This window comes from Rhinatrema bivittatum, chromosome 7 (genome assembly GCF_901001135.1).
Source record: "Rhinatrema bivittatum chromosome 7, aRhiBiv1.1, whole genome shotgun sequence".
NCBI lineage: Eukaryota > Metazoa > Chordata > Amphibia > Gymnophiona > Rhinatrematidae > Rhinatrema > Rhinatrema bivittatum.
Window position 1 is genome coordinate 132507248 of NC_042621.1, and position 112595 is coordinate 132619842.

At 44.2% G+C, this 112595-nt stretch overlaps 1 protein-coding gene across 1 annotated transcript; it reads right to left on the minus strand.

The window, feature by feature from the left end:
* Positions 1-5724: 5724 nt before the first annotated feature.
* On the minus strand, positions 5725-112371 carry KIF1BP (KIF1 binding protein). Its single transcript, XM_029609155.1, has 7 exons — positions 111964-112371; positions 82488-82586; positions 73723-73802; positions 43485-43668; positions 21715-21808; positions 9211-9323; positions 5725-8060 (listed from the first exon to the last, which is right to left on the minus strand). The coding sequence occupies exons 1-7, from the start codon at positions 112333-112335 to the stop codon at positions 7185-7187; spliced, it is 1818 nt and encodes a 605-aa protein (XP_029465015.1). The 5' UTR covers positions 112336-112371; the 3' UTR covers positions 5725-7184.
* Positions 112372-112595: the final 224 nt, after the last annotated feature.

Sequence of the window (112595 nt, forward strand, 5' to 3'; positions counted from 1 at the left end):
ATGAGACGAAAAGCTGATTGGATTTTCTGAGGGACGTCGTGCGATTCAAGTAAAAGGACAAAGCACGTTTACAGTCCAAAGTGTGTAAAGCTCTTTCGCCTTGATGAGAGTGAGGCTTTGGAAAGAATGTGGGTAGAACTATAGTTTGATTTAAGTGGAATTCCGTAACTACCTTGGGAAGGAATTTTGGATGTGTTCGGAGAACCACTCTGTCATGGAGGAACTTTGTGTAAGGTTCGTATGTGACAAGTGCTTGTAATTCACTAACCCTCCTAGCTGATGTAATGGCTATGAGGAAAATAGTTTTCCATGTGAGAAATTTAAGGTCACAGGTATCTATGGGTTCAAAGGGAGAACGCATTAGACCTGTTAAGACCAGATTCAGGTCCCATTGCGTAGCTGGGGGCCGAATTGGTGGTTTAAGTTGAGTTAGACCTCTCATGAATCTACTGACGAGAGGTTGTGTGGAGATAGGTGCATCTCCTATCTTGTCATGATAAGCTGAGATTGCACTCAAATGTACTCTGATTGACGATGTCTGAAGTCCAGAGTCTGAAAGATAGCACAGATAATCTAGCAGAGTAGTTGTGGGGCAAGTGAAAGGATCTGTATTGTTTTGCTTGCACCAGGAAGTGAATCGTTTCCACTTGAAAGAATAATTCTTTCTTGTGGAAGGTTTGCGGGAAGCTATAAGCACTTGAGATACATTAGTTGAGAGGTTAAGTGATTGTAAGATCAAGCTTTCAACATCCATGCTGTCAAGGATAGGGATTGAAGGTTGGGATGGCGCAACCGGCCCTGATCCTGAGTGATGAGATTGGGAGCTACTCCCAGGCGAATTGGATCCTTGACTGACAGGTCTAGCAGTGTGGGAAACCATACTTGTCGAGGCCAATATGGGGCTATGAGAATCATGGACCCCTTGTCCTGTTGTAGCTTCACCAGTGTCTTGGTGATAAGCGGTATTGGAGGATATGCATATAGGAGGCCTGAGTTCCAAGGGCGAGCAAAGGCGTCCTTGGCTGGTTGGTGCTTCTGTTGGTGCAGGGAACAGAAGTTGGTCACCTTGTGGTTGAGGTGCGACGCAAAGAGGTCTGTTGTTGGCTGTCCCCAACATTGGAATATTTTGGTCGCTATCGAGGGATTCAGAGACCACTCGTGTGGTTGGAATTGCCGACTGAGTCGGTCTGCTAGTACATTTTGAATTCCTGCTAGATAAGTGGCCTGTAGTAACATTGAGTGATTCAAGGCCCAGTCCCAAATTTGCGCAGCTTCTTGACAAAGGAGATACGAGCCCGTACCTCCCTGTTTGTTGATGTACCACATGGCCACCGTATTGTCCGTTTGGATTAACACAGTCTTGTGTGAAAGGCAGTCCTTGAACGCATGCAGCGCATAGCGTATAGCTCGAAGTTCCAGAAAATTGATTTGATATGTGGCTTCGAGTTTTGTCCAAGTTCCTTGAGTTTGAAGAGAGTGTACATGAGCTCCCCATCCCAAGGTGGATGCATCTGTAGTTAACGTTATTTGAGGGATCGGCTTTTGGAAAGGCAGGCCCTTGCGTAAATTGTCTTTGATTGTCCACCAGTTTAGCGATGAGCGAAGTTGGTGGGTTACTTGGATGGGAGAATGAAGCGGTTGAATAGCTTGGATCCATTGCGACCGGAGAGTCCATTGCGTAAGTCGCATGGCAAGTCGTGCCATCGGAGTGACATGAACCGTTGATGCCATGTGGCCCAGTAAGATTAGGAACTGATGAGCTGTCACTTGCAGTTGTGTGGACATGGCGTACGCTAACTGGGACAGTGTATGTGCACGGTCTTCTGGAAGAAAAGCTTGTGCGAGGTTTGTGTCTAATTCTGCTCCTATGTATTGGAGTAGATGAGATGGTTGTAGGTGGGATTTTTGATAATTGATGAGAAATCCCAGTGTGTGCAGTACCTTTATTGTGTAATGTAGAGAAGTAAGCGCCCCTTGTTGAGATTGACTTTTTATAAGCCAATCGTCTAGATAAGGGAAGACATGAACACCTTGTTTGTGCAAATGTCCTGCTATTACTGCTAGGCATTTTGTGAATACTCTGGGAGCTGAGGCTAGGCCGAATGGTAGGACTCTGTATTGGAAATGCTGGCGTCCCACCTTGAATCTTAGGTACTTGCGATGAGGTGGGAAAATAGGTATGTGAGTATAAGCGTCTTGGAGATCCAGAGAACAAAGCCAATCCCCCTTTTGTATGAGAGGAAGAATGGTGCCCAAGGATACCATTCTGAATTTTTCTTTTCTTAGAAATTTGTTGAGATTTCTGAGATCTAGAATTGGACGCAGTCCTCCGGTTTTCTTTGGAATGAGGAAATACCGGGAATAGAATCCTCTTCCCTTCTGTGAGCGTGGTACGTGTTCCACCGCTCTTGCTTTCAGAAGAGTAGATAATTCCATTTGTAATTGAGGTATGTGATCGAGATAGGAGTTTTGTGGTGGACACTCCGGCGGGGGAGCTGTGAAGTCTAGGTGGTAACCCTGATGAACTATGGATAAGACCCATTGATCTGTGGTGATATTTTCCCAATCGTTGTAAAAGTGGGAAATCCTTCCCCCCACTGGCAAATTCGGAAAGGGGTTGGGTTGGCTCTGTTCTCCGGGACTGCTTTCAAAAGCCAGAGGTGGAAGCAGTTTGGGGCGGAGGCTGTGGCCGTGCAGCTCTCTGCTGTCTCTGCTGAGGGCGCTGTGGAGGCCTTGTAGAGCGTGGCCTTGAGGTCTGGGGGTAATACCTTCTTGGTCTAAAGAAAGGCCGTCTGGTGTCTCGCCGTGGCGGCCTGCGGGCAGGGTGAGTAGGAGCATCGTGGGACAACGTAGAGAGCTGTTTTAATGTTTCAGAGTGCTCTCTAAGCTGCGTTACGGCATCTTGTACTTTTGTTCCGAACAAGTTGTCGCCCAGGCAAGGCAAGTCCACTAGTTTATCCTGGACCTCTGGACGTAGGTCAGACGCCTTCAACCAGGCCCATCTTCGAGCACTGATGCCTGAAGCTGCCGTTCTGGAAGAAGTCTCAAATGCGTCGTACGCCGCTCGCACCTCATGCTTGCCCGCATCCAGACCTTTCTGCACAATGTGTTGTGCTGCCTCCTGCTGCTGTTGAGGGAGAGAGGGAAGAAATTCCTCAATCTGCTTCCACAGGTTTCTTTGATGCTGTGTTATATACAGTTGGTACGCAGCAATTTTCGCATTTAGCATCGCTCCCTGGTAAATCTTACGCCCCATAAGGTCTAGGAATCTGTTATCTTTCCCAGGAGGGATAGAAGCGTGAGTTCTTGACCTTCTTGATTTCTTTTGCGCAGATTCCACAACTAATGAACTGTGTGGTAGTTGTGGCTTCTCAAAGCCTGGGGCCGCTTGGACTAAATATGTAGAATCAATTCTACGATTAACTCCCGGTGTTGTACATGGGTGCTCCCAAATCCGTTGCTGAAGTTGGAGTAGTACTTCATGAACTGGAATTGCTAGGTTATGTTTTGGAGGATCTACAAATTGTAGAATCTCCAGTGTTTGCTGTCTGTCATCTTTCTCTGCCTGAAGTTGAAAAGGGATGGATTCCGACATCTCTTGAACGAAAGAAGCAAAGGATAAATCCTCAGGAGGGGATTGCTTCTTGGTTTGTGGCGGAGTACCTTCTGATAAAAATTCTTCTGAAGAATACTCCGATTGTGTGTCAGACCATGTATCCTCTGGTTGAGGATATGAAGGATGGCTTGGAATTGTAGATGGAGGAACCCCCGAGGGTCCTGGTAAAGGATCCTGGATGTCCGGTGCACCATCACTGGTATCACTGTTTTCCGCCGGGTATGAAGGCAAGGAAGATAAAAGATCATGATATCTTTTAGTGAGGATAGCATGTAATCTTTTCTCAGAGGGAATCTCTGGATGTTTGGACTTTCCTGTTGCCTTTTTTCCCCGGCTTGAAGCTGCAGAAGGAGCTACAGTGTAATGTGGAGGTGGTTGTGCCGCCGTAGAAAGTGATGTAGTGAGAAAGGAAAACATGGAGATGGGAATCAATGAGGAGATTGGTCTGGAAGCACTTGTGGACATTGTAGAATGTACACTCGTCGATTCCATCGAAGGATGTGCAATTTGCATCGAAGATGAGGCTGTTGACATCGATGGAGCAGCAGGCATCGTTGGAGCGCAGATAGGCACGTCCATCGGAATAGATAGAGCTGCAGCAGTCATCGGCACCGAGATTGGCATCGGTATGGACGATGACGTTGGCATCGGCACTGGCATCGATGTGGACGATGGTACCGGCATCGACTCGGTAGTCGGCATCGATGGAGACATCGGCATCGGCCCGATGGCCGGCATCGATGGAGTCATTGGCATCGGCCCGATGGCCGGCATCGACTGGGGAGTCGGCATCGACCCGTAGGTCGGCATCGGTCCTACCAGGGCCGGTATTGGAGACGCAGCCGGGATGGCTTCTTTCATGGCATCGGCGACAAGCTTCTTAATCAAGGTTGTTAAGTCCGCCACGGACGTCGACGGTGTCGATTCCTCTGAAGGGATTACCGAGGTCGATGACAACTTCCGCTGTTTAGCCCTTGGTTCTTCCGGCGATGGCAACGGAGGAATCGCATGATGTCTCCGGTGTTTATGTTTGGGACGGATCTCAGAAACGGATCTGGACGATGACGGGGTTGGCGAGGAAGCATCTCCCGAACCTTGTTGGACTTTCTTTAGAAGTATCTTCTTCGATACGCCTATCGGGGAAGATCTAGTCGAGGTCGACGGCGATGTCGGTGCTCTGATTTGAAAAATCTGAGCCATTCTTTCATGGCGAAGCTTCCTACCTTTCGCCGTCATTTCTTGACATTGGGCACAAGAAGCGATGTCGTGGTCTCCTCCCAAACAACGGACGCACTCCACGTGCGGGTCGGTGATGGACATAGTCCGGTTGCAGGCCGGACATTTTTTGAATCCGGAGGTTTTCTCCGTCGACATCCGTCGATGAATTCGGATTCCTTTTTGTCAAAAAAGAGTATGAAGTTTGTCACCAGCCGGTGACAAACCGAGCGAGACCTGTAAAGGGTAAAAAGTTGAGAATTAAAGTTAGTCGTTGTGAGGTAACTCACGGGGCTCCTGGAAACCGCGATGCAGCTAGCAGCGCGGAAAAAAGAAGACTGGAGTGAGACCCCTGTGGCAGGGAATATCATGGCATGCCGGGCATGCTCAGTAGCCTCAGGCAGCCAGTTAAAACTTCTAGAAACTTGCCAGAAGTTTTTCCCGCTTAAGGGCTCCGTGGATGACGTCACCCATATGTGAGGACTAGCATCCTGCTTGTCCTGGGATAATACAAAACTATGACCAAGGAGAACAATAGTATTGTGCTGCCTGCCTAGATAGCGTCAAGAAATAAGGCAATACCTGGAACCAACTTGTGCATTACTGTTATCTGTCACACATAAAACTTTCAGCCCCTAAATAACTAAACAAATTCTAAAGTATTCCTAAGCTACAAAGAAAATCCAATGTCTGTGAGGTAGGGAAGGTTATTCAAGAGATTATAGGACATTGAAGTGAAATGGAGAGCTCTTAAATTAAAACTCTCAATCACAAAGAGCAGACCCAGGTGTGTTGTATTGAGGGCAGGTAGAAACAGAAATAAGAACATTTCAGTAGAGCAGCAAGTTTCTGAAAATATTAACTGGTGAGGTCTAAAATAAAAGTAAAATCCATTAATTTAACCATTTTATTTATTGGATTTAAGCGAATACTTTACAATGAGTACAACCTCATGCTACACAATACAATTTACAGACTTAATGCAATTTCAGCTGTTGGACCTATCTCCGAGCAGGCAGCCATACATGCAGATGCACTTTGCATTTATAAATCGGATTTATTACGGAACATTAAATAAATTCACAAAGATGACAATTTAAAGTACTTTTAAGAATGAAAGCTGACAAAATATTGGTGCTTTTATTGTTGCTATGTAGTATTTATGCACATTAAAACTACTAGTCAAACAGATCAAATTGTCCTAGAAAGAGACTTCTGCAAATGCAACACTAGCATTGTACCATAAAGGGAGGAAGGATGCTCGTAAAGGGTCACAGCATGCCAAACAAGCCATTCACTTTGCCAAAAGATTATTTAAAAAATATTTCAAATTAATGTCTTTCACTTGTTAAGACTCTCACTAATTGAGAGAGTTTTCTGGAAAACGATACAGGTTTAAATAATTGTACTTCTAGTGCTCTGTGCTCCCCCAGTGCCAGATGCTGGAGGAAGGCTGTGAAATGGTATGAAGCAGCAGCCAGAAAGTTCCACTGCGGGCTGTGTGGGAACCTTTCCCACAACATATTTTAAAATACATACAAACTGTTATAAAGCATCTACAAATCTAAAGTTCATTGGCGTTTTCAATTTGGCTTAATATTTTAGTCTGTCATTGTACACACGTTTGACTCCCCTCGCTCTATCTTACAGTCCCTCATGCCAATGCTACAGAAAGTGATATGCAGGAAGACATTCAGGCAACAAAACCTAATAAAATTAAGATAGAAAAATACCGGCAACTCCAGTCCTGGAGTGTTCCAAACAGGTCTGGTTTTCAGGTCACACACAATGAAAATGTGTGAGATATATTTGCATCAAATAGAGCCAATCCATGCAAATATACCTCATGCATATTCATTATGAACATCCTGAAAACCAGACCTGTTTGTGGTACTTCAGGACCAGAGTTGCTCAACTCTGCTGTAAGGTTTCTTACCTTTACTGTAAAAACTGAATTATTTTCTCTGATAACCCCCTTCTTTCCACGAATCGATCTACTAGAAATAACTGAAGCTGGATTTCATGAAGAGAGTAAAGACCAGAGACAGAAAATTAATTCACCTTTGATGTGGCTAGTTCAGCAAAAACACTGAAACAAAAATGCTTTTGCTCTAAAAGTATCATTATTTAGAACTGCACCAGTTTTTACTGAAAATAAAAAAAAACATAGGCTTAGGAGAGTTAATTTAATTATGCATATTATCTTTCTAGTAAATATTTATCAACTATTGTTTTATCAGGAAGCTTGGAGCCTGTGAACTGAAGCCACCTGATTTATGAAGGCTAGAACTGGTTGTTTCACTCTAAATTGAAATAAATCTATATTTCACATTACGATTTGATAAAGAAAGGTTCACGCAAGGGACAGCTTCATTCTTAATCTTTCCATTTTTGTTGGAAGGAGGTCCACCATCTCCTTGCTCAGCTCCAATTCGGTTTCCACAGCCTTAATGGCATCCTCATGTTTCTTGCAGTACTCTACAAGAAATATGTAATTTTCCAGAGACAGCTGCATGTTTTCCAGCTGCTTTTTCCCATCTGAGGTGATAAGTTTGCCATAAAGGCGTGCAATGTGAAATTTGGCTACCATTGCTGGGCGAAGAACATCTTCTTCCAGTTTTTCAGGGAACTTCTTCTCTGGATCCTTCAGTAAATCCAGAAAGATTTCGTAGTTCTTGATGGCACACTGGGCAAGAGAATTAATCTTCCTGATAGTGTGTGAATCAAGTTCCTCTAGCTTGTTACCAATTGCTACTTTCAAGTCCATCATTTCGTAATAGATGCCTGCCACCTCAAACTGCAGCTGCCTGCAGATCAGCAGGTAGAACTGTGGGCTTAATTCTTTAACGATGGGCTCCAGCATATCCACCCTACGCTTATGCATCTTACAGCGCCTCTCATAGTCTTCTTCGAAGAAAGCAAGCACCTTAAATAAAGCACTGTGGTCCTGTAGCACCTTAATGTGGTCAGTGACATGTCCATCCAGTTGGAAGTATCCTTTAGCCTCCTGCACACAAGTCTGTCCCAGCAGGAAAATCTCCCTGGCCTCTTCAAAATCTAAAGGATAGGTGCAAGTCACTTTCTCTTCTCCTGCCAGTATAGAATCGGACAGATCGCTGGACCCAAATAGCACAGCTTTCTTCCTGCCCTTCTCTTTCTCTTCTGCATCTTTCAGCCTCTGGGCTTTCATGTCATCCTGTCTGTCAGTATCAAGCTCCCCAATGATGTCCTGAAAAAAAAAAAAAAATAAAATAATGCAACTTGTTTCAGATTCTAATTTGGTTTGAAATTCTACACAATGTCTCTGGGCTGATAGAGGGAAATGATAAATGGGTGCAGAAGCTGCATTTCAGAGGACAAGACCACTGTAAAAATTAAGCTGGCTAGGGTACAGAAACATTGAAGGATAATTTCTCTGTGGGATCGGAAACAAGCAATGATTATGTTTAACGCTAGAAGAAAAAATGATTTAAAAAAAAAAAATTATTCAGAGCCTTCGGTTTCTTGCAATTCCATGATAACTGCCACAGACTGCTTCCTACTGCAGAATTAACCAGTAGCCAAAGAATGGCAGGAAACTGACCCCTGCATGACCCGACCACTCTAGCATTCATCCAGCATGGCTCATCACCATTCCCCCACTATCACAAGGCTCCTGACGTTTCCACGCCCCTCGGCAATCTCTCATTTCCCACCTTCTCTCTTCCTGGATCTCCTGCTATCAAAGCTCTTGCCTGCCAATTGCTTCTTTCTGGGCTGGAAATGTGAATGTTTTGAAGGCCATGAAGTGGCATCACCGAGATGCCTGGTCCCCCTATCTAAATTGGGAGTTTGAAACCATGCCTAGCTTAGTGGGTTAAGATTACAAGTATGCAACTTCAGATCCATTTTCTCACTTTTGGGACAACGTTTGCATTGATAACCAGGGGAGAAGTTGGGGGGGGGGGGAGAAAATTAAACGCCAGCATACACAAATTCATGTTAACATTTTGTTGTGTTGCTTCACTTACAGGAGCTTCGAATTCACATGTTTTATATAGAGGATGTGATACTATGTTATAAATTGATGTACTGTATGTCTATGAACGTTACAGAATTTCATTTACAGAAGCAAGAGAAAAAAATAATGGCAAACACCACAAATGGTAATTCAAAGGAGATTTATTATATGGTTTATTGATAAGCATTCACACAAGGTTGCACCGGATTTGGATAATTTTCATACTTTGCATAAAATGTTTTCTGATATACATAGATTCAACAGGCTGATACTATCACATATGTTTAAGTGATTCATGTACATTGCTATAATATGTCAGTGTCATGCTTCATGTCTGTTACTTATAAAATATAAATTAAAAAAAAAAAAGATCTATTACCTCCAGCATCTTGCGAGCATCTTGCATGAGATTCAAACAGTATTTAATCCAGCATCTTGCTATTTCTGCTCGCCTTTGCTGGAGAAGACCCAGGCGCTCTTGTTCCTCTTCACCTGATAAATGTTTAAGCACAGAAGACTAGAGATTAATATTTTTCTCATGGGTTACAACATTCTCTCTGAACATCTCAATTTTTATATTTGGGCAGGTAAGGTGCTGACTCTCCTCAAATACTAGTATCTGCAAAAGAGGATATGAAGGCCAGGCAGTTCAGCAGATTATGAGTACAATCAGTATATACAGGAACAGTCTTCCTTCATTGTCCAAATCACAAGGTACTAAAACAAACATCTCTTTATTGAAAGGTGAAAGATGTTTTCAGCATGCTGCATAGTCAGAATTGACGTTTATTCTTGGAACCCTTATACCATCAGACAGTGTCACACAGCATCACCAAATCACAAACATCAAAAAATATTCACTCCCCTCAATCCATAATCTAGAAGTCATCTTCAACTCTTCTCTTTTCTGCTCAAAACTCTTCTACAACGTGCTCTTTCTTCTCTATAACATTGCCAAAATCAGTCCCTTCCTTTCTAAGCACACTACCAGAACCCTTATCAATTCTCTCATCAAATCCCAGTTAGACTATTGCAACCTGCTTCTCACAGGTCTCCTAGCAAGCAGTCTTTCTCTACTAATAAATTCAACTGCATGACTTATCTTTCGCCAAAGCTACTACACTCAGTCACTGCATTGGCTCCCTAACCAATCCTGTATACAGTTCATGCTTCTCTTACTTAAAAGTGCATTCACTCTGCGGCTTCTCATTTTTCCTCTCTTCTCTCTCTACAGCCTTCCTCGAACACTCCGTTCATTAGACAAATCACTCCTTTTTATGCCTCTCTCCTCTACCACCAATTCCCAACTTCATGCTTTCCACCTGGCTGCACCATGTGTGGTGTCATGCTCCCTATCATGCCATGCTTAAATCCTATCTAAAAACCCACTTTTTGAGGCTGCTTTTAAGTCTTAAACCTGATTTGTCCACTTTCAGACTTATTAACTAGTTTTAACCATTGTCTTACTATATGAAACTCCAAGTCTCTTTTGCCCCATATGTTTGTCTTGATTAGATTGTAAGCTCTGTTGAATAGGGGACTCTCTCATGTGTTGTTTTGCACTGCATACGTTGAGTAGTGCTATAGTTATCTATGAGGATTAGAATTATTGGGTGTTGAGGATGGATATAGGAAACACAGGAGCTTCATAAGCAGACAAAGATTGGATGCCCCAAAAATGGTGTTAATGAATTCAGCTTTGGAGGTTTCAGTTGAGGATAGAAACCTTCTGGTTTGATTACTGGAGATCAAATCTGGAAAAAAGTGTTTCTTTCCTTCCATCTCATAAACCGAATGATGAATCCAGCCAAAAGGCAGAGTGATTTGTAACCTATGCAAAATTCTCAGTGTAAGAGAGTTCAATTTATAGTAGCATTTTTGCAATTTCATGGATTTTGAAGAACTTAGCAGCAGCGGCCCCCCTTTGAGATGATCTTTAGGAATATATTCCTGAGAAAGCAAAGACAGGAAATTAGACTGATCTTCAATCTTATGCGCGTCATAATTATAATCCAATTAGAAAATGTCAACCAAATTATTTTAATGCATTCTCCACTGCATTTTCTACCACCTGTTTGATCTAGCTAGCTTACCCCATCACTATCTATTTAGTCTACTGTTCTCTTCTGTGCCATAACATAAACTCAACTTCCATTCCTTCAATTAATGTTGTCTCTTCATTCTATCCCCATTATTTTAATTCCTAAAGAGAATCCTTCACTCTGCTCTATCCTAGGGGGAGACAACCTTTCTGAAGTGGTGTGCCAAGATTTAAATCTGGTAGCTTGTTGCTAAGTTATGTTACATTGTGAACCGAGGTGATGTTTTGCAAACGTGCCTCAGTATATAAAAAACCCTTAAATAAATAAATAAATAAATAACTGATTCTCAAGTGCTGCAAGCCAGTCAGAAGAAGAAGATTGGCGTATGTGAGAAATTATACTACCACACCATGCAGTGAGAGAAATGAGTCAAAGTAAATCTTAATCTATTTTAACTCCCATAAGAATATTGTTTAGCTAGCAATGGTGTAGTCCAGAAATGATTTTTTTTTTGGCCGAGATGACATTCTCAGCAGTCTCTCTCTCTCTACTCTGAGCCCCCTTTCCCCCCTCCTCCCCAGCAACAAAGGGTGCAGAGCAGAACAAGGAACTTCCCCCTACCACTCAAAGAAAAAATAAAGTAGAGTTGCTTACCTGTAGCGGGTGTTCTCAGAGGACAGCTAGATGTTAGTCCTACATAGGGGTGACATCATCAGATGGAACCCTGAGGCAGAAAACTTATGTCACAGTTTCTAGAACTTTGACCAGGCACACTGAACATGCTCAGCATACCCCTTACCATGCGTCCACACAGGGTCCCTCTCCAGTCTTGTAACACAGAATTATAATTAAAACAAAAAAAACAGGAGAAACTCAATTCCGCGGGGTGGAGGGTGAGTTTCATGAGGATTAACACCTTGCTGTCCTCAGAGAACATCTGCTACATGTAAGCAATTCTGCTTTCTCCAATGACAAGCAGGATGGTAGTCCTCACACATGGGTGAATTCCTAGCTAAAGGCTGCTCCCCAACACAAAAAGGGGGATCAACAGACATCTAAGCAGGTGCCAACAAGCACAACAACAATGGTGCTGTGGTAACAGAGGGGGAGACAGCTTGAATCCAAACAAGCGGGGAGAATTGGATTCTACACATCAAACAGGTTCTGAAGGACAGACTGGCCGAACCTACTGTCACGTCAGCCATCCCTATCCAGTGTGATGTGAATCTGTGGAAAGAATTCCAAGTTGCAGCCTTGCAGATCTCCATGGGAACTGCTTGTAAGTGGGCCACCGACACTACCATGGCTCTGACAGAATGAGCCTTGACATGACCCCCAAGATGCAGTCCCACCTGGGCATAACAGAAGGAGATGCAATCTGCTAGCCAATTGGATAGTGTCTGTTTGGCAATGGCAACGCCCAACCAATTCCTATCAAAAGAAATAAAAAGTTGGGTGAACTATCTATGGGCTCCTGTCCGCTCCAGACAGAAGGCTAAGGCTCACTTAAAATCCAAACTGTGCAGTGCTTGTTTGCCTTGGTGTGAAAGGGGCCTAGGAAAGAAAGTTGGCAGGATGATAGACTGGTTAAGATGGAAGTCCGACACCACCTTAGGCAGGAACTTAGGGTGCATGTGCAAGACCACCCTGTCATGATAAAATTTAGCATAAGGTGCATAAGTCACTAAGGCCTGGAGCTCGCTGATCCTGTACGTTGAAGTGACCGCCACCAAAAATATGACCTTCCAGGTCAGGTACTTCAGGTCACAGGTGTGCAGCAGCTCAAAAGGAGCTTTCAATAGCTGAGCTAACACCACGTTGAGGTCCCAAGACACAGAGGAGGCCTTACGGGAAGTTTCATTTGAAGCAGGCCCCGCATGAATCATACAAACTATAGGCTGTAGACAGATGGGCATACCATCCAAACCTTGATGGTATACACCAATTCAACTGAGATGAAATTTAATGGAGTTGGTTTTTAAGCCAGCTTCTGATAGGTATAGAAGGTAATCAAGCAATTTTTGTGTGGGGCTGGAAAACAGATCTAGGGCCTTCTGCTCACACCACCCAGAACTTCTCCACTTCAGTCCATTGGTCTTTCTAGTTGAAAGCTTTCTAGAAGCCATGAGGACCCGAGACACATACGCAGAGATCGGGCAGTTACAGGATCAACCTCTTATTTTCCAACTGTGAGCGACTTGACCTGGAGTTAGGAATGCTGTAACCTGCCTCAATCTTGCGTGATGAGATCTAAGGAACTCACCAGATGGATCAGTCTCCAGATGGACAACTCCCATAGGAGTGGAAACCAGACCTGTCTGTCTGTCTCGACCAATGAGGATCATAGTCCCCTTGTCCTTGCGAAGCTTCAAGAGAGTTTGCTACTAAGGGAATCGGAGGATATGTGTACAGAAGACCCTTGCCCCAATGACGGGCAAGAGTGTCCGAGGCTGGCTTGCCATCTGACCTGAACAGGGAGCAAAACCGAGGCACCTTCCTGTTGCAAGGGGACATGAACAGATCTACGTCTGAGCTCCCCCATAGGTGAAATATCTGATTCGCTACTCCCTGGTCCAGGGATCACTTGTGGGGTCTGAAGGCTCGACTCAGCCTGTCTGCTACCATGTTTCTCCATCCTGGCCAGTTACATGGCCCTGAGCACCATCCCTTGGGACAGGGCCCATGACCAGATCTGGACCACTTCCTGACACAGAAGGTACAATCCCGTGCCTCCCTGTTTGTAGACATACCACATGGCTACCTAGTTGCAGTTTGGATCAGGACAACTTTATTGGACAGTCAATCTCTGAAAGCCCTGAATATGTACCTGATTGCTTGAAGCTCCAGGAAGTTGATTTGTCAAAACCATTCCTAAGCGGACCAGAGACCCTGGATGCTGAGCCCATCTACATGGAGCTCCCCACCCCAGGGTGGACGCATCCGTGGCTAGGACAATTTGGGCAGGGAGATTTCGAAAAGAGATCCCTTGTTCCAGATTTGAAAGTACTTGCCACCAGGACAATGAGTCCTGGAGAGAAGAGGTGACTCGAATACAGTCCTGAAGGCTCAGAGTGGCTTGGCGCCACTGCGACATCAGGATCCATTGGGATCTGCGCATGTGTAAACATACCAAGGGAATGACATGGATGGTTGCGGCCATGTGGTCCAAAAGCCTCAACATGTGCCAGGCTGACACCTGCTAGCTCTGAATTTCTTCCACAATGGTCATCATGGTGATGGCTCTTTGATAAGGCAGGATGGCCTTGGCCTGAACCATGTTTAGCAGGGCTCCTATGAAGTCTAATTGAAGATGGCTGAGATGGGACTTTGGGTGGTTGATAATGAACCCTAGCAACTTCCCTGGATGGTCAAGTGCATGGACCTGGCAGCCCCTGCTTGAGATGTACTCTTGACCAGCCAATCATCCAGATAAGGGAAAACACACTCCCAGCCTGCAGAAGTGTGCCACCACCATGGCTAGGCATTTTGTGAAGACTTGTGGGGCTGACATTATCCTGAACGGCAACACACAGTACTGGAAGTACTGTTTTTCCCACCACAAATCAGAGATTCTTCCTGTGACCAGGGAAGATCTCGATGTGAGTGCATGCGACTTTTAGATCAAGGGAGCATAGCCGGTCCCCTTTTTGTAAAAAAAAAAAAAAAAAAGGGGGGGGGGGAAATCAAAGTACCCATCTTGAACATTTCTTTTTTTTGTTCAAGGCCCTTAGGTCTAGGATGGGACAGAGTCTTCCTGTTCTCTTTGGAATAAAGAAGTACCTGGAAGAGAATCCCCGCCTTCTTTGCAATGATGGTATGGGCTTGACTGCCCTAGCTATTAAGAGGGAGGAGCGCTCCACTAGCAGTACTTCCTGAAGTGCTACCGGCCCCCAAAAATGGGCAAGAAGGGTAATTTGGCTGGACAACCAATAGGTTCAATTGATACCCTTGATGGACGATGTAAAGGAACATAACATAATAAGAAATTGCCATGCTGGGTCAGACCAAGAGTCCATCAAGCCCAGCATCCTGTTTCCAACAGAGGCCAAACTAGGCCACAAGAACCTGGCAATTACCCAAACACTAAGAAGATCCCATACTACTGATGCGATTAATATTAATGGCTATTCCCTAAGTAAACTTGATTAATAGCAGTTAATGGATTTCTCCTCCAAGAACTTATCCAAACCTTTTTTGAACCCAGCTACACTAACTGCACTAACCACATCCTCTGGCAACAAATTCCAGAGCTTTATTGTGCATTGAGTGAGAGAGAATTTTCTCCGATTAGTCTTAAATGTGCTACTTGCTAACTTCATGGAATGCCCTCTAGTCCTTCTATTATTCGAAAGTGTAAATAACTGATTCACATCTACTCGTTCAAGACCTCTCATGATCTTGAAGACCTCTATCATATTCTCCCCTCAGCCGTCTCTTCTCCAAGCTGAACAGCCCTAACCTCTTCAGCTTTTCCTCATAGGGGAGCTGTTCCATCCCCTTTATCATTTTGGTTGCCCTTCTCTGTACATTCTCCATCGCAAGTATATCTTTTTTGAGATGCGGCGACCAGAATTGTACACAGAATTCAAGGTGCGGTCTCACCATGGAGCGATATAGAGGTATGATGACATTTTCTGTTTTATTAACTATTCTCTTCCTAATAATTCCTAACATTCTATTTGCTTTTTTGACTGCTGCAGCACACTGAGCTGATGATTTTAAAGTATTATCCACTATGCCGCCTAGATCTTTTTCCTGGGTGGTAGCTCCTAATATGGAACCTAACATCGTGTAACTACAGCAAGGGTTATTTTTCCCTATATGCAACACCTTGCACTTGTCCACATTAAATTTTATCTGCCATTTGGATGCCCAGTCTTCCAGTCTTGCAAGATCCTCCTGTAATGTATCATAATCCGCTTGTGATTTAACTACTCTGAATAATTTTGTATCACCCACAAATTTGATAACCTCACTCGTCTTATTCCTTTCCAGATCATTTATATATATATTGAAAAGCACCGGTCCAAGTACAGATCCCTGAGGCACTCCACTGTTTACCCTTTTCCACTGAGAAAATGGACCATTTAATCCTACTCTGTTTGCTGTCTTTTAACAAGTTTGTAATCCACGAAAGGACATCGCCTCCTATCCCATGACTTTTTAGTTTTCGTAGAAGCCTCTCATGAGGGACTTTGTCAAATGCCTTCTGAAAATCCAAATACACTACATCTACCGGTTCACCTTTAGCCACATGTTTATTAACCCCTTCAAAAAAATGAAGTAGATTTGTTAGGCAAGACTTCCCTTGGGTAAATCCGTGTTGACTATGTTCCATTAAATCATGTCTTTCTATATGCTCTATGATTTTGATCTTGAGAATAGTTTCCACTATTTTTCCCAGCACTGAAGTTAGGCTCACTGGTCTATAGTTACCCGGATCGCCCCTGGAGACTTTCTTAAATATTGGGGTTACATTGGCCACTCTCCAGTCTTCAGGTACAATGGATGATTTTAATGATAGGTTACAAATTTGAACTAATAGATCAGAAATTTCATTTTTTAGTTCCTTCAGAACCCTAGGATGCATACCATACGGTCCAGGTGATTTGCTACTCTTTAGTTTGTCAATCCTGCCTACTATATCTTCCAGGTTCACAGTGATTTCGTTCAGTTCGTCTGACTCATCACCCCTGAAAACCATCTCTGGAAATGGTATCTCCCCAACATCCTCATTAGTAAACATGGAAGCAAAGAATTCATTTAGTCTTTCTGCAATGGCCTTATCTTCCCTAAGGGCCCCTTTAACCCCTCAGTCATCTAATAGTCCAACCGACTCCCTCACAGGTTTCTTGCTTTGGATATATTTTAAAAAGTTTTTAATATGAGTTTTTGCCTCTATGGCCAACTTCATTTCAAATTCTCTCTTCGCCTGTCTTATCAATGTTTTACACTTAACTTGACTATGTTTTATCCTATTTTCTTCAGATGGATCCTTCTTCCAATTTTTGAAGGATGTTTTTTTGGCTAAAATAGCCTCTTTCACCTCACCTTTTAACCATGACAGTAATTGTTTTGCCTTCCTTCCACCTTTCTTAATGCGTGGAATACATATGGACTGCGCCTCTAGGATTGTATTTTTAAACAATGTCCAAGCCTGTTGAACACTTTTAACCTTTGCTGCTGCACTTTCAGCTTTTTCCTAACTATTTTCCTCATTTTATCAGTTTCCCTTTTGAAAGTTCAGTGTTAGGGCTGCAGATTTACTTATTGTCCCCCTTCCAGTTATTAGTTTAAATTTGATCATGTTATGATCACTGTTGCCAAGTGGCCCCACCACCGTTACCTCTCTCACCAAATCCTGCATTCCACTAAGAATTAAATCTAAAATAGTTCCCTTTCTTGTTGGTTCCTGAACCAATTGCTCCATGAAGTAATCATTTATTACATCCAGGAACTTTATGACTCTAGCAAGTCCTGATGTGACATTTACCCAGTCAATATTGGGGTAATTGAAATCTATAAATAATGAGGGAAACCAAAAATATATTTATAGAGAAGCCTATGTGACGGTGTCAGCAAGCCTGACGTTGTGATTTTTTTTAAAAAAGAACCCAACCCGTGATCTAATCATTCACCATCACTGTCAAAAAAGGAAAAAAAAATTATTTAACTAAAAAATATTATTTTTATATTTTTAGTTTAGGAAGCATGTTTTGCGAAACACCGGCCGTGTAGGGCTGCATTTATCATTCTACAGAGAGATTGCTGGTCATACTTCTCCTAAGGATTAGAGTTGATTTTTACAAAAAAGACTAAAACGAAAAATATAAAAATTAAAATATTTTTTAGTTAAATAAAAATCTTTTCCTTTTTTAGTTAAATAAAAATGTTTTTCCTTTTTTGGACAATGAGGCTTGCTGACACCGTCACTTAGGCTTCTCTATAAATATATTTTTGGTTTCCCTCATTATTTATAGTTTTGTTTTGGGTTACTATATTGACTCTCTTTGATAATATTTTGGTAATTGAAATCTCCCATTATTATTGCACTGCCAAATTGGTTTGCTTCCCTGATTTCTCTTAGCATTTCATGCTTGTTGAAAAAACATTCTTTTTTCAACAAGCATTTAATACTCCTACTAAGCATTTCCCCGATCAAAGATGAAGCTCTCATCTCCCCAAACTCACCCATCAGACACATATTACCTCAACTTCTCCTCTATCATCCCATCTGCTTTCTTCCTAGGATATTTTAATCCAATAAGTTGCCACCCCCCCCCCCTTCATCCCTTTTACCTTCCCTATTCTGTTTACCCATGGCATGTACCATTATTATTATTTTTTTAATTAATAATTTCTTTTAGCTAGCAATTATCTAGCTACTTAGCTAAATTTATGTATTTTATGTTTATTTTAGTTATATTTTATTTTTACTTTATTTTAACCTGTTGTAAACCGTTTTGATAAAATTTTATTTTAAAAAGCGGTATATAAATACTTTTAAATAAATAAATAAATAAATAAATCTGTCTGTCCATTTTGTCCAGGTGGATGGTAGTTTACTCCTATCACTATACTCTTACCCAACACACATGGGATTTCTACCCATATAGATTCTACTGAGCATTTAGTCTCTTCTATGATCTTTATCCTGTTGGACTCTATACCCTCCCGGACATAAAGTGCCACACCCCCGCCAAGTTGATCATTTAAAAAAAAAAAAGAAGACTGGAGAGGGACCCCAGACATTAAACACCAGTCAATAATTAAAACTAATAAAGAAAAAAAATCCTGCTTTCCATATGTGGGAACTTTTGATTTCCAGTCAATTTGAGATTGTCGTGAATTAGTGGGGTAGGTTGGGAGGGTTGTACAAACATTATCCTCTCTCTTTCACACACACTCACATTCAGGCTCTCACTTTGGATCTCTCCCTCTTTTCTGGCCTCTTCTTCAGCTGTGGCACCTCCTACAATTGGTTGGCCTGCCACCTGCCTCTCTCTATTGGTCCCGTACTATGCTGCCTACTGTGACATTAGAAACACTTTCTTGATATGAAAGTATGAAGTCCAATATTGCTTCCTTCCTTGTGGGGTCTGATAATTGTTGTCTGAGGAGCACCCCTTGAAGGCAGTCCAGGATAATCCTGTTTCTGTTTCTAGAGTAGGGTGCTCCATTCAATATTTGGCAGATTAAAATCTGTAAAGGTAATATAATCACAGAAGGTATATCTTGTTTCCTAATACCATTAAATCATAAACACCTAAGGAAACAACTTACTCTATTACACTATATACATTTATTAATACAAAGTTCTCTTTATAAAAAACATAGGGTGGTATGTTCTATACCATTTTCTAGTATGTATAGAAAATTAAGAAGATCATTTGGAGGCATTGGCATATTTTGGCAGGCGATCCACTGTTAGAGAACTACCGGTATTCGCCATACAAAAGACTAGATCATTGAGGGACCATTTAATTAGATCTGATGATGTCCTACAGGTGAATGATGGTGAAGACTGTCCACAGGGCTCCTGTCCCCTACCATGTTCTGTTTGCCCACTAGTGTTGAGGGGTTCAGCATTTGTGCTTCCGTGTACTGGTCAGGTTTATAGATTGAGAGGAAAAATATAATTGTAGGACTATGCAGGTAGTTTTATGCTGTGGTATGTCCTTGTGATTACATTTATATTGGTTATATTAAACGGATGGTTAGTGTATGAATTTGTGAACATCTGAGTTGTATTAGAACCAACAAAATGCAGGCTCCATTGGTGGAGCATTGGCTTCAGATGGCTCATGCTGAAAAGGATTTGAAATTTTTTTGTTTTACATCAGGAATATAATAGGTGAGGCGGTGATGTCACAAAAAAAAACGTATTTTAAAAGAGCAGAGGTTCATTTTTGAGTGGTAAACTCTTATGCCTAATGGATTAATTAGGGAAATTGAATGGCAGGCATTACTGTAGGTATAGTGTTGAGGTTATGGAAAAGGGTGTTTAGGGGGGTAATGTAATTAGAGTCCTTAGGTTTGTCCTATTTAATAGTTTTTGAAACAAAGGCAGTAAAGTGGTTGATGTGGAGATAGTTAGTTGAAGAAGTTCAGTGGGGCAATGCATTATGGTATCATGCATAATTAGGTTGTGGAGTTTAAAAACGGGAGTAAAAGGTGGAGTACGCAGGCAGGGCATTTGTGAGAGAGGCAGGCAGCACTGAAAGATTGTGAGGAGGGAAGGTAAACTGATGTGGAGGGTTATTGTGGTTAGTTCTTTAAATTGAAGGGAAGATGCAATATCTGTAAAATAGTGATGTATATATGTATAATATCTTTTTGATATAATAGAACGATATGGAAGGAGTTCCATGCGCATACGAATTTATAGAAGAGTGGGGAAGAGCGGTGCATCGTGTAGGTAATTGTTATACTTTATGGTAGTTGAGTTGTACGTTTAAAATGTTATATATTTTTTAAAGATGATAAAGAGAATAACTTTTGAAACTTTTTTTTTTTAAATATAGAGGAAAGATCGAAGAAAGTGTTGAGTATATTGATTGGGGGACCGGAAAGAGGTCATAATAGTGGTGGTGTAGTATCCGGTTTTGTGTTAAAACGGGACTGGTAAGTTGGAGAGAGATGCAACATATGAAATATCAGTGTGAGAAGGAATTGTGGGTGAGTATAAGATTTTATGGTTGCTGAATATTGAGTTGAAGTATAATTCAAAAGACCTATAGAGTTGTAATGGTTGTGCAGACGTCTGATGTTCCCCTTCAGACGCTGGTTCCCTCTTTGCATCTGCACTGGCTTCCTGGCCTCCTGACTCCTGAGTGCCCCGAGGAACCTGCTTTCCCCAGGGGGCTTAGCTTGACACATTTGAGACAAAAAGAGCCCGCTATTGAGCTCTATCTCCTACCTCCGCAGTGCAGGCATTTCCGGCCTCTGTCAGATATGGGAGGGGGCCACGAGAGGGGAGAGTTCAGGAGTTGCTTGTGCTATTTCTTTCTCTCTGCAAGTTTCTCATCCCTCTGTGGTCCAGTGCTATGTGGACCGTGGCAACTCTCCTATGTACCAGGCCCAAATAGGAACTGGATTTTTTTTTCAGAGGGAAGAACAGCCACCTGGTCGCCTTTTACGTGTTTCTGTAATAAGGAGGAAAAAAAATCTTTTCTTCTCTAATTTTTTTTGCCCCCCCAATCCAGGTCTATCCATCACCAGCTGGAGGCAGAGAACTAGTGAAGACCTATCCTGCTATCCCAGAATATATATAGTCTGTAATGATGCAAAAATAAAGGTGGAGTTCTCTGCCTCCACCTGCTGGCAGGCAGGAGTATTGCCATTTGTCTGGTCTGATCTGCAGAACAAAGAGGAATAAGGAATGTCTAATATGCTTCTAGTTTGAGTGCAGGAATGGCTTTATGCTATGAGTAAGGTTACAGAGATCCTACTCCTTCACTGCAGAGTCTGAATTAGAAAAAACAAAGTAAGGTGGGTAAGGGTGCAGTGAAAGGAGGGAGGGAAACAAAGTGCTAGCCAGCAACAAGTGAATTGTAGTTAGAAAAGATAGACTCCACCCCCTCAGAAGGCAGGCAGAAAACAAGTGAATTTTAAATAATTTATACATTACAGACACTCTAAGGAAGAAATCTGAAGCTTACTTCATCCACAAGTATGAACAAGTCAGAAGGTCATAATTACAAGCAAATTTTACCTTCTGACAATATAAAATGTGACTGTTGTGAGATTAAGAGTCACAAGAGGGAGAAAGAAGGGGGGAAACACATAGATAAAAAGTATATGAAAAGAAGCAGCAGGGGTAGAACAAAAATTCTACTTACTTTCCTTTGCAGCTTCGGCAGAGGGAACTTGTCCAGCCTGGTTAAAAACCACATTAGCAGCAGCTAAGCAATGGCGTGCCTCCATGTACCATTGCTAGGGAGATGACAGGGTAGAAACACAGTTTAGCTGCATACCTATAAAAACTCCAATAAAATTTCATTGTTTGTGATTACCCACTTACCTCCCATTTAATTCTACTGCCCCAACCCATCATCTACCTTTTCAGTTTTCTGTCCAAGCTCCTTCCCCTCTATTATTACACACACACTTTTGTCATGCAAGTCTTGAAAAATCCTCTCTCTCTCATCACCAGCCTCACCAAATTCATATCCAAACTCCTTGAAAGTTTAATTTAGTTCTGCAAACTCAACTTTTCACCTCTCATTTTCGACCCCTTCCAGTCTGGCTCTGTGCTGTATGCTCCACTACAATAACCATCATGGAAGTATCAAATGAATCACTTTCTGACCAAAGCCATTTTTCCCCGTTGATAGCAGGGCTGAATTAGCCATGCTGCTGGAGTGTCGACGCGACCGGGAGTAGGCGGAGTTTCGTCAGATAGTGACAGAGTTGTTAACTCTGTGTGTCTGCACGGTCGTCTTCCTGTGTGAATCAGTTTCTCTCCCCAGTCTCTTTTTTTCTGCGAGCCGATAGTACGCGGGTATTTTTCTCTCTCTCTCCCCGGGCACCAGAAAAGATCAGTGCACGACGCCTCAGTGCCTACTGCTTCAAAGCACCAAACAGCACGGCGCATCTACTCAGGACAAGACGCCGGTCAAAACATATGTAACACCAACGCATACTACACCTTCCTCAAACCTGGCACTTCCTCCAGGTGACATACAACCTCACAAGAAACCCAGAAAAACAAACAAATTCTTCAAGCGCGCCTTTCCTCTCCATCGCCCCACAACCAGATGAGGACTCAGATGTGGAAGTTGAACTCTCTTTGGATCTCAATCCTCTAGAGCTCCTTCACTCAGTTGATGATTCATTCTCAAACTTCATCTTTCTCTTATAGTAGACCACAGTCCCCTCAATAAAGCCACCTGCACAAAAAACGTAAGCAGTCTTCTCAAGATCTTCCCTTGGTAGTTTCTCCCTCAAACACCAGTTTCATTCACATCCACAGACTCATCTAGTCTCTAAAGCTATGCTTCAAATTTCCCAAGCGCTAAATACCTTCAGGATTTACAATCCGCTCATTCATGGCCTGCAAGTCCATCTTCAGTGCAGACCTCACCGAATCCCATACAGCCAATTCAGCCACACTACATCGTCTCCGACCCCAGCACATCCAGATAGCCCAACTTCTCAGTGGTCAATGTCTTTGCCTAGTTCTTCCATTGGCTTGCTTTCTGACCCTCCAGAGGGTCTTCCAGAACCGTATTCCCCAACTGGAAGACCTCACATATACAAAAGTTTATAGAGAAGGTGGGAAATCTAGTAAATACAGAAACAGGAAAAATTACAGATCTGAGATCAGAGCTTCTAGGAGTTTTGAAAATTTTTGAAATTCCTCAAGAACCCACAGCTTTGCCCCCCACACGAAGTTTAAACTCTGTTCTGCACAAGATGTGGGAAAAGCCTTTCTCTACTGGACCTGCATCTTGGAAGATGGACTTAAAATATAGGATGCACAATTCCGCTATTTACGACTCAGCACAATTGCCTCATAACTATCGTAGTAGAGTCCACTCTCTCAAAGGCGAAGCGATCGAAACTCCATGCTAACTCGCCACCTGGTAAAAGATCATAAATCTATGGATGATGTCAGAAGGAAAGTTTATCATTCCACCCATGCTCACCACAAAAATACAGCATCATCAGTTCTATATAATTCAATACTTGTTTGAGAATCTACAAAAATTACATCCTCTCTGTCTGGCCTCTGACAACTCCTTGCCACAACCCTTTACAGACATTGAGGAAGGCCTGCGGCACTTGCTGAGATTGGTTTACGAGTCCTTTGAGTCTTACCTCACGCTGCTCTGCAACAGCTATAGTGGCACGTAGAATGGCTTGGTTAAGGGCTAGCTCCATTAGAGAAGACGTCCATGATAAGTTGGCCAATATTCCTGCAAGGGAGACACTTATTTGGCGATAAATTTGCAGAAGAAACTGTAGCCACATCTCAAAGAACAAAATTCTGCGTGCTTTCGCTTACAACACCAACAGAACCTCACATATCCTTCATATTACCCTGCCTTTAGATGAAAGTCATACCAAAGGACATCTTTCAGGCCCCTTCCAGACTTATCGTCCACAACACTATCCTCAACAACAATACAAATCTCAATCTCATCAATCATGTGGACGTTCTCGTCAACAACGTCCGCAAAAGCAGGGTACCGCTGCTCCTCCAAAGCAGACACCGGCTTTTTGAACTGTCCCGAGCCACCCCCACCACTATTCATAGGTGGTCGCCTGCAATGTTTCTACAACAACTGGACAGCAATTACTACAGATTGTTGGGTACTGAACATCAGAGAAGATGTTACGCTCTCCTCCTCCAGAGGGGAGGAGTTAGCAATCTGTTCTGCTTTTCTCCTGAAAGGGGAAGGAGTTAGCAATCTGCATGATCTGTTCCTCCAGAGGGGAGGAGTTAGCTATCTGTAGTGCTTACCCCGCCAGGAGGGCGGAGTTAGTAATCTGTTAGCAAACTACTGTTAGATGCTCCTGTAAGGGAAGAAGGTAGCAATCTGTTATTGATCAACTCCCCAGGGAAGAGGAGTTGACAAACTGTTCAATGATACTCTTCTGAGGAGAGGAGCTAACAATAGGTATATTGTTACTTCGCTACTGAGATAGCAATCTATCATGCCTCCGCTATGGAGAGTAGCAATCTGTTTATATATAGGCTGTTGGCAAGTCCCATAGAAAGAGAAGGTAGCTATCTATATAATACTTCCATAAGCGGTGTTAGTGGGTGGTAGTGGTTGGCTCCCACAGAGGGATAGAAGTGTAAGGAATGACCCACTTGGAGGAAATGGTGAATCCTGGGCCGATGGCAGATGACAGCGACCCCAGGAGGAGATCCTGAGAGGAACCACCGGCTAGGCTAGAATATGAAGTAAACACAAATAGTTCTTTTATTAGGCTGGAAGCTGGACCACCAGTGATGGCAGTAGTGAGTCGATGTGTCTGGCAGGGCTGAAGTCCTTCCGATACTGGAATATAATCTCTGGGTCGCTGTGAGCCATAGAGAGGAGACCAGAAGCAGTGAGCAGACAGGGTATACTGGATACAAGATGGTACACTCACAATAGTAGATGTCTGCAATGGTCTCTAAGCCACAGAGAGTCTTCAGTATATTCAGGAACAGGAGCCGTAGGCAAGCACTGGTTTCTATAAACAGTCTGTAATAAGAAACTCACAATAGCTGTATATGAAATGGCTTCTAGAGTAGAAGAGAGTCTGTAAAGGATTCTAGGAACATGGGCCCTCGTGGAGCGAGTACCGGTTCCTATCTGCAATCTTGCCAATATAACTCTCGATCTCCATACCTGCAATAACGTCTTGGACGGAAGGGAGTCTTCAGAGCTATAGGAATGTAGGCCCTCGTGGAGCGAGTACCGATTCCTATCTACAATAGAAATTCATTGTGTTCACGTCTGCGATCGCTTCCAGGCATTGAGGAGTCTTCCGAGTATTCAGGGATGTAGGCCCAAGGAGCGAGTACCAGATCCCGTCTGGCATCTGAATCAAGAAGAGAGAGCGGAGCCCCGTGGAGCAGGTACTCTGGTAAGTTTGAAAAGGCTGAGCAGTGGAGAAGGATACCCTCGCTGACCTCGGATTGTTGTTGCAAGTGTCGTGGACTGCCGAAGCAAGTCCTGTTGGAGTCCTTGCTAACTCGTTAGAGGTTAGTCAAAGGACCTTTTAAAGTGGAAATGGATGACGTCACTACGGGGGGACGCCCCCCCGAGGTTCGCGCCCTTGCTGGTACAACGTCTGAGCACACACCCTTACGTCATCAGGAACATGGCGGATCCGTAGCGTCAAGCCAGCCCGGGGACACTGAGACCAAGAGGCAGGGAGAAGCCATGGCTGCATCTGTCCGTCAGAGCCAAAGGAGTCGCTCCCTAAGGTAGAGAGGGTGGAGCGAGGGGCGAGAAGAGGCAGGAACGCAACAGAAGGTTATCATCTAATTTGTAACTCCCTCCAAAATTACTCAAGTACCTCCTCTCAGGGGACGGTCTTCCCATTCATCCTCTCTACAAGAAGAAATAATCTACGTGTCCAAAAATCCATTCACAAACTGCCTCCATCAAAAACGAATCAAGGATTCTACTCCCATTATTTTTTCATTCCAAAAAAATCCGGAGGCCTTCGTCCCATCTTAGATTTACGAAACCTCAAACATATCCAAAAGGAAAAGTTCAAAATGACCTCACTCAAGAACATATTACCTCTCCTGCAACCCAACGACTGGCTATGTTCCATAGACCTGAAGGATGCTTACTCCCATATACCCATGCACCCTTCTTCATGGTTATACCCTTTGTTTCAAGGCTCTGACGAGCACTACCAATACAAGGTCCTACCTTTTGGCCTCTCTTCAGCCCCAAGGGTTTTCACAAAATGTTTAGCGGTGATGGTGGCTCACCTCAGAAAATTATCCATCCAAATCTTTCCTTACCTGGATGATTGGCTATTAGTGACTTCAGATCCAGCCACCCTTTGGGCTCACACCGATCCAGACAATAACTTGTCCTTCAAACATTGGGTTTTCTGATAGTTACGAGAAATCAAATCTACAACAACCCAAAAGACTACAATTCATTGGAGCTCTCATCAACACAATGGAAGAGAGAGCCTATTTTCCACAAGACAGAATTCAAACTCTCTCCTCCTTGGCGCAGAAGCTAACACAAACCAATCCCATGCTTCAGCACGTCAGATCCTCCAACTACTAGGGTACATGGTAGCTGCGATTCATGTAGTTCCCTGTACCAGGCCACACAATTGACATCTGCAATGGGGCTTTAAAGAATCAATGGTCGCAGTTTCTGCAACCCCTCTCTACCAAAGATACAAATCACCAACAAATGTGCATGACATTCACTGGTGGATGTCTCCCATCAATCTATCCTCAGGAGCCTTTTTTCGGCTTGCCTACACATCAACTGACTCTCACAACAGATGCGTCCAGAAAGGTTGGGGAGCCCATCTGTTGGACCTAAAAACCCACTGTTGGACCTAAAAACCCACTCACTACTTCAATAGAAAAATCTCCGACCTGCTCAAAACAGTTGACACCCAACCATAATCATCACTCAATTCCTCATATCTCCACCCAAACAAAAACTCTACGCTCAACTACTTCGATCCCATCTCTACTGTGGAAATTCAAAAGGCTCTGAAGAAAATGAAACCATCAACTCACCCATTCGACCAATCCCCACAAAAATTCTCCTGCTAATCCCAGACACTATTTCCAAAACCCTAGCTGACATAATAATTGCTCCCTAGCCCAGGGTATCTACCCAGAGGACCTCAAAATGGCATCGATCAAACCTCTACTCAAAAAACCAAACCTTAACACCAATGATCCCAGTAATTTCCGCCCCATCTCCAACCTCCCGTTCATAGCAAAAGTCATGGAGAAACTAGTAAACACACAATTATCCAACTACCTTGAGGATCACCAAATACTGTCCCCCAACCAATTTGGATTTCGCAGAGCAGCAAGCACGGAAAACGCTTCTACTCTCCCTCACAGACTTCCTCCTAACCGGCTTAGACAAAGGACACGCCTACCTTCTAATTCTACTTGACTTTTCGGCGGCATTCGACACGGTCAACCACCACATTCTACTAAACCAATTGGCAAACATCGGAGTGCAAGGCACTGCACAGAACTGGTTCAAAACCCTTTCTGGAAACAGAGGATATACGGTTAAAATCCACAACAAAGAATCTCAGTACCATCCATCTTCACTAGGGGTTCCACAGGGCTCCTCTCTTTCCCCCACCCTTTTCAATATATACTTGCTCCCACTCTGCCACCTCCTCACTAAACTAAACTTGAAACACTTCCTATTCGCAGACAACGTACAGATCGTAATCCCCATAAAAAAATCCATTATAAACACATTAGAATTCTGGAACAAATGCCTGACTGAAATCAAAACTCCTCCTCAACAGTCTTAACCTTATTCTAAATGCCTCAAAAACAGAATTCCTCATTATAGCACCCGAAAACAACAACATCAACCAACAACCTACCAGCCAACCTGCAACCTCGCACGTAAGAGACCTAGGAGCAATCATCGATAACCGCCTAAACCTTAAATCATTCATAAACCAAACAACCAAGGACTGTTTTCACAAGTTATACATCCTCAAAAGAATCAGACCACTGTTCCACTCACAAGACTTTAGAACAATTCTACAAGCAATAATCTTCTCAAAGCTGGATTATTGTAATTCTATTCTACTAGGTCTCCCTGCCGCTCATACAAAACCCCTTCAGATGGTGCAGAATACAGCCGCCAGAATTCTGACCAACTCTAGAAATTCGACCACATCACCCCCATCTTGAAACCCTTCATTGGCTTCCCATTCACTACAGAATCATGTACAAATCTATTACCATCATTTTCAAAGTCATACATCAACTCGCACCATTAAATCTACAAATACCACTCAAGAAACACACCTCTGTCAGACCAACTAGAGAACACTACAAAGAATCACTTCATGTTCCAAAAGCCAAAACATTCCAACACAAATCTCTCGAAGACAGAGCTCTATCCACAGCAGGACCGCGCCTATGGAACTCCATCCCTTCAGAGCTTCGCCAGGAACCATGCCTACCTACTTTTAGGAAAAGACTAAAAACCTGGCTTTTCAAAAAAGCCTACCAGAGTTCCGATTGATCCAGGTTCCCTTTCACCACCATCTGTCACCCTAACCTCCCTCTTCCCTCTATCCTAGTGTAAACCCCACCAGCCCATACCCCTCCCCGTCCTGACTACATTTAGCTCTTGACATCCTCTTGACACAGATCCTTTATTGCATTACTATGTAAATATTCACTGTAAATGCGTTTTACTATGTAAATATTCCTGTCCCTTTTCTCTTTTTTTCCTCCTATCCCAGTTGGTAATTTCCTTGTTCATTGTAACTATTATTTTCTGCACCAGTTCAATTACCCTAGTTCTATGTTTATTACACGACTTGTTAAATGTAAACCGACTTGATGCAACCTTTGGTCATGAAAGCCGGTATAGACATTAATAAATAATAATAATAATAATAAGGTCGCTGGTCTCCTCAAGAGTCTACATATCAGATCAACCTCCTGGAACTTCATGCAATCTGGAGAGCACTGCAAACCTTCTCTCCAAGTCCAAGGGAAAAGCCTCATGGAATACACAGACAACCAAGTCGCAATGTTCTATATAAACAAAGAAGGAGGGTCAGGTTCATGGACACTGTCAAGAAGCTCTTTGAATACTGATTTGGGCGACCGCGAACGGAGTAAAGCTTCAAGCTACTTATCTCCCGGGACTGGACAATGTCACAGCGGATCGCCTGAGCAGAATATTTCATCCACACGAATGGACATTAAATCGGGAAGTAGCTCTAGCAATATTTCAATGATGGGGCTTCCCGACAATCGACCTCTTTTCCACACAGAACAATCATCAAACACAAACCTTTTGCTGACTTTTTTGCTTCACTTTTTTGAAGGAGTTAATAAACATGTGGATAAAGGTGAACCGGTATAGTATACTTGGATTTTCAGAAGGCGTTTGACAAAGTTCCTCATGAGAGGCTTCTAGGAAAAGTAAAAAGTCATGGGATAGGTGGCGATGTCCTTTCGTGGATTGCAAACTTGCTAAAAGACAGGAAACAGAGTAGGATTAAATGGACAATTTTCTCAGTGGAAGGGAGTGGACAGTGGAGTGCCTCAGGGATCTGTATTGGGACCCTTACTTTTCAATATATTTATAAATGATCTGGAAAGAAATACGACGAGTGAGATAATCAAATTTGCAGATGACACAAAATTGTTCAGAGTAGTTAAATCACAAGCAGATTGTGATAAATTGCAGGAAGACCTTGTGAGACTGGAAAATTGGGCATCCAAATAGAAGATGAAATTTAATGTGGATAAGTGCAAGGTGATGCTTATAGGGAAAAATAACCCATGCTATAATTCCACAATGTTGGGTTCCATATTAGGTGCTACAACCCAAGAAAGAGATCTAGGTGTCATAGTGGATAACACATTGAAATCGTCGGTTCAGTGTGCTGTGGCAGTCAAAAAAGCAAACAGAATGTTGGGAATTATTAGAAAGGGAATGGTGAATAAAACGGAAAATGTCATAATGCCTCTGTATCGCTCCATGGTGAGACCGCACCTTGAATACTGTGTACAATTCTGGTCGCCGCATCTCAAAAAAGATATAATTGCGATGGAGAAGGTACAGAGAAGGGCTACCAAAATGATAAGGGGAATGGAACAGCTCCCCTATGAGGAAAGACTAAAGAGGTTAGGACTTTTCAGCTTGGAGAAGAGACGGACTGAGGGGGGATATGATAGAGGTGTTTAAAATCACGAGAGGTCTAGAACGGGTTGATGTGAATCGGTTATTTACTCTTTTGGATAATAGAAAGACTAGGGGGCACTCCATGAAGTTAGCATGGGGCACATTTAAAACTAATTGGAGAAAGTTCTTTTTTATTCAACGCACATTTAAACTCTGGAATTTGTTGCCAGAGGATGTGGTTAGTGCAGTTAGTATAGCTGTGTTTAAAAAAGGATTGGATAAGTTCTTGGAGGAGAAGTCCATTACCTGCTATTAAGTTCACCTAGAGATTAGCCACTGCCATTAGCAATGGTAACATGGAATAGACTTAGTTTTTGGGTACTTGCCAGGTTCTTGTGGCCTGGATTGGCCACCGTTGGAAGCAGGATGCTGGGCTTGATGGACCCTTGGTCTGACCCAGTATGGCATTTTCTTATGTTCTTATGCTCCATTTACCCAAGCACACTTCGCTACGCTCCAGATGCCTTCCTCATTCCTTGGACAGGGGGCCTGCTATACGCCTACCCCCCCCAATTCCGCTAATCTCCAGGACAATCCAAAAAGGCATCCAAGACTTAGCAGACTTGATCCTCCTCGCTCCAGCATGGCCAAGCCAGCCATGGAATGCGTTTCTCATGCGACTCTCCATATGTCCACCAATTCCACTGGAACACCACCCACATCTCTTGACTCAGGAGGGGGTTGGCACCCTTCTCCATCCGATGCACCAATCCCTCCATCTGACAGCATGGAGGTTGAAAGGCGAGTATTAAACCACTTAGGCCTTCCTTCGCATCTAGAAGACATACTAATCACCTCGAGGAAACCCTTGACTAGATGTAGCTATGCGGGAAAATGGCACAGTTATACAGAATGGTGTAAACCATGACAGTTGGATCCTCTCATCTATAGCGACCCAGCTATTGGAATACCTCCATACGGTCTACACCTCCGGTCTAGCTTAAGCTTCAATTTGTGTGCATATTAGCGCCATTGCAGCTTTCCACCCACTGTCATAACTGCCTTCCAATTTCTAATCATCCTCTGGTCTCCAGGTTCATGCGCGGCATGCTACATTTGAAGCCACCAATGACGAAACCACCTGTACCATGGGATCTGAACATGGTGCTGAAGCAGCTCATGTTTTCTCCCTTTGAACCTTTAGATTCATGCCACAAAGTACTTAACCTGGAAAACAGTACTTCTTGTAGCAATTACATCAGCATGGAGAGTAAATGAACTTCAAGCCTTGGTTCACTATTCTCCTTACTTAGAATTCTACCACAAGGTCACTCTGGCCTCACCCCTCTTTCCTTCCAAAAGTGGTTACGCCATTTCATTTAAATCAAACAATTACCCTACCAATATTTAAGCCAACGCCGCATACTAATTACCAAGACAAACTCCTTCATTCATTAGATTGTAAGAGAACTTTGGCTTTATTACAAGCAGAGGATGCACTCTCCATTCAGACCATCTCAGTATTCCTTTCCTTCAATCCAAACAACCCAGGTAGGCCTGTTTCCAAAAGAACCATAGCGAGCTGGTTGTGCCATTGCATAGAATTCTGTTATAACAGACGCTCTGAAAAACTTACCAGCAAACCAAAAGCACACCAAATATGCGCCACAGCAACATCAGTGGCACATTTACAAAAGGTACCACTAATAGACATTTGCAAAGCCGCAACTTGGTCTTCTCTTCATACCTTCACATCACACTATTATATTGACAAAAACTTCTGCAGACGCTACACTAGGTACGGCAGTCTTGTCAACTCTTGCTAGCACTTAGGACTGTCTACTCCATTGAGGGCTGTCATCCCAAACTTCAAGTACATACTGTATGGGCACAACCCAGGAGCTTGGGACCTCCCAGACAGCAATGACTAATTCAGCCTTGCTATCGATGGGAAAAAGCAAGTTTGCTTACCGTAAACGGTGTTTCCGTAGATAGCCAGGATGAATTAGCCATGTGATCCCTCCCACCCTCCTTAGACAGTCCAGGCCTGTTCCAATGCCTTTTTTCACACAAACACCCACTCACACCAACCGTGTATTCCAGTACACAAACTCTGTAAACAATGAATATAATCCCAACCAATGTACTGGTATATGCTATAAAGCACCCTGTCACCGGCAAACTTTTGTAGACCCTCTATTCACGAGCAGGCATAAATGAATCCGTCTCGTTTGTGATAAGGGGTCTCATTACTTTAATTTTAAATCACGTATATATTTTGTTTTAGTTTTTAAATTATCCTTAAAAGCAGTCCCGACAAAAAATTAATGGGAACAATCTCCCAACCAGTAAGTCCAATAACTAATATTTTTGCAAGTTAAGAATACTTATCAACGATGAAAAGGTCCCAAAGTCCCGACATGGCCATGTTTCAGACCGAAGTCCCTGCTTCAGGGAACGGCTGAAAATATGGAATCCAATTCAACGAAGAAAATCCATCTTTTGCTCGAGAAGTTCCATCAAAGAAAGCGGCTTATCCGTGCAAGTCCTTTTCTAAACGTGAGCTATATTTAGAACCCGCATGGTTTAACAAATGGCGACAAACCGGAACCTTTTATATTCCTCTTCCAGAAACACACCGATAGTATATAGTTCACCTTCAGGTCCACTCCTCATTCACAAAGCAAATACCAGGTCCTCCATCACGTCCTCTTTAAAGCTATAATAGCTGCGATACGTGTCTAAACAGCGGCAGATAAGTTCTCCATCAGGTCCCCTTTTTCAATCCGACCAATCCAAATGCTCCAATAATCCCTTTCAGTCAGTGAAATGTATCGTCATATAATCAGTCTTTCGAAAACACTACTCGATCATCAAATCAAAGAATACCAATTGATCCTCTCATTTAACCCATCGGGATCAACGGTTGTCGAGCGAAAAAATCCCAAAGTGCTCTCGGCGATCAGTACTGATTGTATATCGCCCCCTCTTGAATTATGAAATACCTGCTCCAAGATGGACCAGCGTAAATCTGTAAACTGATGGTGTTCTCTACTGCAGTGTTGTACAAGGGGGCCGTGATTTTTCAAGGTCTTAATGCAGCTCCTGTGTTCTATGAGTCTAGTACGAATCTTTCTCTTAGTACGATCCACATATACCAGATTGCAGGGGCATTGTATCACATAAATTACTCCCGTAGAATCGCACTTGGTTAGTTTTTCTCGGCGTATCACCACGTATCAGGTGAGTGGACCTGAAGGTGAACTATATACTATCGGTTGTGTTTCCGGAAGAGGACTATAAAAGGTTCCGGTTTTGTCGCCATTTGTTAAACCATGCGGGTCTAAATACAGCTCGCGTTTAGAAAGGACTTGCACGGATTAAGCCGCTTTCTTTGATGGAACTTCGAGCAAAAGATGGATTTTCTTCATTGAATTGGATTCCATATTTTCAGCCGTTCCCTGAAACAGGACTTCGGTCCGAAAACATGCCATGTCGGGACTTTTGGGACCCTTTTCATCGTTGATAAGTATTCTTGACTTGCAAAAATATTAGTTATTGGACTTACTGGTTGGAGATTTTTCCCATTAATTTTTTGTTGGGACTGCTTTTAAGGATAATTTAAAAACTAAAACAAAATATATACGTGATTTAAAATTAAAGTAATGAGGACCCCTTATCACAAACGAGACGGATTCATTTATGCCTACTCGTGAATAGAGGGTCTAACAAAAGTTTGCCGGTGACAGGGTGCTTTATAGCATATACCAGTACATTGGTGGGATTATATTCCAATGCCTTTTTTGCCATACACCTCGCTTGGCTACAAAGAGACTGAGGAGAGAAACGGATTGCGCGGAAAGACGACCGCGCAGACTCACAGTTAAAAACTCTGTCACTATCTGAGAGAAACTCTGCCTACTCCTGGTCGCATGACACTCCCAGACAGCATGGCTAATTCATCCTGTCATCTATGGAAACACCGTTTACGGTAAGCACACTTGCTTTTCTCTTCTGTCTTTGATGCAGTTAACATGTACTCTGCAGCATCCTTCATGCCACTAGATCTTGCAGTTCTGCACTCCCTACAGTTCTTTACTTATTTGGACTGCTCCTTTGTGATTTTGTCGAAGGGTTCTCTTCGCCTCCACTTCCTGTTTGTGAGATGTCTAGGGTTTGATTCTGAAACTTTGTTTTACAGGTTCCTCCTGAGCACCTCATCTAGACAATCTCAAAATAGCCCTTATATATATTCCTCGCTATCTACACTTGACCACCCTCTGTACAGATCAGTGTTTCTGTCTCTATTATCTTCACAGTTGTCTGTCATGTGTCTGAAACATTTTAAAAAACTAACCTTCTTCCCTACTACCTTCCTCCCTCACTCTGCACAGTAGTGCTATCTACAGCCTCTATCAAGTGTGTAGCCAATTGAGATAGTATTGCTAACCCTTCTTAGCACCTGTTAAAAATTTCCAAGGGTCAGTTGACCCTTTGCTGAATTATACTTTCAATACAACACTGTGCTAAGGGTTAAGTAATGCTAGGGTTAAGAAAAGTAGTTCAGAAAATATTGAACTGCTTAAGGTACTGGCATCTTTGTCTCAGAGAAATACTGCTTCACGCTAACAGGAAATACATTTTTGGTTAAGCTGCTAGGACTAGATGAATTCTGAAAATACCAGTATTCTGCTGCTTCTGGGAAAATAACACATGTGATTAGCTAAAATTTTACAAGGTTCCTGCCAGCTATTCAACTGAAATTTTACTCACAGGTGGGAACATGCTAATTCTGCAGTGAGCATGTAGCATGCATCCAAGATGTGGAAAGTCCCTTTGCCTAGAATTCCAGTGTGGGTCTTGTTTTTCCTCTCTAGGGTCAATTTTAAAAGCACGAGTATTTGGGCCATGTGTGAGCAATGCATATTTTAAAACTGGAAATTGCTGTGTGTATGTGTGTGTGCGTGAATAAAAAAAAAAAGGGGGGGGCGGAGCTAGGGCATGTCAGGAACATTCCAAGGCAGGCCCAACAATTACACACGTAAATCTGCATTTTAAATCCGATGGCTGCAATGTGCGGCAGCATGTTAACCACATATATTTACTGTTGCTCCTGATGAGGTGTAAGTTTGCAGAAATCACTGTTTAGGCCTAACAGCAAGGTGAGGGGTGTGAATCAACTGGAAGGAGTGCAGGCTGAAGAACCAGAGGGGTCTGGATGACCTCTAAATAGACTGGGGAAAACTGGTGAACTAATTGGGAAAATTGGCAACGTCCTTCATGCAAGCATATTTAAAATTGCTTTCCTGTGCGTATTAAAGTTGATAAAGTCCTAAGTAAGATACACAAAATATGTTTGCTCAAGTAACGGCTTAAAGTTAGGAGCACACATATACGTGCTAGGCGTATTTTAAATCATATGCGCGTAAACATGTACATGATTTAAAATTCCAGCGTATATTTGGTTGCACACCCATACGTGCTCGTTTTAAAGTTACCAGCCCTATGCAGAACTGACATTTAATCCTGTGATTAGGTAGCCGCTTCATGTCTCGGACCCATGCATACCTTGTAGTTTTAGTAGACAAGCACCTTTGTACAAAAAATAAAAAAGCTATACTGGCAGACCTTCAAAAAATACAATTTAATAAATATCAAATACATAACAAAAAAAATCCTTTACTAAAAATAATAATCTAATGTGCCACAAAAACCCAATTTAACATTTAATCGAAGAAAAATCAAACATATCAAAGTAAAAATTTAAAAATTTCACACTAATGGAGTACCAAAGTTAAAATTAAAAAAAGGACAGACATATACACAAGGGACAAGACGATACAAAAACTACCAAACCAACAAAAAAACCCAAAGAATTGAAAAATTAAAAAGGAAAAAATGGGGGGGGGAAAAAAAATTCTTCTCACAGATTGATGCCTGGAAGTCCTCAGCAGCATATTCAGGACCAGGTCCAAGAAGCAGCCAGCAAAATCCTTCGTACTGAGCATCTGCTAAAGGTGCAGGTAGTACTGGAATTGTAGACCTCCACCCCAAGAATGGTAAACCTGCTCACAGCTCCAGTCCTGTCACATGTGAGGAGACCTCCACCTCAAGGAGGAATCTGTTTTTGTTTTTATCTCAGGTGGGTGCTTTATTTATTTATTTATTTTTTAAGAGACTTTCTGTTCTCTTTTTGCCTGAGGCTGAACATAACCCTGCCCTTTAGTGATGTCAGCGAAGGTCCTCCTTATCTAGCCTGTGGTGACACCGGAGGCATTACATTGCTTGTTTGCTATACCTGTGAACTTTGCTGCTCCTCCTGCTTCCATTTTAAAGTGCTGGAATCTGCTTTTTGTGTTTTTTTCTCAGTGGATGCTTTTTTTTTTTTTTTTTTAATTTAAAGAGGCTTTTCTTTTTCTCTCTGCCCGAGGCTGAACCCCACCCTTTTAGTGATGTCAGCGAGAGTCCTCCTTATCTAGCCTGCGACAGTGCCGGACACGCAGCACGCATGAAGGTGCTCAACTAAGGAGCACACAAAATGATAAAGGGGATGGAACAGCTCCCCTATGAGAAAAGGCTGAAGAAGTTAGGACTGTTCAGCTTGGAGAAGAGACGGCTGAGGGGGGATATGATAGAGGTTTTTAAAATCATGAGAGGTCTTGAACAAATAGATGTGAAATATGTTATTTACATTTGCGGATAGAAAGACTAGGGGGCATTCCATGAAGTTAGCAAGTAGCACATTTAAGACTAATCGAAGAAAATTCTTTCACACTCACACAATTAAGCTCTGGAATTTGTAGCCAGAGGATGTGGTTAGTGCAGTTAGTGTAGCTGGGTTTAAAAAAGGTTTGGATAAATTCATGGAGGAGAAGTCAATTAACTGCTATTAAGCTGACTTAAGGGAATGGCCTCTGCTATTACTGGCATCAGCAGCATGGGATCTTCTTAGTGTTTGGGTACTTGTCAAGTTCTTGTGGCCTGGTTTGCTCTGTTGGAAACAAGATGCTGGGCTTGATGGACCCTTGGTCTGACCCAGCATGGCAATTTTTGTTCTTATGTTCATGCTCCTTTGTGCACTCCTTCATACAGATGAGTTTAGGATTGGTGAAGGCTTGAGATTTATATTGTTAGTGTCTTACCTGGTGTCCTGTGCTACTCAGTCTGTCTGGGTAACAGCCAGTGGCATAGACTGATATTATTGTGAGCCCCTTAGGGGGCTTCTGGACTTTAGACCTTGGAGTTTGTTCTGTAAAAGTAATAGGTTGATTAGATAGTTATGTTCTGCTTCATGGTGAGCTGTTTTTTATTTTTGAGGACCATGATTCCAGTGGTTATGGGATGAGGATATTATTCTGGTTTAGTCAAGGGTTTTAGGAATCCAGCGGTCAGAGTTTTAAGATATCCTCAGGTCACTGACTTTTAAATTGTGGAGCTAATGGAGCTTGGGATCATCTTTTTTATTTAATACTGGATACATTCATACACACTCTATTTGGAATAAGGAGCAGTTTATGGATTGCTTGCTCACTAAGGGGCAGTTTTTAAAAAGTTGCGCGAGCGCGTACAAAAGTACGCCTGATTTTATAAGATACGCCGAGCCGCGCAGCCTGCCTTCATTCCCTCCAAGGCCGCTCCGATTTCGGAGCGGCCTCAGAGGGAACTTTCCTTCGCCCTCCCCGCACCTTCCCCTCCCTTCCCCTCCCTAACCCACCCCCCCGGCCCTATCTAAACCCCCCCTTACCTTTGTCGGCAAAGTTACGCCTGTCGGCCGGGTGCCCCGCTCCGTGGTCCGGTCCCGGGGGCTGTTCCGGAGGCCGCGGCCACGCCCCCGGAATGCCCCGGGGCCGAAACCACGCCCACGTCGCCGCCCCCGAAACGCTGCGCCCCGCCCCCTAAACGGCGCGTCATCTCGACAAGCCCCCCCCGACACACCCCCGACAGGAAGCCCCGGGACTTACGCGCGCCGGCCTTTGAAAATCCGCCCCTAAACCTTTAGATGTATTATGTGTTGTGGAGACCTGGCATCAGAAACATGATATTGCACTGATGAATAGTGCTTGCCCTGAAGGTTATTCATATAGGGGTCGATTTAATTCCTATGCGCGCAGGGTACATTTGTGCGTGCTACCCGGCACGCACAAATGTACACCTGATTTTATAACATGCGTGTGCCACCGCGCGCATGTTATAAAATCCGGGGGCGGCGCGCGCAAGGGGGTGCACACTTGTACACCTTGAGCGCGCCGAGCCCTAGGGGAGCCCCAATGGCTTTCCCCATTCCCTCCAAGGCCGCTCCGAAATCGGAGTGGCCTCAGAGGGAACTTTTTTTCACCTCCCCCCACCTTTCCCCCCTCCCTTCCCCTATCTAAACCACCCCCCAGCCCTACCTAAATCCCCCCCCCACCTTATTTCGGCGAGTTACGCCTGCAAACTTGCGCATGCCGGCCAGCTGCTGGCGCGCGAACCTCCGGCACAGCCGCTGTGCTGGAGGACTCAGGAACACCCCTGGCCCCGCCCAGAGACCACCGCCATGCCCCCGGTCCGCCCATTTTTGAAAGCCCCGGGACATACGCGCATCCTGGGGCTTGCTCGGCGCGCACAGGGGTAGGTTTGAGGGTTACGCGCGTAACCCTTTGAAAATCTACCCCATATTGAACAATCAAGGGGAAATAAGAGAGGGGAAGGGATTATGATCTGTTTTAAAAAGTCTTATGCGATAACTAAAATAGCTCAGGACGTAGCAATGTCTATTGAAGCATTGTTGATTAAATTTCATGATTGGTTCATTTGTACCATTTACTCCCCACCAGGGCAAAAGAAAGAACATTTGAAATCTTTAAATGATTTGTGAGCACACTAGCACTTAGATTTAAGAAGTTAATAATAGTTGGAGATTTTAACCTACATTTTGATGATAGTACCTCACTTGGTGTGCAGGAATTTTTACTCCTGTTACAAGCATTATTGATGGTACAATTGATCTCAGGGCCTATACATAGGGCAGGGCATACCTCACTTGCAGGTCGATACAGTAAGGCCGCGGTAGAAACAGTGCGGCAGTGTCAGGCGCACCCTTCCTCCCCGCACGCACAGTCCTCTAGACCTAGCGCCTGATACTCTCTTCTAATCGCATGCAAATGCATGCCGAGGCTGTGAAGCGTAAGGGAAGGGTTATGCCCGCGCAACCCATTTTACTGTATAGGCACTTAATACAGCGCCTATACAGTAAAATGACAGGTACCAGCGCACCCAGGTTACTGTATAGGCGCTTAATACAGCGCCTATACAGTAACCTGGGTGCGCTGGTACCTGTCATTTCAAATATCATTTCAAATGACATTTGAAATGACAGGCACCGGGAGGAGGGAGGCGGGAGGCGGCGAAGCGACTTACTTCCTGCCTTTGGTTTTTTTGCTTTGCCGCTGTGTCTCACCTCCTCCCGGAGCAGGGCACGAAAGCAGTCTTGCTCCGGGAGGAGGTGAGACACAGCGGCAAGCAAAAAAAAACCAAAGGAAAAAAAAAAACTTTTCTGAGCCATCAGCAGCGGCGGCGGGATCCGGGGGGGGGGGGGGGGGGTACCTGCCTATTCGATCGGGCGAATAGGCAGGTAGGCGACAGCGGCGGCGGCGCAGCAAAAAAAACCAAAGCGACAAAAGTAACTTACTTTTCCGGGGCAGCGGCAGCGGGAGCGGGATCGGGGGGGGGGGGGGGGGGTAGGCGGCGTGTTCGATCTGAGCCATCAGTAGCTCCCCCAACGAAGATGGCCGCCTGCACGGGGGAAAGCGTGCAATTGGCCGCTGAGGACGTGACGTCACACCCCGTGACGCCAAACGTCGTGACGTCACGTCTTCAGCGGCCAATTGCACGCTTTCCCCCGTGCAGGCGGCCATCTTTTTGTCTTCGTCGGGGGAGCTACTGATGGCTACTGATGGCTCAGAAAAGTTTTTTTTTTTTCCCACCTACCCCCCCACCCGAATCGAACACGCCGCCGCCTACCCCCCCCCCTCCCCCGATCCCGCTCCCGCTGCCCCGGAAAAGTAAGTTACTTTTGTCGCTTTGGTTTTTTTTTGCTGCGCCGCCGCCCCTGTCGCCTACCTGCCTACTCGCCCGATCGAACACGTACCCACCCCCCCTGGATCCCGCCGCCGCCGCTGATGGCTCAGAAAAGTTTTTTTTTTTCACCTACCCGCCCGCCCGATCGAACACACCGCCGCTACTGATGGCTCACGCCGCCGCTGTCGCCTACCTGCCTACTCGCCCGATCGAACACGTTACAGTGCAGATAAGTGTGGGATTGGGGAGAGGTCCCCCAGAAAATTAAAGAACCCCCCCAGTGTTTAAAAAATTATAACAGTTCTTAATAAAAGTAAAACCTCTCTTTTCCCGTTCCCTTTCCCGTGTGATTTTGGCACTACACTACACTAACACCTACTAGGGGGAGGCGGTAAACTAACACGTTAAGGCCGCGGCAAAACAGCAGGTTACTGAGGAGATAGTATCAGCGCCCATTACAGTATCGGAGGGGAATAGCTAATTCCTTCATTATACAGCTTTTTCGTTCATTTACATGCTGGGTGCGGAAAGGGTTATGTGTCTATTTTAGGAAGCGCTAAGGACGCGTGAAACTGGAGACTGTATCGCTGGATGGCCTTACTCGTCTGTATTGTGCGCTCCCAGCACGTTACAGACGGGGAATCTTTAACTGAACGTTACTGTATCGACCTATTGGTGTGCAGGAATTTTTACTCCTGTTACAAGCATTATTGATGGTACAATTGATCTCAGGTCCTATACATAGGGCAGGGCATACCTTGGACTTGTTATTGTGCAGGGGCTGTGATCAACCTCTCTTAAGGGATGATAAGAGAAAGGTAGCTTGGTCTGATCATTCTCTGATTCAATTTTTGTTAGGAATCGGCATGAATGGGAATTAATAGAGGTACTGTAACAGAAAAGAGGTTTAGGGGGCCAGATGTGGATAATGAGAAATTTAAGACTTGTTGGCTTGATAAAATAGACATAATTGGGATGACATTCTTCACTGCAGCAAATTTAATGATCAGGTGGCTTCTCCATATGAGGCTAATAGTCGAGAAAAGGGAAGGTGCACCCCTTGGTATGCATTTAGTATGGGTGTTAAGAGATCGGTTAGGAAGTTAGAAAAACACTGGAGAAAGGAGAAGAATGAGGCATCTTTAGATGCTTATAAGATGGCTTTGAAGGGTTATCATGACTGTTGTCTTAAAGCTAAAAGAGATTACTATTGTCACAGTTGGCGCAATCTGTTAATAAACCTTTAGAAAATTTTAATATAGTAAATAGTTTGATATTAAAGCCAGCCATTGTAAAGACCTATATGCCCGTGACCTATTGGCAGATTATTTTGAAGATAAAGTACTTGATTTGCAGCAACAAATTGGTCCTATAGTGAATAATTTGGATTGCACCTTGAACTGCTCTTTGCAGAGTGAATGGACAGGCTTCCAGTTGATTTCCTTAAATTAAGTTGATTCTAAAGTGGCTGGTTTGAAATCAGTCTCTTCTATGTTAGATCCCTGTCCTTTCCAACTTGTTAAAAATTTGAAAGATGCTACTTTTGATATAATAAAAATGATAAATGACCCTCACTCAGAGATCTAAGTTCCAGCGATCTGGAAATAGGCCACCGTAAGGCCCATTAAAAAGGATGTTAATTTGGTATCTTGTAAGTTTGCAAACTACCGCCCAATATCAAACTTACCTACAATAGCTAAGGTTTTGGAGAAAGCTGTGTTGGAGCAACTAGATTATGTGCAGGATAGTCAGATTTTAGACATGTATCAATATGGTTTCCGGAGAAATCACTCTACAGAATACTTATTGCTCTGTCTTACGGATACGTTTTTAGAATGTTTGGATCGGGGCACCTCGGGTATCCTGATCCTATTAGACTTATCAGTAGCCTTCGAAACCATCCACCATAAGATTTTATTAGAAAACCTGTATGCTCATGGCATAGGTGTTATGGTATTGAAGTTTCGTTCATATCTGACTAACAGATAAAGAGTTCAGATGGGTCAAACATACTCTGCATCGCATAAGATTCGCTGGGGTGTGCCACAAGGTTCAGCACTATCGTCTGTGCTTTTTTATTTAGCTCCAATTGGAGAACAAAGATTCCATAACTATACCAGGTTCATAAAAGGCTTGATGATATTCATAGATGGAATATCTTTCAGCAATTAGAAAGAATACACTTGCCATTTTTTTCAAATGTCTGGCAACCCTTTAAGAGATGGAGATCGCAGTCTGTTTTTTTTTTTTTTTTTTGGGGGGGGGGTTGGGTGGAGGGGTAGTAAGGAGTAGAGTGGGATTTCTTTCACAAAAAAATGAATGAGGGGGACAGAAGTTTTGTTGGAGTTGGATTGTTGATATGTATTTACCAGCTTGTATAGTTCTGGATGTCTGGTTTTATGCTCAAAAGTTTAATTACACAAAATAAATAACCTCTCCCTCACTCCTGCAATCAGTCACAGTAGCTTCTACTTTCACAGTCATGATGTGAGGCCTGATATTTACAAGGGGGAAGTGTATGAGGCAAGACCAAACTGCTGCTGCCTGTGCTCTGTTATCTGTTCATTGAAATTCAGTTTGCAGCACTGTTAATCCAGCAACACTAATATGCATTAAACTGCATAAAAGATGTTTCTAGAACTAGGGTCATATATGTGATATGTATATTTCTGTTTTCCTTACTGGTATGATTTGTCCCTGCAGTAAAACTTGCTAGGCTGACTTTCACTCTGCTGGTGGATTTATAAGTGAGTGCTGGCAAAAAGAAAGGAAGTAGTTAAATGAACTTTAGAAAATACTTCGCTCCTCCCTCTATCATCTTTTCCTACCACTGCCAGTATAGCAAATCTCTGCCCACACCATGCACTGTGATACCATGCTTGAGATATGGGGCGCAATGCTGTATCAGAGCCCAGCAAGATTTGGGTTTGTAATTTCTTAACATTTTATACAAGGTTTTTAGTGTTAACAATTACTCTTTTCCTACTCATAAAAATTTCTATCTCCACGTTCCTTTCACTCTGTCACACTTACCTGTAGTCTAAATTATATGTTTTTGTAAAGCAGAACCATTTTTGGTAATACTATTGTGGTTTACAGAGGTGAAAGGAAATGGCAAATAGGGTACGACTGTTAAACCTGCTGGGCAGTGGATGGACTATTTGGTCTTTATCTACTGTCATTACTATGTTAAATTTTGGACTAATGCTTACCTTGCCGAGATAGTACTGAGAAAGCATGGCGGCATTGATGGCCCACTCTACTGGATCATAGCTACTGTACTGCAACTGGCGCTGTAGGGTAGTGTGACAGTATTGGGCTGCCTTCTCGTTCATTTCCAGGTGTTGGTAAACTTGGGCTAAATAGTACAGTGTATGTGTATAGACACTCTCAAATCTGAAAAAAACATAGTTGTTAGATATTCATTTTTACTCTTTAACAGGCATCTGTCAATTTTTTCCTATAACTAATGAAACTCAGTTTAAATTCAAAGAAAAGAAAAATGGATACTCCAAGTTAAGATAACTTCAGCACCAACTCGTCAAACGTTCATTTCTTGAATGTCCTTATAGCTGCTGATGAGTTTACTGACCTGCTCTTGGAAGTTTGCTGTTTCAGTGCATGGTGGGGCAATTTTCCAAGGAAGACAAAGGAGAAACCATCTATAATGCATCAGGACAGACTCTGGCTCAGCCACCACACTAACTCACAGGAGCAATGAAGTATTTTAAAAAAAAAGGACTCTTACCTAATAATTTAGCAGAGTTGCTTACCTGTAACAGGTGTTCACAGGACAGCAGGACGTTAGTCCTCATATATGGGTGACATCATCAGGATGGAGCCCAATCATGGAAAACTTTTGTCAAAGTTTCTAGAACTTTGACTGGCACCCACTGGGCATACCCAGCATAGCCCAACCCTGCATCCAGCAGGGCTCCCCCTTCAGTCTTGTATTATAGTAAAAAGTAAATGCGAAAATAAAATAAGAAAACGTAAACGGGCGGGTTTCGTGAGGACTAACATCCTGCTGTCCTGTGAGAACACCTTTACAGGTAAGCAACTCTGCTTTCTCCAGGACAAGCAGGAAGGTAGTCCTCACATATGGGTGAGTACCGAGCTGCGGATGCCTGAGCAATGCATCAAATGTATCCAAAGACGTGCAACAGGCACAACAACTGGGGTGGAATTTGGTAGAGAGCATCCTGAACCCTAATGGGTTGGTGGAAGGATGTTGGTACATCAGTTCGCAAATAAGTTGCGTAGCACAGACTGGCCGAAGATGGAATCTTGCCTGCCAGCCTTGTCTAAACAATAATGGGCTGCGAAGGTGTGGAGAGAGCTACTGGTAGCAGCGGCACCGAGCGTAGGTGCGCTACTGATGTTGCCATGGCCCTGATAGAGTGTGCCTTGACACAGTCTTGAAGTGGAATGCCTGCCTGCTGATAGCAAAAAGAAATACAGTCCGCTAATCAGGAGGAGAGAGTCTACTTACCCACAGGTTTACCCAATTTGATAGAATCGAAGGAAACAAACAATTGAGTGGATTTCCTGTGGCCAGCTGTACGGTCTAGATAGAATGCTAGAGCACATTTACAGTCAAGGGTATGCAGAGCCCGTTCTCCTGGATTTGAATGGGGCCTGGGAAAGAAGATGTGTAGTATAATGGATTGATTGATATGAAACTCCGATACTACAGTAGGCAAAAACTTAGGGTGAGTGCGGAGAACTACCCTATCATGCAGAAGTTTAGTGTAAGGCCTGTAACTCTGTGAGCGGATGTGATCGCCAAAAGAAAAATCACTTTCCAAGTGAGATAGTGGAGATCACAGGATTGGAGAGGCTCAAACGGAGGTTTCATGAGCTGCCCCAAAACTATGTTGAAGTCCCAGGAAGGGGCTGGAGGGCGCAGTGGAGGTTTAAGGTGGAGCAAGCCCTTCAAAAAGCTTGTTACAAGGGGTTGTACTGAAATATGTACATCCCCGACACCTTTATGGAAGGCGGCTACCGCACTGACATGTACCCTGATAGACGAAAGTTTTGAGGCCTGACTGACAGGTGCCAGAGATAGTCCAGAAACTTCGGTGTGGAATAAGTGAAGGGATCAATGGACATGGAAGTACACCAATCCGTAAACCTGTTCCACTTGTAACGATAAGACTGCCTTGTGGAAGGCTTTCGTGAAGCTACTAGGACACGGGAAACCAGCTCTAAAAGGTTAAGAGGTTGAAGTATTAACCTTTCAACATCCAGGCAGTCAGGGAGAGGGCCTGGAGGTTGGGGTGACGAAGGCAGCCGTTGTTCTGAGTGATCAGAAGCAGGCCCTTCCCCAGAGGAATGTGCCGGTGTACTGATAGGTCGTGAAGAATTGGAAACCAGACCTGGCGTGGCCAATGAGGGGCTATCAGAATCATCAACCCCTTGTCCCTTCGCAACTTCATGAGAGTCTTTGAAATGAATGGAAGTGGAGTGTACACATAAAGGAGACTGCTGGCCCACGAGAGGGAGAAAGCGTGTCTTGGCTGCGGGTGTTGGCTGCGAGTGAGAGAGCAGAAGTTCTCTACTTTGCGGTTGTGAATTAACGCAAAGAGATCTATGTGAGGGTAACCCCAATGTTGGAATATTGAGTCCGCTACAGTGGGGTTGAAGGATCACTCGTGCGGTTGAAAAGTGCGACTCAGCTTGTCTGCCAACACATTGTCCACTCCCGGCAAGTAGGTGGCTCTGAGGTACATTGAGTGGGAAAGGGCCTCCGCCCATATCTGTGTCGCTTCCTGACACAGAAGGTAGGAGCCCGTTCTCCCTTGCTTGCTGATGTACCACATGGCCACCAGGTTGTCTGTTTGAATCAGGATGACCTGGTTGGAAATGTGATCCTGAAAAGCCCTGAGAGCATATCTTATTGCACAAAGCTCCAGGAAATTTATTTGGTGTTTGGCTTCCTCTGGAGACCAAATGCCCTGAGTTTGCAGGTTTCCAACATGTACACCCCAGCTGAGGCTGGAAGCATCTGTTGTCAAGATTATTTGAGGTTCTGGAACCTGAAATGGAAGGCCTTGTAGCAGATTGAATTGGTCTGCCCACCAGGCCAGCGATAAGCAAAGCTGTTTGGTGATGTGGACAATGGTGGACATTGGCTGAGAAGACTGAATCCACTTATTTACTCTCATGGCAAGACGAGCCATGGGAGTGACATGCACAGAGGAGGCCATATGACCCAGTAAGACCAGAAAATGATGTGCAGATGAAAGTTGTCGACTGCAGTTGATGGGCCAGAGAAGCGAGAGTAAAAGCTCGATCCTGAGGTAGGAAGGCTTTCGCTTTTGGAGTGTCCAAGTTGGCCCCTATGAACGACAGGGTTTGAGAAGGAACTAGCCTGGATTTTGGATAATTTATGAGGAACCCTAGGGAGATCAGGGTATGCAAAGTGAGATGTAGGGACGTCAGTACAGTTTGCTGAGTGGGAGCCCTGATCAACCAATCGTCGAGATAGGGGTAGACATGGATACTTTGACTCCTGAGAAAGGCAGCTACCACTATGAGGCACTTGGTGAAGACTCATGGGGCAGATGCTAGGCCGAATGGTAACACTCGATATTGGAAGTGTTTTAGGCCTACTAGGAACTGCAGGAATCTGCGATGGAGTAATTGAAATGTGTGTGTAGGTGTCCTGGAGGTCTAGAGAGCAGAGGGCAACAAAACAGGATTAGCAGCCAAATGTCCAAAATTGGATTTCTTTATTGCAAGGTAACACGAGTGTGTGAAAAGTGCCCAACTCTGGCCGAGTTTCGCCCTCTTACCGGTATGCTTTAAACTTATGACGGCAAGCATAGACGGCAGCATAGCTTTCACTTGTTCACTCGAACGAAAGTGAAAGCTATGCTGCCGTCTATGCTTGCCGTCATAAGTTTAAAGCATACCGGTACATTCACTACCTTTTTGTTGATGAGTATATGAAAAAAACAGAGATATCGCTGCCATAAGTTTTTTCAAGCCAATCCAATAACTACAAAATGTACAGTCTTTTTTAAGACTTGGATTCTTTGATCAATACACGATTTGAGTTGAGCCCCTGATGTAGCCCCACTGTAAGAGGGCGAAACTCGGCCAGAGTTGGGCACTTTTCACACACTCGTGTTACCTTGCAATAAAGAAATCCAATTTTGGACATTTGGCTGCTAATCCTGTTTTGTTGCCCTCACGGCTTTGTTAGACAGCCTTCCTTGCTGTTTCTTCAGGTCTAGAGAGCAGAGCCAGTCTTCCCTTTGGAGAAGGGGAAGAAGAGAATCCAAGGTCACCATCTTGAACTTTTTTCTTTGTAGGTATTTGTTTAAGGTGCGAAGATCCAGTATTGGGCGAACACCACCTGACTTTTTTGGTATCAGGAAATACTGGGAATAGAACCCCTGCCGGGATAGGGAAACTGGCTCCATTGATTGGGACTGGAGGAGGAGGGAGACCTCCTGCTCCAGGAGTGAGCGGATGTTCCCCACGTCAGCCAAGGTGGGTAATCCGGTGGAACAGAGAGAAAGTTGAGGTGGTAACCTTGAATTACTACAGCGAGTACCCACTGATCTGTGGTGACTGTATGCCAAGCTTTGTAGAAGTGGCACAACCGGCCTCCGATGGGAATAGCCGGAAGGGGAAGCTGGGTACTGCTCTCTAGGAAGGAGTCAAAAGCTAGATGCTGGACCTGGCTGGGGGGCTGGCTGTGACTTCTGTACTCGAGGTTGCCTGGATTGGCCTTTTTGGTAAGGCTTAGAAGACCGACCCCTGGACGCTGGGGGATAGTATCTCCTTTGCCGGTAGACTTGTCTCTTGGAGTCTCTCCTAAAGGATCTTTTGGAAGAGGAAGAAAGATCAGAGGGCAGTAAGGAGAGCTGCCACAGAGTCTCTTGGTGGTCCTTGAGTTGCGCCACTGCTTCTTGAATCTTTTCTCCAAAGTGATTATCCCCAGCACAGGGCAAGTCAGTTAACTTGTCCTGTACTTCGGGTCGGAGGCCCAAAGCCTTTAGCCAGGCCCATCTCCTCGCACTAATTCCTGCCGCCGAAACTCTGGAGGCGGTGTCGAAGATGTCATATGCAGACTGTACTTCATGTCTGCCAGCATTTAGGCCTTTTTGTGCTAGGGCATGAAGCTGGTCCTGGAATTGCAGAGGTAAGGCTTCAGCAAATTCCTGAATCTTCGTGAACAGGGCCCTGTTGTATTGGGACATGTACAATTGATAGGACGCAATGCGAGAGAGCAGAATTGAGCCATGGAATACACGACTTCCAAATGCATCCAGGAATTTTTGTTCCTTTCCTGGAAGAATGAGGTTTGGAGCATCGTGCCCTCTTCTGGGCTGACTCCACAACCACTGAGTGATGATCTAATTGAGTTCTGTGGAAGCCAGGGGCTGACTGAACTAAGTAGGTGGCATCTGCCTTATGGTTGACAGGTGCCACAGAGCCAGGGTGCTCCCAATTTCTCTTTAAAAGGTCCAGAAGGATTCATGAATAGGAATAGACATGATTTCCTTTGGAGCATCGACAAACTGGAGAAACTCCAGCATCTGATGTCTAGAGTCCTCTTCAGTCTGAAGCTGGAATAGAACCATTTCAGACATTTCCTTTACAAAGCTGATAAAGGACAACTCCTCTGGAGGAGAACGCTTCCTTTCATCGGGAGGAGAGGGCTGTGAAGGAAGATCATCAGTATCCTGGGATGAATCATCGGACCAAGGATCGTAAGGCTCATCACCAGCTCCCATATGTTCATCAGAAGGGAGTAACTGTGTTATCCCGGAAGGCCCGGGCCTAGGCATCGATGGCCTCAGAGGCGGAATCAAAGGCATGGATGGAGGCATCGAAGGGAGCATTGATGGAATCGGCGACATCGATGGAAGCACTCCCGAAGGCGGAATGGAGATCAGTGTTTCTTCTTCTTCTTCCGATGACAAGGGTATCGGTGAGGAAGGAATCGGGGCCATCAGTTCCCTCGGATCCACCGGTGGAAGGGCATTAACGCATCCATTCTTGCCAATAGCGGAGCAAGCGCCTTGGGTATCAGATCAGTGGCCGGCTCAGGAACCGGCACCGATGGAGGATTGAACCCCTGGAGTGCTTTACCGATGGCCTCTTGGATCATCTGATCCAATTTCTCATGGAAACCTGGGGCATGGATACCCGGTTCCGGAGTAGGAGGCAGCACTGGCTTAGCCGGAGGGATCCACCGGTGAAGGTGGAATCGCGGATCCCGGCACCTGTCCAGGTGGGGAACGCCTCGGTGACCCAGAGATAGAAGGGGATGGGGCCTTAATAGACTTAGGATGGGGCCTTAATAGACTTAGTTTTTGGGTACTTGCCAGGTTCCTGTGGCCTGGATTGGCCACTGTTGGAAGCAGGATGCTGGGCTTGATGGACCCTTGGTCTGACCCAGTATGGCATTTTCTTATGTTCTTTTCTGTTCGGGACTTCTTTGTCGGTGGCTCAGATGATGTAGATGCCGAGGGCTTGCCTGTATCGGTGGCCTGAGCTTTCCGATGGCGGTGTTGATGTTTTTCTCGATGTTCTCCTCAGTCTTTTTCCTGAGGAGGAACAGAGGGGGTCAACAACCGCGGAGTCTAAGCCGGTCGGGCAGCAGTGGTTTCCCAGTGCTGGCATGAAGTCGATGGTACTGGTTCGGACGTCAAAGATATCGATGGAGTCGGGGTTTTTGACCGAAAGAGAAGTTCCATCTTCTCCAGCCTAGCCTTGCGACCCTTTGGTGTCATTTGGGCACATTTAGTACAAGTAAGGACATCATGGTCAGACCCCAAACACATCACACAGACTGTGTGAGAGTCAGTGATAGACATTGTTCGAGTGCAGTCGGGGCCCTGACGGAAACCCGGCGCCATGGCCTCGACAAAAATTTAGTCGCGGTGCAGTCGATGGTCAGTAGGCCGCGAGGGAAAAACTTGACGGGAATCGACCGCAAGCCGGTAAAAAAAAACAAAAAAACTTACCATTCGACCGCAGAGCAAAGGTATCAATAAGGGGACCCCTGTGGGGTATAATTATTTGAAATTTTTTGAAAAAGTTCCGTGAGGAAAAATTCCTGTCAGGAATCTCTGAAGAGCTCCTTAACCCGCGTGGTTACTGCTGTGCGGATAAAAGAAGACTGAAGGGGGACCCCTGCTGGATGCAGGGTTGGTGCTATGCTGGGCATGCCCAGTAGGTGCCAGTCAAAGTTCTAGAAACTTTGACAAAAGTGTTCCATGATTGGGCTCCATCCTGATGATGTCACCCATATGTGAGGACTACCATCCTGCATGTCCTGTGAGAAAGGGTCTAATTTACTAAGTCTAATTTACCCTGCCCTACCCAAGAAAATAAATCACCACTAAGCACTTTATTACCTGATAACTCTACCTGCCCTTTATACCTAGCATCATAACTGGTTGGTCCTATTGTATACAATTGCTTTTTCTCACTTGTAAAATACACTTAATACGAGGCAGCACCTCACTGTGAAACCCCTAAAAATAGCTGATATAATTACTAAACCATACCCCCATCGGTATAAATGTACATAGTAAGACTGTTCATATAAACTCTTGTTATACCCTCTCCCACAGTTATTAATGTAAACTGTTTGACTGTTCATGTAAACTTATGAAAATAAACAAATGCTAAATCACGCTTACAAGTTATCATGAGGTCGGCTCCTTGCCTCCCTCCCATACTCTATCGAATATAGTACTTTATCTTCGTTCTCCCTCTCTTTTTTCCTACTCCCAGTTAAGGCATCCTTGTTATAATGTAACTTTATGCTCCTTTTAAATTGTCTCTTGTTGATTGGTTGGTTTATAGTTACTGCTTAGTTCGATGTAAACCGAGTTGATTTGATTTGTATCAAGAAAGTCGATATATAAAAGCCTTTAATAAATACATAAATAAAATGTAAACTGTTATACTTGGATTTCGGAGTGAAGGCCTGTGCCCCTTCCCACAGTTATTATTGTAAACCATTTGACTATTCATGTAAACTGATATACCTGTAAACTGGAGTGAAGGCCAGCGCTAAACTTCGGTATATAAAAACATACAAATATAAATAAATACTAAGGCTTTTTTCCTATGTTGCGTCAATGAGTGGAAAAAGCTTCATAAATCAGGCCCATAGTTTCTCAAAGTTCTACTAGACAGCTGAGACCATGAGTAGCAACTCCACACAGCAGATGAAAACAGAAGAGAGGAGATTTTAAAGCGTTTTTCAAAAACCTGCCCTGTAGCAAAGTGGAAATCCTGCTAGTCTAAGTGAAGTGCTAAAGTGCTGACCCTAAGTGAACGTCCACCCAGCACCTCACTAGATTTAAGACCTACAGCTCATTAAGCTGCATGCTTCTCTTGCCACTGGGCAGACTTGCAGCTCCCCACCAGCCTGAACATTACGTTGTTCCTCCTGGAGGATCAGCGATAACCTGCCTGAATAGTTGCCACTTACTGCTAGGTTCTTTGTCTGAAATACTGCAGCTTCCCACCTAGGCTACTTCGTTCTCCCATACTGGCTAGAATATAAGGAGATTGTCCTACGGTTAGGGCTGTTTTATATTTGGTTCAATACAGTACATAAGAACATGCCATACTGGGTCAGACCAAGGGTCCATCAAGCCCAGCATCCTGTTTCCAACAGTGGCCAATCCAGGCCATAAGAACCTGGCAAGTACCCAAAAACTAAGTCTATTCCATGTTTCCGTTGCTAGTAATAGCAGTGGCTATTTTCTAAGTCAACTTAATTAATAGCAGGTAATGGACTTCTCCTCCAAGAACTTATCCAATCCTTTTTTAAACACAGCTATACTAACTTCACTAACCACATCCTCTGGCAACAAATTCCAGAGTTTAATTGTGCTTTGAGTGAAAAAGAACTTTCTCCGATTAGTTTTAAATGTGCCCCATGCTAACTTCATGGAGTGCCCCCTAAAGCCTTTCTAATATCCGAAAGAGTAAATAACCGATTCACATCTACCCGTTCTAGACCTCTCATGATTTTAAACACCTCTATCATATCTCCCCTCAGCTGTCTCTTCTCCAAGCTGAAAAGTCCTAAACTTTTTGGTCTTTCCTCATAGGGGAGCTGTTCCATTCCCCTTGTCATTTTGGTAGCCCTTCTCTGTACCTTCTCCATCGCAATTATATCTTTGAGATGCAGCGACCAGAATTGTACACAGTATTCAAGGTGCGGTCTCACCATGGAGCGATACAGAGGCATTATGACATTTTCTGTTTTATTCACCATTCCCTTTCTAATAATTCCCAACATTCTGTTTGCTTTTTTGACTGCCGCAGCACACTGAACCAACGATTTCAATGTGTTATCCACTACGACGCCTAGATCTCTTTCTTGGGTAGTAGCACCTAATATGGAACCTAACATTGTGTAACTATAGCATGGGTTATTTTTGCCTATATGCATCACCTTGCACTTATCCACATTAAATTTCATCTGCCATTTTGTTACCCAATTTTCCAGTCTCAGAAGGTCTTCCTGCAATTTATCACAATCTGCTTGTGATTTAACTACTCTGAACAATTTTGTATCATCTGCAAATTTGATTATCTCACTCGTCGTATTTCTTTCCAGATCATTTATAAATATATTGAAAAGTAAGGGTCCCAATACAGATCCCTGAGGCACTCCACTGCCCACTCCCTTCCACTGAGAATATTGTCCATTTAATCCTACTCTCTGTTTTCTGTCTTTTATCCAGTTTTCAATCCACGAAAGGACATCGCCACCTATTCCATGACTTTTTACTTTTCCTAGAAGCCTCTCATGAGGAACTTTGTCAAACGCCTTCTGAAAATCCAAGTATACTACATCTACCGGTTCACCTTTATCCACATGTTTATTAACTCCTTCAAAAAAGTGAAGCAGATTTGTGAGGCAAGACTTGCCTTGGGTAAAGCCATGCTGACTTTGTTCCATTAAACCATGTCTTTCTATATGTTCTGTGATTCTGATGTTTAGAACACTTTCCACTATTTTTCCTGGCACTGAAGTCAGGCTAACCGGTCTGTAGTTTCCCGGATCGCCCCTGGAGCCCTTTTTAAATATTGGGGTTACATTAGCTATCCTCCAGTCTTCAGGTACAATGGATGATTTTAATGATAGGTTACAAATTTTTACTAATAGGTCTGAAATTTCATTTTTTAGTTCCTTCAGAACTCTGGGATGTATACCATCTGGTCCAGGTGATTTACTACTCTTCAGTTTGTCAATCAGGTCTAACACATCTTCTAGGTTCACCGTGATTTGATTCAGTCCATCTGAATCATTACCCATGAAAACCTTTTCCAGTACGGGTACCTCCCCAACATCCTCTTCAGTAAACACAGACGCAAAGAAATCATTTAATCTTTCCACGATGGCCTTATCTTCTCTGTGCCCCTTTAACCCCTTGATCATCTTAATGGTCCAACTGACTTCCTCACAGGCTTTCTGCTTCGGATATATTTTAAAAAGTTTTTACTATGAGTTTTTGCCTCTATGGCCAACAAATTCTCTCTTAGCCTGTCTTATCAATGTCTTACATTTAACTTGCCAACGTTTATGCATTATTCTATTTTCTTCTGTTGGATTCTTCTTCCAGTTTTTGAATGAAGATCTTTTGGCTAAAATAGCTTCTTTCACCTCCCCTTTTAACCATGCCGGTGATCGTTTTGCCTTCTTTCCACCTTTCTTAATGTGTGGAATACATCTGGACTGTGCTTCCAGAATGGTATTTTTTTTTTAACAATGACCACGCCTCTTGCACACTTTTTAGTTTTGTAGCTGCTCCTTTCCGTTTTTTTCTAACAATTTTTCTCATTTTATCAAAGTTTCCCTTTTGAAAGTTTAGCACGAGAGCCGTGGATTTGCATACTGTTCCTCTTCCAGTCATTAATTCAAATTTGATCATATTATGATCACTATTGCCAAGCGGCCCCACCACCGTTAGCTCTCTCACCAAATCCTGTGCTCCACTGAGAATTGAATCTAAAATTGCTCCCTTTCTCGTCGATTCCTGAACCAATTGCTCCATAAAGCTATCATTTATTCCATCCAGGAATGTTATCTCTCTAGCATGTCCCGATGATACATTTACCCAGTCAATATTGGGGTAATTGAAGTCTATAGGGTCACTGGTGCAGGTAGAAAGATACAGTTCCATTCAGTCAGTAAACTGTATTTTTATTGTAGACATTCATAATACATTCACTGCGGCAACTCCGGTAGTGTAACAGAAAGAAACTTAAAGTCCCCCGACACGGTCCCATGTTTCGCGGTGGCTGCATCGGGAGGGACCAGATGATATTCAAAATCTGAAATATAATGTGAGTAATCAGGAACGGAACAAAAGGCTGCTGTATATACATTGTAATAATAGTTCACATACCTTATACAAGACCATCAGGAGCGCGAGCACCCGCTGATTTCAACCCACATTTAAAGAACATAAAATGGCGCGAAAAGGCAAACTCTCGCGAGATGCTGGGAATGACAGAGGAACACCTGTGATCGTACTGACATATTAGACAGGATTGCTAATAAAACAGGTACCACTCTATATCTTTATTGAGACCGTGAGGGGAAACTGAGTTAAGAATGAAAATCCATCGCTGCTCCCTCCGACCTAGCATACAGGCGAAATCTCCTCCCCGCGGGGAGGGCGAGACCACCTCCAATACCTGGAAGGAGAGGTCAGCGATGGAGTGTCCGGCATGTATCCAATGAGCCACTAAAGGTTCATCGATCCTAGATGATCTAATATTAGAACAATGTTCTATAATTCGTGTCTTAATCATACGTGAGGTTTTCCCCACATAAACCAATGAGCAAGGGCATGTAATCACGTAAATTACTCCTTTTGTGCAACAATCTGACTGGGAGTGTAAATTGAACACACGTCCTGACCCAGGGTGTTTAAAAACTGTCAAGGTCTCAGTGTGGCTGCACATCGTGCATCGGCCACAAGGGTTGTGTTGGCCCTTAGTCCGAAGTGAGTTTTGTGCAGGCGCTAGCGATGTGTGCACAAGACGGCCTCTCAAATTCGTGGCTCTCTTAAAAGTGAAACGTAGGGGACCATGCATTAAGTCAGTAAGGGACAGGGCTGACCAATGGCATTTGATCATGTTGACAATAGACCTTCCTATGGTGGAGAAAGGGAGAATACAGTTAAAGCATACGTCATCACACTGTGTGGAAGAACTGAAAAGCCAGTCCCGGTGCGTGTATAAAGCACGTTTAAAAGCTCTTTTCACGATTCGTGTTGGGTAACCCCTTTCAACAAACCTGGTGAACATACGTCGAGACTGAGAGAGAAATTCCTCCCGTGTGGAGCAAAGGCGACGAAGCCGTAAAAATTGCCCCGTGGGTATGTTATCACGGAGTGCCCGGGGGTGACAGCTGTTATAGGCCAACAAGGTGTTCCAATCAGTGTTCTTACGAAAGAGAGTGGTCTCAAAGCCATCCCCCTTCTAAGTGATCAGCATGTCCAAAAAAGATATATTAAAGGAGTGAATACTGTAATTAAATTGAATGTGAGGGTTGAGTGAATTGACCCAATCAAAAAACATGAAAAACTGTATGTCAGATCCTGTCCAGATGATGAAGATGTCGTCAATATAGCGTAGCCATACATGGATGAATTGAGACCAAGTTCAAGGTTCTTATTGAAAATATTGTTTTTTACGTTACGTTATGCTTTACACTCCTTGTTATTTGTAAACCGGGTTGATGTGATGCCTATCATGAAACTCGGTATAACAAAAACAATAAATAAATAAATAAATAAATAAGTAGATGGATAAATGTTCACTGTTTCATATTCATCCATGTATAGGCACGCTAGACTGGGGGCCATAGTGGCCCCCATAGCGGTCCCTTTAACCTGTTGATACGTAATATCCTGGAATTGAAAGAAGTTTTTCGTCAAAGCAATTTCGGCAAGTTGAACCAAAAAAGAGGTGGTAACTCTATGTGGTAATGGACGTGTGTTCAAAGCTTTTTCGATAACAGTGAGGGCCTCACTTTGGGGAATGTTGGAATAAAGTGACACCACATCTAGCGTAATGAGAAATATTGTGGACTGGGGAACCTCAATTTGTGACAAAAGTGTCATAAAGTGAGAGGAATCCCGCACGTAGGATTTGATCTGAGGTACCAGTGGCTTAAGAAAGACATCCACAAACTGGGACAGGGGTTCCAGCAGGGATCCGATGCCGGACACTATGGGACGACCCGGAGGATGAACCAGAGTTTTTGAAGTCTCCCATTATTACCGCACTACCAATTTGGTTAACTTCCCTAATTTCTCTTAGCATTTCACTGTCAGTCTCACCATCTTGACCAGGTGGACGGTAGTATACTCCTATCACTATAGTCTTCCCCTACACACAAGGGATTTCTACCCGTAAAGATTCAATTGTGCATTTAGTCTCATGCAGGATATTTATCCTGTTGGACTCTATGCCATCCCGAACATAAAGCGCCGGGGTACAAATTATATCGCAATGACAGAGAGGAGCACCCTGGTATAGCACTGTCCCATTGGTTGTCCTCCTTCCACCATGTCTCTGAGATGCCAATTAAGTCTATGTCATCATTCACTACTATACATTCTAATTCTCCCATCTTACTTCTTAGACTTATGGCATTAGCATACAAACATTTCAAAGTTTGGTTTTTGTTTGTATTTTCATTCTGCTTTTTAATTGATAGGGATAAGTTAGAATTTTTTAGCTCAGGTGAGTTTTTAGTTACAGGCACTTGGACTACTTTTCTTATTATTGGAACCTCACTGTCGGGATGCCCTAATTCTAATGCATCATCAGTATCCTTTGAAGATACCTCTCTCAGAACCATGTGCTGCTGAGCGACTGTCTGCTTTCCCTTTGTTCTAGTTTAAAAGCTGCTCTATTTCCTTTTTAAAGGTTTGTGCCAGCAGCCTGGTTCCACCCTGGTTAAGGTGGAGCCAATCCCTTCGGAAGAGACTCCCCCTTCCCCAAAAGGTTCCCCAGTTCCTAACAAAACTGAATCCCTCTTCCTTGCACCATCGTCTCATCCACGCATTGAGACTCCGGAGCTCTGCCTGCCTCTGGTGACCTGCGCGTGGAACAGGGAGCATTTCAGAGAATGCTACCCTGGAGGTTCTGGATTTAAGCTTTCTACCTAAGAGCCTAAATTTGGCTTCCAGAACCTCCCTCCCACATTTTCCAATGTCGTTGGTGCCCACATGTACCACGACAGCCGGCTCCTCCCCAGCACTGTCTAAAATCCTATCTAGGTGACGCGTGAGGTCCACCACCTTCGCACCAGGTAGGCATGTTACCAGGCGATCCTCATGCCCACCAGCCACCCAGCTATCTACATTCCTAATAATTGAATCACCAACTATGATGGCAGACCTAACCATTCCCTCCTGGGTAGTAGGCCTTGGGGAAATATCCTCTGTGCGAAAGGACAATGCATCACCTGAAGAGCAGGTCCTTGCTACAGGATCCTTTCCTGCTGCACCAGGTTGATGCTCTCCTGTCATGAGACCTTCTTCCTCCAAGGCAGCACTGGGGCTGCCAGTCTGAAGTTTGGACTTGGCTACTATTTTTTAATTTGTTTATTTATTTTATACACTTTTATATACCGAAGTTTAGCTAGAGGCTTTCACTCCGGTTTACAAGTGAAACAACGAGTTACAATTGCGAAAACAACTGGTATAACAACAAAACTGGTATAACAACAATGCTGGTATAACAACAGATTTGGCATAATATATATATATATAATATAATGTACAGTAACTGGTATGGTATAATAAAATATTCTAACAGAAATGGTATAATAACAGTACTGATATAATAGCAGAAGTGGAGAGGTTATAGCAACGAATACAGAATGGTTAAGGTTAAGAGCTTATATAGCAACAGATAGGGATTATTGTCTGTTGTGGAGGGCTGTCAGTTGAAAAGAGATTAACTAAATGTAGTAGCGTTTAACTGTCAGTGATAGAATGCGGTGTCTTTTGTGGAGTGGGTGATTAGCTGATCCCGTCTTTGAAGGCTTGTCTGAAGAGCCAGGTCTTGAGATCTTTTTTTTTAAATATTTTAGTGTTTTGTAGTTTTAGGTGTTCGGGTAGTGAGTTCCAGAGGTGGGGTCCTGCTATAGAAAAGGCTCGGTTGGGGGCGCGCTGACGTCACCGGCAGGAATGTCCGCTTAGAGAGAGAGCTCCCGGCGCAGCTTTAAGAAATCAGCCCGAATCTGCACCATCCAGCCTGAATATCTCGCTCTGCTCACCCTCACACGGCAGCGCTATCACCCCTGATGGCCCAAAAGAGAAAAACCCACGATCTCACCCAGTTTTCATACACTAAACTCGGAGAAGATCGCGGAGTGGTCATGGAGGATCCAGCTGAGGGAGAGGCCCTCTCACCAGAGCCGGAGCGTACTGCCCCTGAAACTCTCTCCGAATTGCCCTCTCGATCTGAAATGAGAGACTGGTTTATACAGTTAAGAGCGGATATGAAACAGCATAAGAGGGAGCTTCTACAGTCTATATCAGAGGTGAGGGAAGACTTGGCGGCCTTGGGAACTAGAGTCGATGAACTGGATACCCGCGTGGAGAGCAGGAGGATGTGTTGACCAAAATGGAGGAAGCCCAGCAGCGCTGCAGCACTGAACAAATGATATTAGCCGAAAAAGTAGAAGATCTGGAGAACAGATCGCGCCGCAATAACTTGCGAATTCGAGGGGTCCCCGACATGCCTGAATATGCTGATAGCGAGGAAGTGGCTAAGAAGATATTTCGCCATTTACTGACAGCTGGGGTGGCAGAGGAGGCGGCCATTATTGAGGACACATGCTCTTTTCATATTGAAAGAGCACACCGGACACTAGGCCCCAGAGTCGCGGACAAGCCGAGAGACATACTAGTTTGCCTACAAACTTATAAAGAAAAATCGCGATTGTATGAGGCATCCAGAAAGTTGCAGGATCGGCTCTGGGAAGGTAATAAACTTTCTATTTATAATGATCTCACTGCTGTTACCCTGCGTAAGCGTTTTGAATTGCGCCCTGCCACAATAGCTCTGCAAGAGAGTAACATACAATACTGCTGGACATTTCCATTCAGCCTTCAATTTACGGTGGAGGGGGTTACCCACCGAGTAAAGTCGATGGCAGATGCGGCAGCAGCATTTACTAAAGCTAACATATCGTTGCCTTCATCGGTTGCTCGTGCGACTACCAACTCACATACTGTATCATCAACCCCACGCTGGCAAAGGGTGGGTAATAACAGGCGCCTGGAACGACAGAAGCGAACGCCACAGGATTCATCGGCCCTGAGGAATACTGCTTCACCAGTGCGCTGAACACTAGATATACTTGAAGGCTGTTTTTCAATATCCAGTAAAGCAACCATGATTCGAGACTGAATTCTGGACTTACTTATGAGTTACTCGCCGGGAATGCATCTAACTTGTCGGCGGCTAAGACCTCTTGGCAAGGAGGTATCCAAATGGGGGATACAAATGGTAATTTGGGGTGGGGGGGAAGGTTTATGTCCAAGAGCTCAAAGGGAAAGTGTTGTCATCTAATCAGGTTCTGTTATGTAAGCAATGTAGATGGTGCCAGGGAGTTTCAGTGGGGAGCCCTATCCATTTTTAGAAAACGACAATGGCTTTAAAGCTTTGGTCCCTAAATGTCAAGGGACTTAACACCCTCACTAAGTGCCAGTTGCTATCATGTGATCTCCGCCGCCAACATGTTGATATCGCTCTGTTACAGGAAACACATGTGCGGAAACACCACGAGCGGTTGTTGCAATTTAAGGGATATCCTAACTCCTTTTTTGCGGCCAGTACCAAAACATCCAGATATACTGGAGTGGGTATTCTTATTGCTCATCATGTTATATATGATTATAAATCCCACATAGCAGATCCTCAAGGACGTTATTTATTATTAAAAATACAAATGGATAAGCAATTGTATACCATCATTAATATATATGCTCCTAATGTAGAACAGGGGTCCTTTTTCCAGGCACTGACGGAGGTTATCTCCGCGTTTGCTGAAGGCCATCTATTATGGGGAGGAGATCACAATGTGGTGCGCAATCCTAGGGTGGATACATCCTACTATAGAAGAATGAAAGGATGGATCGGTTAAAATGGACTTTATTGAAACTTGCCCGACTCTGGCCGAGTTTCGCTCTGCCGAGCTGCCTCAGGGGCTTGTTGAACCAGAAACTTGGCTCTATATACTTTTGCTGATTTTCAAGGATGAAGGAACATGAGTAAACACACCGAATCCCGACTTGTCACTTGTGATTCATAAGTCACTTGTGTGAGCAGTATTGATGCGATTCTTTGTTGAACTAGCACCCGGTCACATACCGCTCTGACAAACGCTACATTGGATCGGTTACCGGTTTGTTTTCTTGGTACATCCTACTATAGAAATGCAGGGAGCTGGAAGGCCACGTCAGTGTTATCTAGCCTCATGCACAATTGGGGTCTGGTGGACATTTGGAGACAAGTTCCTCCAGGTCCTACACATTCTATTCTAACCCCCACAAAACATATTCTAGGATTGACTTTGTACTAGTTGATAGAGGAATACAAAATCAGGTGCTAGATACAGGAATAGAGGCTATTACTTGGTCGGACCATGCCCCAGTGTGGATCACCATCCTTCTGGCTGACCCAGATCCAGGTTACCACTATTGGCGGTTGCGGGAAGATTTATTACGGGACCCCACTCACAGTAAGCTCCTCTCGGATCACCTCTGGGAATACTTTAATCTTAATAAAGGATCGGTCCAGAAGGCGGGCTCCCTATGGGAATGTTCGAAAATAGTTATGAGGGGTCGCATTATAGCGCTCACCTCTGCCCTGCGAAAACAGAAGGAAAAGCAGCGCACTGCTTTGCTTCGTACAATTGCGCGCTACACACAAGCATACACAGCACCCTAATGACCATGACCTTAAAAAATTACAAGCAGCACGTTCTGAAGTACACATATTAGACGCCGCACAGATAGCATACAATCTGGACCGCCTGAAACATCGTTATTTTGAGGGCAATAATAAGGCTGGTCGGGTCCTTGCCAGGCAATTTATTTATTTATTTATTTAACATTTTTATATACCGGGATTCATGTAGAATATTACATATCATCTCGGTTTACATTACAACGGAACATGCATGTATGAATGCGATTACAATGAACAGGGATTGAACATTCAATGTAATCAATGCGATTACATTGAACAGGGATTCAATTACAATTGAAGCAGCACTCTTTCCAATGTAATATTGCTAAGATTAAAGATCACCAAGGCCAAATGTTGACTACCACAAAGGATATAAGAGAGTGCTTCACCAAGTTTTATTCCCACCTATATAGCGTGGACCAGAACATTACACCTGACAGCATTGATAGGTATTTACAGTCCATTTCCTTGCCCACTTTAACTACCTCCCAATGACATTTCTTGGATAGCCCAATTCATACTATTGAGGTGCAAGCGGCTATCAAGGACCTTAAGGCTAGAAAATCCCCAGGCCTGGATGGCTATACGGGGGGCTATTATAAGAGGTATAGTGAACAACTAGTGGGGCCCCTTACAGATTTCTTTAACGGGTTACGCAAAGGGGACTCCCTACCCCAGCATACTAACGTGGCCGGAGTAACAGTCTTGGTGAAACCTGGGAGGGATCCAACTCAATGTGGGTCCTATCGACCCATATCCTTGCTTAATGTGGACTTAAAAATTTTAGCCAAGGTTTCAGCAGCCAGACTTAATACCTTCCTCCCACAGTTGGTCCATAGTGATCAGGTAGGTTTTATACCACACAGAATGGCAGCGGACAATGTTCGGAAAGTTACGGATGCCATATGGTGGGCAAAACAGACAAAAGTCCCCTTAGTGCTAATGGCCATTGCTGCCGAGAAGGCCTTTGACCTGGTGCATTGGAACTTCTTGTTCACCACATTAGCACGGATGTCATTTGGCCCAAGTTTTTTACGTTGGGTCCAGTGCTTATACCAAGACCCCGGAGCCAGGATAAAAATTAATGGTGGATATGGGGATCTCTTTCAGGTTCAGAGGGGGACTAGGCAGGGATGCCCCTTGTCTCCCTTGCTCTTCGCTTTATTCCTGGAACCTCTCACCACAAGGATACGGACTTCTGAGTATATAACAGGAATCCCCATGGGCCGCACCTCTTTGAAAATATCTCTTTTTGCAGATGACATCCTACTGTTATTTTGAGTTGTAAATGTTGTATATAAGTTCCTTCTGTAAATAAGTTCCTTCTGTATTTACAGTTGTTTTTTTCTCTCTCTCATGCTACCTGCATTTCCCTCTTTCCTCTCCTATCTCCCCTACCCCTCGCCTCTTTCTTGCCTCCTCCCATCCCTTGCCCCCTGTTCATTGTAATTCCTCCTTCTTTGAGTTATTTGTAAACCGGCGTGATGTGCCTTACGAACGTCGGTATATTAAAAGCTGTTAAATAAAATAAATAAATAAATAAATACTGACTCTTACTAATCCCAGGGCATCGATTGGGGAGGTTGTGGAGGAGATACAGGAATTTAGTGCAGTTTCAGGTTTTAAAATAAATATGGATAAAACGGAATTGTTAAATGTAAATGCAGGCCAGGATGTCATTATGGACTTGATGAAGCACTACCCCTTTAAAATCACCCATAAATCCCTTAAATATTTAGGGGTCCAAATTGGAGCGGGAGTGAGTGACTTATTCCGACTCAATTATATGCCATTACAAAAAATACGGACTTATTAAAGTGGGACTGAGAGCAATATTCATGGTTGGGGGCGCATTGCCATCATTAAGATGAATGTCCTGCCCAGATTCCTTTACTTCTTTCACACTATTCCAATTATAATTTCCACACCCATACTACGATCCTGGCAGAAAATCCTGTTCGATTTCATTTGGCGAAAACACTCACCTTGAGTATCCAGAAGACTGTTGTTTCAATCTCGAGATAGGGGAGGCCTAGGAGTCCCCAATATTGAGTGGTACTATGTAGCTGCCCAATTGGCCGCGATTCCCGATATGCATAGGAAGGGTTCCCCTAAACAGTGGGCTAATTTCGAAGGTCATATCATTGGGGGTATGCCATTGTCAGCTCTGGTGTGGCAACCACGCGCCACCTGGGTAGCGTCTGGCCAACTGACGGCGTCCCTAGATACCACTTTACGATTATGGGACAAATGGAAAAAGCACGTGGTCGGGGATCAGGTGTATTATTACTCCACAGGCTTATACTATAATTCACAATTCCAGGCAGGACACTCAACTCGAGCATTTCAAGTCTGGAAAGCGAAGGGAATCCATCGAATTGAACACTTACTTAAAGGAGGATCTTTAATGAACTGGCAAGACATACAAACTCTATACAAGCTGCCTCCTGCAGATTTTCTTGCGGGGAGTCAGGTTTTACATTTTCTCCGTAATCCCCTAATTCTCTCCTCCCTTCAACAGGGGAAATCGCAATTTGAGACATACTGTACGGACATTGATAAAACACGAGGGATAATTTCCAAGATTTACACCCTTTTACTTGGAAGGACAGATGAACCCTTCCCGCATATGCAGTCCTGGCACTTGGATCTGGGTACCCACTTGACCAAAAACGATTGGATGCACATTTAATTACAGGCTTGTAAATGCTCGGTATCCGCCTCCCTACAGGAGAAATGTTACAAGATGATCACCCGTTGGTATCTCACACCGCAAATTCTCCACCGCAGATACCCCCGCCTTAATGCATCATGCTGGAGAGAGTGTGGACAGCTTGGGACCTTTTTTCATGTTTGGTGGACATGTGACAAAATTCAAACTTTATGGACTCATGTAGCACAGTGGATTGAAGAAATTTTAGAGGTCCATGGAGTTCTGGACCCCGGTTTCATGCTCCTTCACCGCCCACCATTCTCCATGAATAAACCACACACTCTCTTTTGCCAACAAGTATTTATTGCAACCCGCTTGTTGATAGCCGGATGCTGGAAACAAACTATGGTGCCATCTCTCGGTATGGTACAACACAAAGTGCATTTGTTGTGCAAAATGGCCGCTATAACAGCAGAACTTCAAGCTACCCCGCAAAAATTTCAGGAGAACTGGGCTCCGTATCTGCAATGGGAAAAGCAACAGGCGGCATGAATATACCTGGGCGTCAAATGAACTCTCATTGCCTTGCTCCTGGCCACTTGTATTTTATCTTGCATACCCCATTGTTAACATAGCTATACATGGGAATTTCCTGTTGGCAATCATAGGTATGACTGATTTTTTATGATCATGAGTTTTTGACCTTGAATTACATTACCAGAGCTCTTGGACATGGGAGGGGGGAGGTGACTAGGGGATAGCTGGGTGGGTAGAGGGGGGGGGGCATAGGGAAGTTTAACTGGACTAAAGTTCTGTTTCACATCATTGTGTTTCATGTTTGTTCTCTTAAAAATGTAATAAAACTATAAGTTTAAAAAAAAGAAAAGAAAAGAAAAGGCTCGGTTTCTTACAGTGGTAAGTTTGGCAGTTGAGACTGATGGTATGTGTAGTTGTGATTTGTTTGATGCTCTCATGTTGCGTTGAGGGATGTGTTTCTGGATATTGTTGTTTAGGCTTGTGCTTTCACTGTTGTGCAATGTACTATGTATTATGGTTAGAGTTTTATATTCGATTCTCTTTTCTACAGGTAGTCAGTGTAGACTTTTTAGCACCAGAGTGATGTGGTCTGTTCTTTTGTGACTGGTGAGAATTCTGGCTGCTGCGTTCTGTAGTAATTGGAGAGGCCGTAAGGTGGTTTTGGGTAGGCCTATCAGGAGTAAGTTACAATAGTCAAAGCTAGTGAATATAAGCGATTGTAGGATGGTTCTGAATTTGGGGAGATACAATAGTGGTTTTAGGTGTTTGAGGATTATTAGTTTTTGGAAGCCTTCTTTGATTTCATTGAGATGTGTTTTTTGTAGTTAAGCTCAGGGTCTAACCATATTCCTAAATCTTTCACGTTGTCTTTTAAATTTGATGTTTGTGTTGTCGATTTGTATGTTGTGGTTCATGTTGATACCAGTGTTTTGTCATTCAAGTAGAATGCACTCAGTTTTGTCCATGTTAAGACAGTTTCATGTGGTTTAGCATGTTTCTTATGGTGTCAAGGTAGGTGGCTGAGAGTTTCAATGCTTTTTCAAGGGTGTCTTTTACGGGAATGATTAATTGTATATCATCGGCGTACATGTAGTATGTGACGCCGAGGCTTGTGAGGAGCTGGCAAAGAGGCAGGAGGTATATGTTAAACAGTGTGGCTGAGCATGCGGATCCTTGGGGAACTCCTGTTTCAAGAGGTATGGCATCTGATGAGTGGTTGTTGTTTACTTTGAAGAATCTGTTTTTTAGGAAAGATGTAAACCAATCAAGGGTGTTGCTGGATAGACCGATGTCAGCTAGTCTGGAGATTAGGCTTCTATGTTTGACTGTGTCGAATGCTGCGGAGAGGTCGAGTAGGATGAAGATGTATCTTAGCCCAGTGTCGAAGTCTCTTATTATCATGTTTGATAGGTTGAGTAGTAGGGTTTCTGTGCTATGGTTTTTTCTGAAACCATGTTGGTTAAGGTGTAAGATGTTATTTGCGTCGAGATGTTCATTGAGTTGTTTAAGTGCAGCTTTCTCTGTCAGTTTGGCGAGGAGTTTTTTTTGTTAGGGCTTGAGCGTTTATTAGGATGAAAGTGAGATATATCAGGTTTTTTATTGGTTTATTGAAGAGGATGTTTATTAGATGTCTGTGTCTTTCGTGATGGTTCATGTTGAGTGTTAATGCCATCTTTGATAGTAGTTTGTGCTGGAAGAGATTTTGTTTTAATTCACTGTGTTGAGGAGTTGTTTTGGGATGGAAGAGTAGTGGGGGTGCTGGAATGTATGGATTAAAGGCAAGGTTGGTTGATTTTTTTGTTTTAGGGTAGGGGAGTTCAACCCTAAAACAAAACAGTCAGAGTGACTCACTGCTCTCTTGATTATCAAATGTTGGTACCTAATCAAACCAAATCACACTACCTCAACACCTTTCCAAGGTGATTAACTGAACTTTTCAACCTTTTTACTTAGGTGTACACTGCTCCTAGCTTATTTCTAGCTTCTGGCTACTTTTGTTTATTTTTTTTTTTAAATACAAACACTAACTACTGCTTACTAGCTGCCTTACTGACTGACCATTTAAAAATACAAACAGTCTAACTTGTTTATGCGCTGCCTTACTGACTATTAAAAGCACAAACACACTAAATGATATTCCCAAATAGTTAACTTTGCCCCAGTACTTTTGAAAAAGACAATGTCCCTAGCAAAAATTCCTTTCAGCCACCAGCAAGGTGATCCTCTCTTCTCAGTGCTCCCACTGGAATGTGGGTTACTGAGCTCTTCCCTTGAAATATATAATGTGCTTCTAAGGTAAATTAATGCAAAACAATCCCTTTGGAGATTTACACTACAGTTAGTTTTCCTGAGTGACTCACTGCTGGAAGTACAAGACGGAACCCACCATTTTAACCCGCCAGTGAAACCATACAGTAAGAGTAGTCTTTAGCGCTACTGGAAGGAAATCTAAGGATCTCCAGGTATTCTTGGGCTGCCAGGGTAAGACCTGTAGTGGCATGTCCCCTATCATGTCTTGTTCTAGGCGCACCCACTGTTTAATATCTGATTGATTATATGCATCTACTATTGCCCGCATGTGCGCTGCCCCATGATACCAAAATAGATTAGGAACCCCCCGTCCCCCACACTTTGCAGGTAGAAATAGGACAGCCCGAGCTATCCGTGCTGGTCTTTTTTTCCATATGTAATCGAAAAGGTTTCTTCTGCCACAATTTTAAAACCGCATTAGGCACTGGGATGGGAAGGGCAGAGAATAAATATAAGCAGCGCGGCAGTATATTCATTTTGAAGATCACTATGTGACCCATCCAAGAAAGATTTTCCCTGTGCCAATTGTTAAGGTCCTGCTCAATTTTCCTCCAAAGTGGAGCATAGTTGTAATTAAAAAGCTCCATCAAATTGGCTCCAATCTGGACTCACAGATATTTAATGGATTTTTGCGCCCATCTGAAGGGGGAATGCCTTTGTTACACGAGCAACCTCTGGCTGAGATAGATTGATATTTAGCAGCTGAGACTTATGATTTAACTCGAAATCCAGCAACTCTATGAAAGCCCTCCAACTCGTTCACCACCGCTGCTAGGGAATCATAAGGCTGTGTTAGGGTAAATAATGTCATCGGCAAAAAGCGATAATTTACATTGAATTCCCGGGAGGCCAACGCCTTGCACCTTTTCAGAGCTGCGTACCAGCGTAGCCAGAGGTTCCAAAAAGAGGGCAAACAGCATTGGTGACAAAGGGCAGCCTTGTCTGGTACCCCTCAGTATGTTAAAGCAAGGGCCGTAACCCCCATTCACTTTCACCCTTGTTTTGGGAGAGTTATATAATTCAGTCACCCAATGTTGGAAATACCATCCAAAATTCATTTTTTGCAACACTTTAAATAGAAAAGGCCAGTGAACCAGGTCAAAGGCCTTTTCAGTGTCAATAGCTAATAACACTGCAGGAATTTGCTTGCCTCTGACCCAATCTATAATATCAATTACCTTTCAAATGTTATCGCTAGCCATCCGGGATGGGATTTATTTATTTATTTATTTATTTAATATCTGATTGATTATATGCATCTACTATTGCCCGCATGTGCGCTGCCCCATGATACCAAAATAGATTAGGAACCCCCCGTCCCCCACACTTTGCAGGTAAAACCAACTTGGTCATTATGTATTAGAGTGGGCAGTATGGCCTTCAATCTCTCCGCTAAAATGTGCACCAAAAGCTTTAGATCAAGGTTTATTAGGAAGATGGGTCTGTTTGAGCCACATAGCTCAGGATCCCTCCCAGGTTTCGCTATAATAGTGATTCCCACAACATTAGCGTGAGTAGCTAATGAAACATTTCCCCTCAGTGAATTAAACATTGCTGTCAAGAGGCCAATCAGTACATGGGCAAATTTTTTATAATAAGTCCCCAAAAGGCCATCCAGACCTGGTGACTTTCCAATTTTCAACATTTTAATAGCAAATTCCACTTCCATTTCCAGTTTGGGGCTATCCAGCTGCGCGTGTTGTCTGGGATTAATGTCGGTAATGTTAACAAATTCAGATATACATCAATATCCTCATCTCTAATATTCTTCTCCGTTCCATACAGGGCGGAGTAGAACTCAGTGAAACAGTGTCGGATTATCGTCATAGGTCGTAAGCATTTCACCTCTGCTGTTTTTAATTTTGGGGATATTATTTTGGGCTAGGACTATCCTAAGTCGTCTGGCTAACAGACGTCCCGCCTTGTTGCCTTCTTCATAATACTGTTGCTTAGTAATTTCTATGGCTAGGGCGGTGGTCTCCGTATCTATTATTTGGAGCTCTGATCTAGCCCTTTCCAGCTGGTGATAAAGTTTCGGGCATTGTGTGGTTTGATGCTGCTGTGCTAACTGGGTTATTTCTGCATAAAGCAGAGCCCTCTTTTCCCCTTTCTGTTTTTTACAAAATGTAGCTTGGGAAATAATCAAGCCTCTGGCCATAGCTTTTGAGCATTCCCACAAAGTTGAGGGTGTACTCTCAGAAGTAGTGTGCAACTGAAAGTAGGCTTGCAAGTCATGCCCTAATTTTGCCACAAAGGCCGTAAAAATTGATTTAATCTCCAGAATCTCTGGCCCGATTGAGTTGTGGCTAATTTAAGTTCCAATCTCACTGGCGCATGATCCGTCCAAGTGATCGGTTCGATTCCCGCATCCACTCTATTCTGCACTTGAGTCAACTAAAAAATAGTCGATTCAAGAATAGGAGTGGTGTGCAGTAGAGAAATAGGTATAGGAACGTGAGTGTGGAAATCTTTGTCTACACACATCTTTCAAATCCCATCTCATTAATAAGGACTGTAAGGCTTGTTGCGCCGCACGGGAAGCATGCGAGACCTGCGCGGAATTGTCAAGGAGCGGGTCATGGGTAACGTTAAAATCCCCTCCCAGTATCAAGGGCCCTTCAGTGTGTTTCATCAGTAAATTATCTATTGCTTTGTAAAAGGGGCCTTGTCCTGTATTTGGGGCGTAAATTGTGATTATCGTCAATATCTCATCCCCTATGCGAAGCTTTAACAGAGCATACCTCCCTTGAGGGTTAAGGATGAAGGCAAGAACTTCATAGGTGAAGTCTCTTGCTACCAAAATACTTACCCCTGCAAATTTCGAATTTTTATTGCTCACTGCTAAGCATTTATGGGGATATTGGCGGTAAGACAAGAGGTGTTCATAAGTTTACGTAGATGAGTTTCTTGAACCAGTCCCACAGACACATACAGGTAGATACAGTACAGTGCGCTCCGGTGGAGCGCACTGTTAACCCGCGTTTGGTCGCGCTAGCTTTACCCCTTATTCAGTAAGGGGTAATAGCGCGTCGAAAACGCCCATCCAACCCCCCCGAAACTAATAGCGCCCGCAACATGCAAATGCATGTTGTTGGACCTATTAGTTATTCCCGCGCGATACAGAAAGTAAAATGTGCAGCCAAGCCGCACATTTTACTTTCACGAGACGCTGAATCTGGCTAACTCTGTAAACTATAGCGGAAGCTGAAACGGCTTTGACAACGGATCCCGTCGGGAAAGTAACGCCGCCTGCAGCGGTCTCATATGAGCAAACGCCCAAGGCAAGAGTTCCAACGTGGACTCTCTGGAGCCGAGAATCTATAGGTAATCCCAGACCTTGGGCACCTGGTTCTCCAACAATCTTCAAACTTGCGACTGCAACTTGACAATGCGTTCCTCTGAAGAAAAGCTTCTCCAGCTTGGTATTGAAGCACACTCCCAGAAATTCCAACACTTGAGACAGGATGGGATGATTCTTGGCTCAATTCACTATCCAGCTGAGTGATTACAAGCGCTACAGCATCAGCTCCACCGCTTGTCTGCGGTGGGCCTCCGACTTTGCCCAAATGAGTCAGTTGTCCAGATATGGGTGTACCAGCATCCCCTCCTTCCTGAGAGCTGTTATCACCACCATCACCTTGGTGAAAGTCCGTGGAGCCATTGCCAGCCTGAATGGCAGGGCACAAAATTGAAAATGCATGCAGAGGATTTTGAACCACAGGAATCTCTGATGGTAAGGCCGGATTCCTATGGGCAAGTACATCTCTATCAGATCCAGGGACGCCAAGAACTCCCCCTTGTGCACTGCTACAATGACCGATTGGCGAGTTTCCATATGAAACTAGGAACCTTGAAAGCTACGTTGACTTTCTTCAAATCCAGAATTGGACGAAAAGTCCTTTTCATCTTTAGAACCACAAAATAAATGGAGTAATGTCTCTTCCCTTACACCACACCAAGGGGACAGGAACAATGGCTCCAAGCATCTGCAGACTGTTGAGGGTCCGCTGCACCACTCTTCTTTTCCATGGAGGCGAAAAGGGGAAACCATGAACAAGTCCCTTAGCGGACAAGCAAATTCTAAAGCGTAAACATGCCTTATCACGCTTATGACCCACTGGTCCATAGTGATTTTGGCTCACTCCTTGTATTAAAAAAAAAAAAAAAAAAAAAGTAAACCTACCCCCTATAACCAGGATGGAGGAGTGGACCAGGCTCATTTCATTGTGTGGATTTGTCTACAGTGCCACCCTGGCCAGAGCCATCTCTGTTCGGCTTCCAGCCTCGAAAGGATTGGTTTCAGGACTGCTGCCTCCCCGAGGCCTGTCTCTGGGTTCCTCCCGAAGACCTCTTCTGCCGAAACAGTCTATTCCCCAGAAACAGAGAGCATTCAGAAGAGGAAATCCTTGCCCCTTTTGGCTTGTCTTCAGGTAACCTGTGAACCGTATTCACTTCCAGTTGGCTTTAATCAGCTCTTCCAAATTCTTTCCAAAAAATAGCTTTCCTCTAAAGGGTAATGATCCTAATTGAGACTTGGATGAAACATCCGCTGACCAATTCCTCAACCAAAAGACGATTCCTGGCAGAGACCACCGACATCATTGTCCTACAGGATGTCTTAATGAGGGCATATAGCATATCAGCGCCATAGGTGACCACAGCTTCCAGCTGCTCTGCCTGTTTCACCTCCTGGGAGGACATGGACTTGTCAGCCTGCAACTGCTGCACCCAATGCAGCCTAGTCTGAAGCATAAAACTGCTGCACATCACAGCCTGTATGATGAGCGCAGACAACTTCAAAATTATTTATCAGATGGACCTCTAGCTTCCTATCCTGCAAATCCTTTAAAGCCGCAGCACTGACCACCGGAATGGTCATCTTAGTCATGGCTGACACTGAGGCATCCACCTTTGGGACTCGCAAAAAATTCCAGTGTATCCTTGGGCAAAGGATATTACTTATCCATTGACCTTCCAATCTTCAAGCTAATCTCTGGAGTATCCCACTCTCTGACCACCAACTTCTTAACAGACTTATGAAAAGGAAACACCTTTGCTGGACCCCGTAAGCCATCCATGACCCACCTTCTCCTGATCGGACTCTTCCTGTAGAACCTTTATTTCTAACTCTGCCAGAACAGAGGGGGATCTTCACTGTGGAACAATCATCCCCTTCCACAGGTGGGCCATCCCTCTGCCCTTCCTCCGGATCCTGCCCCACCAGGGAAGGATCTACATCTGAGGACCTGATCCTGCCGGCACCCCGACCTTTGAACAATCCAAAATATCGTCCACCGCGGAGTTCTGTGAGGGCATCCCAAGGGCTCGCTGTATGCTGGTAACCCCCAAAGACAGTCCAAGAAGAGGCCCTAGCTCTCTTCTTGGACTGTGGACCAGACAAAGCTTCCAGCTTGGGCCCCTGCCTCCCTGTGGCTTTCTGAGCCAAATAAGCCTCATGCAATAATAGTACAAAATCCACTGAAAAAGTGGAAGAATCAGAAGCCTCCCCCAGGAGGTCATCTTCCACCCCCGAATGACCCTCCCTCCCCCCTGGGTTCCACAGGACTGGCTGGAGACAATGATGGAAGGAAATCCCCCTCCCCTTCTGCAGCCTCTGTAGCAGCTGCAAAAGGAAGTCAAAATGGCTGCCATTCCAGTGCTGATTGGGAACGGGTCTGACGCTTCTTGTGGCGCAGAGGCCTACCAGACCTGCGCTGCCATTTGGATACCCCAATGAGCGAATCCGGACTTCCCTCTCCCCCAGAGAGGCCACAGGACCAGAGGCCATTCCAAGAGAGCCACGCGCATGGCTCTCCTCATGCTACACATTTGCTGCCGTGTGGCATGCTGCTGGTTGTCCCAACTGTGGGAGTCCATTGCTTGAGGGAAAAAAAACAAAACTAAGAGCCCGCAAAACTGAGCCCCGAACGGCATCAGCCACGCTCTACCGCCAAGCTACCAGAAGAAAAAAACAAACAAACAACGCCGATTGTCCTTCATTTTTTTCTTTTTATAAACTTTAATCAAAAACTAGAAAAGAAGCACTTCCCTGCACTGAAGAGTGGCAGCAGACTCTGCTGTCCCTTCTGGAGGAGAGGGAACTGACTCCACCAGCTTTCAGCCTCTGGCAACGAAAGGACCAAGCAAACTAAGTGTCCCCAACCCCCTGCTCGTCCACCTCAAGACCGGGAGGGATGGCCCCACCAAGACCTACCAACCACCTGGGAGGAATTTACCAACTTTTCCTGGTTGGTTTGTTTTTTTTTAACTAGGTACAGACTGCAGGTTTTGCATCTCTACCATCTGCTGGAGACAGAGAAATACTGAGGGACTACAGGTGGCACACTAGGTTATATGGCAGTGTCAGTAAAACTTTCTCTGTCTCCATCTGCTGGAAGGGAGGCAAAACCCAGATGATCCTAATGTAAAGCCAGAAGGAAAAAATGGTCTTACCTTCTTCCAACTTTTGCCCTGCCTATTGCCCACTCCCAAAGTAACAAATATTTTCCAAGAAGAGCTTAGCATTGTTCAGAGTTCTCCTCTATATGCACACGGTAATACCTATCAACCCAACAAGGCACATTTATGAGCAGCTGTGCTAAACTGGGTATTTCCCTGCATAGTAGAGAAAAAGCTCCTAGGATTAGTTACTTCAGGATTAATGTGCAAACCTTCCCTCCAGCTTTCTAGTCATGCACATACAAGGAGATGTCAGCGTAGAAAGGATGTGGATTAATTGCCGAAGAAGAAACAGTGGAATAATGCAAACTGCTTTAAGCTTGACTTAAAGCAGTTGCTCCCTGTATGACAAAGGCTAAAAAGCCTGAAAAAAACTGCAGTATTTAACATCTATACACATGCACACATACATATGCATGTGTGTGTGAATGAAAGATGTGCCACAGAAAAGGAATTAAGATCCTTGATAAGCATCACTCAATGCCACAACTCACCTCTTAGACCTCTCTTGCTCTGTCAGCTTTTCTTCTTCTATCATGAAGTATTCACTAAGATCAAGAGGTGGTTTTCCAATCTGCAGAAAGACAGACAACAGGTCATGACAGGCTTGATTCACCCATTTAAAGGACAAAAAGGAGGTTGTGATGAATAGCTATTTGGTAGGATTATCCAAATTGTGAAAATGGGACAATGAGGAGGCAAGCCTTACAAAATGAGTGAGGAATAAGCAGAGGAGATATTATTTGGGGCTATGTTAGCTCAGAAAATTGCATTATCAGCTTCACTAAAATATGCATAGTCTAGATTTCTCCATCCTGAGTGCCTGCACCTAAAATTCATATCTAGTGCCTGCCTCTGGCCCAAGGGAGCTGGGAACACTTGCCACTCGCCCGAGAGGAGCTGCTGCTCTGGTGTGAAGTTGCCCTGAGCTGCCTAGAGAAGCCAAGTCTGTGGCTGAGGTCATCCCCTGTCACAGCCACAAAGAGAAGGCAAAATAGGTTGGAATGACGATGAGTACAGGGCAGGAAAGAGAAATGAGAAAACAAAGGAAAGCAAAAAAATTGAAAAGTAAAAAATAGACAAAATACTAACAGTAAAAAATGCTCAAGGGAAATAAGGTAATGGGGAATGGGAGTGTAGGGAACCCTTTCCTCTAACTCCTAAAAATTGTGGTCGATGGCCAAGACGTAAATATTTTTCCACCCCTACATGAAGTACGTTATGAGGGTAAGTTTCAGTGGCCCACATAGAGCTAAAGTTTGCATGTGCAAAGTACACAGACTTTATCCTGAATTTTAAAAGTCGAACCCAGCACCGTATACGTGTACATATTTACAGCTGCTTACAGGTGTGTGTACATGTAGATTTATGCACACACTTTCAAAAATCAAAAGTATACACATAAATGGTTTTCTCGCCCCAACTTTGCATCCCAGAATGCCTTTCTACTGTGTGTAAAAGTGCAATGAAATTGCTTCTGCATCCAAACTCCCCACCCCCGGGGAATTTTCAAAATTACATAAATGTGCATAAAACCAGGTTTTTTAAGCATAACTGCTTTTGAAAATCAGGTTTTATGCCTTTCCAGACATGCAAAGTCACTTTGGTGATAGCTGTCCCCTACAGAAAACGTACAGCGTGCTCAGGTTGAGCTAGAAGTCTTTGGACATTCCCTTCAACATGCCTACCATAAAGGTCTGTCTGCAGTGCTGTCCTCCCACCAGCAGGGACCCTCAATAGGCCATGGTCCTGGCTGTTCAGTTCTCCAAGCCATCCTACTCCTAGTTCTTGCCTTGTCTTCGCTCTGTATATGGTCCTATTATAATGACCTGATCCTCGTTTGTTCTGTTTGGTCTGTTTGCCCTGTGTATTGGCCATAGTTTAGTGACCTTCTGTTCTGTTAAGTCCTATTTGTTTGTCTGTTTTGTCTGTGACTTGTGGTACAATTCTTGCTTTGTGAACACCTTTTATTTATTTTTTTTAACTTTTTATTTATTATATTTTAAACTAATCAAATATGAAACATACTTGAAAGAAAAGAAGGAAATATGCAAATGGTTTCCAAATGGCGCCGATAGCCTTTGACCTACTATGTCACAGGGGCTACCGGTGCCATTGGTCAGCCCCTGTCACATGGCCATCGGCGCCATCTTGTGCTCCTACCATGTGACAGGGGCTGACCAATGGCACCGGTAGCCCCTGTGACATAGTGAGGGCAAAGGCGATCGGCGCCATTTTGATTACTGGCAGCCGACGGTCCGAGTGCAGGAGGTCGCTCCCAGACCCCCCGCTGGACTTTTGGCAAGTCTTGTGGGGGTCAGGAGGGTCCCCCACAAGACTTGCCAAAAGTCCCTGGTGCCGAGCCGCACAGCCTGCCTCCGTTCCCTCCAAGGCCGGCCCTATCTAAACACCCCCCCCCCCCCACCTTTGTTTGAAAAGTTATGCCTGCCCTAGGCAGGTGTAACTCACTCGCACGCACTGGTGGGCTGCTGGCACGCCATCACCTGGGGGCTGGTCCGGCGGCCTCGGCCATGCCCCCGGAACGGCACCACGCCCCCCTCCCCCGACATGCCCTCCTAGCAAAGCCCCAGGGCTTGCGCGCGCCGCCGAGCCTATTCAACATAGGCTCGGCACGCGTACCTTACGCGCGAACCCCTTTGAAAATCTGCCCCAATGTCTCTACCCCTACAGTCCCAGCATAGCCTGTCCTCACCACCTGCCCCAACCACTCTAGCCTCCAGGTATCTGAGTTATTCTCTGAGGGCTAAGAGCTCTCTGCACCAAGTGCACATATACAACCTCTCACCAACTGGCAAATAGTCATAACATGTGGCAGTCAGTGCAAAAGATTGGATAGCACCCATCATTTTAATTTTGTTCCAGTTAGCGATTTAAAATCTCTAAAGAAGGAATAGGGATGTTCAAATTAATGTATTTTTTTGGTACTTTTACTGTATTTTATTTAATTTTAAGGGTTTTTTTTTATCTTAATCTGATTTTATCTTTGATTTTATGTTTATCCTGATTGCTTGTTTTATTGATGTTTATTCATTTGTATCCCCCAATTTTATGCATTTACTATCATATTTTTATTTTATATTGTACAGTAGTGATTGATTACAGAACAGTGGTATATAAACACAAATACATCATAAAAACACTTTTAACCTATTGATTTATTTTATATTTGTCTGTCAGCGAGCTTTCAGAGGCTATTTCTTATAACTACCTGGTTACACACCTTATTGACCCTTGTTATGAACTAATTTCCTTTTACTGTATCAAATATTGTTGCAAATTTATAGAAGTGGTGTTTTGGCACATGTATTCCAATCTTCTGCTACTGGAAAGAACAAGGATTTGAAGCCTAGATTACTCTAGAGGACACCATGAGCAATCTGCTGGATTGCTTTGAGAAGTATGCAGATGAGCCTTCTGGTCCTCTCCTACTAGAAAGAGCATGGGGGGCTGTGAAACCTAGATGACTCACAGTGTCCCCTGCTGGGAAAAGTATGCAAATGAGCCTTCAGGTTCTGTGGTATTAGAAATAATGCCAGGACTGTGAAAGCTAAAACCTAAATAGCCTGCAGTGTTCTCTGGAGTACTTTTCTGGGGCTGCTGGGAGAAGTATGCTGCTAAGCTTTCCGGCCCTCTGCTACAGACAGGTACACCACTTTCTCCTAAATGCATTATAAAGATAGAGATATTTGTGTAAATTGCATGGGACAGCGCCATTGGGAAAGCAAAATAAGGAAAAGATTGGTGGTTAAGTGCTAAGTTTTCTTTCCTTCGGTCACACAAAGACCAGATACATGGGTTTTGCTTCTCTACCATCAGAAGGAGACAGATCAGGTGCTTTGTTGATGTCAGCCAGTATAAGGAACTGTGCCATCTGCAGCATTTTAGTATTTCTCAGTTTCCAGCTGATGGTAGAGGTTCAATTCTTGCATCCTGGAAAACCTGATGAACAAAATTGCTCCCAGGAAGTTTTTGGATTCTCAGGCCAATTTTTCCTGGTGGAGTAGGGATGAGCAGGGAAGTCCGTGCGAATAGGTATCAATGGATTTTATTACTGATTTTCTACTTTCACAAAGGAAGACCATGATTTTGATGGTAGTGGACTCATTTACTAAGATGGCCCATTTAATAGCCACTAGGGGTCTTCCCTCCACCTGCAAAACAGCAGATCTGCTAGTTTGTGAAGTAGTGCGTCTCCATGATTTGCCATCTCATATCTCTGACCATGGCTTTCTATGAGTCACCTCGGCTCTCTGACCTGGCAAGCTTTATCTTGCGGCCTACCCTGGCCTTGCCTTGTGACCCCTGGGCCTTCTGCCTTGACTAGCTCTGTGGCCTCTGGGCCTTTTGCTTTGCCTAGACTTTGGCCTCCGGGCCTTCTGCCTTACCTTACCTAGTGGCCTCTGGCCTCCTACCTAGCTGCCTCCAGGCCCTCTGTGCTTTCTGTTGTCTTGTCCTTGCCCCACCTCGTGCTATATTGGGCTTGTTTCTTGTTACCTGTTTGTCCAGTCATTGTCCTGCCCAGTATGGTTCAGTCCTTGTCTATTTCCCTGAACTTGTCCTTGGTCCAGCCCCCACCTATGTTCTGTATTCAATCCCCAGCCAGTACTTGCGTCTAGCCCTCAACTAGTAGCTTCCAGCCTGCCTTGCCTTGTCCAGCTTGCAACTGACCTCAGCTCCTAGCCTGAACAGAAACTCCCAGTCAGTGTCTGTTTCATGATATTCCACAAAAAACAAGTCCTACTGGTCTCCAGAACCCAAAGGCTCAACCTGCAAGGGAGGTGGGTGGACAGACAGAAGACCAGCACCAGTCCTGTCCTGCAGCCCTGTGGGAGTGCTCCCTGACTCCAGCCTGCCAGTCCAAGACAGAATGAAGAGGCCAAACAATCTCCACAGGAGTGGGTGCAGGGCTCCCTGCCAACCTGATAAGTTCAGAACAGATTTTTCTGCTATAGACAATGGGGTTTCTTCCCCAGCAGATCAAGCTATTCTAGATTCTGTGTGTCAACGTTTGCGCCTTGCTTGCCAAATATGGAATCTTTTGCATTATGTAGAACGCAGTTTTCCATTTCCCTAATTTTAAATTGTGGGACTGTACAAAATGTTGGTCTACAAACTCTGCGTCTGTAACAGTTGTGCTGCATCTCAATCAGAGCCCAAGCTATGGATTCCACTTCCTGATGATACAATTGCACCCCAGATCCTGGTTTATTGGAAGTGCAACAAATGACCAGCTAAAAATTCTCTGATATTTCTAGATTGTGTGGGATGTAGTTCCCTTAATCCTACCTGGTGGAAATTAAATGCCTTCCTGGAAATATGTCTGAAAGTGCCTGTCCACTTTGTTTTGCAACCAGTCCAATTCATAGTTTAGTGTGCACTATGATGCTTTGGTTTCTCCTGCTAATAGTTTTAAAGGCATACAATCTGCTCAGGAAATCCCAAGTCCAGCTCCTTTGAAAACCACAGCTCATCCAGACACAGGTAAAATCAGTTACAGAGAATTAAAATTAGTATCTGTAAGAGTAAATTCTGCTTTAACATCCAGCACAGCCTCCTTGAAAAGCACAACTTGCCAGCTTAATTTAAATTCCTTTACCAGCAAGGGCAAATTCTGTTCCTGTTTGCTATACTCCTTCAGTTCTTCTGCCTCAGTCTCACACGGCAGAAATTTTGAAACAGAAAGAACTTGTTGATTCAGTCCAGAGGAGCCAGCAATCCTCAGGTGCAGTAATAAATTGAGATCAACCCTGACATATAGGAAAGAAGCATGTGCCTTCTCTGAAACTCTCGAGTGTTCAAGATTCGGGAAATAACTCCAATACTGTTGCACTGAAGCCGCTCCAGATTGCTGTTCTCATCACAGCTGCAGATCTGCCTTCAGGGACATCTTGAGCCTCTGTTCAGTCATTATGCACTGTGAAAACACCATTAACATAGAATGTGCAGACAAATCTTGCTTCCCAGCCTGAGGGGATACAAATTCCATCTGCAGCCCTGCTGGCCTCAGTAGTGCCTCACCTCCAGGAATTGTCCATTCCATCTACTCCACTTCAGGAGAGAACCAGTTCATGAGATTTTTATTTCAGCTGTTCCAGCCATCCAGCACACCAAGGATATGTTATTTCATCTCTTCCAAGGATTCAGACCAAACTCAATCCAGCCTCTCCATCCTGAAGGAGCCTTCCAGTCCAGTGACTCAGCATCCAGGGCCCTGGGGCCAGGATGCTGGTCCAGCCTGAGAGGTTCCCGGCCAGCCATCCAACCTCAGAGAGACATTGGCAAGGCTATCCAGCGGCAAAGAGATTCTAGTCTTGTACCTCAGCACTTAAGAGGCATTAATTCAGTGCCCCAGGAAACCCGATTCAGGGCTTCAGTGCCAAAGCTCTGGTTTACCAGCAATGCCTCAGAAAAATGCTGGCCCTAGACCATGGCCCCAAAGAAACTGTGGGTCAAGAACACTCTTCCACAGAGAAACCAGTTCAGCACTTCTGTGCCAAGCACCTTTGTCTTTCATGAAAATCTGAACAATACCAAACAGTAATTCAAAGAAAACTAATACCTACTGACCTCAATTCCCATGGTATATGGGACCCGGGGGGGGGGGTGGGGGGGGCCCGGGGTGCGGTAACGACACTGTCACTGTTTTGCCTTTTGTGCAGTCTTTGTGCCAAGGTTCAGCCTGCTTCACAGGCTTCCCTCCACCAGGAGTCCTCAGCAAGCTTTGTTCACTACCTTGCCAGTAACCTCACTAATCCTATTATGCTCAAGCCTCAGCCCTACTTAACCCAGCCTGCTCAGTACTTCAGTGCCTCTTCATTGAGTCACCTCTGCTCTCTGTCCTGGCCATCTCTATTTTGCTATTCTACTTTATCTTGCAGCCTTACCCTGGCCTTACCTTGAGGCCTCCAAGCCTTCTGCCTTGCCTAGCCTAGTGGCCTCCCTGCGCTCTGTTTTCTGCTCCTTCTTGTCCTTTGCTCTGCCTCATGCCTTGTAGGGCTTCCTTGTTTCCTGTTACCCGTTTGTCCTTGGCAGGTCCAGTCCTTGTTCTGACCTATCCTTTTTGCTCTTCATCCTGGCCAGGACAGTTCAGTTCTTGTTTGCTTCCCTAGCCTTGCCCTTGGTCCAGTCCCCAGCCTGTGCTCTGTATCCAGTCCTCAGCATCCAGCCAGCCTTGCCTTGTCCAGTCAGCACCAGACCTCAGCTCCCAGCCTGCACAGAAGCTCCCAATCCGTATCTCTGCCACGATGCTCCACAGAACATAAGTCCTACCAGTCCCCAGAACCCAAGGGCTCAACCTGCAAGGGAGATGGGGTGGATAGTAGAAAGACCAGCTCCAGTCCTGTCCTGCAGCCCTGAACTGCCTCTGTGGGTGTGCATCCTGGCTCCAGCCTGCCAGTCCATGATATCCCCATTCTTTGCAAGCTATGGTATAAACCCACTCAGGGAAGGCTCGGCAGTCCAGGGTCCCCATGTGCACAGTGGGTAAATGCTTTAACAGAGTTACATGTGCATGTCCAATGTTAATTGGAATAAGCTAAGAATTCATAGAAGAAACTCACAGATAGAAAACACCAAGAAGCCCACCAGTTCACAGTAGGGTACAAGGTCTGGGTCTCCACAAGGCAAATAAGGAGCAAGAGTCTGTCGAGTAAGCCTGAGCAGAAGTTTACGGGTCCATTCCTTATTCAGGAACAATTAAATCCAGTGGCATTCAGGCTTCAGCTTCCAGCCAATCTACGTATTCACCCAGTGTTCCATGTGGCCTTTCTGAAGCCTTATCCCTTTCCCAAGAAGGCAGCATCCTCCCCCGGCATCAGTCACAGTGAAAGGGCATCAATAGTTTATTGTCCAACAGATTCTGGATGCCAGGGTTATCAGAGGATGCCTGCACCATTTGGTAGATTGGAAAGGGAAATACTCAGAGGACCACAGTTTGAACCGGCACAAAATGTCCATGCAAAAAGAACTGGTCAAAATTTTACAAGGAACACCCAGAAAAGAAATGTCAGAGCCCTAGAAGGGGCTACTGAGAGTGATTGTTCTGTCAGGGGTGCAGCTTGGGTGTTCAAAACTAGAGAATCTTGCAGTGGAGCCACGGGGGATTCTTAATCAACAAGAATCCTCTCGTTAATATCAAATGAAGCAAAGTTAGGGAAACCTGCTTTCAGAGACTCCCTACTGGACCATCAGTAGGAGTGGCCCAAACAGACAGCTGTATATAGAGCTCCAGCCTGCCACACCTTTGATGCTCCAACAGTCAATATAGTGTTTGCTCCGTGTTAACCTGCTGCCTGGCTGTGTTCCTGATCCCTGGTTCCAGTATTGGCCTTTGCTATGCTTCTGTTTCCTGCTCCAGTTGTGGTCTTCAGCCCATCCTGGTGGCCATCTACACCCAAGGGCTCAACCCACAGGGAACAGTAGCTCCATAGGCCAAAGACAAGAGATTCCAGACCACCATGTCTCCCAGGAACACCTGCTTAGCCACTTGGTCTTTCCTATCCCCAGCAGAACGAGCCGTGATATATTGATGGAAAGTTGTACAGACTATGCAATACAAAAATGCACAGTTATAATAAAATCAAAGTTCAATTGTGCGTTGAGTGAAAAAGAACTTTCTCTGCTTAGCTTGTAGCACATTTAAAACTAATCGGAGAAAGTTCTTTTTCACTCAACGCACAATTAAACTCTGGAATTTGTTGCCAGGGAATGTGGTTAGTGCAGTTAGTGTAGCTGGGTTTAAAAAAGGTTTGGATAAGTTCTTGGAGGAGAAGTTCATTACCTGCTATTAATCAAGTTTACTTAGAAAATAGCCACTGCTATTACTAGCATCAGTAGCATGGGATAGATTTAGTTTGTGGGTACTTGCTAGGTACTTATAGCCTGGATTGGCCACTGTTGGAAACAGGATGCTGGGCTTGATGGCCCCTTGGTGTGACCCAGTTTGGCATGTTGTTCTGTTCAGACTTACAATATAATTTTATTATGTACTTTTTTACATTATGTATTTTTCATAGTAGCAGCTTTGTATCAAATATAGAAATGAATTATAAAAAGATCTATAAGGTTTTGAATATTTCTACAAGCTAGAACATTGTCATCAATTCAAAACAGAGATTCTTCGTACCACAAAATTCTATGATTCATTATGCATTAAAAAAAAAAAAAATCATTCACAAAATTTAACCACTAGTCTTATCTAGAGGTTATTTCCAAAAACATTTGCTCTTTTAAACATTACCTTTTTCATATACTGATTATATAAATCCTCAGCAGCCTCTAAATACAGCAGTGCAGTTTGAATTTCACCTCTTTCAGCCCAAAGAATTCCCAGTTTGTTCTAAAAAGACAAAAAGAAACAGAACAAAATTACCCAATTCAGATTCAACAAATATTAGTATTCCTTAGTGTTGGGTAAGAAATTTAATCTAGAAAGTGAGTACAGTACAGGAGGCACAAGCAGACAATGCAGAGGGTAGAAATGAGTCACTATTGGGTTGGCAGTAGATGGATGAATATTAACTATAAGAGGTTGATATTTATTTATAAGCAATTTATAATCTGTGCTTTCCAAGTAAACTTGTCCAATGCAGCTTAAAATAAAACACAAAATGTTAAAACATACAAAAACAAAAAAATAAAATCAGACCACAATCAATATTAATTATATCAAAAGACCATTCCCTAATTATAAGCTTGCTGAAAAAAAAAATATGGCTTTCAATTCCTTTCTAAATTTTAGATAGGTCCTTTTCCCTCTCAATTCAACTGTTAAAGCACTCCACAACAGTGGACCTATGAAGGAGAACAATCTATTTCTTATTGCTTACAATTTAAAATTCAAAACAGCAAGTAAATTATGATTGCAAGCTATGAACTGTCGTATAATGAGTAACTGTTGACTTTGATCAATTTGTAACCTTGCCTTATACTATTTTGTAAATGAATGTTAAAACTTTAAAAAGTATTCCCTGTACATACCAGGATCAGTCCAGACCGTGGGTTGTTCCCCCCCCCCCCCACCAGCAGATGGAGTCAGAGCAAAAATTGAGGGGGCGCTCTCTCATAAGTTGGTGCACCCTCTGTAATCCTTCAGTATTTCTCTGACTCCAGCAGATCGGGTCCCGCCTTCGGTTCCCCAGTGTCTTTAGAGATATTTGTTGTTTCTTTCTCTGACACTCTTGCCTGGATGGATCATAAGTTAAAAAAAAAAAAAAGTATCAGGGAGGATTTCCTCTGTAGATGTTCTGCTAGGACTTGCAGGGAGAACTTTTGCTCAGTGGCAAACTTGTCTTCTTATTGTGCTTACTGTTTCTGTCATTTGGGGGTAAGTTGTATATTTTCCCTCCTTACAGGGGTTTATTTGGCAGTCCAACCTCTCCCTCTCGACCCGCTGCCTGAGAGGTCGTTTCCTCGGGTCAGCCAGAGTTCCAGAGACGTGGCATCCCTCTGACTCTTAAAAAAAAAACAAACAAAAAAAAAAACGGGACATTTTGACTGCAGGGCAAGTGCAGCTCTCTTACTGCCTGTAGTCTCCGGAGGTTTTGGGATTTCTGCTTACCTCCATGCCATGTCCATGGCGATAAAGCGCCTGTGGTGAGCCCGGGTCGAGGCTCTCACGCGAAGGCCTGTGTGCCAGGTGCCTCCCCGGCGGGGAGGGCACCTTGAGGCCTCAGGGGCGGTCTGTTTCGCCCGCAAACGCGCACCAGGCTCAGGGGAGGTTTGCTCCAGCGGCCATCTTGGATTCTCGCACTGATGCTCCAGCGCAGCCCCCCTGCTGACACAGACCGGGATTCTTTACTGCCGTTTCTTACTCCTGATCATCTCCCAGACGCAGAGCCGCCCTCAGGGGACCTCCCTGCCCCTCCCTCTACCATTCCCAGCTGAATTTATTTTGCTGATGCACAATGCCTATCTGGCAAGGCTTTGCCAGCACCAGGACCCTGCCCTAGCCCCCCCCCCCCAAAGTGCCCAAACTGGGGGACCCTCCAGACCTAGCAGGGCTGTCTCAGGGCTCTGTACCACCTAGGTTAGGTACAGCACCAGGGTTGCCTCCTTGCCCGCCAGCCCCAGGGGCTTTTAGGGTCCTGTCGAGTTCCAACAGGGGTCCGCCCGGCTCTGCCTGATCCCCCTCCCCTGGTGGTCCCGGGGGTGGACCCAGACTTGGATGACTCTGGTCTTTTGGCGCATATGGAGGGAGATGACCCTCGGGTCCTACGTCTTTTTCAGAAGGAGGAGTTGGACTCGCTTATTTCGCATGTCTTGACGGAATTGGATATCTACGCTCCCCAGGATACCCCTGGACCCAGTACTGCGACACAGAAGAGGGAGACCCAGTCCTGGCTGGACTTCGGCCTCCCTCGAAGACTTTTCCTTTTCATCCTATGCTTCTCCAATTGTTGTCCAGGGAGTGGGACACTCCGGAAACCTCTCTACGGGTCGGCAGAGCAATGGACAAGCTGTACCCGCTCCCGGAAGAGTCCCTAGACCTGCTGAAGGTACCAAAAGTGGATGCTGCCGTTACGGCAGTCACGAAGAGGACAACTATTCCAGTAACTGGAGGAGCAGCCCTCAGAGACCTGCAGGACCGCGAGCTTGAGGTCTACTTGAAGAGGGTCTTTGAGGTATCCGCCCTGGGAGTTAGGGCTGCAGTGTGCAGTTCCCTGATGCAGAGAGCGGGTCTCCAGTGGGTCCAGTAGCTGCTCGGCACACAAAAGCTTCCGCCAGAAGAGGCTCAGCAGGCGGACCAGCTTGAGGCGGTTATTGTCTATGGGGCGGACGCTCTGTATGATCTCCTCAGGGTCCCGGCCAGGTCCATGGTTTCTGTGGTCTTGGCTAGATGCCTCCTCTGGCTCAGAAACTGGTCGGCAGATTCTTCTTCCAAATCTCAGCTGGGCTTTCTCCCCTTCAAGGGTAGGTTTATGTTTGGTGAGGAGTTGGATCAACTCATTAAGTTGCTTGGAGAGAACCAAATTCATAAATTACCAGAGGATCGTCCTCTGATCTCCAGGACGTACAGCACCACGTGATACCGTTTTAGGGGGCAGCATAGTTTTTGCCAGGTGAGGCCTGTCCCTCACAAACCACCCTCTTCAAGATCACAGTCCTGGTCTCATTCCTTTCGGGGTCAATGGCCAGCTTGAGACGCCCTCCCCCAGGGGGCTGCTGCTAAATCCTCCCAATGAAGCTTTGCCAGCCCACTCCTCGACTCCTCAGATCGGAGGACGCCTGGCCCTATTCTACGAGGAGTGGGTCAAAATCACCTCAGACCAATGGGTCTTGGATATTCTACGGCACGGTTATGCTTTAGAGTTTGCTTGTCCTCTCAGAGACAGGTTTGTCTTCTCCCCGTGTGGATTAAGAAAGCAGGATGCCGTGCTGCAGACGCTGGAGCGTCTCCTGGATTTGGGAGCCATTCTCCCTGTGCCGCTACTGGAGCATGGGTCCAGCCATTATTCCGTCTACTTCGGCGTCCCCAAGAAGGAAGGCTCATTTTGACCAATCTTGGATCTCAAGCTAGTCAACAGGGCTCTCAGGATTCCACACTTCAGGATGGAAACCCTGCGTTCTTTTATTGCTGCAGTTCACGGGAGGAGTTCCTGGCGTCCCTGGATTTGACAGAGGCTCATCTTCACATTCCCATCCTGAAGACCCATCAGCACTTCCTTCGCTTCAAGGTGCTAGGACAGCATTTTCAGTTCCAGGCCCTGCCATTCGGCCTAGCGACCGCTCCCCACACCTTCACCAAGGTACTGGTAGTGGTGGAGGCGGTGGCCCTGCAGAAGGAAGGAATCCTGGTCCATCCCTATCTGGATGATTGGCTAGTCCGGGCAAAGTCCAGGGACCTGTGCCAGCAGGCGGTTGAGAGGGTCTTGTCCCTCCTCCAATCACTCAGCTGGGTCGTCAATTTTGCCAAGAGCAGCCTAACTCCATTGCAGTCCCTCAACTTCTTGGGAGCTGAAAGTGGGCAAGGTCTCTCTTCGCATAGATCGGGCTCAGTCCCTCCTCAGCCAGGTTCAGCACTTTCGGTACCTCCAGCTTCCCACTGTGTGGGACTATCTCCAGGTGCTGGGCTCCATGGCCTCCTCTATCGATGTAGTGCCTTGGGCGTTTGCCCACATGTGGCCCTTACAAAGGGTGTTACTCTCCCATTGGAAGCCGGTGTCTCGGGAGTTTCAGGCTCCGTTGCCGCTAACACCCTTAGCCAAGGACAGCCTGGACTAGTGGCTCAATCTCGATCATCTGCTCCGGGGGGGGGGGGGGGGGGGTGGACCTGGAGGTCCCGCAATGGGTGATTGTTATGACCGAAGCCAGCCTCGCCGGCTGGGGGGCAACATGCAGACAGCAATTGACGCAGGGTCGATGGACTTCAGTACAGGCTGGTTGGCCCATCAACCGTCTGCACTGAAGCACTTCCTCCCCTAGTCCAGGGTCGATCAGTCAGAATCCTCTCTGACAACGCGACAACAGTAGCGTACATCAACCGTCAGAGTGGGACAAGAAGTCTCCATGTCGCTTGGGAGACTAACAAGCTCATGCCATGGCCGGAACTCCACTTGTCGCACCTGGCAGTGTCTCACTTTGCGGGAGTCGACAATGTTCAAGCGGATTATATGAGTCGCCGATGCGCCTATTTTGCATAGGCCGCCGGCGCGTGCAAAGCCCCGGGACGCGCGTAAGTCCCGGGGCGGGTGGTCCCGAGTCCCCCGGCACTGCGGCCTGTGCCGGGGGATGCAGAGGCAGCAGGCGTAACTTGCACGACAAAGGTGGGGGGGGGGGGGTGGTGGGGGGACATGGAGGGAACGGAGGCAGGCTGCGCAGCAGGCTACCAATTTTGCGCAGCCTTGCGCGCGCCGACCCCGGATTTTATAAGATACGCGCATCTACTCGTGTATCTTATAAAATCCAGCGTACTTTAAGATCTACCTCTTAGGGTTTTTGATTGATTCAACCCTTTCCTTTCAACCTCAAGTCAAATCTGTTATTAAATCAGGTTTCTTTAAATTGTGTGTGTTAGCGGGCTTGAAATATCTTTTGTATAGTCGTGATTTTTACACAATCATTCAGGTTGTAATATTTCCACTCAGATTACTGTAAGAGTTTATATTTGGTCTATCACCTAAAACGTTACACCCATTACGATTCTTGTTAAATTTTGCTGCATGCTTAATCACAGAATCAAGGTAGTATGAACATATTACTCCGGCACTCCATAGTTTACACTGGTTACCAGTGCAACAGCAAAATCATCTATAAGATCTGAATGACAGTCTTTAGTCAATTCAAATTCATGCCCATGGTCAAATGCTCTATTAAAGATATATGAACCATCCCATTGAGGACTATTAGACATACCAGTAGTCAAATTTGCTTGCCTTACGACAACTAGACACTCTGCCTTTTCGGTCGCAGCACCAATTTGCTGGAACTTGCTACCAATAGAACTCAGAATGTCTGAATGTATAAAAAAAAAAATTCAGATTCCTGCTGAAAAGCTTTTTGTTGAAGCAACCATTTGATTAAGTACCAATGTCAAGCTTTGTGCACCCTATGAATATTTTTTGTTTTATATATTTTTATGATGAATGTTTTACCCCTTTTTGTATATCGCTTAGGCGTTTTAATAAATGAAATGAAAAATAGATGTGGTATGTTTGGGATGAATGCAAGGGGGATATATACAAAAAAATATTGTTGAAGGGACCATTTGTTTTCCTATGCTTTGCTGTAATAGGCTGTCAGAGTTTCCTTTGACACACGAGGTGGGAAGTTAAGATCTATTTTTGAAGGACTTCACAAATATCGTAATTCCTGAAACTGTTCGAGGTCTTTTCTTTCTTGAAGCATGTGTTTTCCATTTGTTTATGAAACTATGTGTATGGTTTGCAATCAATATATATTGCTAGTGTTTGCATGGCTACCTTGTTCAATAAAAATTATTCTGAAAAAAAAAAAAAAAAAAAAAGTGTCAGGGTGGTCAGATTTAACTTTTTATGGTACAGAATTCCTCCAGGAGTTCTCCAATAATCATCCCACCACTCCTTTTCTGCTTCAGGCAGGAAGAGAGGAAGAAAACAGAGTATGTGAAGAGAAGGATAACAGGAACCTGCAAGTATGGACAAAGGAGAAGAAGGACTTGAAAGCATGTGTAGAGAAGGAAAAGAACTTAGGAGATGGAGGTAGTTAAGAGGGATGGCAGATGAAGAGGAAAGGGATAGCAAAAAAAACCAAAAACCCACACCCCAAAAAAACAGAAATGGGAGAGAAATCTGGAAGTAGCAGAAAGGAAGGGGGTAGTAATGTTCCTGAAAGGAAAATAATAAGACTACTGTGATAAATTATGACTTTAAAAATGCTGATTACAATAAAATGAGGAGACTAGTTAGAAAGAAATTAAAAGGAGCAGCTACAAGGATTAAAAATTGAGAGGATTGCATGAGGCGTATGTACTGTTTCAAAATACCATTTGAGAAGCTCAGATTAATCTGTGGAGTACATTTTAAAAAGGTTAAATGAAGTGTCTCCCATGATGGCTAAATGATGCTGAGAGTCAGGCTTTTAAGCCAAAAAGGCATTCTTAAAAAAAAAAAAAAAAAAAAAAAATTAGAATAGAATGCAGGACCTAACAAGGAAAATAGAAAGGCACATAAGCTCTGACAAGTTAGATTTAAAACTCTAATAGAAGACACTTGCCATAGGGACAAAAATTGCCATAAAAGCTTTTTCAAGTATATTAAAAATAGAAAACCTGAGAGGGAATCAGCTGGGCCATTAGATGACCAAGAGGTGAAAAGGGCACAGAGGGAGGATAAGGCCATAACAGAAAAGCTAAATACATTTTTTGCTTCGGTTTTTATTGTGGAGGATGCTGGGAACATACCCACAGGAAGTGAAACAAATCAATGTGAATCTTGAAGTGGTGGTTAAAGAAAATTAAACTAGTTACAAATCACTGGAAGTTGATGGTATTCACCTCATGTTCTAAAGGAACTCAAATAGGAAATTGCAGACTTGCTACTGGTAATATATAAAACTTATTCCAATCCACTTTTGTACTTGAGGACTAGATGTAGCAAATGTAATGCCAATTTTCAAAAAAGGTTCCAGAGGTGATCCTAGTAGCTACAGACCAGTGAGCAAATATCAATGCTGGAAGTTATTGCTAAGAACAAAATTACTAAACATGTGGACAAATGATTTAATGGGGAAAAGAAAGCATGGCTTTAACAAAACAAGGCCATGCCTTACTAATTTATTAACAACCAACCATCAAGGGAACTCCCTGATGTGCAGTCGCTATGTACAAGACAACCACTTTGTGATTGTCTCGATTAGTAGCTCCCGTGTTTATTCTTCAAATACTTTATTGTATAGATTTTTCATTTTTATTTATTTATTTATTTAAATAATTTATATACTGGAGGTTCCTGTATAGTATACATATCACCCCGGTTTACAAAGAACAGTAACTATCGCTAAAATATAGCGGTTTACATAGAACATAAAAAAAAGAAGTTTTTACATAGAACAAATCTAAGTAAGCAAGTTTATACATTGCATAAATTAATTGAAGTAAGCAAATAGTGTATGATATTTAACCGTTAATAAACAAGCAGTTAATAAATCAATGAATAACATGGAAAAATATGAAGTCAATATGAGTAAATGTATGTAGTATGTATGAAGTCAGCATGTGTAAATTTCTGATTGAAAGGAATAAAATAATAGATCTGAATAAATCGTTGTGGGCTTGAAAAGACTTTTCTTCGTGTTCTTGGCTCTAGGGGAAAGCTTGTTTGAACAGCCAAGTCTTAAGTTTCTTTTTAAATGTAGAGTGGCATGTTTCCAAACGAAGGTCTGGAGGGAGCGAGTTCCAAAGTGATGGGCCAGCTGTGGATAATGCACGTTTCCTCAAAATGGATTTCGCCGGTTGTGTGATTAGTCTGTTTTGATAGGTGCTTCTGGTTGGTTTCACGGATGTGTGAAATTGAATTTGAAATGTTAGGTTGAGAGGTGCGATGTTGTGTAAGGCCTTATGTATCATCATTAAAGATTTGAACTGGATCCTGTATTTAATCGGAAGCCAGTGGAGATGGTGGAGAATTGGGGTGATATGATCTCTTTTTTTGGCATTTGATAGAATTCTTGCAGAGGCGTTCAGGACCATCTGAAGTGGTTTGATGGTGCATGCTGGTAGGCCTAGGAGGAGGGAGTTACAGTAATCCAGCTTTGGGAGTATGATGGCTTGTAAGACCATGCGGAAGTCTCTGTAAAGGAGGAGAGGTTTGAGTTTCTTTAATGTTTGAAGTTTAAAGAAACATTCTTTTGTTGTGTTGTTGACGAATTTGTTGAGGCAGAGTTTGCTGTCTAAGATGACTCCCAGGTCTCTAACTTGTTGCGTGGTGGAGAGCCCTGTGGTGTCCGGATGTTGGTTAGTGGTAGAAAGTGGGGAGGGGGTATAGTTTTCCGGTGCTATGATGAGGATTTCAGTTTTGTTTAGAACCAAGTTGATGCTGGTGAGTAGATTGTTGATAGCTAACAGACATTTATTCCAGAATGATATGGCTTTGTGTAGGGAATCTTCTATAGGGATGAGGATTTGAATATCATCCGCGTATAGGTAATGTCTTAGCTTAAGGTTAGTAAGAAGTTGACAGAGTGGGAGCAGATAAATACTGAAAAGGGTCGGGGAGAGGGATGATCCTTGTGGTACCCCCCTTTTGGATTCGATGGTGTGGGACTCTTTGTTATTTATCTTGACCTTGTATGATCTGTTCTCCAAAAACGATTTGAACCAGTTAAAAGCTACTCCTGTAATACCGATGTCTATTAGGCGTTGCAAGAGGCATGAGTGGTTAACAGTATCAAACGCTGATGAGAGATCCAGGAGAGCGAGGAGGCAAGGTTGGCCCTTTTCTAGGTTGAAAATGATAGTGTCTGATAATGATGTTAATAATGATTCGGTATTCATAGTCTTACGAAAGCCAAATTGGTTTGAGGTGAGGATATTGTTTTCGTCAAGATATTCTGTAAGTTGTTTGTTAACAACTTTCTCCATAACTTTGGCAATCAAAGGGAGGTTTGCTATGGGTCTAAAGTTAGCTGGGTCTGAGGTGGGTAAGTTGGGTTTTTTGAGAAGCGGCTTGAGCATGGCTAACTTGAGTTGGTTCGGGACATGTCCTTGGTTGAAAGAGCAGTTAATAATGTCTGCTAAAGGTTTGGCTATGGTGTTGGTGATAAGACTCAGTTTGTTGGATGGAATATGGTCTGATGGATGGGAGGATGGTTTTATCTTCTTGAGAATGTTCTCTATTTCTAGAGTGGATGTGAGCTCAAAAGTGTTGAGCACTGTTAGTGAAGTGTTGTGTTGATTGACATTTGGGTGCGATGGTTGTTGATCTGTTGGGAGTGGTGTTTGTTGAGCGGGTGAACTTGAAGATTGAGGGGTTAGGTTGATTACATGTTTTGGATGTGTAGATGGTCCCTTGAGGGGGGCTAGGAGTGAGGTGATTTTGTTGTCGAAGAAATCTGCCAGTTCGTTTGCTTTATTGAGTGCTTGATCGTCTGGAATGATGGGTGCCAGGGGTTTTGTGAGGGTTGATACATAGGAGAAAAGAGCTCTTGAATCAAAAATGAGGTGGTGGATTTTTTTGGAGAAGAATAGTCTCTTTGTTGTGTTGATGTTGTTTCTGTAAGAGTTAAGGCATGATTTGTAAGTGAGGAGGGTGGTTGAAGATGGGTTTTTTCGCCAATTTTGTTCCTTGCATCTCAGTTCGTGTTTATGATTTTTTAGCTCTGGTGTGAACCAGGGTCTCCTGTTGTCTTTATTTGGATTTATAGATTTAATTGTCATGTCATTTTTTTCACTTCCATGTGCTTTCTATTTAGTGTATAATATCCTCCCCCTGGCGGTTGGCCTGACCCACCCTAAGCGTTCTCACTTTTTTCTGAGTACTTATCGATTCCTTTTGATCCAGATAGATTCCTGCCGCTTCTGTGGGGTCGAGACCGCCTGCCTGACATCGGACGTGTTTCGGCAACTGTCTGCCTGCTTCAGGGACCTCGGAGGGATTTTTCTTTTTATCCATGTGGTTTCAGTTAATGGTGTCAAAATTCCAAAGCACACCAGAGAATGATTTTTAAAGAAAAATCATATATGTGCTTTGGAATTTTGACACCATTAACTGAAACCACATGGATAAAAAGAAAAATCCCTCCGAGGTCCCTGAAGCAGGCAGACAGTTGCCGAAACACGGCCGATGTCAGGCAGGCGATCTCGACCCCACAGAAGCGGCAGGAATCTATCTGCATCAAAACGAATCGATAAGTACTCAGAAAAAAGTGAGAACGCTTAGTGTGGATCGGGCCAACCGCCAGGGAGAGGATATTATACACTAAATAGAAAGCACATGGAAGTAAAAAAAATAAGAAATAAAAATGAAAAATCTATACAATAAAGTATTTGAAGAATAAACACGGAAGCTACTAATTGAGGCAATCACAAAGTGGTTGTCTTGTACATACGGACCGCACATCACCACACATCAGGGAGTTCCCTTGATGGTTGGTTGTTAATGATTTCTTGAAAAAGGGAACGAGATTTGGTTATTAAGTTTACTAATTTATTAGACATCTTTGAAGGTATGACTATACATGTGGACAAAGGTAATCCAGTTGACATTGTATATTTGGATTTTCAGAAGGAATAAGCAAGTTTGCTTACCGTAAACGGTGTTTCCATAGATAGCAGGATGAATTAGCCATGCTGTCATGGGAACTGTCCATCAGCGCCAGGAGGCGGAGCTTCTTAATAGAATACAGAGCTTTGCTCTGTGTGGCTGAGCGGGCCTTCCCACTCAGAAAAAAAAACAGTCTCTCCTCAGTCTGTGAAGTAGCAGTTCTTGAATAACTTGCAGACTATCCAGGGAGGTGGGTGGGTCAGCATGGCCAATTCATCCTGCTATTTACGGAAACACTGTTTAAAGGTAAGCAAACTTGCTTTTTCCCTGTTGATAGGAGGGCTGAATTAGCCATGCTGTCATGGGAGTCCTAAGCTCCCGATCACGCTGCTACTGTTTTGATTTTTTTTTTTTTCATTTATTCTTTATTAATTTTTTTAACATTACAAAGAAAATACTTTGTACAGAAATTTGAAACATTACTTTCATATATATTGTATAATACTCTCGAAACATCATCTTTATATTAGACCACAAACAATGGAAAATAATAAAACTAAATAGAGGAGGAAGGAAACCTTGGGAGTTTCAATAGGAAATTTAAATAAATCTATCAAGCAATTAAGTCACACTTCATTAATTTACCTCATTCCTTTATGATCTGTATACATCAACCCGGTTCCTGATTAGGAGAGGAGGTAATAAAGGCCTGCTTTCTAGAGTCTATGAAAACTTTAAGTTGTTCCGGGGCATAGAAAATATATACGTCTCTATTATAGGTAACCACCCCTTTACAGGGGTATCTTAGAAGGAACTTAGCCCCAAGTTCATTCACTTCCTGTCTCATAGAAAGAAAAGCCTTTCTCCTCTCCTGAGTTGTTTTTGATGGGTCTGGGAATATTTGGACTTTCTGGCCCATAAAACTCTCATTAATATTTTGAAAATAACACTTCATAAACAAGCTTACATCCAATTCTGTAGTCATAGAAATCAGTAAAGTCGCCCTTTCATATATTTCTATAGAGGATTCTAATATCTCTGTCAGGTTACTAAAATTTACTTGCGGTGGATTACTTTCTCTATTCCTATTAAATGGTAGAAAATAAATCTTATTTATACACGGAATCTGATCAGTTGACATTTTCAGACTTTCTAACATATATCTCCTTAATGTAATTCGGGGAGATTCCCCTATAACTTTTGGAAAGTTCAAAAGTCTTAGATTCAGTCTACGAAGACTATTTTCAATGAATTCCACTTCTGTTAGTAACTAATTTGTCTTGAATTAACACTTGACACAAATTCTGAGACGTTTTTACTGCTGTTTGTAATTCCGTAATTTTGCTTGAATTTTCACTAATTTTTACATCATGTTCTTGGGACATCTTGTCCAATTTCCCAGACATTGAGTTCAGTTGCCTCGTTAGCCCTTGAAAACGTGGGCCATATGAGGCTACTAATTCCCAAAGAGACTCAAGGGTTACCGGGCCTTCCCTAATTAGTTCAGAAGCTGCAGCTCCTCCTTGTACCCCTACCAGATCTTCTCCTTCTTTACTTTCTCCCAAATGCTGCATTTCTAAACTTCCATGCTCGCTAGATAAACCCAGTTCCTGACTCAATGTGTCCACTCCCTCCAATTTGTTCACTGGACTCACCGGTACTGTGTTCAAATTGGTGGTCACAAAAGGTGGAGACTGACCTGGAGCAATTGGAATCCTCAGATCTGGAGGGCTTAATGTTGTTTCCCCAGGCGATCGCAATGCTCCCAACAGTGCTTCGTCAACGGGGATTTTAGCTCCTCCTTCATGATAAATCGCAGTAAGTTCGGGGATAGTCTTTTGCCCGGGTGGTAGAGAGGGTGTTGAGGGATACACCCTCACCCGACCTTTCCTCTTTGGGGGCATTGATGTTAGCCACCCTTTGAGATCTTCAGGCAAGCTACTGTTTTGATTATGTTGATTTCTTTTTTTTTTTTTTGCGTGATCCAATGTGTGGATAGTCAGTTGTACTCAGTTGGACATCGTTTGCAATACGACTCGTCCCAGCTTAGCATCTTCAGATATCTGTTGGTCCAGGCAGTAGTGGGACGTAAACGTGTGTAACGAAGACCACGTCACTGCCTTACAAATGTCTATGGGCGGGTCCTGAGAGAGGTGTGCCAATGAGGTTCACACTGCCCTTACTTGGTGCACATTAGGGCGAGAAGTCAATGAAAGGTTCCGCTTGGTGTAACAACATTGAATGCATTGGGCGATCCAGCTAGATATAGTCCTCTTTGCTACCGGAAGCCCAGGGGCGTTCCAGTTGAAAGAAACAAATAATTGGGATGCTAGAGTCTCCAAATGCGTACGTCGTTTATAATACACCAGTGCTTTCTTGCAGTCCAAGGTATGCAGTAACTGGTCCCTATCGTTCTGATGTGGTTTGGGAAAGAACGTCAGTAACTCTATGGATTGGCTCAAGTGGAATTGGGTGACTACTTTTGGTAGGAAAGTTGGGTGCGTTCGTAGCACTACCTTGTTATGGAAGAATTGCAGGTATGGACTGTAGTGCACCAAAGCTTGGAGTTCACTGACTCTGCACGCTGACGTTAGGGCGACAAGGAATACCACTTTCCACGGGAGATATTTGATGTGGGCGTCTTCCATTGGTTCAAAGGGCACCATCATCAATTGTTCCAGGACTAAGTTGAGATTCCACAGCACCAGAGGCTTTGAGATTGGAGGCCTTAGGTGAGTGAGGCCTTTCAGAAATCGTGAAATGAAAGGATGGACGGAGATGGGTTGTCCTCTATACGGGTGGTGAAATTGCGCTGAGGTATACTTGAATAGATGAGGTTGTGAATTCCTTAACATATAAGGAGTGAAGATAATCTAGTAACTTCTCCGGTGAGCATTCCAAGGGATGTATTCCTTTAGATGAGCACCAGGTCGTGTATCTCTTCCATTTGAATCTATAGTTCCGAAGGGTAGAAGGTTTCAGCGAGGCAAGGAGAACAGCTTGCGCTGATAGTGATATTCCTTGTTCTGTCAAAAGGATCCACTCAATCTCCACACAGTCAAGTGTAGGGAGCTGTGCATGGGATGCAGCAGGGTTCCCTCGTCTTGCATCAAGAGATCTTCGCGGTCTGGTAGCAATATTGGGTCTGCTACTGACAGATGTAGTAAATGAGTGTACCACAGTTGTCGTGGCCACGCTAGTGTGATCAAGATTGAGCTGCATCTGATGCATTTCTGTAATGTTCTTGTGATGAGGGGTATTTGAGGGAATCCATTCATGAGAGGTTCCATCCATGGTAGGAGGAACGCATCCTGCGTTGTTCGGGCTTGGCTGGACCAAACTGAGCAAAAACGAGGGAGTCTCGCATTGAGTTCCGTCGCAAAGAGGTCTATGGATGGCTGCCCCCATTCTTCGAACAGAGTATTCACTACTTGTTGGTTGAGTGTTCATTCGTGCGGGTAAAATATTCGGCTGAGGCGGTCAGCCTGAGTGTTGATGGCTCCCGGTAGGTATGTCGCCTGCAGTTGTATGGAGTGACGTGCCGCATGATCTAGTATTGGCAGGGTTTCTCTGCAAAGGGACCAGGAACCTGACCCTCATTGCTTGTTGATGTAGAACATTGCCACTTGATTGGCAGTGTAGACCATGACCCTTCGTCCCTTTAAGTGCGGAAGGAATGACTGGAGTGCGTTCTTTATCGCTCTGAGTTCCAAGAGATTGATCTTTAGGCATTGTTCCTGGGTGGACCACAGCCCTTGAGTTTGTAGTTGGTCCAAATGTGCCCCCCAGCTCTTGCGGGAGGCATCAGTAGTCAGTACTGCATTGTGAGGTGGTGTGGAGAACAGCGCCCCCTTTTTGAGATTCTTCTCCTTGAGCCACCACTGTATATCCTGGAGTATTGCCGGAGTCCTTCACTCGCGTTGTTAATGGCTGTGAGTGCTGTTTCCACTGCCGTTTGAGTCCCCATTGTAGATGACGCATGTGTAGTCTTGTATTGGGAATGGTATGAATGGCTGTTGCCATGTGCCCCATGACGGTGAGAACCTGTCTCGCTGAAGGCTTCTTGAGTAATCGGGTGGCTCGAAAAAGACGATGCATCACGAGTCTCCTGTCCCTCGAAAGGAAAGCCCTGGTGCGGATGGTATCGAGATGCGCTCCAATGAATTGAAGAGATTGCGGAGGAGTCAGAATAGATTTTTGGTAATTGACTATGATCCCCAAACTGTTAAAACAGTGAAAGGTCTGGTGGATGCAGTCTGTGAGAACCTGTGGTTCGGACGCCACTATGAGCCAATCGTCCATATATGGAAAGATTTTGATGCTCCGTTGACAGATGTGCCACCACCACTGCAATATATTTGGTGAAGACCCTGGGGGGCTGCTGAAAGGCCAAAGGGTAGTACCTTGTATTGGTAATGTTGGTTCTAAAATTGGAAGGATAGGTACTGCCACGAAGAGTGATGTATAGGAATGTGGGTATAAGCATCTTTCAAATCTATTGAACACATTGAGTCCTTGGGTTGAAGAAGTGGTAAGATAGTTTTGAGGGACATCATTTTGAATTTCTCTTTGACAAGGTGTTTGTTCAACTCCCGGAGGTCTAAGATTGGTCTCTGTCCTCCGGTTTTCTTGGGAATTAGGAAATATGGTGAGTAAAATCCCTTGTTTCAAGCATGTGATGGAATCCGCCGGATTGCTTGCTGTTGGAGTAGGGATGCGATTTCCTGTTGCAATGGAGTCTGCTGCCTTAGAGCTCTGTTGGACAGTAGATGTGGTAGATTGGGTTTGTTGTTGAAATGGAGTTGATATCCCTGTCTTACTATTTCTAGAACTCATAGATCTGTGGTGATGGCTTCCCAGCATGGTAGGCATAAGGTAATCCTGCCCGGCGGGTACAGTGCAGTGATGATGGCGGCTGCACTAAAAAGAGGGGGGGGGGGGGGGGTCGATTTTGCTGCAGTTTTTGCGACCCCGGTCGCTGTGGCCTTGGTCTACACCCCCCTCCTAGGTTGAAGAGGTTAAGGTGTCACCCGCTGAGGCGGGTTGTAAGGAGCAGGGAGAAATTGCTGATAAGTGCCTGAAAGGACGACAGGAATATGGTTGCCTGCTGTTGGGCACGTAGTACCTACGTTGTGTGCCGAAAGAGGGTGCTTGAGTCAGCGATTGAACTGCCACCGCCTGGTCCTTCACGCTGGCGACAGTCTCTTGGAACTTGTCGCCGAAGAGATTGTCCCCTCTGCATGGTATATTTGCCAGTCGTTAGTGCAGCTCTTCCCAAATGGCACTGGAGCGGAGCCAGGCCATTCTGCAGGCGGCAATAGCAGATGCCAACATATGAGCCGACATTTCAAATGCTTCGTACACCATCCGAAAGAGGTGTCGAATGCCCTCTCTTCCAGATCCTGAATCGGCTGAGTTATTGAAGGCAATGAGGAGTCTTGAGTGGGCAATGCGGTTTTTAGGGTTTGTAGACTTTCATATAAAAGTATTGGACCAGGTAGAACTGGTGCCGACTAATTCTGGAAGATAGCATGGATGACTGATATGCTCTTTTCCCAAAGTTGTCTAGGAGTCGTTGCTCCTTCCCCGGAGGTGTTGATCCATGTAGTTTTGATCTTTTGGCTCTCTGCATTGCCGATTCCACGACTAGTGAAGAGTATGGTAGTTGTGGCGTGGAATAGAACTGCGATTTTTGCATTCTAAATTTGAGGTCTGTTTTTCTGGACACCGGTGTAGTAGTATAGGGAGACTCCCACATTTTTTCTAGAACGGAATCCAACACCTTGTGGGACGGAAATGAGATGGGCTCCGCTGGTACATCAAATATTTTAAGGAGACCAAGCGTTTCCGCCAGAGGATCTGGTATCTTTTGAACTTTTAGGTTAAGAATAGCCCCCATCTTATCCAAGAATTTTGGATAAGAGAGATCTTCTGGGGGCGAGTAGGGTTCCGGTGTATCCTCTGGCAGGTCAGATGGGTACCCTGTGGATGAGGAGGAAGATGGAGGTGAATCCGAATCTACTACTGTCGGGGACTTGTCCTTTCTTGGGAGGGAGGAGAGACGTAGGCTGTGACGGACCAGGTGGGGGAAGAGGTCCCGCGGGCCCAGTGGGGAAGGGGGTCCCTCAGTCGTTCCGTAACGAGTGTGGTTGAGGAGATGGTGGCGTGTCATCCTTAGGAGACGCCGGGAGTTGGAACGAGGATTGTAACGTGTCAAAAAATCCTGCTAGGGCAGATTAGAGTTGTGAAAACGCTTCTCGTCTCTGTGGAGGCATCCTTGGTTTCCACGGTGTCTCACTACGAGGTGGGAAAGTGTAGTCCACATCTATTTATTTATTTATTTATTTAAAATCTTTTCTATACCGTCGCTAAATAAAATACCTTCGCAACGGTTTACATGAAGGCACATAAGTTGATGTAGGTGGGTGCGTTCTAAAGTACATTTTAATAGGTGCCACAAGATGTTCGGTTACAATATTTCGTTAAAGATAATCAATTGTTTAGTGAAGTAGGTCATGACCAATCGTACCTCTAGGCATTGTGTTCCAAAATGCAGGGCCTGCTAAAGATAAGGCCCTCTCACTTGGGTTAGTCTCGTTGTTTTTACTGAGGGAATGGTTAAGAGTGCTTTATTTGCCGAAGGTTTCTGTGTGGGACGTGTACTCGTAATGCTGTGTTTAGCCAGTCTGCTTTTTCATCGTGTATTAGTTTATGTATTGTACATAGGGCTTTGTATTTAATCTGTGTTCAATAGGTAGCCAGTGTAATTCCATCAGTGTTTCAGTTATATGGTCCCTCCTCCTTTTTCCGGTTAGTATTCTAGCTGCTGTGTTTTGAAGTATTTGCAGTGGCCTTATTGTTGTATTCGGGAGTCTCCTTCTCTTCCGAACTGGTTCTCGTGGATCTGTTTTGTCAGTCGTCTCAGACTGTTTTGTCAGTCTGGTGAGAGCCAGGTGAATGAGGGGGAGATGTCTGACGTGGGGAGGAGGAGGAAGAGGATGTGATCCTTATATACTCCTCCTCATAATGCGCTGTCGAGCTAGTATTCCCCGTACTCCTTGGGGATATGGAGTGTTCAGAGAAGTGAGGGCTAGGGAGTCGTATGTCCCTATGGTGCGAGGTATTGGCAGATCCCCTCCCCGGGAATGGAGACTACTCACTGAAAGCCACTCACTACTGTGAGTGGCTTTCAATCGACCTCACTCTGTGCTTCTCTTTCCCCCGCCTATGTTCCGATTTGGTGTCACTCCTATGATGAGTCAACACCTGCTTCAACGTTTCCTTGGTACGCGTCAGATTTATCGGTCCGAGCGTCGGTTCGGATGCAGTATGTGGTTTCTCTGCAATGGTGGATTTTGGTCGTTCATGTGTCGACATGTACAGTTTATGTGCCGACTTAGACTTTCCTTGCGTCGTTCCAGACGAAGCCTGCACTGGTTTTATGGCGTCATGGGTCCTCTTCGACACCCCCTGCGTCAAGATCAACACTCCTTGCGTCGTTGCCAGCGCCTTTGCAGTCGATGTGTAGGTCTTGGACATATGCATCGTTGACTGCGTAGATCCCGGCGTCGCTGAGGGTTTAGGACTCAGCGCCTTCGGAGATTTGTGCTTCGCTGGCATCGATGCGGACGACACATCTGCGGAACCACTCGACACCGGCCCGTGCGAATCACCTGCGCCGTGCTTTTCGGCATCTGGTAGCCGATGCTGTCGTTTTGAGTCATGCTCTTCCCGGCCTCGACTCCGGGCGCTGTGCCCTCCAATAGATCCCCCAGTCCTGGAGGTGGAGGGGCCTACGGACGCCGCCAGTCTTACCTTCTGGGTCTTTTGTTTCCCCGGACCCGGCGATGAGTGAGCCTCAGATGGTGGGGCATACAAGCCCGATTGCTCCACCCGGAGTGCTTGGAGTTTTTGGGCCTTCTGACGGCGGGCTCGCAGCGACATCCTGCCGCAGTACTTACAGGAGGCCTCCTGATGATCGGGCCTAAGGCACCGATAACAGCGATCATGTCCATCTGTGATGGACATGATCTTGCCACAATTGCAGGGTTTAAATCCCGAGGGCCTCGGGTCTAGTTTTTTGGACATTTTTTTTTAATCTGTTTTCTCTCAATGGCAGAGGAGATATGAAGCCCCGTGTGTGCTCCCACACGCGGAGAAACAGACTGAGGAGAGACTGTTTTTCTGAGCGGGAAGGTACGCGCAGCCACACAGAGCAAAGCTCTGTATTCTACTAAGAAGCTCCGCCCCCTGGCCCTGATGGACAGTTCCCATGACAGCATGGCTAATCCAGCCCTGCTATCAACGGGAAAATGAAAATCCCTCACAGAACTAAGACATGATGAGGTCTTACTGTGGACTGGTAACTGGTTAAAAGATAGGAAACAGCAGGAATAAATGGTCAGTTTTCCCAATGGAAAGAGGTAAACAGTAGAGTGCCTCAGGGATCTGTAATAGGACTGGGGTTAATTAAAAAAGCAAATACGGAACCCTGCATTGTATACCTGTAGTTTGAATTATTTTTCCCTATGTGCATCACTTTGCACTTGTTCACATTAAATTTTATTAGCCATTTAGATACCCAGTTCTCAAGCCTGGCAGTATCCTTCTGAAGTTCTCACTGTTTGTGTTTAATTACTTTGAATGTTTTGTGTCATCTATGAATCTGATCACCTCACTCAAGGCTCCCTTTTCCAGATCATTAACGAATATATACATAGAAGATGTCAACAGATAAATACCAAAATGGTTCATCCAGTCTGCCCAGCAAATTTTTTTTTGTTTTTTTTTTTAGGGTAATAACTGCTGCTTTGTGCAGGTTACCTCCAAGCCTTCTGTTAAGGATAGTAACTGATGTTCCATGCAGGCTGCCCCCTAGTCCTCTATTAAGAGTAGCAACTACCTCCCCATACAAATTACCATCAAACTCTCTGTTAAGGGTAGTACTGATGTTCCATGCTGGTTACTCCCTAAGCTTTCTGTTAAGAGAATTAACTGCCACTCCACACAGGTTACCCCATTTCTTCATTTCCATACTTTAGCCAGTAGGGATCCTCTGTGTTTGTCCCACACCCTTGAATTCCATTACCGTTCTTGTCTTCACCTCTTCCAAAAGGCATTCTATGCATCCACCACCCTTTCTGTGAAGAAATCTATGCCCTGGCATTGTTCGAGTCTTCCACCTTGGATTTTCATATTATGACTCCTAGTTTTATAACTTCTTTTCCATCAGAAAAGATTTGATTTTTGGCCATCAATTCCTTTCAGGTATTTGAAAGTCTAGGTCATATCTCCTCTGTCCTCTCCTTTAGAGAGTACTTATTTAGGACATTCAGTCTCATAAGTATTTCCGTGCAGACCCACATCATTTTGGTTGCCTCTCTCTGGACTACTTCTATCCTGACTCTATCCTTTTTGAGGTACAGTCTCCAAAACCAAAAACAGTAGTCCAGATGAGGCTTCATCAAGGACCTGTACAAGGGTATTATCTTTTTCCTGTTGGTTAAGTCTCTCTATGCAGCCCAGTATACTCTGGCCTTAGCCACCAACTTGTCATATTGCTTTGCCACCTTCACATCAGACATCACCCTGAGATCACTCTCCCAGTCTGTACATATCAATCTTCACCCCATCTCCATCATCACATTCAACTCCCTTGGATTGCTGTACCCTAAATGCATGACTCTGCACTTCTTCCTACTGAATCACAGTTGCTAGATGTTTTACCACCACTTAAGATTTCTTTTCATTCTCTCTGTTCTTTCAGGTGTGTCGACTTTGTTGCACATCTTAGTTTTATCTGCAAAAAAGACAAAAACCCCCCAAAACTTTATCTTCTAATCCCTCCACAATATTGCTTGCAAAGATATTGAACAGAACATGTCTCAGAACTGATCCTTAAACTCCACTTATCACTCTTCTTTCTTCAGAATAGGTTCCATTTACTACTACATGCTGACATCTGTCAAGCAGCCAATTTGTTATCCATTCCACCACCTTAGGCTTCTAATTTTATTCATGAGCATCCTATGTGGGACTGTATGAAAAGCCTTGCTGAAATCCAAGTAAACCACAATGAGTGCTCTTCCTTGATCCAATTCTTTAGTTACCCAATCAAAAGAAGCAGGATTTGTTTGCCCAGACCTTCCTCTGGTAAAACCATGTTGCCTCAGATCCTGTAACCCAGGGGTACAAGCCCCCCCACCACCACACAGTTGGGTTTTCAGGATATCCCTAATGAACATTAATGAGATTTATCTGCATGCACTACCACCTGTGTATGCAAATATTTCTCATGCATATTCATTAAGAATATCCTGAGAACCAGACTGACTGGGGGGACCCGCAGGACTGGTTTGAGCACTCTTGCTGTAACCCACTAAATTGTAGACAGTTCATTATCCTTTCCTTTAGCAGTTTCTCCATTAATTTTCCCACCACAGAGTCAAGGCTTATCAGCCTGTAGTTCCACCCAAACACACTCTTCTGTAAATGGGAATGTATCTACTCCAACCAACTGGCATCAGTCCTTCTCCAATATCTTCTTTAGTGAACACTGTACTGAAGTATTTAATATTTCTGCTATTTCTTCATCTTTCTCCACATCTTGCTCCATCACATCTGGTCTCTCTCTTTTCTATGATGTCTTAAAAATGTCGTCACCACTTACCTCTTTGGAGATCTTTTCTTCTATTCAAGCTTTCGCTATCCTGATTTCTTTCAGCTTCACCAGGTATTCTTCCTTATGTTCCTCATTTTGAGTTCCTTTGTACTTTTTGAATGCTGATCTTTTCACCTTTATTTTCTCAGCCACCTCCTTCGAGAACTATATTGGATTCCCTTTTCTCTTAATTTTATTTACATAAAGGTTTGTTGCGTCTTTTATAGCTCCTTCTAATTTGGTCCACTGTTGTTCCTTTTCACTCTGTCCTCCCAGCCTTCTAGTTTCTCCTCAAGGTACACTGCCATTTTACCAAAGTATGTATTTTTGGATCTTCATGAGATTTCCCTCTCAAACCATATCATCTGATAATCACTGGTGCCCAGGATGGAAACTACCCAGACAGAGATACTATCTCGTTTTGTGAGCATCAGGTCCAATATTGCTCCTCCCCATTTCTTTATTAAAATATTTATCATTTGCCTATAACATAATTGTACTAGTCGAAGTACAACAAATTGTCAATTAAAACAAAAAAGTGACAAAAATACATACAAAATAAAATATGTAAAAAAAAGCTCTCATTGCTATTACAGCTGCAAATAATTCCTGACAGTTATTCAAAAGCTCTAATGGGCTCCATCACCATTTGTCTGAGCAAAGCCCTTTGAAGGGCATCCACCATCTCTCTACTTCTTGCAGATTCTGCAGCAGAGATACTCCAGTCCACATCAGGCAGATTAAAGTCTCCAATGAGCAACACTTCTCCCTTCCTTCCCACTTTTTGGGTATCTTCAGCCAGATCTCTCTCTAGTTTTTCTCTCTAATTTGGAGTTCTGTAGACAACACTGGTGTAAATGGAAGTGTCGTGATCTTTTCCCCAAATCCACCTACATTTCAGTTGCTTGGATATTGTTTTTGACATAAAGAGATACACCTCCCCCATTTCTGTCATGTCTATTCTTTCTGAGCAAGTTATAGCCTGGTATGGCTGTATCCCATTCATGAGACTCTGAATTATGTCTCTGTAATAGCAACAATATCCAAGTCTGCCTCCATCATTAGGGCCTGCACAAGACCATGAGCATTTGCACTCATAGCATTCTAGCTTCTCTCACTTGGCTTGCTGCTCTTCCTGGTCCCCTTTTCTGCCTTTTTGTTTAAAACTCGTCTATTGATCTGATTTTTGTTAATTTATCCATCCACTTCTTGCATTTGTTGGGGGCGACATTCCAACTTCCTTCTGCCATTGCCATCCTCTAGTTTAAATGCCTTATGACATCTTTACCATATAACGCCAATCCAAATAAACCAAACACAGTCATATATGTATATAGATAACAAAACAAAATGAAACCACTGTATCATAACAAATGCAAAGTCCCGAGCCCCGTGCCCAGGGACTACACAAATAACATGGTGCCGGGTGTACACCTGGCCCCAGCACCTTGCACGACTTTAGAGGGGGATTGGGGCTATTATCTATGGGTGTCCCATGCGTTCCTGATGAGTATGGGCTGGCAGACATGCTGACATTGTCGGAGTGGGCACTGGATGATGACATCATTGGGCCCATATATGCAGCGGCCTAGCAAGATCTCCTCTGTCTGGTGCAGCAACTCTGCAGTTCCTGAACGTTTCAGCAATCTTGAGCCATCGGTTTGGAATTTATGACAGACGCATTTTGGTGGTGCGGTTTTGTGCGAGAACGTCATTAAGAGGGTATGGCTTATCTCAGTGGCATCAGAATAGACAGCTCACGTGGAGGCAACTGCAAGATGCGGCGGTGAAGGCCACGTGGCTATGGGCGGTGATAGAGGCCTAGCAGCACAATCCTGATGGTGATCTGGTTGACTGTTCGAATGGAGGCGTGAATTCGCCCGGGATAGGGGCTAAGCTGTGCAAGCCCAAGTGGCCTTGGAAGTAATTCTTGGCCATGGACCAATCAATACTGGGCAGAGGCAGAGTCAAGGAACGTGCAGGGAAGCAGCCACGCTTTTGGGAGGTTCAGAGCAGCCGATTGTGTCGGATAAGAGGTGACAGAGTTTTGAAGTAAAAAACAAAACAAAAAATGGGTGGAAGGGAAGAGGCTTGATTTATTAATGATAGAGGGAAGTGATCAACCGTGGCATCTGCTTTCTGGTGCCCAGCATATGGCCTCCGATGAGGGCATGGCAGAGAATAACCAGTGAGGAGGCAGCAAAAAACTTCAGGGGAGACGTATAGGGAAGGAGCAGCGTAACAAGGAGGATACCATCCAGGGCGGCCTGCTTAGTGTAAGTGGGTATGGATGGCAGAGGCGCACATAGCCGTCAAGGGAGGCCAAGTGGCTGGGGCTATTTGCCCCATTTCACCTGCAGATGTGGAGCAACAGTTGCCAGCATGGGGGCAGAGAACATAGGACCTCCTTCCCTTCCGGATCTCAGGCACTGGCAACAGCAAGCAGGCCAGTAGGGCCCAGGATGGGTTGCTCCCCAGTCTCGATGGGTCAGCAAACCCAAGTTGGCAACACGGATGGCAGTCTGAGCCAACATCAGCAGGCAAGCAATGGTTCCCTGGCCTCGGGCAGTGGGCAGGTCATGGAGACTGAAGATGGGGGTGCAGGATCCTGGCAGCAGCGTCCCCTAGTCCATTCATAATGCCTGAAAATCAGGGACCTATTTTTATGGGATGTGGGCTGGCAGAACTTGGAACCGGATGGGTCGCTGGCCTACCATGGCAGCAAACAAGTTTCTGCATGGAACTATGCTTTGGGGACCAACATGAGCAGGTTCCTGCAATGGGCACCACTGGAGTACCCGGGTTGTATGGGGCCATATCCATACCTCCTTCCTGCTTGGTCATCATGGTCAATTCAGACAACACAATGAGACAGTGTGCTTCCACAGGCTCTCGAGGCTGGAATCCCCAGTAGTGTGCAAGCAGTGGTGGAAAACACATCCATGTCAAGCCACTGTCTACCTTTGACAGAGATGGGACAAACTCACCAGGAGCCAGTAGCAGGAGATTGGTTGTGCGAAGCAATTGATACACGGCAGGACGCAGGTGACAAAGATCAACCAAGAACAAACACCGCATCAGCAGCGGGGACAGATATCGAAGGTGCTGGTGTAATAAGGAGTTAGTTGGGGAGTAAACAAGAGATTAGTAGCCAAGGTGGTAACAAGGAAAGTATGGCTGGGGTACCACCATGAAAGAGCAAAAGGAGAAAAGCTAGTCTGGGATCCAGTTCCAGCAGTGTTTCGGACACATCTGAGAAGGACAGTTCCTCTGATAGTGGCCCCATAAGGCTGGTGAATGAGGCAACCGAGCCCATTAGGAGGCCCTCGGCCTTGACTACATTCTTACAGTTATGGGAAAGTGTGCCCAAGGTGCTAAGGAAGAAAATTAAGCAGATCACTTATATTGACATTCAGGATCATGGAAGGGCAGAGAAAAAGAGGCAACAGGAAGGAGAATAGGAAAAGATACTGTTAGGGGGACATAATATGAAAGTACCGATTGTACATAGTTAATTGGACAAAAGCATTCCTCAGGATATTCAGCATTGTTGGTCTGGATGACCTGGCACAATATGGTCCCATGTTAAGCTATGCTGCCACCATTCTTGAAGCTGCACAAAAACCTACCAAATATTTTCAAATTGACAGCACCCAATTTAACTTATTTGCTTAATATGAAGATAGTGGTAGTTTCATATATTATACTGTTTAAAAGGTACCATACCGGCTACCCCACTCTTTATTATAATCATCAACTTACCACGTACCTCCGTGAATTTATGGGAAACAAATGGGGAAAAGTGCTATCAAAAATATTTTGTTTTTTTCTTCATATAACATGCCACCATTCTTACAAAACATTAATTCATATGGACACCTTCCTTAATTTTTTTAAAATTTAAATCATAAGTTATTTAAAAGTCCCGTTGCTTGATCTTCACAAACAATGTTTAATCCTATAATATTACTCATAAAACCCGTTACTTGATGTTCCCGACATGGCCAAGTTTCAGACAAAAGTCCTTCATCAGGGGTCGCAACAAAAATTCTTGTTCAAAAAGCTGATGGAACCTGCTGCTCTTTTCTTCCTCTCCGTCCTTTTAAAACATGGCAGACCAGCGCCTCATTACTCTTGTGAATATCTCATTTAAATAATCTACTATGTGACTAATTCCACCAATCCCCAATAAATAGAACCTTTATGTGTAAGAAAAAATTATATAAACCCAAAAAATGATTTCTTACTTTGTGTTGAACATGAATTAAATGTATTTAATTGATAGCAACCATCATATATAGCACTGAGTCCTGGATAACAAACCAGGTGACCCTAAGAGCAAAATGCTTCAACGTGCTAAAGTATAATCATCATCTCCTAGAGGACTATGCATCCAAAAGGAGTCCCTCATGTTTACTGAGACTGAAGTAAGCCTGTTTTTTGCCACCGTCTGTTGTCAATTGAAGTTCTTTCCATATCTTAGTAGCGCGGAGTAAGTTGAACATTTAGTTGTATTCTAAATTCACATGACGGATTGAATCTCACACATAGCAATCTTTTTTTGACTAGGAGCTGAGCCGCAAATAGACACTCGTGCTAGGTGTTCTCAAGCGCGCAATAGTTCTTAAAAGCCAGCTGGACCCCTGAAGGAGATTCCTCCGAAACCCTGCAGAGTTGGGCATTTCAATAGCGAGCTAACATACAGGCCGATTCAGTAAAGTCCGCGGGAGAGCGGGCAAATGCCCGCTCTCCCGGCGCGTGCACAGGCCACTCGCCTGTGCATGCGATACAGTATTTAAATGAGGTCCAGCGGTAGAAATGGGCAAAAGGAGCGGTGGCTGTCGGCGGGTTTGACAGCCAACGCTCAATTTTGCCGGCGTTGGTTCTTGAGCCCGCTGACAGCCAACCAGACGGTGGCAAAATTGGGCATCCGGTTTTCGACCCGACAGCCACCGGCCGACTTCCAATTTTTTTTTTATTTATTTTTATTTTTTTTAACTTTTTACTCTTCGGGACCTCCGACTTAATATCGCCATGATATTAAGTTGGAGGGTGCACAGAAAAGCAGTAAAAACTGCTTTTCTGTGCACTTTCCCGGTGCCACAAGAAATTAGCGCCTACCTTTGGGTAGGCACTAATTTCTGAAAGTAAAATGTGCAGCTTGGCTGCACATTTTACTTTCTGAATCGCGCGCGCGAATACCTAATAGGGCCATCAACATGCATTTGCACCCTCAACATGCATTTGCATGTTGAGGGCGCTATTAGGTTTGGCGGGTTGTCACGCGTTTTCCGCCCCTTACTGAATAAGGGGTAAGGGAAAACGCACATCCAATGGCAGGTAAACAGTGCACTCAGTCGGAGCGCACTGTACTGTATCGGCCTGTTAGTGTTTAAAACAGCGTCTTAATAGCAGGCTAACATAGCTTTGGCACAAAACAATTTTTTGGCTTAGACCTCCTGCCTCTCAGTGACTTATCAGCAGATTATGTATCTTTGACAAAAGAACGTTTAATCTGAGTGCCTTCCAGTTATTTTCAATGCAGAAAAGCACCATTTGAGATTCATGATTTTAGTCCACAATAGCAACTGATGATTATACTTTAGCACATTGAAGCATTTTGCTCTTAGGGTCACCTGGTTTGTTATCCAGGACTCAGTGCTATATATGATGGTTGCTATCAATTAAATACAACATTTATTTCATGTTCAACACAAAAAGCAAGAAATCATTTTTTGGGTTTAATTCCACCAATCAGCATCCTGCTCAAAGTAAAGACCACCAATCCAATTATTCGTTGAGACCCTTTGGAGATTCTGTTTATTTAACTGTGCCAAAATATCTCCCCCTTTGTGGGTGCTCTCAAATTTATCAACAGTCCGTTTGAAATTGCTCAAACTTATGAGGACATTCAATACAATGTAACACAATGGGAGCTGTTAATGTGTTCTAATTGGTGGGTTATTTAAAGCCACACTTTCTGTGCTTATTTAAGCTGAAGAGTCAAAGACAGCTAAGCCACGCTTCTCAGACGTGCAGATCTGAGAAGCGTGGCTTAGCTGTCTTTGACTCTTCAGCTTAAATAAGCACAGGCCAGCATTTATTGCCTATTCCAAATTGAGTTTTTTGGACTCTTTCCAAGCTTTTGAACCCTAAATTATTCAGTACGTTCACATGGAGGTTTAAATAAGCAATTTTAAGAAAAAAAAAAAAAAAGAACTTTGGACCGATGATTATAAGTGACTGTTCTTGCGGAGAAAAGTTGTGTATCGAGTAACTGCTCCAGTGGTATGATGGTCCTCAATTAAATACATGGTATTCCTTTATGCTATTGGTGCTTAATCTATATATTATATTGTTAATGCAAGAGTATCTTTTTCTTAAATTCATTTTTTCACTCTGTTTTTGAATCTTTGATTGATTGATTGTAAATCAATGATGTGACCACACAAAAGATAAAGGGGATGGAATAGCTCCCTTATGAAGAAAGGTTAAATACAATAGGCTCTTCAGTTTGGAAAAGAAGCAACAGAAAGAATATGATAGAGGTTTATAAAATCATGAATGGGGTACAACTTGTAAAAGGAAATGGTTATTTACTCTTTTAGATAATACAGGGATAAGGGGACAATCCACGAAATGAACAAGTAGCATATATTAATAATTGGAGACTATCATTTTTTCACAGAATACACAAATAACCTATGTAATTTGTTGCCAGAGGACATACTCAAGGCAACTACCTTACTAGGGTTTAAAAAAGGTTTGATCAGGTTCCTACAAAAAAAGTCCATAAATAATTATTAGGCTAGTAGACTTGAGGTAAGTCTTTGCTTATCCCTGGGAGTGGCAGAAATGGATCTGCTATTTGGGATCTGCAAGGTTCTTCTTAGAGATCTGGATCGGCCACTATTTGAGATAGGATGCTGGACCATTGGTCTGACCCTGCTTGTACCTGTTATCTTCCTTTTAACTGTGCAAGTGCACGCTTGTGCATAATTTTTAATCCTCCAGTTCACTGTTTCTATATTTCTGCCCAGGGTAGGACTTTGGTGCCTTCCAATTCCACTCTGTTGTTGCCCACCCGCAGCCAGTCAACTGAGCCTGAGAGTCATCTGACCTTTCTCCCACAGTTGAGGGATAGGGGAAAGAGAAACTAGCAGGGAGAATCAGAGTTTGCTATCCTTCCTGACCCCTTCTATTTCTTGTTTCTGCCTATGGCAAATCTGCTGAGTAATCTTCTGTGGGTACCTCTAGGGGAAAGTGAGCTTGTTGCTTGAATGTGATTTCAGTACCTATGGGGAAATTATTTTGACTTAGCTTGCGGAAGAATATTGTACTGCGATAGAAGTAATGAAGCAGAGAATCACTGATATTAGTGTAATTATTTCATATAAGGCCTATAAGTTCTGAGAATAAATATGCTAGTTTTCTTAGCCTGCTTGTAACAAAAAACAACAAGTCATGCATGTTCAGATATATTAAAAGAGCAGTTACTCAGAAGGCTAACTGCTGATATCGGCGGAAAACAGGAAAGCAACCTCTTGGCCACACCTAACTGCTTGCTGATGTGATAGCCAGTAGGAGCCCCAATAACACATGGGAGTAGCCCAGAGAAGAAACTAGAGCAAAGGTCAGAAGAATTAACTTAAAAAGAGCAACATAATACAAGCTATTTGAAATCTGAGAAAGCTCAGAAGAATAGCTTTGGACATGAACAGTGGTAATGAAGTGCCTGATAAGCTGTTGCTGATTTCCCAGCACGTTCTGTTCCCAGATCTAGATATATAAGACTCACATTGGGGAACTGTGAGGGGAAGTATTTTTGTGAATTTTCTTTAATGCAAACTCTAATCTTGTATGCTATTACTGCTCATTCTCAGATAAGTAAAATTTTCTATAAATAAGTGTTGTGTAATTTATGACAAAATAATTACCAATTTTCCTACCCACTACAGTTCCTCTTACCCCAAGATACACAGGAGCTGAGGGAAGGAACCATGGTGACTTAAGTGATAAAAGGGGGAATGTATGCAGTGAGACTAGTTTTTTTCTCCATGGTGAGTGAAAAAAAAGTCTATATATGGAATAGGATAATTTGGAGCTACACTTCCAGAGCACCTGTGCTGGACCCCTGCAATTTTCAGAAGCCACAACCCCCTGCTCTTTCGGGCGGGTTACATTTGAGCTGCATTTTACCTTGCTTTACAAACTAAACTACTTTTAAATTTCTGGTAACACTGGACTCGTATCAAAAAGGGCAGCACCGCACACGTTACCCTGAGAAGGCACTGCAGGAGATAACGCTGTGAGAGCTTACGGAGGTTCTTGCAGGGAGTTGAGGGGCAGAACTCCGTACAGTTTCTGAAGGGAGTCACCTGACACTGCAGAATGAGGGAGATGTTCTCCGGCCCGGGCGGCAGGTGTCGTAAGCTGTTTAGCACGCGCTGCAAATGCTCCTCCCCCGCCGACAGCTCGTCAGTCTCCGTCAAGTTGACACCCAGCTGGAACTCGACCAGCGCTCGAGGGAGCGCAAGGGCACGGCCGTTGTCTCGTGAGACTTCCACCTCCTCCTCTTGGGTCAGCTCCGCGCGCAGCTGCTCCAGTAGCTCTCGCGCACGGTACCGAGAGCGATACGGCTCGTTCTCCGGGTCGCGCTTCGACTCCACTTCGGCCAGCGCTACGGAGCGCTGGTATTTGTTGCAAAGCTCCTGCCAGGTCTCGGGCCTGCCATCTTCCGTCGTCGCCATCTTACGCCGTCACCCAGCAACCACAACACGTGACTTTAGATAGTACGCTGGCTATTTTTGCAAAGCTTTATTAAACAGGGTTTGTCAAACAACGAAACAAAAGTGCGCAAGTTATATAGGCGGAGCATGAAGCCGCCGCCATCTTTATTCTAAGACGATAAGATTTCCTAGTAAAGGAATCTTCGACCATGGCAACATCTACAGACATTTCACGTTTGGTATTATTGGCAAGTTGGTGACATTTGAGACCTGACCTCATT

What these genes read in the sequence shown, in the direction of transcription:
- KIF1BP (XM_029609155.1), bottom strand. Translation starts at nt 112,335, where the DNA reads ATGGCGACGACGGAAGATGGCAGGCCCGAGACCTGGCAGGAGCTTTGC. An exon ending in GAGCAAGAGAGGTCTAAGAG is followed by an intron (nt 43,669 to 73,722) that starts GTGAGTTGTGGC and finishes TGTTTTTTTCAG; the next exon opens with ATTTGAGAGTGTCTATACAC. An exon ending in CTCAGTACTATCTCGGCAAG is followed by an intron (nt 21,809 to 43,484) that starts GTAAGCATTAGT and finishes TCATCTCCCTAG; the next exon opens with CAATGGTACATGGAGGCACG.